Source organism: Chaetodon trifascialis, chromosome 17 (genome assembly GCF_039877785.1).
Source record: "Chaetodon trifascialis isolate fChaTrf1 chromosome 17, fChaTrf1.hap1, whole genome shotgun sequence".
NCBI lineage: Eukaryota > Metazoa > Chordata > Actinopteri > Chaetodontiformes > Chaetodontidae > Chaetodon > Chaetodon trifascialis.
This window is the reverse complement of record NC_092072.1, coordinates 22,533,908-22,678,086: the sequence shown is the minus strand read 5'-3', so window position 1 is coordinate 22,678,086 and position 144,179 is coordinate 22,533,908. Positions and strand designations below refer to the sequence as shown.

Below are 144,179 nucleotides of genomic sequence, written 5' to 3'. Positions count from 1 at the left end.
CGGGCGAGAGGCGGGGTGCACCCTGGACCAGTCGCCAGCCGATCGCAGGGCACATACACACACCATTCACACTCACACTCACACCTAGGGGCAATTTAGAGTCACCAATCAACCTAATGAGCATGTTTTTGGTCTGTGGGAGGAAGCCGGAGTACCCGGAGAGAACCCACGCATGCACGGGAAGAACATGCAAGCTTCATACAGAAAGGCCCGACCCAGAAATCGAATCTGCGACCTTCTTGCTGTGAGGCACGCGCACTACCTGCTGCGCCACCACCATGCAGCCATGCAGCCCTGTTTATTTATATATATATATATATATAAAAACACAGTACTGACCACACTTCTTTTGTTTTGTTTGCCACTAAGGAGACGTGTAATGATCATTCCTTCATTTCGAGCTCTAGCTGCTGTAGGACATATGCAGCAACTGTTAGAACGTCAGGGATTTCTGAGGCCGATTATCCTCCAGAGATTGTTGGTGAGCTGGGGACCCCTGCAGGGTGATGAATAAAGTCAGGGATGAGAGAGAGATGTTAGAGAGAGTGATGTGGAGGAGGGGTGCTTTCCCTGCACACACACACTGCCCTACACAATCAAATACACACCCTGTCTGACAAAACAGAGTGCAACATCAGACTGCAGTTGTGTTACTGAGTTGATTTTACAATGAGATGGTACAGCTAAATCATAGCTTTATCAAAGGTGCTTTATGCTTCTGATTCTGTATTTAGAGATGTATTTAATTTCAGTATTAACACAAACAACACCAATGCTGCTTTGTACATTGTTTACCAGCAGATCAGGGGCCCTTTTTTAAATACCAGACAATCCTAGGGGATAAGAGTGTGATTCTAAACACCCTTGCAAAAGACAGTTTATAAAGTCAAATGTAGTCTACATGACTATTTCCATGATTTTAGCTGTCCAAGACAAATTCTTGAGATGTTAGACCTTGCTCTGGCACAGAATCCATACTTATACCAATCAAAGAGAGGTCTTCAAGGATCCAAAAATGTTTGACTGGATCCTAAATGGTCCCATGGAAAACCTATGGACATTCAATATCGGACACTGGAAGGGGAGCTGAGGACGCTCAGATATGAGCTAAAATACAGTCAACCCAAACAGACAGGTTAAAATGAAACTTGGACCTGGCCTGGATCTACACCTTTAAGATCAAATGTGAAGTTTTGTTATTCTTTTCTCAAAGATGAAGTGATGTGCTTGCTTTAGAAAAAAAGAAAGACTTTCTCACAAAAAACAATAAATGACAAGAAAGAGATTGAGAGAAATTTCTTGATGAATTACATTTGAAAATAACAAAACCTGAAGCCAACCCAAGCTTGAAGCTTTGCACGCCTTTTTCCTGCACTTTTCAGTTTACACTCTTCATCTGCCTGAGACCTGAGAGTCATGACAGTACCCAATCAGACTTGGACTGCCCAGGCCAGGTCCTGATTACTGGTGTCGAGAGAACCCATGAAGAACAGTCAAGTTGGATAGTCTAGTTCTGAGACATGTCTCTTGTGTGAGCTGCCCCCGATGCCATGTCAGTTTCAGTTTTGGTATTTATGTTCACCAAATCAGGATGTAGTTGTAGTTGGAACACCTTGAAAACAAGTCAATGACATTCATTGAGAGTGCATCAGAAAACCAGGGACAGAAACAGTAGATACACATATACAGTGTGTGTAACTTCTGTTAATTATTGCGACCTTTTGCTCCAGTTGCACATCTCGCCAACTGGAATGACCTTGTATCCCTGTATGACATCAGTTGTGTAGTATGAAATGATTTTTAAATTATATAAAGTAACTCAGCAAATGTAACTACTGCAAGCAATATTGTATGTTAAATACAGTTTACAAATTCATCTCAAAATGCTTCTAATCAATTTGACTGTTGCTCAAGCTGTTGTCATAATACACAAAATAAAGAGCCAGTCTCAAACCTGCAGCGACAGCTTCCTGCAGGAGTTGTTGTCATCAACTTATCACCCCTCCATGAGCTTCATCAAGAAAACAACTACATCTATACGCTAGAACAAAGGAGGAAAATTTTGGGAACTGGTGGAAAAATTAAGAAAAGCATAAGAGGAGATAAGCTTGAGATTAGGGTCACAGCAACCCATTTTGTTAAGAGCAGACATACCGATGAAAATAAAGGAGAATGGCTTTCAAGGAGTAGGAAGATAGATTGACAGATGTTAATCAGCAGAGGGTTTGAGAATCAAGAGCTGATTGGGCAGAGTGTCGACAAGTTACTTAAGATTTTCTTCATAATCTTTTCTTCCCCCCTGTGGTGCCTCTTCATCCATTCTTGTTTATGTAGGCGGATTTTCTTTATTTCCTGACCATTTATGTTTGTTTAGTGGCCATGACAAAAAAACCCTTCAAAAATGAAGTAATCCAAATCACGGCCATCAGTAAGATACAAAAGGAGATAAACACAAAAAAACCCTTTGTGCAACACTAGTAATGGTTATTTTTTCAGACTTTTCTCTGATATTTTCTTCTTTGTTGTTGTTGTTGTTGTCACCTGGCAGTGTCAGTCAAGGGGTGTTAATGTTGGTCAGTTGTTCAGTTCCCCATGGTTCAGACTGGTGTCTCAACATGGATTGTCATGAAATTTGGCACAGACTTTCATGTTCCCTCCAGGAAGGATTGTAATACCTTTTGTGATACAGTATCAGGAGGTCAAACAATGTTTCCAAAGCTTTGCTTTATGACCACATAGGAGCAAACTCCCGTTGTCTCAGCTGTACTTTGTGTTTAGTGCTAATTTGTAAATGTTAATATTGTCCCTGTGAGTTTGTTAACATGCTGTCATTACCAGAGAGCTCTTAGCATTGTGTCCAAGTAGCCGAACAGAGCTGCCAGTGGGGCTGTTGTACGCCTGCTTATTGGGAAATATGAAGAAGTTTTACCTCTTAAGGTCTCCACAAACCTTTGTGTTCCTCCTTCCTGTGTCAGGCGGGAGTCTGTGGCTGTGAGGAGGGCTACACTGAAGTGATGACATCTGACGGCCTGCTGGACCAGTGCACAGTCATTCCGGTGCTGGAGATCCCCACTGCAGGTGACAACAAGGCTGATGTCAAGACCATCCGAGCCTTCAACCCCACCCAGCCTGAAGCCAGCACACCAGGCAGGGCGGGACGCACCTGGTTCCTGCAGCCCTTCGGCCCAGGTAACACACCTCAACACAGTCTGTGACACCTGGCTCCTGGAGCTTCTGTTTTCATCATGTTGAATGACATGATGAAGCAAAATATGAAGACTTATGATGGTTTCTTCAGCAAATCATCAGAATGTGAAAAGTGAAACAGTACTGAGTCAAAGAAAATTATTTCAAAACTGTAAAAAACTAAAATATATTCATGCATTTTCTGGAGGAAATGTGTGTAATTGCTGAGAGCACAAAACTACTGCTTACTAAGCTGTAAAAGAAAGAGTGGAGGGAGTGGTATTAATAGGCGGAGAAACAAAGGGATGACAGAAAAGGAGGGAAGAGAAAATGATGAATGATGGAAAGACCAAAGGATTTCAGTTCTGAGTGTTGTTTCTTATTGCTTCTGCGTAAATGTAGAATTTGCATGATTCTTGCAATTTTTATTTATTTATTTTATTTATTATTTTATTTTTATTAAGCAACAGCTAAACAGAATGTATGTATTATGTATTTGATGTAATAGAGTCAAGAAAGAGTGGGCAGCAAACAAATAAAAGGATGAAGGAACACAAACAGCAAAAAAAATGAAGAAAGGGACAAGGAATTAATGAGGAAACTAAGCAAGAATACAGGAAAAGAGGAAAAAGTAATATGGGAATGGAGAAGGAATGAAGAGAAAAAGAAAAATATAAAATCAGCAAAAGACAAGGAAATGGATTAAAACAGCAAGAAATACAAAAGAGAAGGAAAGGAAGGAAACAGTAATAAAGGAAAAAGGAGGAAAGACTAGTTGAAAGGGGAAAGGGAAGAAAAAACAGGAAGAAGGGAAAAGAGGAAGAAGGAGCAAGGGATGGAGGCTGGAACAAGGAGAAGAGAAAAGGGGAAGGATAGTGCTAGTACAGCATAACATGTTTGGCTTAAGAGAGAATAAAGACTGTTATGTACATTTACAGTTTATACACCACAAGCTGGATTTACAGACTCTACATGTGACGGTGCATATTTTTAGCTGTTCTCATCAACACTCGCTTATCACAGTGTATTTACAGATGGAGGTGTTGCAGTGCAATAACACATTTAACACAAACACTTCTCCTTCCATTCTGTCCTGTTCTCTGGTGTTAAAGGCTCTGCATGTCGATCTGTGTATCTTCGTGTTACATTGATGATTCAGTGACCAATAATTATTTCCCCACAGAACTGAAGTGTGACAGAAAAATGTGGCCTAAGTCCTCCTGTGCTCTATGTGTAACTCTGCTGCCCCCCTCAGCTTAGACGAGGGAATGAAACGTATATCCTGACAGTGTGTGTGTGTGTGTGTGTGTGTGTGTGTGTGTGTGTGTGTGTGTGTGTGTGTGTGTGTGTGTGTGTGTGTGTGTGTGTGTGTGTGTGTGTGTGTGTGTGTGATTCTCTGTGCAGATGGGAAGCTGAAGACCTGGGTGTACGGAGTAGCAGCAGGAGCATTTGTTCTGCTCGTCTTTATAATCTCCATGACTTACTTAGCATGGTAACGTACCAGCACTTCCATATTATTACTGTGTGTCCCTGCCATGTGTTGTTTCTATCATCACATTAGTTAACATTCATGCCGTCACTCACCTACAGTCAGTGAAGTAACGGAGATTATAAAAGACCTAAATGAAACATGGCTGAGGGGTAACAAAAGCAGAACTCTGCTTCTCTTTCAGTGGATATCTCCACTTTAATTTCACAGATTTTAAGTGGAGAACTCTCAAAAAAGTGACAAAACACAGCTGATGAAAGTATAATGAAATTGATGAACTTGTTGAGATTTCAGTCAAAATTTTGGCAAGATGCAACAATTTCACAATTCTCATTCACACAGTCCACATCGAGGCACATATCGCAAAGCGTTCAGTTGCTGAAGTGTACATCTTTAGAAACCTCGTAATCCCAGTTAGATATTAGTTTGTTACCAAAGGACTATCTTTATCATGAGCGCTCTTATGAGCAGTCTGTGATCAGTGTAAGGACAGAGACAGTCATCTCTGCACTTCATGAGTTCATCATCAGCACCATCAGAAGATCTATACATCTATCTGTAAGTCTCTGTGAAGCTTTAAGCACATAAGACACTGATCAGTGAACAATCATATTATATCATGTTGGACGTTATGTGAATATTTCTGACAGGATATTGAAGTCCAGCTGAAAGGGCTTTAAGATTGTAAAACTGGACAAAATGTAGTTTCAAAGTGATTTTTTTAAATATAGGCAGCATAAACTGTGTTTTTACAGCATTTCAATGACTATGTTTAAATATGCACACAATGAAATACAGTCATTTGATGTTGCTGAGCAAGATTTTCAAATGTAACATAAATGTCTAAAAATGTACACTCAGTTTGAACATAGACACCTTTTCAACTGCAGCTCACCAAAGTCATTATTACTGGGTCAACCATTTGTCCAAAAGTTAAGTACGTCTATGTTTCATCCATTTTTTTTGATCTTCAGTTGCTGCTACCTGCATTTTGTCAGGTTACAGGTTAATAAATACACTTAAATCCAGTGTAACACATACACATAGATGATGAATGAAATAGTGGTAGCTTTTTGACTCTTTCTCCACTCCAACACTGCGGCTGTTCTGCTGCTGCTGTGTCTCTGCTCGTGTCTGCATTGGCACGTATTCATATCAGTTCGCCTGGATTAAGATATCAGCTGTGCTCTTTAGTGACTTGATGCCATGGCGAATCATAGTATTAGAACTCTATTGATGATGGCTTTTTTTCATTCCACATGTAAGCTTAACTCTGAGTTTCAGGGTTAGTAACCTCAGAGTCCAGGGTAATAGTGACATTTTGCTTTCAGAAATGGCGCCTGTCATGAACTGGCAATGCTGGTATGCCCACAGAATCATTTTGTCCAGTCAGTGCTTTAGAGACTGAGCTCACTGTTGTTCCAGTGGTTTTGATGAGCTTCATAATCACGCAGAGTGTTTTCATGCATCCATGGAACTAACACTGAGTCATGAAGAGGAGGCAAAAGGTTCACATTAAATCTTGCTGCTCGAGGAGAGTGGAGCAGGTGAATTCTCTGATCAGTACAGTGCTCTAGCAGAATAATACATGTTGACACCAATGCACACCTGAATGATATATGACATACAAGTATAATGAAGATATTTATAAAAGCAAACTTATTTTATCTAATGAGGAATTTTAGAGCACCACATTAATCCCTTCAGTTTTCATTTCATCAGCTCTGCTTTGATCCTTTATTATTTCTTACAGTGATAAATATTAGACCTAGACTTTAGTCCTGTAGGCTTCCAGCATCAATCTGATGCTGTAATCTAGAACTCTTTTAGGCCCTGAGATTAAACTTTGAGAGCCCCAAAATGAAGCAAACTGTTCCTGCTCATCATGGTGGGTTCAGAGATTTAACCTCCATTACATCACTGCTTATGTTGATTCATTTTTTCAGTTTTCTTATTTTTCATTTCTCCCTCATCATTTGTCACTTTCATTTCTTGTTTTTCTGTTTCCACCTTCACTCTCATACTCCCTACTCAGTTATTGTGGTTGTTGCCTTTGCTGCAAGTCGAGATCCAAGTCCCCCTCAGATGGGGTTTACTGGATGGACCCAAACAGCTACACTGTGCCTTACACCTGCCCTGCATGCCAGAAACTAGAGCAAGACGAGTTACACCGGCACAGCCAACTCAGAGAGCAGCAACAGGAGCAGCAGCAGCAATATGAGGCACTGGTCCAACAGCCTCCAGGATCACAACCACCACAGCAGCATCAGCAGCAGCAGCAGCAGCAGCAGCAGCAGCAGCAGCAGCAGCAACAGCAACAGCCACTGCCACCCCCACCACCTCCCTTTGAAACTCTCATCACTTAGTCAGGCCTCATCTCACCCTCCTGTTACTCACTTCGCCTGACATTCATTTGTGCCCTAACACCTCCAGTGCCTGTTCAGTCATTTCAGTGGATGACTCTCTGGAGGTGAGCAGTCCAGCTTCTCTCAAACTCACCACACAACTGCAGGCTTTTACTGTAAATACAAACAGCAGAGTGCACTTTATCGCTTTGCTCTTTAAATAAGCTAATTTCCTAAAGCATCGAACTTTTCATTTAAACGCTAATTGGGCTAAAGCTACAAGTACCGGATATTTAGTGACATTAGTAGGTAATAAGTACATACATTTGTTATTTGCCCTAACAAATAAGAATAAAGGCATATGTTCAGTCTTTCCTCCCTAGTTTGAATCCTTGTCTGGCTGCATAAGCTTCTAAAGCAGCATGCATATTCACTGAAAGTCATTGTTACTGCAACTATATCTAACACTAATACACGAACAACTGCAACTGCCAATACTGCTGCTCATAGGACTGTACTAAATCTGCTAATATTACTACCACTGTGTGGTGGTGGGTCGCCCTGAGCAATTTCCACTATTCAAAAAACAGGATATAAAAGGCTTTAACAGCCTGTGAATCTGCCAGCCAGTAGGCGAGTTGTAATGGTAATGTTTCCTCTGCTGCCATCTTCTGGTCATCCATCCACATATTGTATTATATATTATACAAAATAATGTCAAATATTGTTCACAGGTTTCATTTACATGTGTACAGTATATGTTTATTCCTCAAGTGGCTTTGTCTACAATTTTTCTGTGTATTTGAAGTATAGATGACAGCTAACTTGTACTTAAGCTTTAGATTCCTAAAAATCATTTAATCATTGTATTGCCTGTTTACACTGACTGCTGTGTAGCACTCCCAAGGAACAAATTCACAGCATTTGTAAATTAAATGCCATTTATGCTTAATCTCAGAAACTTGGTGCTGACATTTTTGCAAAGCATTCCAAACTGTTCTTGATTGAATTTGGATTTGTTTTTCTCCAGTATGAAAATGAAAACTTGATGCGGATGCAGCAACAGGCTCCTGGATTTGAATCCAAGCTCTCCCAGTGTCTGTGGGTTTCCTCCACAGTCCAAAGACATGCAGCTTTAGCAGTGACCTTAGTGTTACATTTTTAGGAGAATGAACCGTTAACTCATCTCACTCATAGAGTCGTCAAGCTGATCTGAGTGTGCTGTGTACCAGTGTCACAGACAGAATCAGTAGCTGGTAGAATTGACTGACCGTGTGTCAGCTCAACTGTGATCTATAGTTCATTGCTTTATTCTTTCACTCTGAACAAGCTTATATTTACTATGGTTGAACAGTTGTGGCGACATTCTCTAAGCACTGATTCCCTGTTTGTTTGTTCGTTTTTAGCAAAAAGCCAAAGAGGCCGCAACGGCGACAGATGAATAACAGACTGAAGCCGCTGACTCTGGCCTATGACGGAGACGCCGACATGTAGGAGTCTTCCCGCCGACCACGTTTACCTACAGACATTTGTCCTACTGCAGGACACACAGGGTTTCTATAGAAACTCCTTGATGTCAGGGCTGACGCTGGGCATTGTTCAACCTACAGGTGGACACCCTGGGAAGATGATTCTGACAGAAAGCGAAACCTCAAAGATCAAGACACTGAATCCATGTCATTAGCAGCCTTTATGTTCCCATTCTCTTTTTTAATGTCGATTTTGATACTTTGTTTCACAAGAGCCTTCATGAATTCTTTATCTTCTTCTCGAAGTCTGCCTTTGCTTCTCTGCCATTTCATACTGCCAGTAACATCCAAACCAGTCTTTGGAGAGGGTCACCCAAAAACTCTGATTTTGCTCTAAAAGCACAAATCAGTGGGATCGTCTCTTTAGGAAATTACGTACATTCAAATTCATCTGTGTTATTGTGGCCTAGGTTCATCTCGACAGCAAAGATAAAACCAGACAGCAAATATGTAATTCCCAGAGTCACCATCACTTCTGCCTGCCTCTCCCTTTGATTTTTCAGGCATAATTTTGCACTATATTAGTGCAGCATGATATGTACTTACTGTATGTCTAGCTTATGCCATAGGAAACTGCCTCTCTGAATACAAGATGGTGTACAGTCTTGTGCTAGAAATGTAAAAAAGTAGACTTTTTTGCAAACAGAACTCACCAATGTTTGTTGAAATTTTTCTTCTATTACCTCTTATGTGTGATATGATGGGACGCAATGTAAATAGGATTTTTTCTGTGTTTTCGACTTTACCCTTTCTAGTATGTACAGCTACACGTCTCAAACTCTGCCTGACTTCCTTTCTCGTTTTTTTGACTGTGGCTTAAGATCATGATCTCTTTTGTAAATTATTGATACACGTTATTATTATCAACTCAGACTGCAGGAGATCCATAGAAACCCTTCCATTTATGAAACCCTTTTCGACCCTATGATATGAGAAGAAGAAAAGTGCTAACAAGACCAGAAGATGGAGTATAATTTAATATTGACACTTGGCTTCAAGTGTTCAGATGAATAAACGCCTGTGATATTTGAGTTTGGAGATTAATCTTGGAAGTCTGTTAAAATAATGAGTTCAAAGTCTCAGAAATATATCAGACTGTGAAGGGCATCACTAGCCAGAGATTAAAGAATTCAGACTTCTTTGAATCTGAGTTACATCTCCAAATTATTTTGTTCTGTGTCAATGCCTTCTGCATTCCTTGATTTTGTAAAGGTCTCACTATGCTTCAAACTAACTACAACGAACAAGTTAGATCACGTCTAAAGACAAAAGTGTTTGAACCTGCACGTTCTGAAGGACCACACTCTAAGCGAGGGTGAAAAGCTTGCTGTCTTTGCCTCCTGGCTGCATCCCACTGCCTCCTCCATGTATCTTTAAGAACTCATGGAACTATTTTGCATGTCTTTGTAGTGTAGCCATGATTGTTGGGGATGACAGCACACATCTTCAAATAGTTATGGTGTTGCAGCTGGTTGTACACATGGAAGTATGTTTATTTTATTTAAGAAGGGAAAATGCACATTAGTTAACACTTGGGTCCATCAAGTCCATGTGCCAGATTTAGCCATACAGGCTAATTTTCTTCTGCAGTCCCTGACAGGTTCATGGTACATGAAAAAATAAAAAACACACAAAAAACATTACAACAAAATATGCACGTAAAAAAGCACATAGCATATGAGCACAGACAAACTTCAGAACAATGGCATAACCACAAGCAACAGAAATAGTTGTATGAAGAATGAAAGAGAGCTGAGAGAGAGGTTCAAATGTCCACACACCTGATAATTGCTGGATAAAATGGGGGTGGTTGATGGATTGTCAATTTTGGAAAGTTACAAGAATGGTGGGACACAGCTTCCCCAATTCCAACACTGAAAATGGAGTCTCAGAAATTTTGCCTGACAGCCTGACAAGCACGAAGCTTGAAGCATACTTGGGCCTTGAAAGCGCCTGTCAGAACCGCTTGTTGGATGGCCGAACACCTCGTACAGCCAGCCATCCATTTTCCTCCTCTAAGGAGGAAGATGGGAAATATGATTTCTGACGTGGTCGCACAGCATGTCTTACATAACCAGAATTTAGTGAGTCTGATTGACTGGATGAGCCTCTACTGTTCCAAAGGCTTCTCCAAATTTGGTAGATACTGTAAATGTAGCTTACTTTTTCACAAATTTGGAGGAAAAATTTGATGAATACATTGTTAATCACAGGGTATGTGAACTGATGCTTTGGCTCTAGTTGAGTGCAGTGTCTCACTGTAACCTTGCCAATTATGGAACCCACAGGCCTGTATTCCTGGTATTTATACTTTGCTGCCGTGTGAAGGCACCCTCAGGGTGGTAAACTTAACATTTTTTGAGAAGGAGTGCACCATCAGTTCTGGTCTGTGACACACCCTTCCACCCTCCACCCTCCACCCTCCACCCTCACAATGAGGGAATACTAGACCATCTCATTTGAAGAGGTTCAGCCTGACCTTTATGTTCTTCATGTTCTCCAAAAGACCCACCTTCAAAGATCAGGCCCAAGGTCCAACCAGAATTCGGACTTTCATTCCACTTTCTTAGATGGCACCTTCTATAAAGGGTTCATAAATTACAAGTAATAATTTTATTATTGGTATTTTACTAATGCTCCTTTATAAACCATCAGATTTTTGGTTACAAATGTCAGTGAGTCATTCAGAATTTTTTAATTCATATATATGTATTTTAATACAACAGTCCATCAAGTCTGCAGTTATTGATTTAAGTTATTAATCTGTTATTATTCACCCAACAAGTCTCTGTGAGATCAATCAATTTACACTGACCTCAAATCCAGTCTAATCTTGTATGCTATAGGACAGCAGAAAACAAACGCTTCTCTGCAGACATTCCTGAGTGAGGTTCCTCCCTGTTCACAGCTACAGAAAAGCTTGAAGGATTACATTCTGTCTGACAGGCTTTAGTTACCCACTCAAGTGTTTAATGACATTCATCTAAGTGAACTCTTCAGCCATGTATCCCAGAGAAACCCTACCAGTGTCTCCCTGTCTTAAAAGGCTTTCAGCCCTTAAACAACTGTAACACTCTGAGGGACTTTTAGTGTCCGAGGATGCTGTAAAGTCCTTTCCAGAAGCTTTTCTATTGCTAAAAATTCCATTCAGGAGGAATCATTGTATGCAAGTATTTTGAGACGATGCAGTTCTACCTGAAGTAAGCTAAAGGTCCAGTCATACCCAACATGAACAGTTTATTGTTTATTAGTATGAGACATCATATCATTGCCAGAGAGTGGCACTTTAATATTCTGTGAAGTTTGTTGCTAGTAAGTTAATGGAATGTTTATTTTATATTTCTTGGAATATGAGTTGTAAATAAAGTGCTAAATATTTCTTTTTTAATTTATTGTTCATGTACCATAATGTGTTTCCTTTTTTACCGCACAAGATGTTGCGCAAAAAGAAAAAAAAAAAGAAAAAGTGGGGGTGTGAATGGAGTGTGTTAAAAGCGATACTGATAACCTTGTGAAAAACAAAGTCACTGACGAATTCTGTCCTTTTCCTACTATTTGTTTATATGTATTTGACTAATTGCTGATAATAAACAAGGGAAATAGTGTTGTTGTCTTTTTGAAAGCTTCTTTCAACTGATGTGAAATGTCACACTGACTAAAATCTTTGGGAGTTTACAGGATGTTATACGTAGGAATATAAATGTCTTTGGCTCAGTGCTTCATGCTAACACTTAAACATTACGTAATATAGTTATGTACATGAATTACAATTACCCAGGCCAACGGGCCAAATAAATAAAAAAGTACCTTTTTCCTCCAGCAGAGATAAAGAGGGAAAAGACTGTTTGGAAGCTGCAGTATTTTCATCAAAAAGTAAAATGTTATCACCATTGTTTCATGAAGCGCATACAATAACCACCAGTGCTCTGGATAGAACGATAGGGTATGAAAATATATGCCTATATACTGTACAGGACCGTCTCAGAAAATTAGAATATCGTGATGAAGTCCTTTATTTTCTGTAATGCAACTAAAAACATGAAAATGTCACACATTCTAGATTCATTACACATCAACTGAAATATGGACAGCCTTTTATTGTTTTAATATTGCTGATTATGGCATACAGCTTAAGAAAACTCAAAAATCCTATCTCGAAAAATTAGAATATTTCCTCAGACCAAGTAAAAAAAAAATGTATAACAGCAAAACAAAATCAAACATTTGAAAATGTCAATTAATGCACTCAGTACTTGGTTGGGAATCCTTTTGCACGGATTACTGCATCAGTGCGGTGTGGCATGGAGGCAATCAGCCTGTGGCATTGCTGCGGTGTTACGGATGCCCAGGATGCTTCAATAGCGGCCTTTAGCTCATTTGCATTGGTGGGTCTGGTGTCTTTCATCTTCTTCTTCACAATACCCCACAAATTCTCTATGGGGTTCAGGTCAGGGGAGTTGGCAGGCCAATCAAGGATAGTAATGCCATGGTCAGCACACCATTTACAGGTGGTTTTGGCACTGTGGGCAGGTGCCAGATCATGCTGGAAGATGAAATCATCATCTCCATAGAGCTGTTCAGCAGACGGAAGCATGTAGTGCTCTAAAATCTCTTGGTATACAGTTGCATTGACTCTGGACTTGATGAAACACAGTGGACCAACACCAGCAGCTGACATGGCTCCCCAAACCATCACTGACTGTGGGAACTTCACACTGGATTTCAAGCAACTTGCATTTTGCTTCTGTCCAGCCTTCCTCCAGACTCTGGCGCCTTGACTTCCAAATGAAAAACAAAACTTGCTTTCGTCTGAAAAGAGGACTTTGGACCAATCTGCAACTGTCCAGTGCTTCTTTTCCATAGCCAAGTCAGACGCTTCTTCCGTTGTCTTGAGTTCAGGAGTGGCTTGACCATGGGAATACGGCTATTGTAGCCCATTTCCCGGACACGTCTGTGAACAGTGGCTTTTGATACCTGGACTCCAGCTTCAGTCCACTGTTTTTGAAGCTCCCCCAAATTCTGGAAGCGGCTCTTCTTCACAATGCTGTTAAGGCTGCGATCATCTCTCTTGGTTGTACAGCGTTTCCTGCCACATTTCCTCCTTCCAACAGACTTTTTGTTAATGTGCTTTGAAACTGCACTCTGTGAACAGCCTGCTCTTTTAGAAATTTCTTTTTGTGTCTTACCCTCCTGATGGAGGGTGTCAATGATGGTCCTCTGGACAGCAGTCAGGTCAGCAGTCTTCCCCATACTTGTGATTTAGTTTACTGAACCAAGCTGAGTGTTTTTAAAGGCTCAGGAAACCCTTGCAGGTGTTTCGAGTTAATTAGACAATTCAAGTGATTGGTTAGCCTACTGGTTAGCCTAGTTAGCCTAGATATTCTAATAATTTGAGATAGGATTTTTGAGTTTTCTTAAGCTGTATGCCATAATCAGCAATATTAAAACAATAAAAGGCTGTCCATATTTCAGTTGATGTGTAATGAATCCAGAATGTGTGACATTTTCATGTTTTTAGTTGCATTACAGAAAATAAAGGACTTTATCACAATATTCTAATTTTCTGAGACGGTCCTGTATGTGTCTATACGGTCATGGAAAAAGTTATTAGACCATCCTTGTTTTCTCCAATTTCTTTTTCATTTTAATGTTTCTGATGACTGCAGCCATGCGTCTTGGCATGCTCTCCACCAGCTTCTGACATTGTTCTGCTGTCACAGCAGCCCATTCCTGTTGCAATAATTAAAATTTACTTAATTTGCTTTGTTTTGGGGCTTGTGGTTCTCCATTTTGAGTTTGATGATGTTCCACAGGTTTAGATCTGGTGATTGAGCAGGCCAAGGCATGGTTGGAATGTTCTGGTTCTCCATCCAGGCTTTAACTGACCTTGCCATGTGGCAAGGGGAATTGTCTTGTTGGAAAATCCAGTCATTTCAGGCAGGAAAGAGTTAATCAGCTGATGAAAGAAGACTGTTTTCAGGAGTAGCCCTGTATGTGACCTGCTTCATTCGCCCTTCACACAATTGCATTTGCCCTGTTCCGCCCATACTGAAACAACCCCAGATCATCACTGATCCACCCCCATGTTTTACTGTAGGGGCAAGACAGTCTGGTTTGTAGGCTTCTCCAGGCTTCCTCCTAACCAGTAAGTTGGCTGGAGTGGGCATCAACTCTAAATTGGATTCATCACTGAAGAGAACCTTAGCCCAATCATCAACAGTCCAATCCTTGTTATCCCTTGCAAAGAGTAACCCGGCCTTCCTCTGCCTTTCGTTGATGAAGGGCTTCTTCCGTGCCCTGTGTGACTTCAGACCAGCTTCAAGAAGTCAGTTTCGAACTGTCCTTGCTGAACTAGTCACATTTCTTAACAGTGCCCACTCATTTTTAAGGTCCCTGGAAGTCTGACGACAATTCTTGACACAGGAACAGATGAGTGCACGGTCCTCTCAAGGGGTAGAACAACGTTTCCTGCCTCGACCAGCTAGCAATTTGGTAGTACCATGCTCGGCTTGCTTTTTCTTGGTGTAATGAATGGCTGTCTTGGAGATCTTTTGTTTTTTGGCGACCTGTCTCTCACTCATGCCAATTTCCAGCAGTGCCAAGATGGCTGCCTTTGTGGCTTCACATAATTCTTTTGTTTTAGGCATTATGTGAGAGCTGACAACTGGAGTTGTGCTACGGCTTGAATGTAAGCAGGAAACCACTCGAGGCCTTTGCGTGTGCAGTGCTGCTTATGACATGAAATGGCCTCTTATACTGTATACCCTGGGACTACAATTAAGCTGAAACATGTCAAATAGGACATAAAGTATTGTGGAATCAGCTGCATTTTTTGTTGTGCTTATTGTATTCTTCAGGTAATATACCTTTAGTGGTATCAGGCATTAAAATGAACAAGAAATTGAAGAAATCAAGGGTGGTCTAATAATTTTTTCCATGACTGTAGGCACATACATATATGTATGTAGGCATATATTTTCTCATAGATATGTACATAATTCACATGTATCTGATTCATGTGTGGGGTAGAACTCTATGAGCTTTAATTGCATTTGCATTTTGTCAGTTAGATGGCAGTAATACTGACTTGTTCTCTTACACAGTGAATATTCTGTAAATCTTAAATGTGATTCTTAATTTTAACCCAACTGTTTTATAAAATCTGAATCACTTAAACATTTTGGTCAATCTGATGGACATAAGTTTCCAATAGATCTGTCAAAGTGCAAAATGGCTTTTATATTTCAGAGATAATAACAACAAAACACTAAGTAGATTACCATGTTTATATGAGGGTAGCCAAGGTTTTACCTGCCTGGGCCCTGATGTCCCCTTCCACTTAGACCACACACTACTGTAGACGGACAGAGAGGAACCCGAGACTCTGATGTTGACATACGGATTTCTGGACTGAACCAGCCCCCAACCACAACTCAGCTGTCACAAGACATGTGCTTAGATGCATTTGATTCTCTCCATCTCTGCAGTTACAGCATTCCTATGTTGGAATATTACGTGGCCCCAGCTTTTATGTGGTAATTTATTTTGATATAAATTAATTTAGGAATATGCATCACGTGAGCACAATTTCTCCTCAGATGATGAAGTCAGAGTGATCCTCAAAACAGGGCCAGGCAAAATTTACAATGGCAAAGTTACAATTAATTAAGTTAGATAAGATAAGATAAGATAAGATAAGATAAGATAAGATAAGATAAGATAAGATAAGATAAGATAAGATAAGATAAGATGTGAAAAACATACACAAGACAGAATGCAATAATCTGCTGATTCTTTTCGACATTTACTCAATTGAACACAGTACAAAAACAATATATACAATGTTTTACTTCCATTTGATTTTGTGAATACAGTATATGCTTATTGTAAATTTGATGCAGCAACATGTTTGTTTGGCACAACAGCAACAAAAGCCTGGGAAAGTTATGGAATGCTACAAAAACATATTCTGTTTTATACAGCGTACAAACTTTTTGGAATCAGAGAATTTAAACATAAGAGACTGTCAGTCTGATGGGTGATAGCTGGACTCAACTCAATTTGTACTCAAAATGGGATCACCAACCAGGAAAACCAGGTACAGTGGCCCATAATTCCTGAAAGCAAAGGATCTACAAGCTTTCCATCAACTATCTTGTTTGTGCTAATTTTATTTGGCAATTTGCACGACTAAAGTGCACCATCAGCTGGCAGCATTAGAGGTCCAAGGTTGGCCTTAATGAAATCCACGTAATGTGAATAATCAAATTAACACACAGCTAGGGATGGGATACAAAAACTGGTTCTCTTTGAGAACCGGCTCCCAGTAGCTCAATTCCTTGGAATCGTTTGCCTGACTGGTTAAGGATTCAAGGCAGAAACGCTCCGAAGTATGGCTATATTTCACGCGAAAAGATGACACCAGGGCCACTTGCAACACGAGCAAAGTTTCCATTTCTTCAAAGGGGTGAAATACCTCCAACATGCTAAAACATTTGTTGCAATTAATTTGCAGGATGTCACGTGTTTGATACGCTACTGAGCGATGCTTGTGAATCTAGCGGCACAGCAAACACCAGGGCATCATCTGTTATTAGTGCCGAAGGTAATGTTGAACTCTTACAAGCCGTGTCTGTTGTGTTAAGGTTAGCGCCATTTCACTGTGTAAACTGCTTTCACCATATGAATCATCTCCATGTCCTTCCATCAAATTTAGATGACGATGACTGCCAGAGTCAGGCTGGCTCAGAGGCTGCAGCGGGCACCGGCAGGCCTCGCGCACCTCTAACCACTCCTTTCACTGAGGCAGGGAAGAGTAAAATGACCGAGACGAGGATAAAGGAATGTCACAGAGCAGTCACTAGATTTGTGGTGAAAGGTTTGCACCTTGTTGACACTGTAGATGCCCCTGAATTTCTGTAGGTTGATTTGTTGCATTTTATCTGGCATATCTGTTCAAATGAAAATCAGAAATTTGAGTTCTGTCAGAGTTGCAATTTGTTTTTTTAACCAGTGTAGTTCTGCTTCATTCGTTCCTACTCTGAGAAGCAGCTCACCTACTTTTTAGGTTTGTTCTGAGGTTACGTCACACATCATTTGTGCATACTGTATATGTTATATGTTCTGTGCAGAGATGAAAATATAAAAGACAGTTAATGCAAACAAACCCATTTGTACTCTTTAATTTCCTCACCCAAAGAGAATCGATAAGAGAATCGATAAGGAATCAGATTGTTAAGCAAAATCGATAATGGAATCGGAATCGTTAAATTCTCATCAATTCCCATTCCTACACACAGCAAGGGAAAAGTATAGACATTGCAAGGGGAGCAGCAGGTCATTTTTGCTCCGGTGTCACATAGTATCTTTAAAATGATCGTGCCGTTTAACCAGAGCTATGTTGACCAATAGGACAATCTCAGTATAATATTAACGCTGATACAGATATAGGACCATAACATTTTTAATGACAGTTGTTTTTAATAGGGAACTGAAGCACACAAGTGACCACCAGATGTCAGTAAAAGACAGCTAAAGGTGTGCAGAGTGCTCAGCTCGATGTGGTGCTATGATGCCTTAGCACATGCAACATTGTAAAACCTTAAAAAAAACATTCAGGTCATTTCATGTCATTTTTAATTCTGTTCTTAGATGGCTGATAGCCTCATAGAGATGGGACAATATTCTCAGTACCGCACTTTGTTCAGCAACTGAGCTCATAGGTTGTATAAAAGCTTTGACTTCGCTAAGAGACAGGAATTCTTTGCTGAAAAGGAATGGGTCACTGCAAATTAACCTCTGTCATGAGCATACAGAAATTTGGCTAAAAACACTTAAAAAAAAAGGAAAGAAAATGACAAGCAGTCTTTACTGGCTTTGAAGGTTGAGGACTTATATGTAGAGAGAGAGAGATTTTTTTTTTTTAATCTTCATTCATTTATTTTGACCACACTGTGTTTCTGACTATGGACCCTGAAGGCACTGTTTCTGTCCTAATGCAGTCATGTTGATTGACAATTAGGTCTAATTATTCTTTTTCTCTATTGGTTAAATTGTTGTCCTCTGCTTGTTGAAGTAATGTAATTGCCTTTATCATCAGAGCCCCTGATTATGATCGGATGTTGGGAAATAAAACAGAGACAGGCTACATGGTTTTGGTCCTCTCATTTAATCAGCACTTCACATAATCATGTCTCTGTCTTCCAATTAAATTCCCTCTGCCTAGAAAAGGAAGTCCTACCGACTGCCCTAATCAATTAAGCTATGTTGTGAAACCCACTTCAAATGGGTGACTTCGCTGTGACCTCAGAGACATCAAGATCTGGCAAAAAAATTTGATTAAAGATACTAGGTCAAACACTAAAGATCATCTACGCAGCACTCTTTGTTTCTAAATTCTGCTACCACAAGCCCAAAGATAAAAGATGTCTCCTTTAACTGATAATCTCCTCCTGATAAAATAAAGCACTCCCTCAATCAACAAAAGTGGTGGTCTGTCTTAAAAAAGCTTTCAGAAAAGGCTGCAGTATGGTAGTGTGTGAGAGAGGAAACCCACGGAAAAATGTTCTCATTTCTGATTAAATATCAGTCACGTTTTCTGCCTTTGCATCATAACCGATGGATAAAATAGCCTTTTTCACTGCAGATAGTGGTGACAAATGCTTTTTGAAGTATCAGAATTCCTATGATTTAACATCAGTAAACTGCACACCGGAGACTAATGATTACAAGCAAGCTGGTCTTTGATGATTTATAGCAAAGTATACCAAAGGAACAACGGAAGTAAAAGATGTGATGCTATTCAGTCTAGATTTTTCTTCTAAGTTCTCAGATTCTTTCTTCCTGTAGCTGGAAAATTATTCGTACCTGAAAGCAGAATTGCATGTGGGGTAGAGAGTGAATATACAGGGTTAGAGCAGGTGGAAGGCCTTTGTTTCTGTATCTTGTCTGTGCCTGATCAGACGGGTTTTGATGTTAGATTTTATGAATATACCTGTTCTCTGAGGCATTATGGTGGCCTCACAGTTAAGAACCACATACAGTGACTGCAACATGTGGGGAGCTTCGTGCATGTCATTCGTTCTCTCTAGCTCACCATTTCCTGTCACTGCTGCATTGTCCACCTTTTCAACAATGCACAAATAATACTTTTAAAAGAAGTCATCTTCAACACACCTGGTTCACCTTTCTTCAATAATTCTGTCATCTTTAAATTATAATTCTGGTTTGTTACTGTTTTTACTTGTGTACTTTTGTCACTGCAGTAGAAGTAAGATTGTACTCAAGAAATAAATTGCTGAGATTTTCAGACACTGTGACATCCACAAAAATGAGTCAGACAGGGCAAGAAACACCAAAAGCCGGAAGAACGAACAGGTTTTAAACAAACCCTGCAATCTGTTACATTATCTAGAAGAGAAAACAAAGGTGAACGGTGAAAACATTTCCCAAACTGTCTATTCTAAACAGCCATCACAATTTACTGACCTGTTTCAAAGTGAACCTTGTTGTGCGCACACAGTTATTAGTAACATTATGGCTGCGCACACATTTAATTTAACCTCCAAATAAAGTGGTTTAGTTCATCTGGATAAACTGTCATAGCATTCCCAAATCTTAGCAAATAACCTACTGAGTACAATGTTATCATAACCAATAGAAACAATGACCAAACACAACAAATGAGAGTTTTAATAAATCTGATTCATCCTTTCACAAAAATTGTTCAAAACTTCTTCAATATCAGACTTCTAGCAGCAGGGCCTTCTACTCTACCCAAGTTCTGAAAGTTTGCGTTAAAAATAAGTCTCAAATCTCTGGCTGTTTTTCACTTGAGGACTTGTATTCACAACCCTCAATAAGCTAAATGGAATCTTTGAGTGAAAATGGAGTTTCCGTCCCTGCTCCTCAATGCTGAAGCCGGTAGTCATTCTAATTGTGATGAGGAAGCGATTGATGTGCAGCAGCTGCATCCTGTGACCGACACTCTGCTCAGCCATTTGTTTCTGTCAGCTCCCCTCAGCCCGCCCACCCTCCACATCCTCCTGAAAAGCACTGGCAGCCTCGACCGTGACTGCAGACCGCCGGGCCTTTTGTCGCCACACATGGCGTGAAGCGCACCCTTGGCCCTTCTGGTCAAGCCCAGTTTGACTCCTATCCCTCGCTGTAGATGTGGAGTGACACTTCAAATGGCAGCTGGTTGGGCAGCAGCCATGGCAAACCTGCTGCCACCGCCTCATGGCCACGCCTGAGGGCCTGCAGCAACATCTGCCCTCACAATCGCCGATGGAGCCAAGCCAGCTGAACATATTCATGCCACCGGACGCCAGCGTCACTCAGCTGGCCAATCATCCTCTTCCTCTCTCTTGTTTTTATCTCTTACCCCTCCTCTTTGCAGTCCAATGGTAAGATATTAGGAAGAGGCTACCCTGTAATTTTCTCCCCCAGCACTAAATGGGCACCAAAAGGTGTGCTTGGAAAATTAGCAACTTGACCTCTTGATTATACTCTATCAATGAGAGATGATCTTGTGCTGAATAGAGGAAAGAGAGCAGGTGTTTGATTGAGAAGTAAGAAATCTTCTCTTTCTCCCCTTTCGGTAATGGTCGGCAGGCTCCGGCTGTGTTCACATCCCTCTTGTGAATGGTCCTCATTCTGTGACACTGACACAACTCAGTGGCTCAGTTCTAACGCTCTGTGCTTCACTGACACTCTATAGTGCCCTTGAAATGCAATGAGACTCATACTTTCCCGAGAACTGTCTATGTTAGTGACTGGGCACACATTCCAAAGCATTAGTCAAAGCACTAAATCGCTTCTCTATTTTTATTCACGCTTTTATTACATACATTTTGACACTAGCAAGGCCAAACCACCCTCAGATGAAAGGTGTCTCAATGTCTGCACAAGCCAGTGTTGTTATATTTTCACAATCAGTAAGAGAAATGTCTGTTATGAATTGGAGTTTTACACCACTCTGCTAACCTCTTGCAGGCCTCCTGTTAACCTCAGGAGAGCAGCATGAAAGCAAACAGAGTTTATACCTGCAGAGTTACCCTTGGAATTACATTCATATTGAATGGTTACGCACCTCATGATTTACATCCAGTCACAATGTTCAGTGCTGGTCTAATAAGTAGTGCAACCTACATATTATAATGCAGCATTTTATGTTCACCATTAAAAACCTAAGGCACGGCAGGCTGTCTAGATATACTCAGTAATATGTGAATATATGGAACACTGATCCACCCAACACTGTAACCTCTCTCTGAAGGCTGTTGCACCTAGTTGGAGGAATAGCAAATCAGTTAGATGGAATTAAGATTGGGACATCATCTTCCTACATAGCAAACTACACAGCTACATCCATGAAAAATACTGGCAGAAAATGACCAGAATGTTAATGTGCATTTTCTAAGGTCTTATTAGCACTGAACTCACTTTCTTTGGATGGCATCTAGCTCTTGTTCCTATTTTGGACAGATCAATCTTAATTTGGACAGAAGAATCTTCCAATTAATCGGAATGTAATGATGCTCACATGATGTGTTGTCTAACTCAAGTGTGTTTCAAGTCTATGCATATTCCATATGAAAGTGAAATGAATGGAAGCCAGTGAGTGAATTCCTTGGATTACATTTGGGGATAATGTTCTTTAAATTCCTTCAAGCTGTATCTGCTCAAAACAAGCAGGTATGGTTAGGGTTAGGGGAATATTGTTACAGCAAATTATACATGTGGCTACTTTGGGTTAAACTATGATTACAGGCCTCATATGGCAACCCTGCTGCCAGACATGAATGTCAGTGTAGAGAATTCTGCAAAAACCTGGATTATGTTAAGTGACAATGTGTTTTTACATCTAATACCAACTTTTTAAAAAAGCTTGTTTTCTGCAATGTCTGCTATGTCAAATGCAGTATGGTTAAGGTTATAGGGAAACATTTCGTCTTGCATTAGCACTGAGCATAGATGATGTTAATGACAGTATTGTCCAGTATAAACATAATCCCAAGGGATACTGGGCTTGTCATTCTCCAAATGGCCATACTGGAATCTCAAAAAAAAAAAAAAAAAAAAAAAAAGGAGAAGAAGAAGAAGAAGAAGGAAGAAGAAAAAATACAAAGACAAAAAAGGGCGAATCTGGATAAATCTTTGATCAACAAGGACTGAAGTTTGAGTTAATCCTGAATTATGGGCCCTTTATCTTACCAGAGACCAGACTGTGCTTCATTACAGCCACAATGGAAGTCAGCCAGACTCTGGTTATTTATCTCCGCCTGCTCTACCACTGCATGCCATGCTGGGCCTGTGAAGGCTATCTGGGCCATTCAGAGCAGGATCCCATCAGCCCTGCTGGCTGAGTTATGGCGACAATGCTTGACCACTGCAATGTTGTAGCAATGAGACTGCTGGGGATTTATTAAAGCACAGCCCCTCTTGTCTTTTCTTTTCTGCTCACCTCCCCACCCCTTCTGTTCCTCGACAAAAAGGATCCTATCTATCTATCTCCAAGACAGAAACACACATTCAGGATTCAGTCACCTTGTCCTGCCTCTGCTGGCATCTAGAGCGCGCACACACACACACACACACACACACACACACACACACACACACACACACACACACACACACACACACACACACACACACACAGGCTTCCACTCAAATATATAAATGCAATCAACACACACACGCAATTCTTTTTAGACTTTATTTATTGTACAAATCTGGATGTCCAATTTTACACTACTTTACATGAGTAACAAAATCATATAAACACAAAGGTGCACTTGGTAGCATTTTCATGGTATTCAATCACATCTCACATCTAACATCTCACCACACTCAGGTGTCATCACATAATACAAATGACATTTCCCATACTGCAGAAATGTCATCCAAGGCTAGATTACGTAATCCAACTGCCCATGGATCCAAAACTCCCAGGGGGCCCTAAAAGCCCCTGGTCATCTGTGTGGCAATGACTGTGCAGTGCTTAGCATACATTTGGTTGGTAAAATGTAAACGTGGACAGCACAAATAAAAGCTGAAATGATTAAGATCTCAAGGAACCAATCTTATAAAGTGGCCCTGTGTCAAAATCTAACTTTGACACCTGTCACCTAATATATAGTCAATATTATGCTTGCATGGTATATATATATTTAAACCAACAAGTATATAACTAGAATATCACAAAGTAATTACCATACAGCAAAGTTTAGGCAGGGCAGTAATCCAGTGCAGACATACTGGTTAGTTTCTGGGACTGTGTGTATGGGGAGGGTTCAATAGGGCGTAATTTTTTTTTCCTTAGAAGGTGAATTGACCCCTGTTTCCATTGAGTCTTTTCTCCATAAATGTCCATTAAGTCTTATTCTATTAAAGAAATGAAAAAAAGAGTGTTGACTTTGGTCCAAAAAGGCTTCTTTGAGCAGCTTCTTTGTCTCTGGGATACAACAGGAGACCACTCAAATATCTGTTACAACAATACATTTTTACAACTGAAAATATGTTACCGTCTTCAAAATTCTGAGGAGCAGCTGTTCCACTCATCCAGATTACCTCATTACATGACATATGCTCATATGCACAAACTAAAATACAGTGCTTGGAATTCCTGTAAGTCACTTGTACAAATACACACCATTTGAAAAAGCACACAAATGGTGGGCTCTGACAATGCAAAGTACTATAGAAAAGTAACTAATGAGTGTAAATACTCTACATTGCTGGAGGAGATTGATTATGATGAAAGCCTGATATAATGGGAAGCTTATTGTAGCTTTAAGACTTTCAAAATGTTTTCAGTGCAAATCAACTTCTTTCCCCCATTTTTTTCTGTATTCTAGTGCAGCAGCCTTATTTGTATTCTTTTCAGATAGTGACACTTATTTCTAGAAAATTCAGTGAATCAAGCAATCAAGCAGATGTCTCTTGGAAAGAGTTGAAAATATTCTTACTGCACTTGCATTTTTCTTTTCTATCCATTTTTTTTCTTATTTTAAGAAAATGTGCTTTTTTGGGAGTACAATATATGAAACTACTTATCCTCCATGAAGATGGAGGGTTTTTTTTTTGTTTGTTTTTTTTTTACAGTGGAAGTATATATGCCTCTGAGCATGTGTGTTTACATGAAAACATTGCTTGATGTTCAGCAGATGCTGGGGATGTTAGAAGTAGCATTACTATTGGCAATAATACTGTAGCGTCTGACTGTGGTGATGAGTATTAATATATTGGAATTACATCATGAACAACAGCTGTTGTGTTGTATTTGTTCAGGTTTGAGGCTCTCCTGTTTGGGGCCGGGTGGAGGAGGGAGCTGCCTGGAGTTATTGGCAGCGGAGTTCTGAATGTCAGCTCATTCATCTCCATCAAGCGCACAAACCAGCAGCCAAGGTGAAACGCTTTTTCCTCACCAGCGTCTGTTTAAGAAAAAAGATAGAGAAAAAAAAACTTTGCTTTCTTCATCCTCGCTGCGTCTTGGACCAATCTCCTCTCGTTTTATTCGTCTTTTCCTGCCTTTTTCTCCCCCCTCAGCTCGTCCCTCCCCCCTACAGCGAGAGCCTCCCCGCTTGTGTTGTAGGCGCGTGTTATAAAGCGGAAAGCACCGCCGTTCCCCTCAGATCGGAGCGCCCCGACGGCTGCGCGCACCAGCTATCAGACAATCAGGACCTGAACCTGCTCACAGCTATGACCCTGCTGCTCCTTCTACCTGGATTAACTCTAAAGTAACCGCTGTTTGTCGCCCCCACCCCCTTCTAACATCACCACCCCCCACAGCAGTAGCAGCCGGCTCCTCCGTTTTGCGCCCCAGCCTCTAACTCTCAGCTTTGTTCAGCAGTCATGGGGTGCGTTGTGTCCTTTTTGCCTGGGCTGCTGAGGGGCTTGACCGTGCTGTGAGGCGGATACCAGGTGGATTTATGGTCCCCAAAGCCGCAACTACCAGTCGAGGGAAATTAGTGGAACTTTGAGCTTCGGGAGGATGCAGGTGACGTGCTGGTGCGCCGTGTTCCTCCTGACACCTGCACTTTGTCTGGTGAGTTCGACACAGCTCAGCCTGTACTTCTAGCTCAGCTCTCTCCACTTCACGCTGACAGAAAGTCTAAGAGCCATAACTGTTGTAATGTTCTCATTATGAGAGGACTTAACCCCGTTCAACCGTGCGCACTTCCAAACGTGTACCCACCGCGGCTGGAGAGACGCGGCTGTTCGGTTATTTCAGTATGTGGCACAGTGCACAGAATGTCAAGTGTGTGAAGGACGGATTCAAACTTTATCAGCGCACTTTTATACAATTGTTTGACAATGAAACTTGAACCAGAGGCTTTCCTGTGCGCAGTAACGCTGCACATAAAAATGCACTTTCTTTATATTATTGAGGAAATCAGACTTTTGCCATAGGGAAAAGGGTAAAAATGCCTGGTGTGATGAAGAACAAGTTTTTTTTTGTTGTTGTTGTGGTTTGTTTTTTTGAGTATTTCAAGGTTGTTGTTAACCTGGTTCTTAAAGCAGCGCTCAGTAACCGGCTCAGGCAGCGGAATCGTCTCACGGGGGCGCCATAATAAACGAAACTCCATGTCGACCGTCTGGCTGCCTGGACAGCAGAGTACACTCTGCAGCCGGTCCAGCCTTGTTTGACTGGTTATTTTACTAAGCAAGTGTAGAAGAAAACAGACCTTATGACAAATATGCTTTTTCAGCGTAATTCTGCTCCCCTCAATTTTAAAATGAGCCAGCCGGAAAATAACAGCAACAACCCGCGAGTACTTCAATTCCAGGATGAACTTCATTTATCCGCATTTCTAAACAAAATACATCCCAATACACTCTTAAGTTTACGTAGTTCAGAATAAGTTTAGTTTTTCGTCTGGCAAACCAATGGAGTGAGGCTTTACCCTGCGTTATTTTACTACCAATTCTATGATTTTGACACAACAAAAAGGCATGACTTGATGCTATCTTTCCAACACAAAGAAGAAGAAGAAGAAGAAGAAGAAAAGAAAAAGGAGAGCTATCGGATTCTTGTCAAGATTTTAAATTGGCATTCTACTTTTTAGATCGGTCAATTATATTAAACACCAGGTCTGAAAACAGGAAGTCTGCTCTTCTCTAATTAGACATATACTCAAAATGCAAAGGTGCTTTGCTTCATTTTATTTATTTTTGATGCCTACAGATTTGATATTATTCTATTTCTAACTGATAATTCATCTAAGTGATCCCTCCTAATGGATTTCAGCCCACTGCCAACAGGTGTAATCACTGAAATATTAGAATTATTTTGCGTTATAAAATGAATATGAATGCCAGTGAAAAGTGCATCAGATGCAGTTATTACACCTACTGACAATTCAATAACTTTACCTGTAATCCCGAATATTCTAAATGTGTGCAAAGCTTTTTGTGGCTGTATTGCAGCTTGTGTCCACAGTGTGTGTGTAAATGTGCGTGACTTCTTCATTTATCTACGTAAAACACACAGCTGGTGGATGTGGAGCTCTCCAAGGTGCTGAAGGTATTTACACACATTTATTCCTTTAAATACACAGAACCAATATGCTGTGTGGAGCTATAAGGGGGATAACAGGCCTAACCTGAACTATAGATATTTGATTTTAAAAAAAGGACTTTTGAGTTGTATTGTTTGCCCTCATTTTGACACTATTCTCTGCTTCTCACATTTTTGCCAGCAGAGCTGAAATTTTGGCCACAGTCCTCCCTCGTGAAATATTTCTTCCTGCGCTCTGAATTAAATTCTGAGGGTTGGTGTCATTTAGAGACATCGAACACAGGCATTAATTTATTCTAAAATTCCTACTGTCGAGGGAAAAGTGGGATTTTTTAAACACAGCGCGTGGCTGCTGAAAATCCTCTCTGCTTCTCCAATAAATCCTGTTCGCCGTGTTGTCTGAGTTGAATTGTGTGGCTGGAAAAAAGCGCACACAAAGCCATCCCGCCTAGAGTAAACCGCTCTTATTGTGCAGCCCGTTAACAGTCAGCCTTATCCACGGCGGCGGGGATTAGCGCTGAACTTTGATGGTTTTATTTCGTGTTAAAGGCTCTTGTCTCTGCTTAAGCCTCTTGTCTGAGAGCCGCGCCTTGACCCCGATAACAGCACAGCCCAGGTACACAGCAGCAATACAATACACTCCACAGAGCGGGACCATCACCTATGGGTCCACTATTTAATTAACACTCCCACTGTTATTCCTGAACAGTGGAACGCCATCTGGGATTATCATGATTTTTGTTCATTCTAATGGAACTTCTATATATTTAATTCAGGGCACTTTACGTTGATGAAAGGTTAAAGGCATTGTGGCGGCTGACTGGTTTATACTTTACACAGCTGCATAATCAAACTGCAGACACACGTTTTCAATTCAAGATCAATTTGAAATCATAGCATATTGTTTTTTTACATGATTTTTACTCTTTCAGAATAAGTCAACAAGTTAGATAGATAGATAGATAGATAGATAGATAGATAGATAGATAGATAGATAGATAGATAGATAGATAGATAGATAGTATTTAATATTTGTTACCTGTTTGTACAGGATGGACAGGGATTTTGAAAGCAGGAATTTCAGTTGTGGGATTCCTGACAGCTGATTGATTTGGCCTTTCTGCTGAAAATCCGCTTATTTTCATTCATATAAAAACTGCTGTTATTTAAATGTTCAGTCATTGTTTATATTCTTGTATATACAACAGAAGAATATGTGAATAAGCCACTTTTGTACATTATGTTGCTCCAACTTATTTAACAGTATTCATATTGTTTTATTATTTGCTGCTGTAGTGAGTGTTTTTCTGTAGCGGGATCATTAGATCGCTCTGCAGTTTGGGTTCTTCCTGTAGTCACAGACATGAAGTCCGACCACAGGAAGGATTGAAGGATTTGAGCCATGTTGACACTGGTGACAGCATGTAAAAAAAAAAAAAAAGAAAGAGAGGAAGATGTGGTTCTCGTCTGTGTCTTGGTGTCGCATTGTGACTTGAAGTCCGCCAGTGAGGCCTCTGTGGTTGCTGGCTCACACTATATCACTCCCCCCTGGAGGAACAGATGCAGAGGTCCCACTGGCAACAGTCATAGCAGTCACGTTAAGCCGTTATTATCAGACAGTGCAAATGGGGCCTACAGTGTCAAGCAGTCTGCACGGTGGGGAGGACAGAAACTCCCACTGAGATCACTACAGCACAGCTCACACAGTGTGAACCCCCCCCCCGACATACCTCCACCCCCAACCCCGTCTAACAATACCCCTCTTCAGTCCACAGACCTCTAAATTAGCTCATAATAATAAGACAGCAAAATGTTTTCACTGAGTTGTTTGAAGTTGAAATCAAGAGCAAGCCAGTATTAATTAAATTATATAGCAAAGGCATTCACGTAAATGGCCACATGCTGTGCAAGTGAACACACATGCGCACACACACACATGCACGCACGCACACACGCATGCACGCACGCACACACGCACACGCACACACACACACACACACACACGCACGCACGCACGCACGCACGCACGCACGCACGCACGCACGCACACACACACACACACACACACACACACACACACACACACACTCGGACAAGTACATGGTGTGGCCATCAAGTGAAAGCCGCGGAGAGTGTTGAGTGTATGTATTTCCAGCCCAGATGCCGACTAAGTGAACATTTCTCTCAGTTCCTTGTTCAACCTTTTTGCTACTTAGCTTTTAAAGCAGCATGGAGGCGTCACTTTGGAGCTATTCAAGCCCGGCTGCTGGAGAGAGCTGAGTACAAAAGGGCTGAGAGTTCCATCTCGGAGAACAACACTGCAATTCCCCCGCCGCCACCGCCGCTGTCTCAGTGGCCTCAACTCAGCCCAGTTACCCAGCTCTGTTACATCCACCGGCTTTCACTCAGTGACAAGTGGTTGCCAGCTGTGGCAAATGCTTTCGTATGTGCTGGGGGTTCTCAAAATGCAGATCCAGCAATACTTGCAGGACTTCAAAGGTTTTAGCCAAACACGAGGAGGTTCCAATGGTGGATCCAGAGGTTTTTAAGCAGGTGACCTGAGATGTTCAGCATGTGTGCGGGGTCATTCAGATGGTCCTGTAAGTCCCTGAGGGAGTCCTTGAGAGTATTCCACAAGTCATTGTTTTGTTGGTTTTTTTTTTTTGGTTCTGAAGGATGACACAGGCCATCTCTAGCAGATGTAAGATTCAATCAGTTTAATTCTAAACAAATAATACCTTTTAGAGAAGGTATGAATGACTAGTTTAATTCAAGTTTTCACTTTCACAGCAAATACTTCATATCTACAGTGATGCAATTACTAAATTCATAATTGAATTTAAAAAAAAAATCCCCTTTCTTGCCACATTGACAGACCACAGGCTAATGTAGATATATATAAGATCTTGTGACACGTGACAGAGAGGAACTTCACTAACCAGATGGAGTCGCTATAGTGCAGTGGAATGGTCCCTCACTGGCTTCCCACGCATGAGTATTGTCAATCAAGCCGGCACTGGTGCTGGGATCCGAACCCCAGTTATCAAGTGTTGTGGGTTCTGTCATCAAATTATGAGCTTGACGAGAAATAAGTGACTTAAATAATATAGTACTTGTAATACTAAATTTTAAAGTAGACAATTTTACACATGTTGCACACACACACACACACACACACACACACACACACACACACACACACACACACACACACACTCTATATTTCATGTGTTAGACCAAAAAAACTATCGACTGATATATCATTGTCAGATTCTAAAAATATTGATATTATCACCTTTAAACATCCAGTGTCAATTGGGGTTAGTGTGTTTGTTAAGGCTATAATAATCATTTCCTTTTCATTGATTACAGTTTTAATTCACTGATAAATTGTTTTGTTTATAAATCAAAAAATATGAAATGCAGTCATCACGGTTACCCAGAGTTGAATGTGATGTCTTCAAATTAAATGTTTTTTCAATATATACAGTTTGATATAACAAAATGAAAAGCAGCAAATCATCCTATTGCAGAAAGTGGAAACAAATAATTTTGCTTGGAAAATAGCTGAAATGATTCTTCTGTTGCTTGACCAATTCATGAATCTTCTAACTTGAATGCTGTATTTCTTTTGTGGAATGTTATGATTCACAAGAAAGAAAACAAAAAAAGGAGAAAAAATGCACTTATTGGGTGCATTAATTTTAATTATGAAGGAGAAGAATGACTGAAATTAGAATTTTCTACAATGAAGTCAACGAAAACAATCAAATATGGAATCACGTCACAAATCGAAGCATAACTGAAACTGAGATTTAACACATGAAGCCAACCTTTGACCTTCAATCAGAGTGCTGCTGTGTATCTAGGCAGAAAGATTGATGGTGCACTACTTTGGAGTTGACGCATCAAGGTGACTTGTAGTTGTTGCAGTGCTTTATATTGTGTGAACTGTGACCTCTGTGATCTGCCGGTGAGTCCTGGGCTGTCTGGTCTGAGCTCAGCCTCCCCAGGTGGCCGCACGCTCCCACAAACAGCCAAAACAACACTTGACCTTGGTGTTTGGACATAAAGTCAATGATAATAGCACCTACTGCGGTGTCTGGAATTGGTGCTCTGGTTATTTTTCTTCTCTGCATGCATCATTGCAGGGATGACTATTCAGATCCAGAGGGGGGTGAATGAGGGAAATCTGCCTTGGATCTTTGATGGTGTTAAAGTGGGGCGGAAGCTCCCTCATATATTCCCAGAACAACCACCCAGCATGACTTTGCAGCCTGAATATCGTCATTGTGTTTGCATGTGTGTGTGTGTGTGTGTGTGTGTGTGTGTGTGTGTGTGTGTGTGTGTGTGAGTGTTTGTGTGTTTTTACGTGTGTGTGTGGATGGCATGTTTGAGGTGGCTGGTGTGATTAATGACCACAGCCTTTATACTCTCCTCCACGAGCTGCTCCAGATTTTCAATCGCATTCACAGTTCAGAGGTCAAAGCTGGAGCCGATTGTTGAAGGGCGTTGTTCTCAGAAAATCTAGCCCAGCTCCCGACCCGGGTTTGATCCTGAGGGAAGCTCCCCCCTCCAACCCCCACCCCTCCCTCTCCGCATAGAGCAATCCGTTTATGGCGAAGCGTGTGGTACCTTGATAGCTGCACTTTGAAGCAGCCCAGGGAGAGAAGTGTCCCTGAAGGCAGGAAGCGATTAGATAACCTCGTCCAACCTGCTTTACATCTCCAGGTACTCCTGTAACTCCGGAGTCCACTGTGTGCACGGCTCGGCACAGCTGAAGTGATAGAGCAGACCTCTCCAACTCGCACACTGATGTCTGCGTTCCCATGAGATGATTCAGCAGTCTTTTTGATGGCGCTCAGTCAGATTTTCAGGTTGCTGTTTTCACTGTCACAACTTATTCTGTTTTATGAACATTTGACCTCTAAAATAACCAAAAACAGTAGATACATATTTAAAAATTGTCCTGTTTACACTGTTTCACATGACTTTTCAAAGCTGCACTCATCAGTGTTTTTATATTGATAATTCAATCACAGTCACAATCACATTCTTCACAGAGCCTTTTAGCATCATTCAGCTCATTGTTTTGGTTTTACAGCCCACAAGTCAACCATTTTTGTTCAGTCTCATCACTTTCTTCAACCTCATTTGCAGACACAACAGGGGGAACCATGAGCAGAAAAGCTGTGATAAACTCATTGTACACCACTGCCAAGCAAACAGCAGACAGATATAGCAACTCGCTGGTGAACATGCCAAAGTTTTTGGAAAGCTGGAGAGCCAGGTATTTTACTCAGCAGTTGGTGGTGACCAAACCAATCAAAAAGGACAGTGACTACTGGACTTTTATTCAATGAATCCTAATGCCGCTGTGTGCCAGATGTGTAAATTGGCAACTGTTTGCTGACATGTTAGCCATAACAGGTTTAAGCAATGGTTCGTCAGTGTTGTGTTTTCAACTTGTTCTGCTGCCATGACATGGTCAAAAGTGCATTCATACTGCTTTAATATGTTTTTCATATTTGCGTATGTATGAGATAAATGAGTAAGTAACAAAGAACTGTTGTCATTTTAGAATCCACTGCTGCTGTCACATCCCAAATCTTTCCTTATCGTGGTTTCACAACACTTGAACTGTGTCTACTTCCTTAAGTATTAACAATGCAGGTCACATTCTATACAACTTCAAATTTAAAAGCAGAAATAGTGTCGCTTTCTTATTTTAGGATTTTTAGAACTGTCCAGAAGATCAGCGTAATTAGCCAACATGTGCGCATGAGTGTGTGTAATGGCAATGACTTCACTGGCGACTGGGTCCATTTGACACATTTGCTATGATCAGAGTCTGGCTCCCCCTCACTGATACCTCGCCAATGATGCTCCATAAAATCTGCTCCACAGGTTTTCTCACACTCTTCCAATTGTGACATTTTGGCAGCTTCTCTTTACTTTTTTTTTTTCACTTCTGTTTCATCTGTTCATCGCACTCACTGTCTACCCTCTAAAATAAGATAAAATCATTTCTGAACACTGTCACTATTGTGTTCATTTAGATTTTTAATGATCTCTCACTGGCTTCTCACCACAAATTTTGGAATGCACAACCCAGCCGAGGCACACTTCCAGGAGCTGAACTCCAGTTTTCAAGTCATGTCAGTTTGATTTCTATAGGCCAAATCACATTTTCTCAGATGGCTTTATAATCTTACCAATGTACAACATCCTCTATCTTTGTGTCCTTGATTCGCATAAGTAAAAACCGTGTAAAAAATACCCTCATGTATAATTTTACATATTTCTTACTGCCTCCATTCTAATAATTGATGGTTGATTCACTTGAGTCTTTAGGACATTTTCCACTCTTTTTTTTTTATCAACACAAAGAGTTCATCAAGAGCAGTCCAAAAGAAAAAAATCCAAAATTATGCCATTCAAATTTAAGCTTTAATGAAACTAATTTCGGATCACTTCTGAATGTAATCCCAGTTTTCTAGCTCTGCAGATAAGTGATTTGCCATTATTTTCATATAGATATATACAGCAAGTACACTTTAATATACATACTGTTGATGGAAAGTAGGATTGAACAGCCATATTACAATATATTTCATCTCCATAATTTTGGCTGTATATTTACTCTCATGTACATCACTGTGTGGCAGTGTTCCAAGCACACAAGACACATCCAAGACTCGTCTGAATCCTCCCTCCATATAAAGATGATTATGAGAATTAAAAATCACAGAGAGCATTTTTTTTTTCAAATAATATGTCATGTTCATTGAACATAAACAAATTTCAAGTACACCCTTAACACACTGATTGAAAGAATTTATTAAAAGAAGTGAAATTCTTGGTGATACATATAATATACATATACATTACATATAATATCTCTTTTAATTATTCCACTTAAAAAACACAAAATTAAGGAAACTTGTTTTCTGGAACTACTTTAAAAAAAAACATTTCTTGAAGGTTGAAATTGAGTAATGACTTGAGTTTGATGAAATTAATGTTTTAGTTCCAGTTGCTCAGGCTGAATTATGGTGTAAAGACACTGTCCGTGCTCTGTGCTGACAGGATGCAATGCATACAGTAGATGTAGAGCTGTATAGTGATGGATTTCCTTGCTTTGTAACCTGATGATGGGCTTGACTGACCAGTGAAACAGCAGGCTGAGATGCTGTACTACTCATGGATGGAGGTGGTGGAAATGGTGGAAATGTAGAGGAGGAGGAGGTGTGTGTGTGTGTGTGTGTGTGTGTGTGTGTGTGTGTGTGTGTGTGTGTCGGGGGGGTGGCACGGCAGCGCCTCCCTCCACTGCTTCGGCAGTGATGGATTTGCCATCGGAGCTCACGTCGACTGCACAGTCCGACAGTTGCAGCAGCCGCTGATGGGAGTTACCAGCCATGTCCGTTATCTTCTACTTTAGATCTTTCCATCCTGTTAGGTTTCTGTGACTGGCCATGCAGACACTGTCGTCCTGCTCCAGAGACATGTATGGATGACTTATAAAAAAATCAATGAGTGATGAACACTCAGGTGAGGACTTCAAACCAAGGTTTAGACCCATACTGGTTGACAATATTGGTCTGTTACTGTAACAGAGAAATCGTTGCAGTGGAATGTGGAAGGATTTTATTCAGCGGTGTAAAACCTGCAATAAACCCAGCTTTGCCCTGTCTTAAGAGCTGTTCAAGAATTCTATTAGTCTGGGTTTCTCTGGAGAGTTTTATATCAAATGCTCTAATTGCTGGATTACTAGGTTTTCCACCCTAAGATTAATCAAAATCAAGCAATCTACTGCACTGAATGCTGAATTTATCTAAAAACTGAACATTGTTACATTTTTTTAAATTCTATCCTGAATTTGCTTTTCATTGATCACAAATTCAACCACCGTTGCTGTATTTGTGAGACCTTACAATTCAATACTACCAATAGGTGTTCATAAAATAGTCAAATCGATCAAATGTAAGCAATCATTGCCCCTTTATACAACAAAATGAGTAGTCCAGAACTGCTGTTACAAGTACTGTGGCCTGTCTCTGTTTTTTTTTCCAACTAAATTCTCATGAAGACATCCTGAGTTGAAACTGAGCTCTGTTTCCATGGTAACTAAGTCGCAGACCAAACCATCATGGTGGTGTTTTTGTTCAGGCTAACGCCCTATAGCTGTATCAGGGCTCCAATTCTATAAGCAACGATAATCACATTTACTGTTAGTAACATATTAATTACAGTGACCCTTTTTCATATTATGTCAGTTGGTTAAGCGCAGGGCTGCACGGTGGCGCAACAGGTAGTGCGCGTGCCTCACAGCAAGAAGGTCGAAAATAAAATCTACCTTTGGCCTCAACAAAAAACAACAAAGTCCTCCAAAATTAAAAAAACAAAACAAAACAAAACAAAACAAAACAAACAAACTCTCAATTGCCTTCCAAATGACACACATTTTCTGCAACCAGTCGTCCAAATTTGACAACAAAATATGTTGTTTGTTACCAGCCCCTAGAACGACACAGAAGCTCTTTCTGATGCTTCATTCATCATGATGACATAATTTGCCTGAGTATTTTAAAACTGTTACAAATTACTGCTGAAAATGAATCAGTTTTATCATGGCACTATGTGAGGGTAATGGTTTGTTTGGCTTCAGGCACAAAAACAATTTTCTTATGTTTAAAGAAAGATCATGGGTTAAATGATCACTTCAGGTTAGAGGAGCTTCGTCGCCTTGGTTCCAATAACAGACATATGGTTAAGGTTTTGTTAAAGATGCCCATAAAGATATACTTTATCAGCATATCCTTCTACAGTCATTACAAATGACCTTTACAGAAATATGATTTGACCATTCCCTAAGCTTCCACTTCTATGGTTAAGCATTGGTCAGGCTCAGGCACTAAAATTGCTTGGTCAAGGCTCAAGAATTTCTGTTCCCTACTACTTAAAAAAAGTGGTAGGAAACAAGATACTAACGGTAGTGCAAGACACAGTCTGTCTTCACCCTACATATACCCTGACCTTCTCCTAAGAGGTCGCATGGTCATTAGAGGTCCTTGTGTAAAGAAAGGCATTTGATCAAATGACTAATCCTGTATTTTTTTAGTTGTTACAAATCTCCCACAAACCACTTTTCTTGCAGCTAAGTTAATCCAATAGAGCCCTCAAAAGTCATCTTACTACTCTCACTACCCATCTGTGTGACTGGTTCCTGCCATTCAGAGTGCTGCATAGCCTGGGAGAACACATTACCTGAGAGACCACAACAGGCCCTGGAACATTTAACATTCTGGCCAGATATCTGCAGTGTCAGCAGTACCAACTGGGGGTGCCAACCCCCCACTCACACAATCTGACCAAATGATCTAAACATATTTCTTGCACCATACCACATAAGAAGCCACACATTTCATCACAGTTATTCAGTTTAGGTCCTGCATATTCAGTCACTTTGGACGCCTATTATCAAAAAAACTCAAAGATCTGCAAGCTGGTGTCGCTGGCTACTCTAAAGCGGACTGTTTGTTAAGTACTGCAATTATCCATGTGCTATTTCTGCTCTCCTTCTCCGATCTTATCATATCAGAGCGCGGCAAAATCCGAGCATCAAATCTTCAAAGCAGCAACTCTCTCCAACACCTGTGGTTCACAGGTGTGGTTCTGACTTTGTAGTGCAAAACCAGATGAAGTGAGAGAAATGGGAGATGTGGAAGAGAACAGAAAAGAGGAGGGAGGTGAGCATGAGTGACTTTTCTGCTCGGCCTGCTTTACGAGTACAGTACTCCAATTTGCCGTCAACACCCGCTTGTCTGTCAGGCTGGGTTGTTTGTGGTGTTGCCAAGGAGAAGCAGACTGAAAATTGTCAAAGCAGATGTTTTTTTGAAGAGGAACAAATGATAAAATCAGTTAGATTTAACAATAAACAGACAACCCTGGTGTTATTTCATTGTCCCTCCCTGCTCGTAGATGGTAGGAAAGGTCGAGAGAACATCAGCTGCTGCCAACATTAGAGATACATGTTTTCATGTGTGACATCCTGAGCAGGAAAGCTGAGAATTTGTGCTACCAATTGTAAATCTGAGTTCAAATGGTTTTATAAAGAGTAACTTTGAGCTGATTTACCGTGATAAACACAGGTCAGTCTGGTGTTTTTAATTAAAGAGGATGGATTAGCAGTACCCATGCACATCTATAAAACCTCAGTGGTCAACCCCATCTCCTAGAAATGATGTGTATATACTACTAATTAGCAACAACAAATATGTTTTAAAAGAACAATCATTTTTAGGGAAGAAGGTTGTAATGGGAAAGGCACAGGTTGCTAAAATTCAGAATTCAAGAGAAATGTACTGTAAAACAGGAATTAAAGCTTCCTTAAGTTTGACAAGCAATGTTTCACCCCAAAAGACCAAACATTGGGGGTAAAGGTTCTGAATACAGAAACCTAACACACACACACACACACACACACACACACACACACACACACACACACACACACACACACACACACACACACACACACACAGTAATATTTTATCAGAGCAGACACATAATTTCATTCATTGTTAAATTAACAGAATTTAAAGTATTTAGAGAGGGAAAGACTCCTGGTATCAATGCAAGAAAGCAGTTGTGTTGTTCCTTGTTCCTGCAGTCAAACAGTGTCTCCAGCTCAGACAAGCTTTCTGGGGTTTAGTCCAATCAGATTGCAGCTCATTTGAAAACAGCCTCTCACAGCCAGTCAAAGACTGCTATTTGACCTATGCACAGGTTGGTCTGCACTTAGTATTTTGTGAGACTTGTCTTAAATCACTCACGTTGTTTGCTCCCACTGCTCTTCCACAAAGTCGCTCTAGGCCGTAAAGGTTGTGGGGACACAGGACACCCTACTCCTGGGTGGGAACCCCTGTCTACTGGTTTAAAGTTGTGTGTTTTTTGACCCATCTGTACACCCCTCCTTCCATCATTTGCAGACTATCTTGCTCTTTATACTACATCACCTTGGCCTGAGTGTCTAATATTGATATTAATATCACAAGAACCTACCAAGTACCAAGGGGCATGACAAAGCAGTGCTATTTGGTGCTCTGGGAATGAGACTAGGTTCAAACATCTAGTTTTTTAGCTACTAAATGCTCTCCTGTGTTCACCAGCTATTCTCTAACGTTGTCTGTCTGCTGTTTGGTGCTGGCCAGGTAGTGTACGGTTGCTTTATCAGAGCTTGTTTGAATGTTGAAGAGAGCTGAGTTTGTGTGCCAGGAAACCCTTTGCTCTATAGAGCTTATCTTAGATTTGGGTTATAACTTTCTGTAGCTTCATTACTATGGGTGATATCTTAAACATTATACTGTCATTTAACCCATTGTTAATATGAAAATGTTGATGCAGCTGTAATGGACCATGTGATTTACCCAAGTGGATTTAGTGGCATCTAGTGGTGAGGTAGCCAGAAACCAATTGAATACCCTTCACCTCACCCATCACTTTCTAAATGTGTAGGAGAACCTAACCTAAAGTTTCATTTCAAGGTAAAAATGCAAAAGGCCCTCTCTAGAGCCAGAGTTTGGTTTGTCTGGGCAACTGTAGAAAACATGGTGGATATGAAATATGAAGGGCTCATTCTAAATGAACAAAACCACAACCACTCTAATTTTCAAGTAATTATACACTAAAGGCAACATGTACATGAATATTTTATTCAATATCTGCAAATAGATCTGCCTAAATTCTGCACACTGGACCTTTAAATGTCTAATGTATGTAGGTACCACGTTCAATTTGTCAGATTTTCTATAAAATAGTATCTTCTCCCCAAAAATAAATAATTCAAACATGAAAAATTCAAACATATATATCATCAAAACAAGGCACTGCAGAAAGTAGAGTCGCTGGATTGTCAAAACTACTAATTTTCCACCTCTCATAAAATTACATTCTGGTCTGAAAGTGAGTGAATAATTGCTATCATTGATTAGATATAAGATGCCATGTGTCAATCAGCTACACCCCACTGGGTTAAATGGCAGTGGCGGCTCCTGACAGATTTCTCGGGGGGGCGGGGGCAACTGTTGCGACGATGGCTTAGATGACCCATTCAATGAGTAATATAATATTAAATAAAAGTCAGATAGCTAACTTTACAGTGTTACATTGTATTGTTTAATTTGGTTTTCTTGTTCAACCACTAGATGGCAGCACCAGACATGAATTGTACATACTGTACAGTATTTCTGTAAAGCTATATCAAGTTAAATGTCTCAAATACAATAAATTACATTCCACAATAAAACACTTCCACCGTGGCCATCAACAGATAAACTGTCATCTACTAGTTTGCCCATGAAATTACTGTTAGCACAGTCTACAATTTATAGGCACCATGGATGCCATAGCAATAATCAAATCAAATCAAATTATACTATCATCAGAACTCTAATTAATCAAATCTTTCCACAACATATTCAGCATAAACAATATTTGGCTGGCAATATGCAATCAATACAACTATTTACAATTCAACAATTCAATTTTCAAGCAGGCAAAGTGATCAGTTACCCGTTTGCCATGTCGATCTTGCAGTCTCCCGAGTCCTGACGCGCGCTGTATCTTTTTTTTTTTGCGAGCTGTGTGTATGGTTTGAGCGCGCATCAGCGCTCAAACCATACACATCAGTGATCAAAATCTCAAGATGTAACTCTATGAGAGCGCCTGAAGTGATTTTCAATCTGACTGAAATCACCTCAAGGGGGCGGGGCTTCTGGTTGGAAAGTGATATTCAGGCTGCTGAATGTCACAACAATATTCAGGCTGCTGATTGGACAATAATATTAAGACTTAGACTGGCAAAATAAACTCTTTTCTCTCTCTTTTTTCATGTGGATTAAGGAGGGCAATGCACCCACTATGGGCCAGCTACCCCTCTTAACTGGGCTGCAGCTGTTTCAAATTGCTGTCATGTTTTTATTTTTTTCAGGATACACCCTCCAGGGGGCACTGTTGGGCATCAGAACAAAATTGTGGTGTGTAACTTTAATGATAACAAAATTAATTTCATTGCAAACACACTTAAATGTAGCTCATCCTGGTTTGCTAATCGATACATTAAAGAACAGACTTTTGTGTCCTTTTTTCTATCTGGAGCGAGGTCCTCTCCATGATGGAATAGACCAATCACAGTCCTTATCAGGTCCCCAATGCTGCAAATGACAGGGCCTCATTACTTACAGCAGCCCTGGAGATTGTGGTCATATTGATTTTCAGAAATACAATTCTATTTTTTTGCCCGTGGATGGTTTCCAGTCACAGCAGAGGGCAGGGGAAATGGCCACGAGGATTGTGTGTATGAGGTTGACAGCTGTCAATCATATGTCAGGGGAAGAGAGTCATCCTTTAGAGGGCTGTCGCAGTGGCAAAAGGTAGGCAGGAGAGAAGGAGGAGGAGTTTTCCCATTCCTCCCTTATCTCCCTTTCTCATTTACTGCTCCTCTATGTCTCCTTGTCTGGTTATCACACTCTCTCTGACTTTCTATTCTCCACACTCTCTCCTCAGACTCACGTGAATAACTCCTGTTATCAAACTGACCCTCGACTTCAAATGCCCCCTTCCTTCCTGGGAATCATATGTACTCCTTCTTTTGTTTGCCAGTTTCTAGATTTATTTCCGTCTTATCATTCCAATGCCATCAAATCATGTTTTCCTACTTCAGTCAGAGAAAATGAATTTCATGCAGGGTGTTGTTCAAATATGCAGTGCAAACATGCTCACATGCATTTCCCTGTTTACTGTCAGTCCTCTCTGTTAAACTGAATTCAGATCTGTGCTATAGAGGAATGATTAATGCTATGGGATTATCATTATTGCAGGTGATAGAGACACTACAGAAGACATGCAGACGTTATTTTTCTTTAGTCAGCTACTGTTCAGTCACCATCACATTTAAAGCAGCACACAGTGCTGTCATGTGTGCTGTTTGCCTGCTAACATAAAGCCTGTTTAATTTATTTATCAGTGTGTTGTCACTGTGGCAGCTTATACTGCAGGTGAAATTCCATCAAGTCTGCTGATGCTTGTGTGAGCATCATAACACATCACAGGCAGTCAAAGTGTAGTCCAAGAGTAATGTTGTATTAATTTGCTTTCACAGTGATTTTGCTCTTTAGTTATGGTTAATTTGAACAAAGATTAGAATATTTATGGATTAACAAAACAATCTTAACTTCAGTCCCACTTAGTTTTCCAGAGCTTTCAATTGCTTTCAGGGACGGTCAAAGAAGTTTAACACTAACAGCAATCAAGATACAAATAACTTAATTAAACCACAAAATAAATTCCAAAGTAAATGAGCGAGCTGTGCTGATGAGAACCATAAGATATAGTTGAAAATCCTGCAAAAATATGGTCAGTGGACCATTTGTCAATATTATGTTGTCAGACTACTATTTCAAGACATAAATGAATTTACAGTTTCAATTAGTCGAACATGTGAAAACCTATTAAAAACAGGCTCTACTATCCAGTTACACACAGAGTCACAGTCTATGTGACTTTATGTTACAAAATAGATCCAATGAATTATGTACTAGAAAAATCAAGGCACTTGAAAATTATGTGATACCATCATTATATAAAGGAGTTACCCACAAGCATCAGAGACTGATGGTATGAATCTCAAACAGTAGAAACAATCCTTTTTGTTACAACACCTCAGAATGTGCAAAAGACACCTTCACTGTTGCCTCTTTTTGAAATTAAAAACAGACTGTCCTGTCCTGCGTTGCATTACTGCCCTTAAATTAACCCAGGCTTCATGCAGAAATTTCGGTACAGACTTGGCATGAGACAGAACCGTGGACGACACAAAACAAATTCTTCAATAAGAACAAAAAAAAAAAAAAGGTGCCCTGAATATACCAGGTACATCTGATTCTACCAGGGCCCGATACAAATGCATAGCACATGTCACCATGTCTGAGCATAGTATACCAATTCTTAGTCTAGTTTGCATCTTCAGTACATTAACACTATCAGATAATGGCAAATTAATGTGTTTTAGACAATAAGTAGGCAAATAGTTGAACAGCACCTTTCAGAAACTACTGACAAATTTAAAATACATGCATTGCAATGCTCTTAAAAACAATGCAGTTACACTGAATGGTCAGACAGACAAAATAAAATACAGATAATGTAAAAAAAAAAATTGGAGTAAAAGGAAAAAGGAAAAGAAAAATGCCTTTTGGGCTTTCATAAGCTTTGTACAGTGAAGTGTGGCATCGGCTAATCTGACAAACATACATAGAGTACAGATACAGAGTTTATTCCACAGTTTCAGGCTCAAACACTGAAAGAGGCATCTCAGTCTTGAGGTTGGACAGTGGACAGCATTTAGTCACCAGACATGAAGGGTCTTGTTTTAGAATAAGATGTTAAAGCAGAGATCATTGTAAGCTTTAAAATGCTTCAGAGGAAGTTCACAATGAATTTTAATGCAAACTGGAAGTAATAATAATCTACTTGGCCAAAATAGTGTACTGCTGAAATTGGTGGATCATGAAAACTGAATAGTGTTGTGTGTGTGTAGCGTGTAGTGTGTGTAGTTTGAAATCACTTTGGAGCAGGGCTGTTCACAGGATTTTAGAAGTACACAGGTCAGGAGTCCATATTTCTATAGTGCAACCTCATCAAAAAACACAAATTCAAAGGTATTGAGTCCATATTACCAGAATCAGCCTAAAAATAAAATGTAATTATTGTGTAATTGCAAAACATAACCTGCTCCTCAGGTTATGTGAGTTCTCTGAGGACACAACCTCAATGGGAACTACTGCCCTGAGTAGAAGAAGTGCAGAAGTCTTTTTCTTTACTCTGATTTGAGTTTTTAAGTTGCTTTCATTTGCAACTCTTTGTGAAAACTAAACATTTTCTTATGCAATATGAAATGTTGTGTTCAATGTTTGGAATGAAGAGAAGTCAGAAACAGCCAACCCGGTTTACTGTGTTTTGGATTTTTTGAGTGAACACATCAACTGTAAATTTATTTAAATTGAGGACTACTTCAAGGAAATTCTCCTGGAAATCAACATTTGCTTTTGAAGTAACTAAACTAATTAAAATAAGTCTCTCAGAGGTATTTTCTGTTTGACCAAATAGTTATTTAAAGGAAACATCCTGGGAAATTAAGAGGAAATTACAGCCCACTAAAAAGAAAAAGGTATTAGTGTTTTATTTCCCAACATGAAGGTCTAAATTTGGTACTAAACTAAAAGTAATCAAATTTAAATACAAATGTTGAAATCCGCCCTAAAATGTACCCACCTTGTATGAGTTTTCCCAGCATTATAATCCTCCCAGAAAAATGACGAGCCTGGTCTGGTAGCTGTTGCTCTGGTTCTAACTGTGTAAAGCATCGTCCGTTCCAACGGTAAAACTAGCATTGCATCATTTTGACTCTCTGATGTGAGTTCCAAAGCAGGAAGACATTTCTCTCTGAGCTGTGTTTTGGATGTGTTTTGAGGCAGCACAGTCTATTAGGTGAATGTTCCACAGTCTGATTTCAGGTTGAGTTCAGGGTAGTGAAGTTGACAGAGGTGAATCAAAAGTAGCTGTTAGACAGTGGAAACAGGCCTCTGTTTTACCAAACCTTCCTGAGTATAGAACTTTGTCTCTGTCACTCTGTGTGGCTCTCTGTCTCTCCCTTCGTCTCTCATTCTGTGTATGCTCGAACATTTATCAAATCAATTACTGCTGATGGGAGTTCTCCCTAACAGGTAGTGAGGTGTCTCGGCACTAATTCATCCTGTCGCTTTGATGGATTTGCTCTCTGAGCGTCGGGCCTGCAGCTCGGGGAGAGCGTGGCCGATCTGTCAGGCCTCACAAGCCATTACTTAAAACATTAGCTGCTCGGGACGCAGAGAGCAGCTCTACCGTGAGGATGTACAAGAGATTTCGGTGTGACCGCTGTGTGTTTGAGGGTGTACAGTCAGATATAAAAATACTCAGATCAGCCAGTGCAGCAGATGTTTCTCTGAGTAGATGTGATGCAGTGAGAATATGTGTGAAACAGGAGGGGCTCTCAGATCCCCTTTGGACATTTTAACTGTCACCAAGTACAGAAGAGAAACTTTTGGTGGGGCTGCATTAAGTTTCTAATCTCACAGCTGTTAGAAGCACCTCCTACAGGATCTGAGCAGAGCTGAAAATAACGTCACACACTGTATTTTAAATAGCACTTCTTGCCTTGAGTGCTTCTGTCATTATTATTCATTGTCTCATTTTATTACTTTTATTACTTTTTTCCTCTTTCCCTCAAAGTTCTTAATCTCTGCTTGCATTTTGCATTATTTAATGCTCCATAGAAAAAACTTTTTTGCAATCACAGTAGGTGTACAAATGTAAATAAAGACCACGTCTTAAAGCAATATCATTTTTCCAAAATACAGGTGAAGTGATTTAAAGAAGCAATGAAAAGAAAGAATGTCAGACAACTTTTTGTCAAAAACAAAACAAATGTTTTCAGTGGTCAGCACTGTTCCAACACACCTTATACAGTATGTTGATGAATGGCAGACACTATGTTAGACTGCACCTATATATCTAAATTAATTGCCCACATTACTGAGACATGACAGATAGAGAAGTTGCAACCAGGTGGAGACTGAGTCAATAACAGAGTTAATGAAAGTGAAATTCTTCATCACATAAAAAAGATACTGACTTAACCTGATCTCTGATGATGTGAACAGACACACTCCTCATTTTTAGAGGTGTAACAGTAAAGCAGGAGTGTAATGAAATGTCATGAATTACTGTTCCTAAATGGTAATAAGTCGTAAAATTACTTTTTGAGTAATGAGCCCAATGTTGAATAGAGCTGGATGCAGTACTGCTGTTGTAGAATGTCTCCTGTAGTTGCACATTATCCAATAAAACCCCAGTTTATATCTTCGACTCAGCTAAAATTTTAAAACTATTTGGCTCTAAGTCTCAACTTAATGGCTCAGGCAGTAAAGCCATTCCAAAAAAATGCAGTGGAGATAATTGAATGTGTTTGCTCTTGCAGATTTCTTGCAGTCAGCATAAATGCAGAGTTTAGGCTGCAGCAGAGCGGGAGGAGAGGCTGGGACAGGAAATACCGTACTGATAGCATGTGTCTGCTCCTGAGAACCCAGATACTGAGCTCACTGTGTCATCCTGCCATGATTGACAGACCAAAGCGTCTTTAACAACTTGCTGGCATGTCAGAGGAAAGCAGAATCATCCTCCCCATGTTTGCTGCCTGACCATCATTTCTTACAAGCCCCTTGTGCTCGCCTGTCTGCTGTTACTCACTGACATAAAAAGCACTTGTCAATCATAAATCCTGTTCTATCATTAGGAGGACATTAGTGAGAGTTCATTTACTAATGTATTCCTCACCCTGGAGGAACATTTATGTATTTGGCTGAATGTTTTACACAAAGAAATATTTTTAATCATTAGCCTGAGGATTGTGTCTAATAAATCATGCATTGAAATACAGCCGCTGCTCTGTTTTTGCACTGTGAGACACACATGTTTTCCCCTCTCTCTCACTGTTATTTAGTTTGTTATGACCAACTGTTAGCAGGTTGAACACACACACACCCAGCCACCCATCCACACACACACACCCGGAGCTCCAATACTGGCCCATATGGAATGCAAGGATGGAATTGGCTCTCTAATCCCCCCATTTTAAAACGTTGGACTAAATCCTCAATGGCCATGAGCAGCTCTCAGTCACCAGGAGAAATACCCCGTACAGCTAATACTGCAGCTGTCCAAATGACTGTGAAATACTGTGGAAAATCTAGCAGTTTAACTCTGCAGCATCACATCAGACAGATTCAAACAGAGGAGAGACATTGTGACTGTATGCAGTCTGTGTGTGTGTGTGTGTGTGTGTGTGTGTGTGTGTGTGTGTGTGTGTGTGTGTGTGTGTGTGTGTGTGTGTGTGTGTGTGTGTTCAAGCAGGATGAGTTGTGGATCAAGCAGGCGATGTGATGTGATGTAGCTTAGTTCAACCCGGGGAAATCACAGATGTTGCCAAATAAAGACAGCTGTTTCTGTATGGACTAGTGATGTGTCTCACTTGAAATAACTGTCTTATTGATCAAGAGTGCAGCTTTATATTGCAGAAACAAGCATGTAATGTTTGCAATATGTGAGCTTTATTTTGCTAGTGGAGAGGTGATTCATTTCATAGCAGAAATGCTGTCAAAACCTTCAACACAACTACTGCAACTCAAGGAGTGAAAAAAATCTCAGATAGTAGTAGTGGTGGTGGTCTTGTTTTCCTCAGATGCAGAGATAATCATGCATTTTTTTGGGCTTATATTATTTTGCAAATGTTTAGCATATTTCAGGAAGAAAAGTCCCTGTCTTCTGATCTACTCTTGTTTTTTGTTTGCTGTTGAATCTGTTTCTCTTTTCTCTTGACTCAGTCCATCAGTACTTTGCTATGTTTATGATTGCTGTTAAGCTACCTTCAAAGAAACTGAAAACTTCCTCTACAATGACAAAAGCCCTCCAGCTCCAAGGGTACAATTCTTCCCCTTCCTGGTAAGCTTTTAATGTGAAAATCTAGGTAGTGTAAAGTGTCACTGACTTTGGCTGAACAGCGATTGAAAAAAATAGTAAAGTAGAAATCAGTGAATTTTCTTCTTCTTTTTTTGTGAAGAGAGTGAGTTGGAGTTAGTCTACAATATATTATATATGTGTCTTTTCTGTGATCAAAGAAAAGAAGGCATGATTTCAGACAAATGACGTGCCAGAGATCACCGTTCGTCTAGAACCTGCCTTTAACTATGACAAGCAGCCTTGGTGTTAGCTTTGGCATCAAGTGCATATCATGAACTGAAACAATGTTTTGGAGGGTTTTTTTAAGATCAGTACTTGTGCAGTGGTTCCAGCTCATAGACGAGCATGTAGAGTAACTTAACATGCCCTGAAAATCTTGTTTTTGCAGCCATCCAAAGGCTGAATTCCTTGACTTGCTGCAGTAATGTACTGTAGGTAGGGGCAAACTGGGATAATAATTCAGGCTGGGAATCTAATATCTGCCCAGGCCAATCTCCATATTCACCCCATTTACAACAGATCACATACTGAAAGCATTTTGTAGGAATATTTTTTACTCTTTATGCCAAATCCAAACACAACATCTTCAGTTTCAAGAGTTACCCAATTGCACTTCCATGATTAAGGCAGCAAGACTAAATATTAATATATATATAATTTTTGTGCACCATTGGAATATTTGTTTTGCACATGGTATTTCCATAGCTCTGAGTAAGTGGATATACAGGTCTTTATTTTCCAGATTATTTCCATCCATATGCAACTCTGCTTTCCCACACAGCATGATTAAGTTTTGTCAAACATAGAATCAACTCAGGAATGTGACATGACATGCTGAGGGCAGCCCAACTAGTATGTTTTCTCCTTTTGAACACCAACCACCAACACATACCTTGCTCATGCAGATATCTGTAATTCAACAGCATTTAGCAGCACTTTTCTCTCAGGCTTTTCTCCTTTTAATGCACTCTGTCTCAGCTCTACCTTTTCTTTTTCTCTCTTTGTCCTGTCCATTTTTGCCACACTGTTTGGCTTTGTGCACTCCAAGCACTGAATGAACGTTGTGCTGATGTGTGCATGCGACAAATCTCATGTGGTGATGGACAGACATCATACGATCAGGTTAAAAGCAGTGGGGCAGGCAGTCTACACATCTGAAGGGACTGTAGCTGTCCTCTGCTGTTTTCTCTTTGATTTACTCATTTACTCATTACTTATTTTGAACACTGGCTTGACACTCTTGGCCATTCAGTTTGCCAGGACATGGGGAAATTCTCATGGTGCTCCCAGTACACTGTGGCATCACTCTTGTGTATGGCTACAGGCACAACAAAGCACAATTCTTTGCACCAACAACCACAGCAATAAATTTTACATTTAGAAACTGAACCACTGATTTTTATTTCTAGAATTACTGTCCTTGTTACTCTGGATAACTCACAATAGCTACTGTCAACAGTTTTCATAAGGACTATCTCTTTGAAAGAAAGTAGTTCCATAAAAACTGTTTGACAGAAACGCCTAGTGCAGAAACTGACAAGATGTTTGCCATAACTCTCCTGTATCAGATGCAAAACGTGCAGCCGTCACATTGTGTCATCCAGCTCAAGTGGTTCATAGACTCATCTTGCCATCATCATAAGCTGTCTCAGATTCACCGACAGTTTTCAAGCATTTAACTATAGTCTAAAAAAAGATGTGATGGGAAAAGTGACCAATGAGATTGCAGAAGGTTGTGGGAGAGAAGGATGAAGGGAGGTAGTGGACACACATCATGCCTTTACACCACTGACATGTACAAAAATCAACACTAGACAACACAGTGGAGAATCTCACTGTCATCCAGCATTAATTCAGATCAAATGTTTGCAGTGGAAAATGCATTTCTTACCAGAAAATCTCAGCTCTGGCCACCCAGTGAGCAATTGTGTCAAGTGATAAGAGAGTGTGGAGAATGCTGTTTAAGGTTAAATCTAGCATTTTAAATCCACTTTCATTTGTAAGCCTGCTACTTTTCCTGCCCTGCCATGAGTGTGAGTCATTTCCAGCTAATCTGCATTCCTCTGTCTCACCAGTTGTGTATCAGACACTGTAAGTGTAAGCTGCTCTAAATATCTCAGCCAGAGCAGAGAGTGTGATCCATGGTTGTATTACATTGTGTAAATCTGCTATTTACACCCAAATAAAAGTTTGGAATGAGACTGGTGGCTGCAGGTTGAAGGTGATTCGCTGAAAAAGGGAATGAAAAGTTTGATTAAAAATGCATATTATATCATGTTATTCATAATGTGTACTGTGGAATCACAAAAATTTAACCGCCATCAGAAGAAAATAATTTGGACAGTATGCTGATTCATTTTTTGCTCAAGTACAAACTTTCTTTAAAAAAAAAAAAAAAAAATCAAAATAAACTACAGTGTGTGTTCATGGAAATTAAGGAACACATCACCCAGTCTGGCTCACTGATGTGTCTTTAACAGTTTCCGAACAACAATGGAACTCTGTGGCACAGAAGAATAAGATATATCAGGCCTTAATGTTACATAAACAATCAGTGACAGACATCCTGTCGGCCCTCGCACACACACACACACACACACACACACACACACACACACACACACACACACACACACACACACACACACACACACACACACACACACCACCACCATGCATACACAGTCCAAACCTCTAACTCTCTGGCCTGTACAATTAGACCCTGCCTTTCCCACCAGGATGTCAGCCACTGCTGTCCTCTGTGATTAATGGTACACAGCATCAGGCTGAAAGGCACACTGCGAGGACAATCAGCATTTTAAATGGACATTATTCCTACAAAAGCCCCATCATGCTGCTGGACAATAGGCAAGGTCTTGACACATTCAAAGTCAACCTGTGCACCTTTTGTTCAAATACCAGTGCTTGTTTTTAGAGAAAGGGCTCCACAAATGGGGAGTTCAAAAACATAGATGATGTTGCAAATGGGATTTATTCTGATCTTTATGTATGCGAGGTTGAACAATGGTGACCAACAAAGTGAAGGGTGAGGTGGTTTATTTTCAAATACATGAGGCTAGAGAGGAAGTAACACACTTGTCCACTCATGTACAGACAGCAGCAAGAATGTACAGTTGCATATATATTAAAGCCATCTACCTACACTGCCTTCTCTTTGTTGCTTTGCCGGCATTGGAGCTTAAGGATCATAATGTCCACAAGTCAGTCCTTTAGCTTGTACATCCACCTGTCCAACTTTGGTTCAATGCAAGATACAGTATCTCAGTAAACTATTGGCAAGACTGCCAGTTTATTGTGGATATCCATGGTTTCCAGAGGATGGATCTTAGTTTTTTATTTTATTTTTTTAATTTGACCTGCTAGCACCACGAGTAGGTCCCTTTGACCAACACGTGACAAGGTATCTAAAATCCAACCAGTGCATTATATTGCAATTTTTTATGGTCTACAGAGAGATGAATTCCATGTTTGAGTTTGGTGAACTCTTGGGCCCTACTCAAGTCAAAATTTTCTGTACAAAACAGATATTGAAATCTAATGGGTCGATGGGCTTGTTTATACCAGTTCCAAGTGGCCACACTTGAAAACAGGGTCACCCTGGCATCTCTACGAGAATCAGATTTTTCGTGTCTTCGTCTTTCGTGTCTTTTTCATGGTCTCAAAACAATGAATTGTACAAATGGAGATGGTGTACACTTTCAGACTCTCCTTGAAAGCAAGGTGTTGCACTTGAGAGAGAAGTCCAGATCCTACCCACTGTCACAACTATACACACCTTGCCAATCATGCATAAAGTAGGTGTGATTGACGAATTTATGTTTCAGAAAATTACAAAAATTGACGGACGTAGCTCCCTTGGATCTCACCGTCACAATGGGGGCATTAGACAATCCAAGCACTTCATTTGAAATGTGCATGCTGAGGTGCGAAAGACAAGTCTCATTAATGTACATTCATATCAGAAGTTAGGAATATATGAAGTATTAATCTACTGTTGCACTGATGAGGGTTTTTACATGGAATAAAATATAAATTAATAGGAGGAGGAGGAGCATATTGGTGATTTTGAAATCTCGTAATAATAAAAAGACATTTACCCTCCAATTCCCTTAACACCTCAGTGGACAGCTGAGCATGTGTTTGGTTTCAAATTTCTCTCCTCCCTTACATCTGTGGTTTGTCTCATCTACAGTGTACGTCATTTTGATGCTTTTTCTGTAATGTCTTGTCACAGTGACAGCCTGTACACAATGATGTGACCAGTACATACCCTGCTGCCCTCACACATAGCTGCCGGGTGCCCTAAGCCCATCTCAAAAGGATGGGTAACTTTACCAGGTCTGCAATATGCTACACCTTGACAGAGTGCTTTGATACAATGACATTGCGTGGCCACTCAGTCAGTTCAGAGCCAGTGAAGTGAGCACAGATCTGATATACGGAATTAAAGGGCCAATTAGTCCTCAGGTAACGGATAACAGCTCACGTTTCCTGTGCTGCTCTGCTTTGATGAGGCACAGAGAGAATGACAGACATGGCATGAAATCCAGAGCATGGCGTTCAGTTAGTGGCCTCCACCCTCTGGCTTTAGACGCGACACAGGTCTTTGATTTTCCCATTAGCAGCCGGTATAGAGGAACCACAGCCTAAACCTACCTGGCTTATGATGTTCAAAAATAAGCAGTGTAGATAGAGTGAGCCCCTCTGCCCCTCCCCTCACACAGGGGCTTCAGTCAACCTGATAAGGGCTAATCTCAGGCTAGCTGCTGTTCATTTACAGCTGAGCTTACCCAGAATCCACATTAATGTTATGTGGCAGGCCTCATATCCACTCATCCTGTCTCTCAGAGGCTGCAGCACTGAGATACAGGTGAGCACTTGGTTGGCTTCATTGGAATGAAAATGAGCTCCCTCCTACCTCAACAGTGGTTGTTTAAGAGGTGCAGATGGGCAGCATGCTTTGAATAGGAAGCAGCTGGAGTGAATTTAATTGGAATAGAATGATAAGGCCAGCTAAAAGCCATTGATTGGCCGTCTCTTTTATTCTATTAAGAAAAAAATCTCTGGGAATACTTTCAATTTCAAGTGATTTGAGAATATTTATCTAGATATGATTTCATTCTTATTAAATGATTTCATTTCATTTCTTGCATTTAAAGCAGTCTTCTTGCAATAAGTTTGACTTTGCACATGATGACTCCAGTAAACAACGTGGTGCTGTTTCATCTTTATTGGAAGATTTATAAGACAATAAATACTATAATTAACATCATTCATGAGGAGAAGCATGAACACTAATGGCACTACAATTCAAGCCACTTATTTTGATTTTTGGTTGCAAATTTAAATGATCTAAATAGGAATATCATAAAGTATTATGCTTTGAAGTTGTCCTCATATATTAATACATGATATTTTTTATTTATTATCAGTTGCTACACAAAGTATCGTTGAGGCTGATGGAAATGTCATTAACTTAGCTGGTGTCTGGTCATCAGCCAAAGTATTGGACTTGTGTTCACCAAATCACCAAAGTTTGTGGAATCCATCCTGAGGAACATGAATACCTGAGGCAACAACATAGCAATCCACCATATAGTTGAGATAGTACACTCAAAACTGCAAATGCCCTCATGGTGGTACCTGAAGTCAGAAGATGACCAAAGTCAGTAGCATTCATCCATGAATGTCTGCACCAAATTCCGTGATAATCCATCTAATAGTTATTGAGGTATTTCAGTTCTGGACAATAGTGGTGGATGTCCAACCAGCCAAGCAACTGACTCCCCACATAATTGCCATCCCTACAGCTTAATCCAATACCTACACTACCATAGCTGAAAACATCATGAATTACTGAAGGTTACATAGCCTCTGCAGTGACATAAGCAAAAGGCTTTTTTTGTTTTTGGTAAGCACTAAATTCCTGTCTGCACCAGCACCCTGTGCACACTGCTGTTGTCCCCTGTTGTAGAATGTTATATGCCCTAAGTAGCTTTGACTAGTACAATAACTTTTTCAGTTGAAGAATTAAGTTTTTGACAATAAAAAGGAAATGGTAAATAGAACTGCCAACACTGCTGGTTGACTGTTAAATGATTCATAAAGAAAACAAAGTGAAGTAATGTTTCATATACTGTTATCAAGATAAATTCATCAGATTTATTTGTTTTATAGGTCTGTCATTTCTTTTTAAAGCCATTTGTTTCATATATACACACTGAGAGAATTGAATAACCCATATAAATCTGTAGTGTTGTGGCCACATTGAATCAGACTTGTCTTTGTCTCTTATTCTTATTATTGCTCCTGCCAAACACGATAACATGAACTTAAAAGCACTGATATGTTGGATTTTTAAGGGTGTACAGAAAACAGGTCTGCATTTCTTGTGGATCCCTAGAAACTCTCAAAGCATTTGGAAAGATGTATTTACTCTTGATCATCTATTCGACTCCTTTAATCTTTGATACTCATGTGAAATGTAATGTTGTCCCAGTGCTATATGTTGCTCTGTGAAGTATTGTTTTCATTCTGCTTGCGTTGATGCATTCAACAGTGACGTCCCATTTGATTGATTCAAATATATAGTATTTTCACATCAGACGTTTTGACTTCTTAGCAGGAAAAAGCACAGTCATAATAATATCAATGGTAGCTCTGTGCCATTTATTGGAGGTGGAGTTATGCCTGTCAGCAGGCATACACAATATTAGGCCTTGGAACTTGAACCCCGGCAGTCTGCTTCATTGTCACCGTGTCAGATTTAGTGTTCACACTGCCAGAAACTCGTGCCGTGTCTTGGTGACACTTCAGGTTGCTGCTGTCAGGTGGGACAGACAAAGAGAGGAAAAGTTTGTTGAGTGGCAACAGTTCCTCTGCCTATTTCATATTTCCTCGAGGGAGGAGGACCACGTCCAAAAAAGACAAATGTTGGCAAGAAAGAGTGGAAACACTTCAGCCCGGCGAGTAGCAGGCTGTGCTGTCATGACATTATCCTCGGTCCTAACTGAATATGCTTATCATTACTGATTCCAGATCTGATGTTCAAGAAGCCTGTTTGATGCAGCCAACACAGCCAGGCCTGCTCCTTGTACAAAAAATTGCTATGGAAATTACTATAAATTTTAAAAATTACTTTATGTGAAACTCATTGTACCTGTCGTAATTGTTATCCGGATGCTACTCAGTAGATGTATAAATAATGACTGAATGGTTTAAACCGCCTCTTGCATTTGCTTTTAATGTTATAGTGTATCCACAGCCTTTCTTTGTAGTACACAAGACCACCAGCATCACACACAACACTTCTGTCAGTTTGATTGACAGTTGCTTCACCCGCCTCCTAGATGACGCCTGATGTCAGCAGGATTGTGAAATAAGACGTGCCGTGATCGATCGGGGTCATACGTGTAGTCTGGCCAGTCACCCGACCAAGACACGGCACGAGTTTCTGGCAGTGTGGTTGTTAAATCTGACACAGTGACCATCGTTTAAGACAAAAAAATCGGGTACTCTGAACTGGGCCTAAATTAAACAGAGTCAATATTTATGATAACAGCATATTTATGATGATCAGAGCTTTTCTAGCTATGACAAGTCAAAAATGTTGTCTATTATACCTGCAAGTTCTTTTATTCCATCAACTGAGAAAAACATGAATGGAGTAAGGAAAAGAGCTTGTTGAGCTGCAATAATTGATATTTTGGCCACTTGGGAGACAACAGAACAAGCTTTAAACAACACTGATATTAAGATTAAGATCGATACTTTATTAATCACCACACAACATGCCATGTATCGGTGAACACAACAACACACGCAACATGCACATGTCATGCTTAAGGTGAAATTATTCCTCCGCGTTTGACCCATCCTGGTCAGTCGTTCCTCTGCGGCAGACCAGGAGCGGTGGGCTGCCAGCCGACAGCCCCGGCGCCCACAGTGCCCCAGGCGGGAATCGAACCCAGGACCTTCTAGCTGTGAGGTGACAGCATTACCACCGTTCCCCCATGTCACATTATGAAGTTGTTGTGGAAAACCTGTTTGCAAACAGTTGCCTATTCACACATCCAGCAGACAACAACATTAGCATTCAGTTCAAGTCATGTTTGTGTCCACCGGATGAATTAAATTCCAATATTCACTCTCCATTTAGGTCAGTTTTGTCTGTCTGTCTTTATTCTTGAGGAGAATATTTGGCTCTTTAGCTTGCTTGGAGCGCCATCATGTTCATCAGGTTCTGTAGCGTAACCCACTACAGTGTGTTTACTGGAGCTTTTTCAGTGAACAGCTGCTTGCTGCTGCTGGAGAAGAGGATGATGAGACCTGTGATATGCTATCTTAATGTCAGAGCTTACCGATATGTCTGCAATATGTCTCAATCGGGGGCCAACATCTTTTTTCCCCCGGAGAAAAACCTGGTTAATCCAGCCATACTCAAAGTGATCATATGAATAATTAAAGAAACGATCAATAGTTTCAACTCTCATACTCATTTTAATTTACTGTTTTTTATCTTCTGAGCATTACTGTATTCACTGACCATTCACATTCACATAGCCCTTCATTTAGAATTGCTGATTCAGTGAATGTGCATTAGTACTGAACCCCCCCACACACACTGTCACCGCCGTCATCTGAAAATCAATGCTACACAGCAGCAAACTAAAAAGGATTTCTGAAACGCAATTACAAGCTGCCCGCAGAAAGAACTGGAGTGACCCTGTAACTACATCTTTTTGTCTCAACTGAGTTATTTATGCCTTCAGTTCTTATATTGATTACATCTTGTCATGGATTTGAGATGAGGTCCTCCAGTGTCAGTGGAAGCAAAAACGGTGGTTCATTGGATTATGGGTTTAATTTGATTTCTGGCAACTCTGCATAGTAATGTGATGTGACTGCACTCCTGTGGCTCTCTTTCTTTACCTGACTGCTGTTACTCCCCATCCTTACACAGACCCCAGGTCAACTCCACTACACTCTCAATTCTGATCTCAACATCTCTACTCTTGAGAAAAGAACAAACTTCATTATATGTGTAAGAGCAAATCAAATAAAGCAGCAGACTCGTCTCCATCATATTGCTGAATATATATATTTTGCACGCCCCAGGGTCTGAGAAGTCTGAGGTTTGACACAGGGGATACGGAGGAGGGCCATTCCAAGTAAACTGATGTTATCAACCCTTCAGTGCCGAGTAAATGTTTCCCTATAAACACTGATAGATGAATAATGATTAGATATTGTAACATCCGGAACACACACCTGTAAATATCTTGCTGATATCATTCATTTTTAGAAGAATATTGTACAACAGCTTACTGTAAAGTAAAGGTACTGTCAGAGTGTTGAGAAGCACCAGTTTTTATTTTGATAAATAGTCATCAGTGTGGCTTCTTGAATATCAGAGATAGCCTAATACGAAATAATTTGGCCACATCTTTTCTGCTCTTTTCTCTCTGTCCTCAATAGGTTAACTTCCCTTGCCTGAACAATGCGCTGCACTTGAGGGTTGTGATCAGTGCTTAATGTACAAAATGGCCAGTATTTAAGTCAGTATCCAAACAATGGTAAAGTTATTTAAAGGCCAAGTCAAAATAATATAGATTTTCACTTGTCATTTTTATGATTGCTATTGTACCATCAATGAAACTGGACACTTCCTGCAGATCTTTCACATTAAAACCGGGAATGGGAAGGATCTGTGCAAGTGAAATATCTGTGCAGGAAGTGCTGCGTGTCAGTCATGATAGCTTATCAGCAAAAACAAAAACAACAACAAAAAAGATATGAAATTGGAAATGGAAATAATTAGTGAGTGAAGAAAGAGCTTCTCTAATAGAAGTAAAACTTAAGAGCAGCATGGTGAGGAGTATACCCTCACTACTGGGCTGTGGAGATGTACATTATAGAGAGATCCCAAGCAATCCTGAGGATCGGTATCAGGGCAGATGTAGGACCAGGATATACCAGGATTGGTATTGGCTAAAATAAATGCTGGCTGACTGAACACCAATGCTTACTGTTCACAAATGTATTTTGCCCTTGTCAGCCTGCCAGTGTTGTAGAGTTAGTGCTTTACAAAAACCTCTCTGTATTTTGTACTTTTGTACAACCCTTTAGCAAATTCATCTATGAGTCACAGATTTTAAGTTTTAATGAGTCTGTGCAGTTGAGATGTACAGAGAGTTTTTGTATTTGAATAATCTTAAAAAGCAAGTGAGTGTGGTTTGAGCCAACCACTGTCAATCAGCTAACCAGGTCAGTGTCTGCTCAAATGTCTGATTTAGAAAAAAGCATGTGTTGACTGAGGAGAAATACAATATCCCTGCTGTGCTGAACCTAAATTAGGTTTTAGCATAAAATGTATGCTAAAATCAAAATAATTACACTAAACCCACAACAAAGTGTGTGAACAACATACTGCCTTTGTGTGTGTGTGTGTGTGTGTGTGTGTGTGTGTGTGTGTGTGTGTGTGTGTGTGTGTGTGTGTGTGTGGACAGCAGCAGACTAGCTGGGGAAGAGAAACAAACTCTGAAGTTCAGATACTATGGGGAATTCCCTAAAATATACTGATAGCTTAATGAAAAATTCAGAAGGAACAAATATAAGTTCAAACTGTCCTCTATTATATTCTATCTTGGCATTATTAAAAATGCTCTGATGTTGTAGGTGAGCACAAATACAGTACAAACACTGATGTTATGAGCTGTTACCATAAAGCTGCATGTACAATGAATTATGTCTCTAAATGAAAATTCTATAATATTATTTAATTATTACTTAAGCAAAATGTGAAATAGCTTGATTTGTGTTTGTGGAGGACACACTTGGTTGCTCCAGTGTTTGTCAGTTTAGAGTGTATTTGTCACTGTTGTATTTCTCTGGTGAATGCCACAACAACAGAAAGCATTTCTGAAAAATACTAAACAGTGGTCTCCTGGCAAACACTCACCACAGACAGATGTTGCTTTTGTATGCATGTCATGTGCACATGTATGTCTTTCTGATAGTCGCCCTAACTGTAACTGCAAAAACGGAAAGTCAGAAATTATACAAGACACATGTCCAAGACAATGGAAACAAATGAGCTGAGACAGTCTGAGGTTAACAGTCAGACGGAAAATACAATTCCGCGGCAGCAAGAGGGGAACAACAGGATCTAGTAAAAGTTAACATCTCTATTCACAGAAGTCAAAATGTTAATCAGCCACTCTCTATTAGGTCCTCTCAGTAACCTGAGAGATTACACTCAACATTAATCAAAACACTAATTACATAAAAGAAACCAGCCTTTGCAGATGGCAACATAATTTACAGTTAATTTTTATTTAATTCAACTAATGTTCATATGCAGAACATTATTTATCTTAATTCCATGGTTTTTATTATTCTCCAGAACTGGAGAAGCTGCAGAAACTGCTCATTATGAATAATGAAGCAAATAACAGCACACATTTAACGCATATTGTACTTTCAGCTGCGTGTTTGCACTGTGAATAATTCAATGCGATTTGTGTAAGTAATAATCCTTCATAATGCATCCTTTACTGAGAGGAGGAATAGACAGAGGGTGCAAGTGGTTGCTTAAAAGCAGCTGAGGTGATGGTGGGAATGGCAATGGCGGCGTGTGCTGGGGGAGTTATTGCTCCACTTACTTTACAAACTGAAAATCTCATTAAGTGTGACACTGAAGATTAGTTGAGAGGGACCAAAGTGGAAAGAGAATGAACTCACAAAGGGGCTGTGAGGAGGCTTTGGCTTTGTTTGCCATCATTAATTCAGCATTGAAACAGCTCAGGGGGAAGCTCCGAGCCGCTGATCAGAAGAGCTGCGGATTTGACAGGCGAACAGGTGCCCTTTTTCCTCTCCAAACACTTTTCCCTTTTAGCTCCTCTCCTCAGGTCTTAATTGAGGTGAGTTGTGTATTTGGGCCATCTGCCTGCTGACAAAATAAAGCCGGCTTTGATTTATGGTACCTCGAGACACATTAGCTTCTGAATTTCATGAGCAAGAATCCATTTGTAAACTTAAAAATAATGAGTGTGAGAACATTTTTTATGTTTTACTAGACTTTATAGATCAGATGTGAAGTAAGAGTGAAAAACTGTTTCATAAATGGAAAATATTCACATTACACATGGTTCTCTCTTGAGTCATCATGTGTCTGTATATGTGTTTTATTGTCAAATTAAAATCACGCATCTACTGTCATGATAGCTGCCGTCTCACAGCAGACATTCCAACACTTCAATCCAAAGGAAGGAGCTTGTTCTCACATTGTCATGCCCTTCAGCATCTCATGCAGATGAACAAGAGCCACTTTGCATCTGTAGGAGATGCACTGGGCTTTCAACTAAGTCCACTAGAGTAAACCCATCCATGGTAATATTAGACAATCAAAACAAGGTGATGCAGTATAAAGAGGAAGAAAGTCTGCAAATGGAGGAAATTGGGGTGAATGAATGAATGAATGAATGAATGAATGAATGAATGAATGAATGAAATACACAAAGTTTCACCCATGAGATATGGGTTTGTGTCCAGTGAGAATCCAAGAATCCTATACCTAACTCAGAAGTTTTGGTGCCTAAAACTAACCAAATGGGATGGGTTTACATTGGAGATGCTTGAAAGCCTGGTGTGTATCATACAGATGCTGAGGGGAACCGTGTGCATCTGTAGGAGATTCCCAAAGAGAGTGACAAAGCACTGGCATTTGACGTTCTAGGAATGAGAACCGGATGGGGGAAAAGATCACAACATGAATTGAGTGGAAAAAAAAACAAAAAAAAAAAACCTGCTGAAGTACGCACCCCATGTACCAAGGCTGTGTCCTTACTTGCAGCAGCCTAGGCTTGATTCCCTTTGCTGCCTGTAGTTCCCTCAGAAAATGGAATTAACTAGAGTCCGTACAAGTGTCTTTGCCAGTCATCACAGTTTTGGTCTCTTTTGAAATGCAACACTGTTTTATCCCACCAGCAGTCAGAATCACTCTATTTTCTACTGGAATTGAGTGATAGAAGCAAGACCACACTGAAATAGAGGGTTCTTATTTCAGCCTGAATATTTATTTTGTAAATTGAAGCCTGCAGATGACTATATCCAGACCTTATTAGCTGGAAACACAATGGGAGCACAGCATGAAGCTTTACCCTAGTGCAAGTTCAATAAAATTGACAATACCACAGAAAACGAAGCGACATGGGGTATTTAGGCATTATCCAAAAAAGGGCATTTACTATATTCATCTAGATAAATATCTTTATTTATATTTAGGCAAATTTATATTTAGGCCCTCATACTTTGATCATCTATACCTACAGTATAGTTAGGCTACATATTTTCATATTGAGGCCATTTACTATATTAATCGCGGGCGTGATTGGGGGGGTGGGGGGGTGGTATTTGCTATGATATTGCTATTTTATGTTTTTATCTTTTGTCAAGCACCTTGTGTTGCATTTTTATGTATGAAAGGTGCTATGCAAATAAAGTTTGATTGATTGATTGATTGATTGATTGATTGATTGATTGATTGATTGATTGATTGAATCATTTAAAACCCTGTGTAATATCCCTATTTGCACTGAATTCCTTGATTTGACATTAAATTACCCACTGAAGCAGCATATCCTTGTTTTCGGAATTGCATAGGCTATATGAAGAGACAGTCATCAGCACAATTGGTTGCAATTAGCTCAATCTTTACTTAAATAGAACAAGGACCTTCCTTTCAGTGCTCATTATTGTTGGCTATTATCGACTGTGGAGATGAAATGTAAGATCCTAACTGAGACTGACATGTCTCATACGCATACATGCTTAGTGGAGTTATAACAGAAAATGTAAGTTAGCATATCGCTGTCTAATTTGAAACGATAACAGCTTTCTGTGAATTATTATGATGTTTTGTAGTAGATATTTGACTGGGTTGGATCATCTAGGCTGTTACAAATATAACGGATCAATTTTGTTGGAGTGTTATTAGTCAGTGGATTACTATGAGACTTCATACAGTAGGTGAGTTGCCTCAGTTTTATAAATGGTTGTTGTATGGCATGAGTACAAACTTAATGTAACATCTGTGTAAAAAGACAAGCAGGCCAGATAACACTCACAGGCAGGCCGTTGGAATTTTAACATCCAGATTCATTCTGATGCCCAATCAAATTCACTTTGATGATAATGTAAAGGACAAATAGACACAGACTTTTTGTGTCAGCAAATAATGCCAAAATACATCAGGTAAGTTGGCTGCTCTGGTTTTAGATGTAGACTTTTGTTTATGATCGTAAGGCGTTTGACTTTTAACTAGTTAGCTCTTTAGTTTTAGACTGAAGCACCTACAAATGCTTGAAAAACAAGACAAAACAAAACTACAATGAACGCCTATAAACACTGTACTTTATACTATCAATACATAGTATGTAATTTCTGCCATTTCTCCTAATGTTTCCTTCTACTCCCCCCTCCACATCAAGGTCAACCCCTGTAGTAGTTACTTATTTGTGCAAAACAATATCTAAACAATGTTATTACCCCTTAAACTCTTATGACAATTTCACTTTACCTCTTCAGTGAACATTCCTCTTTCCTCCTGATGCAGATCATTTCTTCACAGAAATTTAGAAACAATTGCAGTGTGGCCTATGCTGTTTGTGGAGTGTTGTTAGTAGATGCTAGGCTACAGCAGCGCCAACAATAATACCACTTTGAAACGCTTGGTTGTCTGTTTGCACTTTAATATGGAAATGTTACATATTACGTTGTTAAATAGAGAGTGACTTCTTTTTTTTATGAGAATGACAGTGGACATGGTGCAGGCACAAACTGAAATACATATGTCTGAAAGTGATGCTGAGCGTCACAAAAAAGTACAGTAGAAAAGTTGAAGATGTCTGTCTAGTTACACAAATCCTGTAGATTCCATTTTGTGATTATTCCACAAACTGCCGTGAGACTATGTTGGATGGGTTGATTAGCTTAAGTGTGGGGCACATGAAGAAGTTCAACTGACTTCATCACTTTGAATTTTACACAATTGTTCTTGTATAACCCCATACCACAGGTTATTACATAGGATCCAAAGATTTTAAATAACATTAGGTTAAACATCTGCAATTATGCATGACCCGTGTTTGCACAAAAGTCAATAGTATACAAATTACACGCACTTCATAGGAAACATGAATGTACAATGAGATTCAGTGCTACCTGTATGTTAATTGGTGTTCTACACCTGATGCTAATCAGCCAGTCACTGATGGACAGAGCACATATTGTCTGACTTAAATTTACAAAAGAGTTGTGGTTTTTCCTTTGAGGGTGAATCCTCACCATCTGGATGACCTCCTGACATTTTCTGTGACATCATTATCAAGCTAAAGTTTGTAGTGCAACATAAGACTTTAAAGACTTTGAAGACTTTATGTAACAGATTTATTGTATACATCTGATACACTTAACTTGCCACAACTTTTTCCTCTCACTCACCTTTTCCTACATATCACACCATATCTCATAACAATATGATTATCTGAACACATTCATGAGGATGACTGTTTAGATTTCAGTAACCCCGTACTCCTTCCTGTAGCTCCACCCAAAGGCAAAACTTTACATTTTTAGTGTCATTATTTGTTATTTGTTATCATTATTATATGTATATATATTTTTGTTCAGTGCAACACTTTTAAGGTACTGTATAATCATCTAAAGGTGCTGGTCTCATTAATACAATTCTAAAAATATCAGCCTCCTTTTAGTTCAAATTGCTGATATGATTTGATTTATACGTCAATATTAGTATGAGCTGAATTACTGCACCTGCATAAATCTGTGATAGTGGATGTAATGCTCAAATAGATGAAGGTAGAAAAATAAGAGCAAAAGCATACAAGACTGAATACACACACATACAGACACACATTTGCACACACAGAGAAAGTCTGCCCTAATGATGTGCCTAACAGTCTGCTTACATGACCATTAGGCAGCTGAAGTGCATGGGCAAACGTGATATTCCTGCAGCACTTTGCTGCAATGTGGTGCCAAGCACCAATAGTTTAACTCATATTGTGTGTAGGTGTTGATAGCTGTTAGTGGCTGTGTTTCATGGGTGATTCTCTCTGAGGAACACTTTATGAGATGTGGACACAGGGACTGAGAGCAGCCTCTGAATGCTTTAGTCATGTCTGAATATGCTGCTCAATGTAGCTGAGCACAAAGCACATCAGAGGATAGTTTGTAATCTGTGTTCAGCACAAAAGGTTTTCACACATCTATTAATTTGAGGAGCCTACCCCAAAATATTTTTGTATTTTGTATTTTTATTTATTTTTTTGGTCTATTTCATGGTGCTGTTTGAAGCCACACATCTTCCAAATACAAATACTCTATATAAGCATACTCAGGACACCTGAAAATGATGAAATGGCACATACTTTATATACATATACTTTATATACTTTATACTAATGTTCACTTTATAGTGAATATTAGTACTTCTATATTGAGCAGTGCTATCATACACTTCTTGCTGTACACAACCATACACAATAGACAAGGGAAAAACAATACACAAAGTCAGAGGGCTATACTCATATGCAAAATTGGTGTAAAATTTGACAAAAATCAATCCAACTGTGTGTGTGTGTGTGTGTGTGTGTGTGTGTGTGTGTGTGTGTGTGTGTGCATCTATGTGTATATATACATTATATATAAAATAATAATTACAAGCAACTAAGCAACTACCTTTTTCACTGTGTGCCTGTGCCTTTTGCCTGTGTGTGTGTGTGTGTGTGTGTGTGTGTGTGTGTGTGTGTGTGTGTGTGTGTGTGTGTGTGTGTGTGTGTGTGTGTGTGTGTCACCCCTCTCCTGCTAGCTGGGTTCTCTAAACATAGTACTTTAAGCTGTCTACTGATAAAAATTTCCACCTTGAAAAACGTGTCAAAAAGTTGCCTGAAATCTTGACATTGCAGTGAGCAAAACATGCCACAGTATTATGTAAAGGTGGTGGCACCACAAACAAGTAACCTTTGAGAGAATACACTCATCTAGCCACTTGAGTATAATGCTTCACTTTAGACAAACAAATACCCCAGAAGTACCCCAGACAGACAACACAATTTGAGCTGCACTCACCCCTGTTCATTGGTAAATTTGCACCCAAAGTTTGCACAGGTTCGGTGCCGTCATAAGGTGGAAAATTGGAAATAATGGGATTCAGAGCAGTGCAGTGGTGCCATTTTTGCATTGTGTCTAAAAGGACATTCATGCTATCACTCTTATGCAATCTACAGAAGTCTCACTGAGCTTGAAAGCAAGGCTTGCAGTCATTAGTTTTAGTGTCAGCTGGTAAAAAAGATGGGGTTGGTTTTATGAGCGAAATGTGAGCTGTTATGTGGCCATTGTTGACAAGAACATGCACACATATAAATTTGTTGAAAATACACAAATTTAATTTAATGAAAGTAAATATTGAATTGGCGTTTTGTCAAATTGTTAAAGGATTATTATAATTTTGTCTTGATAATGGATCATATATTAAGATACAGTGTAACAGGTTGATTTTGGACGCAATTGCAGTACCACCAGAACACAAAAGTCACTTTCACTGACTTTGATTTGAGGCGTGACAGAGACGCATAAGCCGGCATACAGATCAATGTCTCATTCGGAGCTATTGTCTCTCAAAGTACAAGCTGAGGCAAGATCGATGTTCCATTCAGAACTATTGAGAGTCTTTGGAAATGTTTGGCTAACCAAACCTTCAACAGTCAGAGGTCCAGGACTGTCGTCTCTTAGATCACATTTACACAGTCTCTGCATGTTTATTGGGTGGATCAGATAGCTCTCTGACCTCAAAAAAGTGAGAGTGTAAATTCATCCAAGAATCATTCAAGATGGACTGAAATCCAGTTTCTCAAAACAACTGCACAGGAAGTTTGAGGGGCATTCAAGCCAGATGTTGAAAAGGTGTAAGTGCATCTGTTTCTCCAAGATGCATATGGAATCTTTACTACTCTGTAACTTTGCTAATGTACATAGTCTATGTAAATTGTCATTCACTGTTGATTTTCTTGAGATTTATTCATATTCATATACATTCATGGTCTGTCTCCTCTGTGCTCCAGTGATTTCCACTCATACAATTAAAAGACCAGTCAGATCAGTTCAGCCACTGGATGATCTGTATGGGTGGGGGAGCGAGGTGAGTTAGAACCTGTGAAAGTGCTAATTCTTTGTGTACCATTCTTTTGACTTCTTTTATGACACTACGTCTGAGATCATCACCACTAACATAGCGGCACCTCAGGGCACAGTTTTATCTCCTTTTTTATTTACACTGTATACTTCTGACTGCAGACATAGCAGTGCTTCAAAAGGAAAAAAGTGAGGTAGCCCCTATTCTTATTAGAGGTCAGCCAGCAGAGGTAGTTCCCTCATATAAATACCTTGGTGTGCATTTAGATCGTAAACTAGACTGGAAGGAAAACAGTAGAGTTACCTTCAAGAAGGCCCAGTCTAGACTATTTTTTCTTAGGAAACTGATGTCATTTGACATGGGCAGGCCTATTTTAAACATATTTCATCATGGAATACTGGAAAGCGTCCTTTTTTATGCTGTTGTGTGTTGGGGCGGTAGCTGTTGAGGACAGGAACAGGCTTAACAATCTCATAAGGAAGGCAGGCTCCATCATTGGCTCATGCCCAAGTTCTGTGGAGGAAATAATAGAAAAGAGGGTGATGAGGAAGATGAGGAGTGTGTTGTCAAGGGATGACCATCCTTTGCACAGCATCTTCACTATGAGTGGTAGGAGCCAAAGGCTCCTTCAACCCAAATGCTCCACTGAGAGTTTTGGAGGTCCTTTGTTTCCACAGCAATCAGACTCTATAATAAGAGCTGTTGACTCATTTATGATGTGGTGATTTACTTATTGGTATTGCTGAGATTATTGTGTCCTGTCAGTGTCGTACACCTGTTTGTGTGTTGCTGTAGTGTATGTTGTACTGTGCTCTGCCTTGTTGTATGTATGTGTCCTGTTGATTGCATGATTGTATGTTGTACTGTGCCCTGTCTCGATGTATCTATTGTCCTGTTGATTGTATGTTGTTGTGTGATGTGGCTTGGTGGCAAATGAATTTCACCCTTTGGGATTATCAAATCAAATCAAATCAAATCAAATCAAATCAAATCAAATCAAATCAAATCAAATCAAATCAAATCAAATCAAATCTGTGTTAGCGTCATGGATAGTTGTTAGCTAATGCTAGATTAACTGTTACTGTTGTAATGATCTGGCCAAGGGATCAGGGTCACTACTTTTCACTCACTTCTTAATGAGGAAACCACTAAAATACACAGAGTAGGACACAAGCACAACACAACCTTTTCATTTTGTTATGTATCTTTGTGAAATCTTGAAATTCAGTTGTGCTTGATTCATATTTCACAGAAGCCTAAATGAATTGACCCAAAAGGATAATCACACCAGGCTTTGATCATTTCTAACTTAAAGGACTATTTGATGTAATTAGTTTGCTGTACTGCACAGCTTTATGTGTGTAGTACAAGCCATGTGGATCTGTCAGCATCATACCGAGTCAAATTCTTTATATTCTTTGTAAGCAATAGCCTCTGCTATAAGTTCTGTATATGAGATCTTTGAAAAGTTCTTTATTTGCTCTTGAAATTCATTTGTGGATTTTATTTGCCACCAGCTGAAATGCTGAATGACAAAAAACAGTTTCACAATCAATGATTATTATGTGATTCCCAAAGTAGTACATTGTGATAGCAAGAAAACATGTCAGTAGTTAGAAGTAGACGTGTATAGCTCACCCTGTAAAATAAATAGTCTTATTGGCCTTTATATTATGGTCACTTATCAGTAAAGCCTGTGAGGGTTCAGTTTTCTCTTACACTGTGCTGAACTGAGGGTTAATTGTCTGTATGTTCAGGGTCATTCCTCCTCAGTCATCTATTTCCTATTTTGTTAATTTAACACCCTGAAATTCTCTCCTTTCCTTCCTCTCATTCTGTTTTCATTCTCCAGAGCTTTCATACGGCTTCTTTCATACCGCATTGTGCACAGGGCTTCATTCTTCACCCAGCATTTTATTCCAGCCTGCTTTGCAGCTCCCTCTGCATGAGTATGATGATTGGAGTTTTTCAAAAGAGCCAGAGAATCTGGAGCTCATCTCATCTCAGATCTTTTGTCTTCTGTCTTATTTGACAGTAAAAAATCTAATGGGATGGTGTCAGCCCCGCTAATTCTATAGAAACCAAAGCCTGGCATGCAATTATGTTTAACTACAATGTAACAATATATGGTTACTTATTGTATGTTCCTGAGGTTTCTATTGCTGGTAACAACTAAAGTGTGTACAGTATAAATGAATACAATCTGCCCTCTCAGGCCATTTGCTGCACCAGTCACTGAGGTGCTAATTACCATAGAGCTCACAGTACAGCACGGATTGCAGTGCAAGTTTGATTTGATTTATTGTCCCACACTTCAGCTGTTGGCAATAACACAACCATATCAATACTACCTGTGTGTTCAGCAAAAAGCGACAAGTTAATTACAAGAACAAATGAAAGAATTTCCAGGAATTCTTTTAAAAAGAGCACAGTTCAGAGCACCACAGGGTGAATGTGTGCAGATGATTTTTATTAACAAGGTTTTTCCTGGATCCCAATGAGGTGTAACGAGTTCTTGAAGATGAGCCTTGAGCTGAATTTAACAGCACGTTGAAGTTGTCAGTGTTTCGAATGTGGTGCAGTATCACAGGAAACAGTGTTTTACTTGGCAGCCTGATTTTGGCTGATGGGAAGCCACAGAGGTGTCTTGCTTTGTGTAGCCTCCTGCTTATGCTCTTGTTGTTTACTTGGGTGGACTACAGGGAAATCTCCCCTTTGGAATGTTTTTGTTTGTGTTTTCTGCTCTGTTGCCGGAACTTAAGCTTGCACTTAAGCCGAAACTTTGGCGGGCTGTCGGGTGACTCCAGCCTGTGATCAGTTAAGGTGAACATTTTTTTATTTATTTTTTTACTCTTTAATGTCTTTAATGTCTGTTTGTTATGTTTTGTCTCATATTTTTGATGCTATATGAGTGACACCAGCTACTGCCCTCTTTAGAGCAAAATGACTTCATCAATCATTCAGTCAGTCCTGTTCAAATTTGGAAATGATTGGTGTATGTGATAAGCATGGGTTGCTTTTTGACTCTAAAGACTTCTGTATGCACCTTACAAAACTAATTAACTAATAAATAAGTCACTTTTTACATTTCCCAAATAACCAATTTATATTTCAATGCATAGTAATAAAATAAAACTTCTAAATGTGGTGGAGTAAAAAATACAATATTGGCTTCCAAAATATTGTGGAGTAGTATAAAACAGAGAGTAGGGAAGGAAATACTGAAGTACCTCAAAACTGAACTGTGTACTGTTTAAAGTACTGTACCGGAATAGATATAGCTCTTTACTTTGCACCACTGGCAGTTTCTACTCATTTAATGCTCAAGGCACTAAACCCCAAACTTCACATGGCTTCACCCCAGCTTCACATGGCAGCTCTGCAGTGTGTGTGTGTGTGTGTGTGTGTGTGTGTGTGTGTGTGTGTGTGTGTGTGTGTGTGTGTGTGTGTGTGTGTGTGTGTGCGTGCGTGCACAGGTGAATGTAAGGCACTGTTAGACATTTTGTTCTGTACTCATTTTAAAAAGTGAATTAAATATGGAAGAGATTTCACTCCCTGTTCATTTCAATGAGGAACTACGAGGAACACATTTGCTCGTGGTTGTGAATTGATTCCACTGAGTTCATTTTATGCAGAGTTCAGTGTAACTGAACTTCGACCAATGAAATTTCAAATCTTTTTATCCAGCCAAATTAAAGGTGAACTCTATTGGTCCACTGTAATGTGTGTTTACAGGTGTTAGGGTGTATGACTGCAAAAAAGTGAGCGACAAAAAGTTGTATAAAGTGTTTTGTGGCTCCAGGGGGAACTATCTAAATTCTGAGAAATGTCCTCAAGTGATGTCACTTGAGTCAGCAACAGTTGGTGCTGAAGACTTTAAGTTTGAAAATGATGCAAATCTGTTGGTGTGGAGTTAGAAAGAAGTGAGCTGACTGGACGTCTGGAGCCTGCACCTCAACTCTGCTTGTGGCTAGTGGCTCTAGGCTGCATTAGCTGCTAATAGCGGACCACATGCAACTCTCCAAACAAACTGTTGGCTGTGGAGTAGCATTGTATCGGAACCAGGTTTTGACACATGAAATGAAGCAGATGATATCTCTGGTTCTGCTTCATCGAAATTTCTCCTTTTTTTTTAAACAGTGTATCGTGAGTCTGACAATGGTATGAGAGTGCAATGCTAAATCTGTGGAATACTCTTTTAATGATGTGGGGCTGACTTCTCATTTAGGAAATTGATTGCTTATATACTTGTTTTCTAAGATTTCAAAATAATACAATGAGCAGGAAATCTTGTCCTGTCTGCTTCCTGCCACAGCACAATAGTGAATTTCACCTGGTAAAATCCAGTCTGACTGTAACATTACACTCAGGAGAAATCCCAGACAGTCATCACACAGCTTGCATCACACACTAATGCACACACACAGTGACACACACTGTGGCAAATGACCTGTGACTGGAAACAGTTGAGACATCTATAGGACAACTTGAAAGTGTTTCATACCACAAAATTCAAGTAATATGAGAAGCAGGTGAGACAGAGGGAAGGAGGAGTATGGAGTGAAGCTGCAGTGGAAAGCAAATTAAAAATGACTGTTGTTCTACTCAAAAAGAAAACAGCTTAAGCAGAGAGCAAAGAGAGTAGTTTGTGTTGAGACACAGATAACTGCCTCATTTTTGAGTTTTATTGAGATTGAAAAAAACAAAGCAAAAGCAAAAACACATTCAGAAGTAAGATGGAGATAATGTACAACACATTTCAGTCCCACGGTGCTGGGTGTTGGTACTATAAACCAGCAGCTGCCCAGCATGCTTTTATGGGCTGGTTATGGCTGAGAATTTAAAGTTCCTTGTGTCTACACAAATATCTCTTTATGTACTGAAACAATGAAAATAATAAACATGTTTCATATTCATTCAATTTATCGCCTTAGAGCTTGGTCATAGTAGCAGTTATTACTATGGAGTTATTGTGCCATTTGCCACTGAACACACATGTTGTCAATACATCACCAGGCATCCAGCACCACCAACATTTATTTCATGACCACAAGAATAAATCTGCTGTGCCACTGTCTGGTCTGGCACTAAAGCTCTCATAGGTGGACATTCTGTTTGATTCCTTTGCAATTAAATTTGGCAATAGTATATCTAAAAACTATTGATATCAGGGTTTAAAAACCCTCCAACTGAAACAATAATATGTAGTACCGTCCATTTCTATTATGAGTGAGGATAGAATCAAACAGAGCATTAATGACCCTCCAGGGGTCCCATGACAAAAATGTGATATTTCCCCTATTGGCCCCCACCCTTCACATTAAGTTTGTATTGTTAATAATTAGTAGTCAGTTTATGGTAACCTGATAAGGCACAAAGTTTTATTAAGAAGTATGCACCATTGAAATACAACAGAATCTAAAATTAGGGGGTCACAAAGCCCCGAGGTGCATAGGTTGAGTTCTACATTTTTTTTTACCTCCATTTTGTCATCAATTTATTGTCATAGTAGATATGTACAAGATAAAAAATCTATTATGTTCACATACCTATCAACCAGTGGCTCCAAAATGATGGGTCGTGGAATTTTATTCTAACCATACACAGTTACTGTTCCAATAAACAATTCATGGTTAAACATAAGCCCTGTCTCTGGAGTTTTTTCCCACTCAGCGTTTCTCCAGGAGATGCCAGTGTTAGGGGAACTTTTTGGGGATCGGTGCAGTGTACATTTGAGCTGTCTTTCTTTTTGTGGTTGCGAATTGGATTGGACTGTACTGTTTGGGGGCTGTGGGAAAAACAAGACTCTTTACCAAGTAGATTGAACTCTGGGACTGTGGGATGAATCATTCACACACACACACACACACACACACACACACACACACACACACACACACACACACACACACACACACACACACACACACACACAGTTTTTGTCCTTTTCAACTCCATTTATTTTGTGACCTGTCTGGTTTAAATGAGTGTGTTGCTGCTTTGATGTAATTTTCCAAAGTTTCAAATGTTTTTTGTATTATTTGGTTAATAAATATTCCATGAGTAACACAGTGGTTTGTCAAATTCTATTTGGGAACAGTAAAAAAAGTAAAATAAAAATGTACAGATAGTAAGGGTGATAACACATGTTAAAGAGGCTAGTTTGCACAGATGTGGATGGTTTGTTTTTGGGTTTTTTTTGGTGTGCCTTGGCACAAAAAGTTTGAAAACAACTGCTATATGTTACATGCGTGGTACTTGGTCAAAACCATTTTTTTTGTAAAAAATTGTTGAAATTCTTTTTGCATCCCAACAGCAATCAATAAATCAAATGCTCTTTCCAAAAAGAGAGAGAGAGAAAAAAAAAATTGTATTTATGGCTGTTGCAGGCCAGCAGTAAACATTATCTCCATGTTGAGCCTAGTGTCATTTCCAGAGCATCAACTATTGATCCTTTGTCACACCCCTCAGTGTTTCATACAGACAAACAAAACATCTTAAAGCTACTGTATGAGATGTATGGGAAGTGAAACAAAAATTGCATGATCTTTTCCTAAACCTCACCAAATAGTTTTGTTGCCTACACCTACCTAAACTGTGACTGTGATGGGGGAGGCTGTGGCTCAGGAGGTAGAGTGGACGTCCCTGGCCTCAGCAGTCCACATACCGAAGTATCTTTGGACAAGATACTGAACCCCAAAACTGCCCCCGATGCTGTGCCATCAGTGTGTGAATTCATATGTGCGTTGCTTTGGATAGTGTCTGCCAAATGACTAATTGTAATTGTAATTGTGACCATTTCACATCGTTAATCACGTGTTCAAAAGACTTTCTGGACGGAAGGCTGGGATGTGAACATGTCCAGACAGATTGAGCAGTCACTCTGGGCGTCTCATGTTGCCACATATTGGTTTTAATTGGAATCAGCTGAAAGCCCTTTGCATCTCAACGGGTATAATTTACTTATATTTAGGATTTAAACCTCAGTTCATCTTAAATGTACTTGAGATAAGGTGATCTGTCTGTCATGGGTATTGAAATTCAGGTTACTAAATCCCTTGCATTGCAATTGTATCTCTTTTTCCTGATTTGCTCCACTTTATGAGAAAGGGCCTCAAGATTATGGAATAATACAGGTGTCATGTCAAGGCCTGTCATTTCAGTTTATACTGTGCTTTAGTGGTGCACACAGCATTGCCTGACTGTTATTCAAAAGAGTGTTTGCGACACTGTGAACCTAGAGCCTTTGAGACTTTTAGGACCCCAGGCCCAGGTGTGGTTTCCCACTTTTCTGGTTGTTAATCCAAATTTGGGATAATAAAAGCACCTGCTGCCTTTGCATCATGATAGCAGACCATCTTCAGTTCAGGATTTCACAGGTGAGAGTTGTCCCCTAGCAGCTGTCTTGCAGGACTCAATCATGTTACACTTGAGACAACAGCAAAGCAGCACCATATTTCTCCTGCTCTCTGGGCTCAATTCAATAAGTTAACAAAGCAGGTTTTGAAGGCATGTTTATAATCCTTAAAGAGTCCTTTATCCTGCCACTCCACAAATACATTATCTTACTTTTATGACTGATAATCTGTAGTATGGTTCAGTCTTAAAAAAAAAAAAAATCCTGTTAAACGCTATGTCTTTGAGACTTCACAACCTCTTTGTAACACAGATCCTCCATTAACAAAGTATAGCCTCCAAACTCAAGGCAAGATGTTGTCATCAGGATTATTATCTCAGACTTGATAAAGGTCCTCCAGACCCACAGAAGACATTCTCCAAGGTTTGTTAAAGGATATGTCATGCACTAAGAAAGGTTTTTTTCTTTCTCTGTCGCTTCAGTCTTTAATGTAAAAATGAAGCTTGCCCGAGAGACACAAACCACGCCAAAAACAATATAAAAAACTTTTGAGAGCAGTCAAGAAATGTAGACTTCTGAAGTGTGCTGCAGCATATGCAGAGACTTTAGAATAGAATTCATGTTTGGACTAAATATTACAGACACAGACTGTGCTTCTTGCATTGCCCAGCAGTCTTCCTTGCCTGGGGGCAACCAACTGGCTGTCTGGCTAGTAGTTAGGTATCTGCGAGGCCTGTGCTGGCCGTGATGCTGGCCATGTTTACCAGATGCACCGTTCCCTCAGGTGAGTGAACTACAGCTGGCAGCTGTGGGATCCAGCAAACCCACAGGCCTTCAGCCCGAAACATGCTGGATGATGCCTCAGCCTGAGAACTGCACAGATAAACATGTCTGTATGCACCATGTAGAGTTGACCCAGTGGATAAGACAAAGAGTACAGCTAAATATCCACAGACTGCACACTTTATGCTCAGTGGAAGTCATATGGCACCACTGCAATTAGCTAGCATGAATTCAATCCAGTTCTTTAGTAGTATAACATTAAACATGAAATCAATATCAGACAGAGTGGTGTGAATTCTCGGGGGAACATTTCTATGCATATCTATTATGCACAAGATGAGAACAGATATTCTAAAAATAGTAATTTAGAGAATGTGGCCTCTGCCTGAGTGAACTGTGAAAGAATATGAATGAAATCAATTACAATTTTGTGTAAATCACATCACAGAGCCACAGTGTTGCATTGGGTCACATGTTCCTTTATTCATTGCCGCTGGAGAGCACCACAGGGGCCACAGTTTGCTTTGATTTAGGAAGAACTACTAGGAAAATATCATGGTTTAAAATCAGTATATTACTGTCATATATGTGATGTGACTTAAGTATGTAACTTAAAATAAGTCAACATCAACTTTGAGTTTCACCGGGACATGAGCAGCTGGGTGAAAGTTCTGTGTTTCTTTGACCAACCCATCCACTCCACCTTCCTCCATATGTGGACTTTCTTGCTCTTCATACTACCTGCACACTGCTGATTTTCTCCTTTGCCCCATCATAATTACTATGTCCGGTAGAGGTTGTTGCCTAACAATAATGTAAATAGGGGCCGTAATAGCCTGCTTGCATAGTTAACCTGCAGGGTCATTTTTCTGGTGAGGACAGGTTCCCGTGAACAAACTGTGAGGTTGAATAAATGTAGGGGGAAAAAAGCCAGTTCCAGTCAGCCAGTTACTACTTTGCAGATTTAAATTTGGAAAATGCATAATGTACAAATGAAATGTAAGGCATTCCTATACAAAAAATTTAATTACAACATAAATTGGTTCAAATTAACCCGATCTCCACAAGCTACAACATAAAAATACAAATGAGTAATAATATAAATACCCAATAATATCACAGGTAATGTAATAATGTAACACTGGTAAAATTTGGATTAAAGATATTTACTTGCAGTGGTTTATTTTTACAATGTAGAATTTCTACTTTTACTTAAATCATCTATCACAGCTGCTTAACATGGAATTAAATGAGGTCTGATGCTGCTATACTGCTGGCTTGTATCATAGTTTTTATTTCTACAACTGACTACATGCACAAGGACTGAATTTCTATGAGGATTAGAAGGAAAAAAAAGATGATTCTCTTCAAAGCAACTGTATCTCAAGTGCTTTGTCTGGTGCTTTTACTTCATTTTTTACTAAATTCTATTGAATGCACTGTGAGAAAAGGGACTTTTCCAGATCCTTTTCATAAGCAGGCACATTATCATAAATCCATTCCAATGTAATCCTCACCCTCCACCAACATGGGATATTCTTCAGTATGAGAAGGCCACCTCACCTGTTTGAATAGGAAATGATTGCTGAGTGTGTCTGCCTCACACAGCCAAGTGCTGTCTGAGTTTAACCCTTCAGGCTAAAGATAGATCCTCTGAGACCCTCTTCAGCTCCACTGAGTGAGAGCTGTTAACTTCAGTCAGCTACTGTTTATTCCTTCCCTCTTGATCCTCGTGTCAAATGTGTTCTGCATTTGGGTGGGTGGGTGGGTGGGGGGGGGGTGTAACTGATTTATTAGCCCTTTAAATGTTATTGATTGATTTGTAACTGTGAAATCCAAAGCTTGGTGGCTAATTTTGGGACTTGATTATGAATCTTAGTTTTGGTCACATTAAGTCACATTTAAGTCATGATTGGTAGTTTTAGTCAACATACACTAAAGACATTTTTAATTGTTCTGGCTTCTAAGAATTCTGTACTCATCCCAGATGTAAACTTTTACCATGGTTGTATGTGTTGCATGTTGTCTTGTCTATCAAGAGGTTAGCTGCAAAGGCATATGGACTCTCTCTGTGGATCCAGTTGTTGTTACCAAACTCTTGCTGTTTAGACACTGCAGTGGAGAGCAGCTATCTGTTCTGTCCACTTTCAAATCTTTTTATTTTATTTTATTTTATTTTATTTTATTTCTTTCTTTCTTTGAAATGTATTTATGATTTTAATGTATTTTTATGCTTCTGTAAATGACTTTGAATTGCCTGGTGTATGAATTGTGCTATTCAAATAAATTTGCCGTTGCCTTTGCCTCTGCAAAACTGCATCATTAGGTTTCAGCACGACACTGATACTTCTTACTATAAAGCAGCTAATCTAAAATATAGGAAAGAGCCATGTATGTCATGATGATCACATTACATTCCATCACTGTATCAAGGGTACTTTTGAAAAAACTTTTTTGATTAATTTTTGATCTCAATTGTTAGTTTCAAGCCTTTTACAATACAGCTTGATTTTTGTTTTGTAAATTATTACTATTTAGCGTGAGACAAACAAAAAGCAAGGCATTCTTTAGGGCGTGCTGACCTCATGATTGAAAAGTTGCTACTATGGTGTGTGCTCCAGTCCAATACAAACAGGATAGAGGCATGGCAATGCATATCCTCCCCAGCTCCACCCTCCTGTCCAAATATGGTGATTTCAGCCTTCAAAAATCCAAGATGCTATCTGGTAACCATAGTGGTGGATCTGTTGGCTAAGCGAGTGAACCTAGCTGCAGACATAGACAGGTGAGAAGACTGATGTTTGAATAAAGAGAATAATTTGTTGCAGGCAACAGTTATGAGATATGAGCCAGGCCAAGTCAAAATGAGAAACCAGAGAGAATCTAGAGAGAAGAGAATGGTGGTCTGAGACAGGGGAGCAGGGCTGATGATATGAAAGACTGGAGACAAGGGCCAGAGCAGAGTAGATGGGACTTCAGGGAGAGGAGAACCGGATTAGATAAGGTAAAACTGGCAAAGGGCAAATAAATGCAAGAGAGGCTGGAACCACTGGCTGAGCAGGTACTATGATCTCACAGGGTGGATGTGTCAGAGCTGAGTCTTTGTAGGAGTCTTGATTACAGGATAGTCTTGAGAAGAGCTGGAGAGGCTTAGCTCAGGCTCTGGCACACCTGTCTCCACTCAGGCAATCATACACAACACAGACTCACAGGGGCTGTATTTGAAAGTGCCTTGTATACTAGCAGTATGTACTCCATCCATAAGCAGTATGTACTCATTTGGCCAAAATGTAACATGTAGTATGCAGTATTGCAGTACGCAAACAAAAGCAAAATGGAGTAAGCCAAAAATACCCAGATGTCACACAGAATCTGCAAAAATCCCTGGTATGCATCTGACCAGTCTATCTTGCCTACTGTGTCCCACAATGCAAAGCGCTGGAATTTTCATGTGCTGCTCATCACTTCCTTCAATTTTTGAGGCAAGAATTCAACTGTGAAGATTTCAAATATTGGATTTTATGACACTTGATGACAAATTGAAAAAGTGCACCAATGTTTTAAGAGCTGAGAAGCTCCATAAGCACCTATAGTGGTAGCTAGCAAGCCAGACAGCTACTGTAGTCAGGCCAACAGTGACACAGACCACTGCAGCCAACACAACTAGAGCACAGCACAGAAGCGCTGGTTTGCCATTACCTGTGTTACTGTTCACTTCAACTTTCTAAAACTGGAAACTGGCTAAGCCTGTCCAAGCATACTGCAAAACACATTGATCAACTGTTTCATACTACGTACCACAATGAAAAACAGCATGAAGTATGTACTACATATGTTTGTACTGCACACTGCTGATTGACTGTAACTTGCCAAGAAATGCAGTGATGTGCCAATGAAATGGATGAAAGAATACAGGAATGTTTTATTTTATGTGGATGGAATTATCCAATTATTTGATATTTGGAAGTTTTCCTGAAAGAATTATGTAATTTGGTACCGATTAGAGGTAAAATGGAACTGCTACATTTAAGCCAAAGAAAATATTTATTTATTATTTGTTTATTTTGCAGAGCTTTATGCGTTTGAGGGTAGTATGAAGTGGCCAGTTCCAAATACAGCCAGGGAAAGAGGCTCTGAGGGAGACAGAAGGTTACTGCAGATCAAATGTTCCAAGGCCAGATGTAACAGGACAGACAGACAATTCTCAGTTGTATTTATTTAGTGCTGTGGTTAGTGTGATCACAGCAGCAAACAACAGAAAACTCTGAGGCTACAATACATTTAATGAAGGAAAGGCTTGAACAAAGAGAGGAGAGACACAAACATACAATTCTTCAAAAAGAAGAATCATTCTTTTTTATGTCCTATAAAATACAGTTAGGACTTTGGCCAAGAGTAGAAGCAGCTGAGTACAATCACTGTAACCAGTTCTATTCTTTCTCAGCTTTAATCCCCTCAGTATAATTTTTTTTTCTGCTTCCGCCTGTGATATACTTTACATTACAGGTATTTTCTCATTGTAACAGTATGCGTAAAGCTTTCTGAATGCAGTGTTGGGAAAGTTCACTTTCTACATGAACTAGTTCAACGTTCAGTTCACAAATTTTAAAATGAACTAGTTCAGTTCATAGTTCATAATTCAAAATTTTCAACTAAGTTCACCGTTCCAAAAATTGAAGTTCATAGTTCTTTTTTTCCGTATGTTGCTGCAAGCTATTACTTTTCAAAATTATTGCCACATCCCATATAGAATCAGACAGCAATTATTTTATCAGTTTTAACACTGTAACTATGCGTCAGATTTCATCTTCATCCAATTTTGAATCCTTATCAAACCAGGGTTTACATTAGCATTGACATTAACATTTCCCCATTGCTGCTTTAACGCTTTGTTGCTGTCCATTCAGTCCACACTAGTAACAGCTGCAGCTTTCACCCCTACACTATATTCTCAAAAACATGAGGAAAAACTTGCTGCTTGAATGGTCTTTTTTAATGAGGAATTATTAAAAGAAAAACAGGACAGTATAAATGATCATGTCGCCTACATGCTGCTTTTTGTTTTGATGACGCATGCGGTGATGTGACACTGGTGGCTGGTGTTGCCAGATTGAGTGTTTTTTTGCTACATCTTAAGGCCTGTTTACGGTGTGTTTTAGCCGGGTTTTCACCTGGTAGGCTTTATAGAAATCTGGCAACCTATTGAACGACGTTAAACTGAGAGAGCGTGCCGTTCATAGACACCAGAATGAACGAGTTCACGGTAACGTTCATCAGGCTGTAATACAGTACGTTCAGTTTACATTCACCCAAAATATGAACGAGTTCATGAACTATCGTTCAATGAACGCGTTCAGGCACAACACTGTCTGAATGTCCCCATGGTGTTGAGAGACGTCCTGTGAGGCAATTCCATTCAAAGGGCCAACTGATTTGTAGTGAAACCTTATTTTCCACGTATCGATCCTGGGAGCAACCCGCAAGATGCAAAAACCTCAGCAAGACGGATCTGCTGTCACGTCTTACAGTAGAAATCAGGCAATCAATGTCACATACCTCCACCGAGGCCTGTATGTGCCTAATTCCACTCATCTGTGCTAAATAGTGAAAACCCTTGGGTTCATCAATCATCAATTCAAGGAGCACTCTTTAGTTAATAGTCTGGTCTTTACACACTGAAAGGCAGCTGCATTTATCTGTGAGCCAGCGGATACTCCCTCTATTTGGCAGAGGGAGGAGATGGGAACAATATGCTTCTCTATTCTTTCTCGCTCAGCTTGCTGCACTATAATTCCCAATTTGGGGCTGTCTGCTATCATGATTTGAAATTGAAGCTTGCAGCAATGATTAATTATCTCTAACCCCAACGGAATACATTTGATTGGTCAATTTTGTAGAAAACTGTATGCTTGATTGTGAAAGTCAGTATTTCCTGAATGATGTAGATAAGTAATATCTCATGACTCATCATTTCACCCAGCACAGAAGTATGTGCTTGTATTGGCAAGGCTGACTCAAGCCTTTCTAGGGCCTTAAACTGAGACCTCCTTCCTACCCACCCATTCTTGATATTCCACAGATTTCTTTAATATTATATACAAGAGGTAAGGTAGTACTAGGGGTAATGGGAATGTGAATCATTGAATAGAAACATAGGAAACTAACAGGTGATGTAAGTCTTCGCCCTCACCTATGAACACTGGGGACCTCCTCAATATGTTTGGAAATTTGGGGGCATTATCAGTCCATATTACAAATTCACTCAGAGGAGTTTTCATGCTTCTGCTCAGGGTGAAGGTGGGATGAGCAGTGCTTGACATTAAAGGCACCTTTGGTACTATGGAGAACTGTTTTGCTGATCTTCTTGTTTGTATGTTACACTCAATGAACATCCACAAATGCACATGAACGCACATGACATAGCACACATTCCTGTGGTTTTACGCTATTCTGATGATCGACAGTTGGTGACAGTAACTTGCCAAGAAATGCAATGATGTCCCAGTGAAATGGATTGAAGAATCCAGTAATATTTTATTTTATGTGAATGGAATTACCTAATTATTTGATACTTGGAAGTTTTCCTGAATTATGTAATTTGGTACTAATTATAGGCAAAGTGGAACTGCTACATTTAAGCCTAAGAATATTTTCTATAGAACGTAGAATGTTGAATTGGATGATTGTCTATTGACAAATTTCACATTTTTCCTGCTGTCTTGATGTAGACTGACTAAAAGACTTGAGGTTCTGGTAGTAAGTGATTGGAATTAATTCATTTGAAGTGAACATCTTCATTTTATCGGTAATATGTACCAAATGACACTTTTTCCAGATAAATGTCTTGGAAAGTATAATGACACTGCACAACATACAGTTACCAAAGAAGACTGCTAGACTGCAAACGTAGATGTAAGAAATGCAGGTTTTGCAAATTTAGTATGAAATTTATTTGACAATACCACGCTTAGGTCTCAAGGTGCACACAGTGAGTTTTGGTGGGTTCACAAGAAAATTTCACAAAGTAGCTGTCCATACACTAAACTTGCAGCAGCCCAACAGGTTTGATAAGGCAAGCAATATATAAATATTTAAATGATGACAATATGGAACAAGGGCATCATCTCATTAAACACGTTACATACCAACTGACCAATGTTTTCTCTCTGTTCCACAGGTTACAAGTGCTCACACCTCAAAGTCAGACATTGTCAAGTCGGGAAGCCCCAAATCCACACTAAAGCATATATGGACAGAAAGCAGTAAGGATATGTCCATTAGTAGGCTGCTGTCACAGACTCTACATGGCAAAGAGAACAGCACAGCCTTGGACCTTCGCTATGACACTCCAGAGCCCTACTCTGAGCAGGACCTGTGGGACTGGCTGAGGAATTCCACAGATTTGCAGGACTCTCGGCCACGGGCTAAACGGCGGCCAATGGTCAAGACGGGAAAGTTCAAGAAGATGTTTGGCTGGGGGGACTTCCACTCTAACATCAAGACGGTCAAACTCAACCTGCTTATCACCGGTAAGATCGTGGATCATGGCAACGGCACCTTCAGTGTCTACTTCCGCCACAATTCCACAGGCCAGGGCAATGTATCTGTCAGCTTGGTCCCTCCAACCAAGATAGTGGAGTTTGATGTGGCGGCGCAGCAGTCCGTCATCGACGCCAAGGACTCAAAGTCCTTCAACTGCCGCATAGAGTATGAGAAGGTGGAGAAGGGTGCCAAGAACACGCTCTGCAACTTCGACCCATCCAAGACGTGCTACCAGGAGCAGACCCAGAGCCATGTCTCCTGGCTCTGCTCCAAACCTTTCAAAGTCATCTGCATCTTCATTTCTTTCTATAGCACCGACTACAAACTGGTGCAGAAAGTGTGCCCGGACTACAACTACCACAGTGACACTCCCTACTTCCCCTCTGGCTGACTTTCCCACACACACACACACACATACAGAAAATTGGAAGAGTGGAGCACAGACTGGGGCTTCTACCCATACCAGAGAAATATGTATGTTAGCCGTACTGTCCCTAAACACGTACATGCCAGATTGTCAGTCATCCCAACTTATTTCCCAATTTAATGTTATGAATTTTGCAGCAAAAGCAGTTATATTTAACTGTTAAAAGTTGGTATATCTGACAGTAAAATGCTTTAAAATTATGTGGAAAAACTGTGATTATTATCAGTTAGAGTTTTGTTCTTGAATTATGTTTTGTCCCTGTTGAACAATGTGTAGATAGCGGGGCATATTGGTCCTTTTGGAATTGTTAGCACTATGAAACTCTGCCCTTTGTTGTTTGCTTCATGTTATGTTCACACTTCTTTTCAAACTAGATGGTAATAACTTTGTTTTCTTCTTTTAGCATATTTATTTTTTAATGCTTTAACTCTCTGGACTTCAACATATGGACTGTTTGCCCCTGCTGTGCTATTTATGCTCTGCAGTTTATCCTACATAACTGGAAAACAAAATTAACTCCTCATTTAAAAAGAATAAAAAAATAAATCAATGCTCAGATGTTTTTACAAAACCTATGAGGCAGCTGAAGAGGACAGTGGAAATTCAAACGTGAGTTATGCTTTTAGAAATGTAAGGTGGTCCCTACATATGTAGGACTGAGCAGGCTTCTCCCTCCCCTTTCAGTCAGGGGAGAAAATGTGTTAACACTGTCAGACACTGTTACACTGTCGATCTTCAGCTGTCGTCAGAGTGTTCCTACTAGTGCAGCTAGATTTTGAGTTTGTTGGATGATCGGTTCATTTTCAGCTGACTGAACATCTGATTACCTGACTGACTGATCCGTGGGTCATTCATGGGGGATGGGGCTTGCTCATTGTCACTTAATATATCAAATGTAAGGTATTGAATTCTATAACTTAGAGACTAATTTGTATGAATGGTTTGTATTGTACATAGTTTATTCCAATTGCGCTGCTTCTGTACATGCCCCCCATAAGCTGTGTGTTTACCCCCTCCCTGCAAATTCCCCTTGTTCACTCCATTTATGCTTGTTCTTGGTTCTTCTAACAAAGAAAATGATGTTGCTGCCCTAGATGTGAATTTCATTAAAACAGCAATTCTGTACAGACGCTGTAAAACTGACTAAATATATTAAAAATATTCACTGAAAGTTTCTTTATTGGGTGGGGGTGGGGGTGGGGGTTGGACATGTACATATGAATTACAGAATACAGTAAATTTTATCAATTGAATATTGGTATGTGTGAGTTCTTTCTGAGATTGTTGCCATAATAATGAGTCAGTGGTGATTTGTTGAAATCCTACTCAAAGTACTCGTTTTTGTTTTGTTTTGCTTTTCCTTTGTTTTCTTTTTGGCCAATGAGAGCTAAAACTCATTTTAGTTTAAACTGGCTATGTTGCTGGTTGGCTGCAAATCTCTTGACCACAGGAATAAACTGATTTCACAACCCTATTGCCCAGTATGCCAAATAGTCTCATATGACAATCAGAGGGTCCCACACTGTGGTCAGTACTTTAAGACAAATGTGTAAATAAACAGAAGGCATCTAAGGACACTTTTTATATATAGCAGGACAGACCATCAATAATCAGCAGGAAAAAGATGTATCATTTAAAACAACAAGACATTTTTCTGTCATGGACTCAAACACATTTCCAGCTCTGCAAACCTACTGCACACCGGCAAAACATTCATTACCTGTGTTATCTCTAAATCAATTTAGGGCCTGACCTGGTCTGACAGATTATTGTAAGACTTGCAACCTGACCAGTAGATCTAATCAAATATGCTCCGAGCTAGCTGCTGGGAGAGTGCACAAAAAGGTGTTGCATGTGTGACTGCATTTTGTTTATTTTCTGTTCATACTCAAAATAAACAAAATGCACTCACACATGCAGATTGTGCAGGCAAAAACACCAACCTTTTTACTTCTATTTCTTCTTGCCCTGACCAACTTTTCCTTTTTCCTTGGCATTTGTGTTGGAAATTAAGTCTTTAGGTCTTTGGAATGCATAAACACAAAGAAAAAGAAAAGCCTATCCCTGAATTTACTCTTTACATAAAAACAAAAGAAATAATGGGCAAATCAGATATTTTAATCATGCTCATCACTGTTACCAAGGACAACTGCAGAGTTCAGAATGTATTGTTTTGCCTACATTAATTATATAGTTCGCAGAATTATAACTGGTGGCAGTATCCATGCCAGCAGCTGCAACACTCGCACAGGCTACATCAGCTGCCTGTTCACTGTCAGTTGCATTTTCGGTGTTGTTCCTCCCCTTTAATTATTCAAACATGAACATTTACAGTATCAAAAAATAGAAAATAATTCCTTTAACTTTGAGACCTCCACACTAAGTTTGATTTTCATTTCTTTAAGGGTCCAAGTGTTTCACACGCTGCAGTTGGAAGACAACAACATTGATATTGGATGATTCTACAGAAATCGCAATGACTTTCAACAGTCTTCCAACAGTTTAAGAATGACTTAAAAATATATATGCAAAGAAAGTGTGGTATGGTTCAGTTTAGGGAAAGCTCATGATTTTGGTAGGGTACACTATTTAGTGTTAGGTCATTAAAATGGTGATAGGGCTGGGGAAAGATTGTGACCATGAGAAAAAAAAAACCCCAAACCCCCAAAACATTGGCATGTCTGCATTGGGGCATAAACCTCCTCACTCTTCCTTACAGTCAGTATCGCTACATAAGGAACACCACTTTCTAGACTAGCACAGAACATTAGCATTGAACGTGAATTGTGCACAATAGAATCAGGCAGTATGAGTTGCTTAACTGAGATGGTGCTGTAGCACCTTAAGCACCTCTAAAACTCTACAGATTTTCCAGACTTTCCAGTCAAGTCACAATTTGCTCTGCTCAAATGCAGAGCTGGCTAATTGTCAATGTTAAATTGCATGTACAACAATATACATTTCAATACACTATTTAAATAATTTTTTTGGACTTCCTCATGATGCATTATTTGACAATTAAATGCGTTTCAGCTATACAATGATGTAGTTAACGCTTGCTGTCTTTAGTGGTGTAATTATTTCACCACAATATAAAATGAATGGTTTTTCTTCAAGCTGAAGAAATGATTGACTAAGGACTTGGTATGTGTTCTGACAAATTACCTCCATATTTCTCATGTGTATAGTCTACAAACAGAGTCTATGTAAACAGTCTGTGGAAGCGTCACATTGCCTCCACATCAAAAGAGGCCCAGAACACATAAGCTCCATGCCTGGCTATAATTACTTCTTGGATCTTCTTCTGATTTCACACCATGTGTGATCGAGCAGATTTTCTAATAATCGAGCATGCCAGAAAGTTGGACATATAGAGGTGAACTTGTATTTCAGTCCCCGGGAGATGTGGAGATTGGGATGCGAGACTGATAGCGTCTGTTGTGGGACTTCGCAGTGGCACCTGCCATCGAATCCTCCGACTCGGCAGTTAGGATCAGCAGTCAGCTTTAAACAGATTAGGGGCTCTGGGGGAGGGAAATCCGCTGCCTTTAGCTGGCTCACAACTTATCAGTAATTAAAGTGGATGCCAGGTTTGTGTGTTCATTGGCGGTCCAGAGAGTGTTTTTATAGCTGTCCTCATTAAGGAGCTGCCTCCAAAAGTTTGCCCTTAATGCTCACTTTTAACAAGCCAGTAGGGATTTCATAGTATATGGCTAAATACCATTAGTGTAGAAGCAAACATATGATGCACAATTCCTCTTAATTATATATGTAATGAACATGAAACCTATTCTTACTGCTATTATTTCTCAACGGACATTTAAAATTGTCATATGCACAGCTAAATAAAGAACTATAACAGCTGAAGGAAACAAAACTACTATGAGTGAAATAAAGGACACAACGTATAGGCTGGCTTCTACAGACAGTAGCATGGTTGTCACAGATAAAAAGTATGATAATAAAAATACATTGCCAGTTAATTAATTAAGGCATTTATTTATTTATTTATTTATTTATTTTATTTTATTTATTTATTTTAAACTAGACGTGATCCTATGAATTCAAAGCAAAGACTGATTGTTGTGTGTCAGCTGTTTACATTCCCAAAATATTCATTGATGGTTTTGGCAAAACATCATGTTACTCCATATGTCTCATAAGCACATATGTATATAATGGAAAATTCTGCCAAACCCTGATTTACATTCAGTTAATTTCTTTTCATGTTTGGTGCCAAGATTTTATAGATTATTTTATTTTATTCTTTTTTTTTTTTTTTTATCTCTACTGAATCTGGCTGATGAGCTGAAACATTACATATAGTCTTTATATTGTTTTCAATTGAGGTTATGTCAAAAAGAATTGGCAACTTATCACATTCTGTTCTATTTATGTTTTATACAGCATCCAAACTTTTTGGGAACTGGGGTTCTAACATAAAAATTGCTTTAAAACAAAATATATCTTGTCAGACAAAAATAATCATATAATGCCTAGATTTAAGATATTCATCTTAACTTAAATTTTGTTTTTTGCAGTGATGGCAGATTATTACCTGACCACATTTATTGGAACCGGTGTACATAGATAATGCTCTAAATCAAATTGAAGAAGAGACACTTAGAACAGAGGCAGACAAACAACATACAGGAAACTGCTCTGCACAGCCGAATGAAAGGGAAACCTTTGATGCAGAAGTTGGATCTGTTGATCTGAGGACAGTTGGATAATACATGTGAATTTGCAGCAGTTATCTATGTGTTATTATGCAAACATCAAACCCGTAAAAGAAAAGGTGGAGGCCAGCTTGACCAAGAGCTCAGATCTCCTTACAGGCGATCACAACACATAAAACACCACATCGAAGGAAAATTCGGTTGGTTGAAATGAAAATACAGCAGCTGCTCCCTTGCGTAGATTTTACAACAAATCAATGGAGGATCACATTTTTCTGTGGACATTTTACTATATTACAAATTATCACAAGTTGATCGTGCATGGCCAAGCTAGCTAACTCAATTTAGTTTGTTGAAGTCCAATCCTGTGGGTATGAAAATCAAATTGACACATTACTGGTAACATGGTTCAACAGAAAGATATCAAAAGTTGTCCACTCAGCAGCTAAAAGGGAGATGCTAGCGAGCTTTAACTGAAAACACTTGCATGCATGTTAGCATCATGCTAACATCCATGTCAACAAAAAAAGAAAAGTTAATAAAATATAAACTTAAAACAAAACGAGATAATGGAGTAAGGATGACTTTGATGGAACCGCAGGAACCTTGTTCAGTAAACCACAGGAGCAGGATGGATTACGATGTGCCGTCTTTGTTGTCCAGGAGAGCAGCACTTGGTAACCGTCCACTTTGGTGCTCTCCGGTCAGAGCAGAGTGAAAATAATCTTCTTCAGCTCTGTCTCCTCTTGTTATTCTTTCTTCTACAGTGAATAAAATCTCCTACAATATGCAGATTTTTCAGTATCTTTATACCGACTGTGTCTTAGTGAGGTGGTTGGACTGGATGCAACACAACTTTGTTGAGTTGAGAAATGGGCGGACTCAAATGAAAAATAACACTGTATTATACCCTTAAGATTTTATAGTAGCTTGTTGCTAATATTTTGTTCCTCAGAGGCATTGGCATTTACAGTATACAACTGTAATTACGAAGAACAGTAGATTACTGTACAACATTTTCTGTATTTTTACAGCAAGTGTAGAGCATGGTGCAATATTCTTGATGTGCACGCACACCTGGCTGCGATACCGGAGTTTGATTGGAAATGTGTGCTAAGTTGCTGTCTTGATGCCAAAGAACAAATTTATCCCATGGTAGACCATAGAGGCTACCCTAACTCTATTTGAAAATAGGAGCCTGTTCATATTCCCACAAAAAATCCTTATTCATTTAATGAGCCTTGAGCCTTTAAATGGTAAATGGACTGTATTTGTAGAGCACTTTTCTAGTCTGAAGACCACTCAAAGTGCTTTTACAACTGAAGTTTGCATTCACCCATTCGCACACACATCCATACGGTAGCCAAGCCACCTGCTCATCATTATATTTTATCTGTGTTGCGAGTCTATTTTCTCCTGCCGTCCTGGTTTGCATGATCCTCATCAATTTCCATGTTTTTCCAACATTTCAGCCATGCCTGCCCTGCCCTGTCCTGCTGTCTGCCTCTGATCAACAAGTCACAGCTCCAAGTCACAGCTCCACCACTCCCGAATTCCACAACTAACAAACTTTGCATTAATTTGCCTTTGATTGAACTTTCACATGGTCGCTGAGTTCTACTCTTGGGTCCGGAGTTATTACCTTAACCTAAAACCTAACATTACCATGCTCACTGTCTAAGTTAACATGTTAGCATTAGCCAATTAGTACAAAAAACAAAGTACCACTAAGCTCAGCCCTTTGAGGCTGATGGGAATTTCACTAGTTTTGCAGACATTTGGTCATAAACCAAAATACTGGACAGAGTGATTTTGACATGAGGTTGTCACTAAATGAAAAGTTGGGAAAATTAGAGTTATTAAAACACATCCTGAGGGGGACATGAATGCATGTACCAAATTCCATGGCAATCCCCCACATTTCAGTGCAAATCTAAAATGTCAAAATGCTGTTGGCAGTATACAGAAGTTAGTGAATCACAAAAGTCAGGAGAGTTCACCCTCAGCGCACCATTAATGTCTGTACAAAATTTTATGGCAATTCATTCAAAAGCTGTGAAGATATTTCAGTCTGGAGAGAAGTTATGATTGACTCGCTAACAGGCCTGCAACAATGTCATCCCTAGACTCACACTCCTGGTATGACTAAAATTGGCAAAATCCTGAAAGTTTGTTCTGTCCTACACTTTAATATTGCAGCCAATAAGGGGCTTTTAGTGGGGCTTTACATTTAATGTAAAGTTGTGTTGCATAACATTGTGTATGTCAATTATCTAATTGTGTAGTTCATAAACCTAACATAAAAATGGCTATTTACTCCATAAATGAAAAACAATCTGCTCCATCAAGCAAAAATAAAACTATTCAAGTTGCTTTTATTTGACTGCACAGTAAATGTGGCTCATTGGCTGGATGTAATATACTTGTGCATATTTGCCAATAGCAATGAATGCTAAAATGAAAGAAATATGGCTCAGTTTATTCACTATAAATACCTAATTATGCAAGCAAGTAGACTTTGAATATAACCTGCCATGAAATGAAGTATGACCCACTCTCTAGCCTGTTGCGTAGGTAATTGACCTTAACATGTATTTTGTATTAGTCCTGCCACATGCAACATTCTTACCTCCTTTTTCTCCATTCAGTAGCACTAAACACTTTGTCTTGTCAGCTCTGCCCCCTGGAAATGACGTTTATACAACTAATTAGCAACAGCAAATAGATTTAAAGGAAACTTAATGCTGACGGAATTACATTCTGTATTAAAATGACGAGGAAATATTTTTAATGTACCTGACAGATCACCAAAATATTGATCCTGATTATACATATTTATTTTTTCTTCCCTCCAAAATACATATTTATTTTTTCTTCCCTCCAAAAGGCAGTTTTGCAATTCGCTATCCACCGGTAGCAATTCCACCATTATTCAACTTTTTTACACATGTTTAGGCACTGACCGCACTTGGTTAATATTAATTAATTTGGTTAATATTTGGTGGCACGGTGGTAACACTGTCGCCTCACAGCTAGAAGGTCCCGGGTTTGATTCCCGCTGTGGGCGCCGGGGGCGTGTCCTCCACCATGCCTTCGGTGCCTGCTGCTCAGGGAAAAGGGCCTTTCTGTGTGGAGTTTGCATGTTCTCCCCGTGTTCACCTGGGGTATCCTCCTTAAAAAAAAACCCACTAAAAGCAAGCAAGAAGATCACCACCTGACCAATGGTGATGAAAAAACTGGGTCCCTGGGCGCCGGTCCGATGGCAGCCGACCGCTCCTGGTCTGCTGTGGAGGAAGGATGACCATGATGGGTCAAATGCGGAGGACAAATTTCACCAACTGCATGGCATGTGTGCGTGTATGTGGTGTGTGTGACAAATAAAGGGGATTGTCCCTGTGCTTCTTCTTCTTATTATTATTATTAAGAAAAGATCATGGCCTATTTTAACACAGAAAAGTCAGTAACAATCACTATCTATCCCTGAACGTAACCAAACTGCTTCTGTTAACTACACCTAACTACAGTCTGGACGTGATCCCTGGATTCTGGTGTCAAACTCCTGCACTTTGCATGTCCACCATCCACTCCGACAACCTCCCAACGAATATTTCATTCACTCAAACAAACATTGACTGAACATAATCCAGGCAGCAGTTACATTTGTCAGCGCAACCTGATTATGAATGCAAATTAGCTGTATATAAACAGAATTTCTAGGAGACAGTGTTGTTCTTGTCAATAGTTCCCTGCTCAGGTTGTGTTCCACTTAGCTGTATGATGAATGCTTGTAATAACTGCAGATCTGATATGCAGCCTGGCGTCCTCTTATTCATGATAAGGGTTCTTCCCATGAGAAGACATATCTGTGAAATCAGGGCATCAGAACAATGAGTTTGGGATCCTGCCCAAATTAAGCCATCTTTGCAAATCCCATCCTGACCTAAACTGCGCTTTTCCCCAAACTGAATTTCTGCTTTAATCAAAAGCGGAATGGAAAAAGGACCCTGTGTGCCTCTGGGATATTTTTCCATTAACCATTTTGACACATGACTGACTGTGGGGGATTATTGGTTTTTGAAGAACTATTAACAGCTGTACATTTGCATTTTAATACAGTTCTCCTCAACTTACTAATGCAATTTGCTTCTCAGCTTTGTTGCCACCTCATTCCTTCAGCAATTCAGAGTAACAGCAAGAAGCCCTCCAGCTTTAATCATTTTAATTGCCATGAAATATTAGTTTTCATTAATCACATTTGAATCTTCACAATTAGACACCGGCCATTACAACTCCTCTCCAAACTGTTGCTCATCGCTTCCCGCAAGGTTTTGGATGATCCACATGGAACTCTAAGTGGCAAGGAAAGGTTCATCTTGGGTTTGTACAAGATGTTTACTTCATTAAAATGTTTGCTCTCCAGGCTTCTTTTGTTGTTTTCACAAAAACACCGTAAGAGAATTTCAGGAACAGAAACACCCAAAATGTGACACTGATTCCAGGGACATTAAAATTCACCAGTGCTAAACTAAACCTGAAATAACCAATGTGAATACAGAAATATGAATACAATAATAACTCAAATTTCCTATTTCTATTTTCCATCCTTGGCTGTCCCTCCAGGAAATGTTTGCTAGAGGTCCTTGAATGCCTCTTTAACACAGTGAAAAAGTTCCACTGGATTAATAATTCTGATGTCTTTGAATTCTTGCAGCTCTCAGACCTTCTCTGCAGAGACAAACTATCTGTACATCTGTTTCCCTCTGCATCTGTCATATCAGCAGGGGCTTGTCCACCTTCTTTCTTCAGCATAGTGCATTAGTCACTGAATATTACCTGACTGTGACTGAGCAAGAAGATGACATAAGTATTTGCATGACATTTTCAAAGGACAAAAGTAAACTGAAGCTGAAGGTTTTATTTCTACTTTGTGGCATTTTGTGAATTGTAGGGGACATTTTGTACCAAAAGCAAATTTGATAAAACAAGTCTGTACGCTGCAGGTAACTTTCCATGGAGATGTTTTTAAATGGCATTGATAGATGAATAGTCAGTATAAATCAGACTGTTTCAGCTTCCATAAAATTCTCTTATAGGAACAAGACTGTATAGAAAAACACTGGTGTAGAATCATCATCATATCATTATTTTTTTTTTAACATTATACTTCCACCCTATGACCAGTTGCTTTGTCCCCATTTATTTCTTTTGAAAACCTTACAATGGCCAAATTTTAGCATGCTTTGCCTGTTTCAGTCAAATCCTCATGACTATGTCATCACCTTTTTTCAACCTTAACCGAAAAATGCAGATGTGCATTATTTGGAAAAGAAGTATGTCATCACCTTTTTGACACTATCACAGCTATAAACCTGGTGCTTCTGCTCAGTATTTATTTATTGCCTATGATGGAATTGTGACAACTCATCATTTTTCAGAAATCAGTTCTGGGAAATTCCACTGAATGGATGGATGTCACCACTCCTTTAAACTGTATTCATATTGTTGAAAAAAAAAAAAAAGATTTCTGTTGCTTTATTACATTGTCTGTGGGATTTAACTAGTAAATTACAAATGCTGTGATTTCTAATGATGCATACCTTTTGATAAAGTGTTTCAAAGTTGTAACTAATGGCTTTATTAATGTTAATTAATCATTTACAAATGCTTTATAGACAAGTGATAACCCATTAGTACAGCGTTGTGTGTTGGTATTCAGTCTTCACCGTACCTGACAACATTGAGATTTGAAAATAAGAGAAGTTTTCTGGCACTCCACCCTTGGCTGTCCTGCCACGCTTACCTTTGTCCACATACCCCTTACGTTAAGACAAGGGTACACAGAGCAAATCCTAAAATCACCATTAGGCAACTACTTGCTTTAAAATATCAGAACGACAAAGACTGAGTTAACTAGTTCCTACATTAAGTAAGTGACTACAATTAGGTGGTCAGAATCAAATACCTGGTGGAATGTGAAATGTTCTGAATATCCATAGATTCATTGGCAGAGCATGTGTCTATGCCTTTTGGGCATGCTGCTTGACAGATTTTTCATGCTGGCTTACATCACTTTTCCTTCTGTGTGATAAACAGAAATATGTGTGGCATATTTAAAAAAAAACATGACTTTGACCAGCATTGCTTTTCATTAAGTATGGTTATGCGTCCTCCAATTTGGTGAGATAATTGCACAAACTTTTATCCATTTTGGCAGGTACTCCATCCCTCTAACTTTCATCCAGTTCTTGATGCCGTATCACTGGCTGATGGAGCATCATGAATAGCTGCAATGTGGTTGTCATTCAGTAGAGGTCCATCCTTACTTATGGTGTGGTCCAGGTAAGTCAGCTTACCCTGGTAGAATTTGCATTCCTCTGTATTCACATCTAGTCCAGCTTTCTGTAGCCTGTAAAGTTCAGCTTTCAGGCATGTGTAATGATCAATGCGGCAAGATGAGTAGACAGTGATGCTATTGAGGTACACTTGAACTCCAATAGCAAACTCTCTTGTATCTGAGCCAGTCATAGGTTATGAGGGCAGTCCAATCTCTGCTATCCACATGCAGAGGAACCTGACAGTAAGCATTTGCAAGGTTGATGGTTGAGAACAAGATTGATCCTCTGAGTTCTGAAGAGTCCCTCTGTGTGTGGAATGGAGAAGCTATTGGTCACTATGGCTTTGTTGGGCTCCCTGAGGTCTGTACATATTTAAATTCTCACAAACTTTTTCCGTTGAGTCACAGCAATTGTTGATACCCAGGGAGACATGTCAATCTTCTAGATGATGTTGGTGTGTAGTAGGCTCTCTAATTCTGCAGAAACAGGATTTCTGGCAGAAGACAAACTCTTCAATGTCTGTTGCACATGTTTTATGCCATCACCTACTTTGACTTTATGCAAAACAGTTTTTCCACAGCCAACAGTAGGTGTAGGGGGAACTATACTGGTAGGTGGAGGCAGAGCTGTAGTGCAGGTAGAGCTGCAGTAGCAGGTGTGGGTCTGCTATCCCCCTGAGTGTCATGATTTTAGTATCACTTTGTTTTACACTGACCATTTCCAATGCTTCATTAAATCCTAATCTCGGCAACCAAACAGCTCCACAATGTAAAAGGAGGCTGGGCGGAACATCCATCATGAAGTGCATGTGTGTCCTCCTGGTCTACTACTGGAATTCTCTGTCTTGAGTATGTCACCAGAGGAATCTCTATTTGTTTCAGGTGTATGTCACTGAATGCATTCTCATAAACATGAACAGGTAGCAAAGAAACTGTGCATATCAGAAAAGAAAAGAAAAGAAAAGAAAAGAAAAGAAAAGAAAAGAAAAGAAAAGAAAAGAAAAGAAAAGAAAAGTGTGCATATCAGGGGATGTGCCTAATCCTACAGTGCACATAGACAGCATAGTCAGCTAAGAGATAACAATCTCCCTAACCTCCAGTTTTTGACCTGGGTGGCAAACCTTTGCAAAGTGCCCAGTCTTTCCACATTATTTGCATATTTTGTTTGTCTGGTGCTTTTCTGAGTCCCATTTGTGTATCTGTGCAGATCACCTTTTCTTTGGTTACCTTTGCTGTTGCCATTTTTGTACCCTCTTTGGTAGCGTATTCATCTCCCACACCAGCACTTCACTGTTTGAAGGTGCATTGACTTTTGGCATGAAACTGGGCTGTACCAATACATGTTCCCTAACACAAAATATATTATGTATAAAAAATAAATATATTTGTTATAGTGTGTTAAGTTGCACACTTTATGACAATCCATCCATCCATTTTCTATGCCGCTTATCCCTTTCGGGGTCGCGGGGGGGCCGGAGCCTATCTCGGCGGGAGGCGGGGTACACCCTGGACGGGTCGCCAGCTGATCGCAGGGCACAAACACACAACTGTTCACACTCACACTCACACCTACTGCAATTTAGAGTCACCAATCAACCTAATGAGCATGTTTTTGGTCTGTGGGAGGACGCCGGAGTACCCGGGGAGAACCCACGCATGTACGGGAAGAACATGCAAACTTCAAACAGAAAGGCCCGACCCGGGAATCGAACCGGCGACCTTCTTGTTGGGAGGCACGCACACGACCTGCTGCGCCACCGTGCAGCCGTATATGACAATATAAACAAAAAAATCTATATTTATCGTGTACAATTTGATCTGATTGAAAACTATCTGTATCTGATTGTTCAAACTCTAAATTCCATGGTCTTTTATCATGCTTTGACATTAGTTTGTACAGTGGGATCCTTTTCAGGGATTTGGGTAAAACGAGGATTATCACTTACTGTACATCCCTTGTACTGAACACCTTTAAGTACGTATTATGTTTTGGCATAATCCTTATTTAACATTTGATGACCATATAATATGGGCACATCAGTGTGAATTAATGCATTTTGGCAAACTTTATCAAACTTATAACCCTCTTCCACTCTCATTCCCAATTTCCATTAGACCTACATCAGTGACTCTGAAATGACACAGAGATAAAGGTTACCCTCATATTTAATCATACAGATTTCCCAGGGGTCTCAAGAGAGCTTTCAAGACAGCTATAAGGGCCTCTCAATGGGTGTTTGTTATCCTTATTAAAAGTTCAATAACTCTATGGAAAACAATTTAATTAATACTGATTGTGTCTGAAAGAGCACTGCCTCAGGGCCTTGGAAAATGTCTAATGAAATATGTAACATTTTAATCTAAGAGAACTAATTACCTGCTGAAGTACACACCCCTCTTTGCCACATCCCTTCAGGTCTTATCTTTTTGACCTTTTCCCTTTCTCCTCCTCCTCTCCTTTATTTAAGCACCCTTAAGTACTGTAAACTGCTGCTCTTCATAAACTTTCTGGCACATGAACTCAGCACTAGCAGAAGTCTAGGGCTCTATTGACTGGAGGTTAATGGAGTCAAATGCAGGGCAGGTCACTTTCTCCACACATCAGTCTGACTTTAGGAGTCAGGCTTAAGTGTGTGGTAATAGGGGGGATTATACACATGTGCTATGGAGATACTTAAGAAAGAATGCAATTTTTCCTACACTTGTAGTGAAATACTATTAAGTTAAAACTAAGTTCATTATCTGCTAAGCCCATAAAAAGAAAAATTATGCTGCACTCTGCACTCTAGCTTACTATAAAATACTGTGCCTGCAGCCATAACAGCAGATGTGAAATTTAAATAAGAAACTACAGCACTAACTTGAAATGGAAATGCTTGACTAGTAACCATTTAGATATTGTACATGGATCAGTTATAAGCATCAGTGGATCACTGTCAAATAAATGGTTATACCTTAGCACAGTTGTTGTAATTAATTATTAAGACCATTGACCACATTTTCCTTGTATATATATATATATTCCATAAATGTAGCTGTTGCAGTTATACTAGGTCTGGTATGACCCATTGCTCTGTGTGGCTAATGTTATATTAATAAACTTAGATATTTCTGTGTAACGTACAGCACTGAATCATTTCATTGACTTGATTCCCTGAAGGTGAAGGCACTCGTCCAACTGTAGCTGTCCATGAGGTTTGTAGGAGCTTTTACCAAAACTTAAAGTACATTCTTTAAAGCTTCAGGGCATTTAATCATTCGCAACTGGACTTTGTCAGTTTGTCTTGGAAGACGTTTCGCCTCTCATCCGAGCAGGCTTCATCAGTTCATGCACACCAGACTAGATAGGACAGCTCTAGTCGAATGAAATGGTGTTAGGTTCAAGTATTTATCCTCTGAGTGAGGCCAACCCCCAAAACCAAGGATGGTATCACTCTATTGTGAGGCAAACGATCCCCCATTAAGGCGGGCTATGGTGCAACCCTTGGGTGTCAACGACAGTCGTCTGCCTCGTTAGTGTCCCATTCTTGTCATTGGGAGGCTCCTTGAGCCATGTGTGAATGGCTTTGTTGTTTATTTTCAGAGGCTAAATTTTTGAATCTCTTTGGAAGAGATGAAAGGACAGCATTGTATGTGGGAGATAGGTGGTGTCTCAAACCTCCCCCTCTGTTCAGAGACGGTTTTTCAACCTTGACATAGATGGCTTCTCTTACTCCTCTTTCAAGCCATCTGTCTTCTCTGTCCAGAATATGTACATTTTTATCCTCAAAGGAGTGTGCTTCCTCCTTGAGGTGCAGGTAAACAGCTGAGTCTAGACCTGAAGAGTTAACCCTTCTGTGTTGTGCCATGCGTCTGCTCAGTGGCTGTTTTGTTTCCCCTATATATAAGTCTGTGCATTCCTCACTGCACTGGACTGCATACACCAGATTGTTCTTCTGAGTATGAGGTGTCCGGTCTTTGGGGTGCACCAGCCTTTGTCTGAGAGTGTTCCCAGGTTTGAAATGTACCGGGATGTTGTGTTTGTTAAAGATTCGCCTGAGTTTCTCTGATACACCAGACACATATGGAATGACAATGTTATGCCGTCTGTCTCTCTTTTCTTCCTCTGTCACCCTGTTCTTTCTGAACAGGCTGAAAGAAATTTCAGAACTTGCAGTCAAGACATAACACTTCCAATATGCAATTGCTCACCTGGAGGCAAAAAAATGAAGACTCAACACAAAATGAGTTACAGAATAGATGAGTTAAGAATTTGTCTGACAGAGTACTTACCCAGTTGGAGAAGGAGGTTTTAGCTAAAGGATTGAATTTTGCCATGACACCACAACAAGTCCCAAGATCCCCATTGATCTGATCACGGCAACAGAATCAGCTATAAAGAAAAACAACCTAACAGAAACAGAAGATGAACAGCTCAGGTTGAAAGTGTCGGCAGCTCTCTCCAATGCTAAACCTCCCCCTTCTAAACTCACCTATGAGGAAAGAAAAGCTGTGACATCACTGAGCAAGGACGAAAACATCACAATCTTGCCAGCAGACAAAGGGAGATGCACGGTAACTCTAAACACAAACGACTACCAAGACAAGATTCTTTCACTACTCAGTGACAGTAACACATATGAATGCCTGAGACGAGACCCAACCAGCAGGTACAAGAGAACAATCATAGAACATCTGCAAAGTTTACAGAAAGAATGAGCCATTGACCCTTTGCAATATCTTTAAATCTGACTGACTGACCAGCCAGAGTGCCTTTTATTTTATTAATGAAATAGACTGCCAGTTTGCCCAATGGGTGGTATAATCCGTCCCTCCCAGCTGCCCTTTTCCATCTAAATTGCCCTGCACCTGTGCTATTTGTGTCACTTCATACTTTTCAAAGGTATCATGAGGCACCAGATGAATTGTGATATAACAGCCTGTGAAGGCTGCAAATCAACTAATGTCTCATTTGTGAACAATTGTATTGTTCACAAATGAAATGTGCTATTGAATTATTGATATTGAAATAGGACATGCTTTACCTTTAGAAACAATATCCTTCTGATAATTAGAAGTGAGTTGAAGTGTTAAAGGTTACAGAAGTTCAATATTCCTTAAATGCACTGTTGTATGGCAGTATGCAACGGTTCTGATGGTATCACTCATAGATTATTACCTGTGTTAAATGTTAGTTATTTATCGTGTTGACATTTTGTGTATGGTTGATAGGGTTTGATAGGGTTTAACCTGCAGAACTCGATCATTCAGTTATTAATTGAATTGTTAAATGACATAATGTTGATAAGCCAATGTATGAAAATTATTAGGCAGACAGGGCGTCATGGAAGTGGTGGTGACATATTTTTTTGGTCCTGACATATTTGAAAGACCTTAGTGGGGGCATTCAATTTTGTTTCTCACCACAGATTTATGTTATATTCCAGCCTTGCCTTGCAAGATTTATTGTTTGAACAAAACAAATGATGACTTAAGTATGGCACAGGGAGAGGACAGCAATTCTCTTCCTGTCTGTTAATCACAATCAGCTGGTAGCTAACTGGGCTTTTGCACTAGGGAAACAAACATTATTTCCAGTGGAGAACCATAGTGACATACAGTGCTGTGTAGCAGTCCAAAGTTCGACCGTATTGACCTGATTTTAAAATTATAACGGTGCAAATTTAACTGCACTATGTTCTGAACTTGAGTAAAAAGGTCTTCTGATATCTAATTAGGCATTCGGCTCTGGCATGCCTTATAGCAGGGCTTTTCAAAGTCCAGACCTCATTCCACATCAGGACCAAATGGCAAGTCAATGCAGACCAAGTCTACATTGTCAGCCGGCATCCTGTGGGTCACATCCAGCCCGCCACATTCCCATCTGGCCCGTAAACTAGTAATGAATTCAGAAAATATGCTCATCTAATGTTATTCACCAGTGGAAATGGTCCAGTCCTTCCAGAGAATGATGGTCGATCAGCTTCCCAACCCCTTGCAACCAGCCAAAAAGTCCACAATTCATAGTTCACCCACTCTAGAGATAATCACAGAGAATCACAATGTCTATTAGATTTAAGAGCTGTCACTTGGGTTTATTTTTGCTTGCCAGCTGTTGTGTTGAGTACTCCCACTAAAGCCGTAGAAAGACTGAAATTTGAAAATTCTTACAGACAAAGTTAAGTACTGAATATTTTTTCATTAACTAATTAAAGTTTAAATAAGGTACTACCAACTTAAATAATTCCTACTTTGGCTGTTTTACTCATTAAGGTATATACTGTTATATTATTTTGAGATACTGGGAGGAGTCAATCCCCCTTTACCAACCAAATAGCTTATGGACAGTCCCTTACCACATTTAATGGAAGAGTCACCTTGAATGCAGTTGAATGACATAATGGTGAAGTGTTTTGATTTACAGACTGCAATACATATTGCTTCCAAGGAAAGATTTGTCAGCAGATACAATGCATAGAAGATCGCTCTTTTCTGCCGCTGAACAAAGCTCTTGTTGTCTTATGTTCCTTTTGTTTCATTTTGATGGGGTTATCAATTACAGACAATAACAGGGGACCCAATGGGTGGAGAGTGTGGGTGACAAGGGTAAAAGAGCTATTTGGATTTCTAGAGCCACACTTCAGGCTTTCAATAACAGGATTAATGTAGCCCCCGGTGCTGCTGTTCCGGTTGGAGAAGGATCAATCGGAAAAAGGCAAAAGCGTATTAAAAGGATTATAGATTAGCAATTAGATGTCTTCTGACTTGGGGTTAGAAAGTGCTCTCACATAGTATTTTGAGTCTTAAGGTGTGTTGTGTGATGGCTGGCACTGTGGTCCACAGTGCCTCACACTGTCTTCTGTACTTTGACACACAGACGTTCATCCGAGTCCAGTCACTGTCTGCTGCTCACGGTTCAAGAATCTCTTTTCTCTTTTTGTCACTTATTAATCTTCCTTTGTGGAGAAATCTGTCTTTACATTTCTTTGTCTGTTTTTCTTTCATTTGGTTTCACTTTGGTTTTGGTAGGACAAAATTTATTAAATGCTGATTTACAGAGAAATGAGGACAATGCATGTAGTCATTCTTACATATGGCATTCAAATGGTTTCTATCCAAAGTGACGTGATACCCAAAATCAGTCCTAGTTTTCTAATATTTGTGACAGAGACGCTCTTAACTTGACAGTTCAACCGTGTAGTGATGGTGTGTGTGTGTGTGTGTGTGTGTGTGTGTGTGTGTGTGTGTGTGTGTGTGTGTGTGTGTGTACTAATGCTGTCAATCGATTAAAATATTTAATCGTGATTAATCTCATGAATGTCATAGTTAACAAATTAATCACACATTTTTATCCATTCTAAATGTCCCTTGAATTATCATTTTAATGCTGTTATCAACATGGAAAAGTGGATAGGCTTGCTTTGTGCAAATGTTTTTTATTGAAAACAACAATGTGTAGTGTTATATTTCTCACTAACATTCTCACTTTGAGCAGTCATTCACATTTGAATGAATCGAATCTCACACAATTTAACACTGTCAATAAACAGATGACAAAAAAATAAACACTTCATTGCAAAAAAGCCCCTTCAACAACCCTTTCTAAGGGATCAAAACAGGGTGATACAAAATTAAGTTACAAAGTGCACATCATTGTAAACTAGGACTCAGGCTACAGTGCAGTTACACCATGGCTTAAACTTTCCTTTCTTAAGTTTCCTTTGAACATACTAGCAGCCAGGTTTTGACAAGGAGGCGGCGGAGAATTGGCATTGCATTCGCCGTGTGTTCGGCCATCAGGTGGTATTTCAGACTGGCTGTGCTACGGTGATAACTCAGTTCACACTGACAATACACACAGATAACTTTGGTCTTGTCAGTTGACCCATCTGGCAACTTTTTGAAACTAAACTTTCCATTCAGAATCTTGTTCGCATCCTGTAGTTTTTGTAACGTTCCAAGCAGTGGCCACAGCTTATAAAAAACTACAAGTTCAGTCGGTCACAAAGAACATTAATCGCGCAAAAAAAAAAAAAGAAAAAAAAAATGATGCCGTTAAAATTGATTTGCGTTAATAACGCAATATTTTTGACAGCACTAATATATTTTTGTTCAGAGTCAATGTTTCTTTTGAACACTACACTGTGTGTATCAGTCACAGGGAGGTGGTTGGGGTGGACGGCAGGCGTACAAAGTGCAGTACTGTGCCATCAGAATCCATCAGCAGCATAACAGAAAAGCACTTGGTTAGGGTTAGGGAAAGATCATGTTGCTGCTGACCTTGTCTGTATCAACACAGAACACAAACACGAACCAGCCATAAAAAGCTGATTATTGATAATGCTGTAGATGCTACAAGTGAATAGTGCAAGATTCCCTTTTTTGACTGAAAACAAATGAAGCACATTGTTAGTATCAACATTTTTTTAACTTGCCAAGTACATTAAGCAACATCAACACTTACTAACAACACAGCTAACAACAATTTCCTCATTATGTTAATAGAACACGTAATTCAGTTGGCATCATGTTTTCAAAAACATATTTGCTGTTGTGTTAGTTGTATGTAGGAGACAGGGCTCGGCAGTTGTGTAAGTTTTGATTGAGACAATAATTACTTCAGAGTTTGGTCATGCTGCATTGCACTCAGTGGAAAGAATAGCTCCCTACTCCTTAAATGTTATATTGTTCACCAGGAAATGGAGCTGAACTGGTAACATACTCCCCAGTACTCATAAAAGCATAACAAAGCAGTAGAACACATGCCAGGTGTTGCAGCACTTATCTAAGCACATGTTTTACATTAATTACTGTGTTTGCTGTGTTGAAAAAAAGAGCTGTGGCATTTATATGGTAACAGGGTGAATATTAGAAGGTTAACATATCAACAAGATTTCAAGAATGGTAGCATGAAATATTATTCACTTAACCTGTTTGAATGAAAAGCAAATATATAGATGCATCTTCTGTAATATCACTGAGTAAAATATAAAATCTAAATTAAAAATTACAAATGGAAAATACAATTCCCTACCTTATGGCTACGGTTCATTTTGCACTAGCTGTGGATGATCACTCGTGTTTGTAAGGCCATCGCCAGAGAACTAAACCATGCATTTCGTGCTTCATTTGGTTTCTCCCACTGTTCTCCAGCTACAGATCTATGTGCTCCTCTTACAGAAAAAATAAGAAAGATCCTTCATGAAGTGACCTGTGACAGGCTTCACGTGGCATCAGCTGTGTTTGTGCTGTCACTGTGAGCTGTCTGAATCATTTGTTACGTCCAAGGTGACTGTGCAGGGTCAACACAGACAGATAAGGATCCTGGAAAGTAAAGAATATTTCTGCACCTTCAACTTGCATCAAATACAATTCATAAGACCACACATCATTTGTCTTAAAAAACACACTGCAAAATAAAAGTCACCAAGGTGAAACTTCATCTTATGTGAGTGAAATTTGACCAAAGCGAGAAAAAAAAAAAAGAAAAAAAAGATATTTTGGTTGGGTTAGGCATGGAAATTCTGATGGAAATTCATAGCACGGAGTGTCACACGACAAGGTGCAAAGCGCCCTCTTTAATTATATAAATTAATTGGTTGACTGAGCACTTCTCTCATTCAGTCCCAGCTTAAAGTTGTTTTTTTTATTTTCTATTATGACTTGTATTCATTGGCCCCTGAAAGTGTATTATTGGCTCCAAATATGGATGCATTGCATCTTCTTTCAGGATAACCAGGTTTATTTAGTTACCCTGAAATATTTGATGTGAATAGTTGCATTCAGGATTTTTATCGTATCATACAGTGACTATGTTGAATTTAAGTTTACCTGGAAAAATCAAGTTACTAAACGCATTTATTAGAACTCTCACAGTTTATTACAGAACACTATTCCAACTAATCAGTGAAATCGATGAGGTTTCTAGTGATGGCATCATAGCCAGTAAACAGCACAGGTGAAAACTGATGAAGTGCAACAACAAACTTTTACTCAGTTGAAATTTTACGGAGGTCTTTCTCAAGCTGTATTCTTGTCTGTACTTCTATTCTTGACTTGTAAAACACCATCAGTCACAGCCCACATTCTAGCCGAGTATGCTCCAAAATGCAGTTCTTGCTCTGCCCATTTTATTAATGATGCTTTTGAAGCTGTACCAGGACCAGGACCTGCATAGCTGTTACAGACTATAGGGTTACAGAAAATAGGGTTATAGTGTATTAACTGTATTTTACTGCACAACCATCAGGGTGGCTCAGGTGGTTTTATGTTCACATACGTGATATTTTTGCAAACAAACAAGCACAGCAAGCAATACTGTCCATTAGTATCATGGCGCCATTAAGGTTTTCATCTTACATTTACAGTATAACGAACCTGCACACTGTCACTTTGCCATTAACACTGTGTAATATCTGAATACAAACCAGTCAGAACTGGTGTAGTTTTTTCATTTCCACACTTTCCACACTGTCTCCAAAATATCTCCTCACATAACCTCCAACCTTGAATCATAAAACTGATTTTACACTGAAAAATACATATGAATGTTTTCTGGCTGAATGTATCCATGAATCTGCACTGTCAGGACAATAAATGGCTTTTTTATACACTATGTTTGCATAATAAACCATTTATTTACTGTAGGGCTGATTCTGAGGACTGGCAGCAGAAAGGTGAAGAAAATCTGGGAAGTCTTTTGTTACCACTTAAAAATGAAATGTAATTTCTTTAATGAAAAAACTATCTAACTACCCAATTAAAAAATACATTTACTGTCAATAATATACACATAACACACATCTGACTGTAATGATTAAAACAGACGAAATGTGAAAACAAAACATGTAAGTTTATGTCTCAACCGCTCACACTCACATTACACAACAACAGTCCCCTCTCCCTTTATTTATGTACTTTCTCAATAAAGGAGAGTAAGCAAGTAATTTCTGTAAGTTCTGTTCTTAAGTTCAATTTTAAGGTTTAAATATGAAATATATTTACTCGTTAGAACTTTGATTCCTTTTTATAAAAAGTTCAAACATCTATAAATACACCAGTATTTGTAAGTCAGACATTATTGAGATCTGGAGGGGAGGCCTGTTTTGCTCAATAGCTTTTGTTTCTGACTCGGAGGAGAATTGAGGCAGGAACTGGACTGTGTCCAATCTCTATTGATTTTTGGCCTACCTTGCCCTGTGTCCTGGTATTGGTGTAAATGCACAGTGTGGGAATGTCTACAAACAAATGGACTCCTTCATTGGTTGTGACAGCTGTGCGGGATTTGACAGACAGGAACTAATTTTTCCATCATACGCAAATAAAAACAAAAGAAGGAGAGCGAATAAGTGCCTTATTAGAAGCAGGTGTTGAGTAAACCCTATAAATGCAAATATCAGTTAGCCTGTTTCTTTTCCATGGCGATAGATTTGCTGTTATTTTTATTAACTACCTTTCAACCTTCTTTGGACCATCTCAGCTTTCTGCTTTGGGAAAGATGAATTCAACACAATCACATAAACGAAATATATATATAATTTCAATATTAATTCAATTAATTTATTCAGTAATGTGGTGTGCATTTCATAATAATTTCTTTCTATATTAATAGCTGTCCTTCAGTAATACGGAGAAGATCAAACAAGTGTTTCTCTTATCTGACCAGACTGTAACTCTTTGTTTCCTGCCTCAGTCGAAGCAACTTTCAGACCTTGCTCCAGACTTCACCTGCCATGGGTTGATGGCCATCACAGAGACCTGTCCTACACCATCAATGTAATGGTCTGCTTTACTTTGGCAATCAGATGGAATACTTTATTGCTTACTTGTAAAGCACAACTTAGACAAAGAATATACAGTTGTGGTCAAAAGTTTACATACACTTGTAAAGAACATAATGTCATGGCTCTCTTGAGTTTCCAGTTATTTCTACAACTCTGATTTTTCTCTGATAGAGTGATTGGAACAGATACTTCTTTGTCACAAAAAACATTCATGAAGTTTGGTTCTTTTATGACTTTATTATGGGCTAACAGAAAAAGTGACCAAATCTGCTGGGTCAAAAATATACATACAGCAATGCTAATATTTGGTTACATGTCCCTTGGCCATTTTCACTTCAATTAGGCGCTTTTGGTAGCCATCCACAAGCTTCTGGCAAGCTTCTGGTTGAATCTTTGACCACTCCTCTTGACAGAATTGGTGCAGACACCCTGTGTGCTAGGCAGTGGTCTTACATCCACCGGATAGAGAACTCGCTGTTCATGACCAGAAGGGATTGGAATATTTCTGTTAAATACATTTGAAGACAATTTTATTTGGAATGATATTTCTATATTTTAAAACTATATGTGATCCATCCATCCATTTTCTATACCGCCTATCCCTTTCGGGGTACTGGGGGGCAAGAGCCCATCCCAGCTGACAACGGGCAAGAGGCGGGGTACACCCTGGACCGGTCGCCAGTCAATCGCAGGGCACATACAGAGACAGACAACCATTCACACTCACACCTGGGGGCAATTTCTTAGAGTCACCAGTTAACCTAATGAGCATGTTTTTGGTCTGTGGGAGGAAGCTGGAGTACCCGGAGAGAACCCACGCATGCACGGGAAGAACATGCAAACTTCACATAGAAAGGCCTTCAACCTTCTTGCTGTGAGGCACGCGCACTACCTGCTGCGCCACCGTGCCGCTCCCACTATGTGTGATGGGACCCGTAATAGCACTATTCACTTCACTTGTCCCACACATCCGCTTGGAGGAATTATAACCCATTCCTCCTCACAAAACTGCTGCTGCCCTTGCAGCAAAGCAACCCCAAACCATGATACTGCCACCACCAAGCTTCACAGTTAGGGTGACGTCATTATAATGCAATACAGTTTTTTGGTTTTCACCAAACACATTCCTTGTTCTCTGGACTCATCCATCCACAGAATATTCTTCCAGTAGCCTTTTGGTTCATTCAAGTGGCCTTTAGCAAACTTCAGACGGGTAACAATGTTCCTCTTGGAGAGTAGTGGCTTTCTCCTTGCTATCCTGCCAATATATTCCATTAGTGTCTGTATGACAGTATACTCATGATCATTAACATTCACCAATGCAAATGGTCAGTTGTTTGGGATTCTCTGTGAACTCCTGGAGTATTCCACACCTTGTTCATGGAGTGATTTTTGTTGGACTAACACTCTTTGGGACAGTAATAGTAGTGTTGAATTTCCTCCATTTGGATTGTTGAAGGCAAAGTCTTTAGAATTGGTCAGTAACCATTTCAAGCCCAGTGAATAGGGTGGGGACCTCTAAACTCACACCCAATTGTCCTGCACTATGTTTTACTGTTATTTTTATAAAATTGCCAAAGACTGAGCATGAAATGTTTTTTTAATCCTTGGAAATAATTTGACAAAAAAAAAAAAAAAAAAAGGTCTACTCACTGCCTTTGTTAGGCTTTCAAGTGCATCTCACTGTCTTCATCAGCAGATGGCAACAAACAAATTGTTTACCATTCTGTTCAATAATGTCAGTCCTTGAAACTTGCTCACTCATGGTCTAACAAATTGTTTGTTTCCTGTCATTAATATCAGTGTTTTGTTATTGTTGTCGTCTGGTTTCTCTATAAAAAACATACCTCCATCTGAATGAGACTACATGATTAAACAAAGAATTAATTCTAATGATATGTAATTGAGCATCATCCTGACATTGTGTCATGGAAATCCCCAGCCTGTCTCTGCACAGCAGCCTGTTTGTGTCCATAAACCCATCTTTTCAATGGGCTGCATGTTTTTGCTTGATCATATTATTCATCATTTCAAAAGGTAATCATGCATAAACATCCAAAACAAAACTATTAGGCTCTTCCGCAAATAGGACTGTGCTGAATGTTCTGTCCTGTTCTTACACCGAGACACTGTACACATGCAGGACTTTTATGGCTTTTCACAGCATTATAAACCAATTCAAAGAACAGGAAAGTGTACATGAACATGAGAGAGTAAGCCCATGTCCTAATACATTTGTTTATAAATTAGTTATCACCCTGCACCCAGCAGCTCTATAGCCTGCTCTGTCGGTTGGCTAGGCAGTTAGCCGCAGTTTTCTCCCTATAGAGGCTGAAATTTGCAATGGATGTCAAGTGTGTGTGTGTGTGTGTGTGTGTGTGTGTGTGTGTGTGTGTGTGGATGTATGCCCAACTATTACTCATGTTGTAGAGACATAAATCTATTTACACAGTTACATTGTGGGGACTTGCCTTACTTGTGGGGATAAAATGCAATGTTCATTAGATTTTAGGGTGAAGACTGGGGTTAAAGTTAGGTTAGGTTAGGTTTAGAATAAGGATAGGGTAAGGGTTAATGTTTAGGCAAGTAGTGGTTATGGGTAGAGTTAGGGTAAGTCTCCAGGAAATTACTGTAAGTCTATGTAATGTCCCCAAAAGTGATGAAACCCTAACGTGCGTGTGTGTATGAATGCATGAATACATGCACATATGCGGCTGCAGCCATTGCGAATTTGCATATGGCAAAAAGTAGAAAAATAATCTGTTTTAAATAGTGGATTATGCATCTGGTGTTTTCCTGCACCTATTTATTTTGGTAAAATTGTGGTGTTCCTACAATATCATCTGTCTGGTAGTTCTTTATTGTCCTGTGCACAACAATTACAGTGAAGCAGTTGTGATCTCAGGCTCCCTCCAACAATGCTCACTTTTTCATCATTTTTTTTTGCCAATTTAAATTGAGTGATATGATATTCAAAAATACTTGATTTTATTATGAATTTAGTTTGAAATTAATGATATCTGATGTGGATTTGTGTCCTGTTTGGAATTGGCACTGGCTGGATATCTTTTCATGGACACCTGGCTCCACTATGCTTCAGCCTACGAGGGCTACGCTACTGAAAGGATGGAAAGAAAACCAAAATCTTGTGTGTGGTTGATTTAGGCAGTATGAAACAGAAGAATGGACACCTAAAACTGGACATTAGCTTGTATTTTGTTGTTTGTATCTGAATGATTCATTATCTTGGAACTAGAACCATGCCTCATATGGGTAAAAAGAGAAAGGTAAGTTAAGAAATAAACTGAATTAGTGTGGTGCCTTTGTGGCCATAAAATTGTTCTGATGATGTTATTGTAATGGATAAGCCAGTTGGTGATTTTATTCATACTGTAGTCAGATTGTTGACAATGAAGATGATCTTTTAAAATCTCATTTATTGATTAATTCAGACTTGTGGTGTGCACTCTCCTCAGTACTGAAGTGATGTTGCTGTTTGGCAGATTGCTATGTGGTTGCATGACCTCTTGTTTCTGGGTGGTAATCAAGGAGTAAAGGCCAGTAACACCATGCTGTCTGTGGTGATCCTGATTTGGCTGTTTTATTCTGTTAACGCAACTTTGGCTGCTGCACAGGATGCACAGACAAACAGTCTCTCTAATGTAATATTACACTGATATATGAGAGTTATAATAAACTCACTGTGGAGTAGCAACAAAAGAATTTATATATGTATGCATGTATCATATGATATGAATTAAGGCTACATCACAACATATAAAGGATATGCATCCAAAAAAGCAAACCATGAGTTACATGGTTATATGAATATATATGAATATTCTAATGTAGATTAGAAATTATTTATTGTTATTAGAAGTATTTTTATTAAGCAAAGTTCCTAGAACCATCTTTGTTCGGATTCTTCTTCGTCTTGTGTCTCAGATACCATAGGAGCTAAAGTTCCCAAATTTGGCTGATTGGTTGGAAATCACCAACAGTACAAAAATTGATTCGATGATGGTGAAATAACATCATACTCTACATTTAAACCTTTGAACTGTAAGTCTCATAAGCAGCTTTGGTTTTTCTGTGGGTCCAGGTGAATCTACCACATATAAACCAAAAAGCACTTTTTTTTTAAACCTGTGTCTTTAATATTCAGTTTTACATATTCAGATGCTAGGTCCAAGCTTTGTTCTGGGATATTCTGCCACCAGGGGTCACCACAAATGTGAAAAAGTTTATATCTCATAATTACGGTGCATGAATTTGTGTGACATTTGTCCTTGTTCTGTGGTCATGTTTAATTCAATGTATAAAGTTTGATCATGACTGGAAAAAAGGGGAATGGTTTGTAAGTGGAAACTCACGCTTTATTTATATTACAGTTTGAACTTCAAAATCACTTACATTTCACCATGGATCCAAGAGAGCTGAATTTTTTTCAGCACATCCATTGATGTGTGACAGAAGTTTCCCTCACTGCAACCTGTGGTCAAATCAGAATTTCATATGAATTTTTTTTTTTTCCAAAATATGCTATGAATCAACACATCTCAGTCTTCATTCCAGTGCTACCGAAATAATGATAATGATAGTATCATATAATGATAATGATATCACATTTTCGAATGGTGTTCAGACATGTCAAATGAGGAGTTAGCAGTGACATTCATTGTCATACCATAGTACTGTATGGCATTTTCTATTTCACAAAATGTTTGGTCAAACTTCACCAGGGTATCCGACAATACAAGTGAAACCAGCAGAACGATGTGACCTTTTTCTGCATTTTATCACCAACATCTTGAGGGCTATGGGCTCTATTTTCACATTATCACAGCAGCTCCTCGCCTCACCTTTAAGAACACCGCTGGCGAGGCGCATGGCAAGTTTCCAGGAGACTGACGTCACTCATGTCTCCTGACATCCGTTTGTATATACTGTTTATTTTTTCTCAGTATATATATATTGTTTTATATGATGTTCTATATTTTGTGGTATATTTTGTTTATATATATATATTTGTTTTTTATATATTTAGTTCTCTCTATTTTCTTTCTTTTATAATTTTATTCTAATTCTATTCTTGTAAGGAGCACTGCAACAAAAACAATTTCCCCTCGGAGATAAATAAAGGATTTCTGATTCTGATTCTAATGTCTAAATATGAGGTCCTTAGATGGTAAATCCTCGGCCTCCTCCTCATCCTCCTCCTCAAAGCAATGATGGACTCCATCTTTGTAGATAACGTTAAGCATTACAATGATAACATTTGTATTTGGAATGAAATGACGTGGGTAATAGCGGACAACGATCATCACTTACGTTTTTTTCATGTGTCTGTCTCTCTCTGTCTCTCGAGTGCTCTGAGATAGATGCAGTATATATGCTCTGTAGGATGTCACGGCTGTTTCTGGTTGGCACAGCGGCGTTAATTGATTAGTTCGCATCCCTGTTTCACGCGCTTGCGATGTCGTCAGATGAGATGATGATCAAAATATATAAATTTAGGTCTGACTGTATGTGCTGACTCAGATAGTTGCATTGAATCGTGGCTGTTGCTAATTATTGATCGCAGTGTGCGTTCGATGACTGACCGAGCACTGCTGAAAACACCGTTAAAACCACACTGCCATCTTATTGACAGTGTGATATATGGCGTCATCACGTTTTCAGTGGATAGCCGTTATTACCTAGCAGCCACACATCCAGAGGGGTGTCCCCCTGAAAGACTGTAGGGATGCTAGAATTCGCCGGATGAACGAGTCATGTGCCGACCCGGGGAAAGTGGCATATACGTTTGTCACCAGGCAATTTGAGTCACAGATCATCAGACATCCCTGTTTCACCTGTGTACATTCAGTCAGGTTGAGTGACCATTACGAGTGCCGAACACGCTTTCGATGTGGTCAGATGAGATACTGATCAAAATATACAAATTTAGTTCTGACTGTATGTGCTGACTCAGATAGTTGCATTGAATGGCGGCTGTTGCTAATAATTGATGGCAGTGAAATGCCAGACACTGTGGAAACCTGACTGTGAGGTGTTGGTGACGTGAGCGCACGACTCCGCCGGTTTACGAAAATCCACTTGCGACGCGGGCGCACAGAGTTGACCAGGTCTGAGGTTGCGAGCTTTCCGCACACTTTTACACCGGCGCAGACCTAAATGGTCGAAAATTCCAATGTGCTGGCTCATTATGCCGACACCTCCCCCCTACTGCGCCGCAACGCCCATCCTGGCACACCTCTGTACGCCTCGGTCTACCAAAATACCACTGCGCTGGCGGCGCAGCCTGCACCGCGTCGGCGGCGGAGTCGAAAATAGAGCCCTATGTCTTAAGTTAAAGTAGACAAAAATATCCCAGTTTTGCAGATTGTGGTGCAGTCAATAAGTCACCTTCTCTGGGGCTATAAAGGTCCAGGTTTTGAATCCCCAGATCACCAAGTCTTTGTTGCCAATAATGTATTTTCAAATGCTTTTCAATGAAACAAGCCTCAAATGCTTACAATTTGCTTGGATTTCATTGGCACTTCTGGCTATATTTCTTTAGGAGGGAGCATTTTTGCATGTACTGGACAGTTATGATATCTAAGAGAGGCAGAAAAGAAACATGGTTAGAGAGATGGGATATGACATAGAACACAGGTCTCCAGCAGGAATTGAATTGGTAATGTTGTGATACAGTTATGTGGTTGGCGCGTAAACCATTCAGCTAACAAAGCACTCCACTATATTTTCATTTTCAATTGCTGCCACCTGCATTTTGACTCCTTTCTCCACTCCAACTCAGACTGTTTCACTGCTGCTGCTGTGTTTTTTGAAGATTGTCACATATTCATATTATTTCGTCTGGATTAAAATGTAAGCCCTTTACCACAGAGAATCATTGAAGATGGCTTTTTTTTTCCATTCCCTAAGCACTTGCTTGAGGTAGGTTTCCATGCCTCTGCTATGTTCTCCCATTACACCAATGGCTGCACCTTCCCTCTTCCATCAAGCTGGTCAAGTTTGTTGACAATGCCGCAGTCATAAGCCTCAAGGACAATGATGAGTGGCATACAGAAATACTGCGTCACAGTTGGCAGCATGGTGTACAGATAATAACCCAGAGCTCAATGCCAGCACGAATTTCCGGTGAGAATTTTGGTGAGATACTTGCACAAACTTTGACTTTTAGATAATCCGGATAAACTGTGGATTTGTTTGCAATTAAGTTCTCCTGCCTTTTTCTTTTTTCATTGTTGCTACGTTACCCAGGTTTCATAAGTGATGTCCAGAACTACAAAAAAAGGCCCACAAAGTAAAAAAAAAAAAAAGAAATATAAAGCTGCACTAATCAATATATTTATATAAATAACTGGTAAAATGGCTATGTGCAATGTGTCATATGTCACTCATCGTGATGATCCAGAGAAAATGATCATCATCTCTAAGTTCCTCTGAGCCAGAAAGCAGATCAGAGTTAGTTCAATAAACTGTGAGTATGTTCAATTGGATCTTCATCAATCAGATAGAGCACTTTGGTGAACCAAAGGGTGTAACTCAACTCTCCATGAGAGCAGAGAGAGAGAGAATTGATGTCCACTCTTTCTTCCTGTCACAGGCTCATCACACACCAGGCACCAGGCCTCTAGTTCATGATGTGTCAGAAAGCACATTATCCATTCTAAAAATACAATCATATTAGGGGTCCAAGCACTAATTATTAATAATTAGTAATGTTATTATTAAAAAAAAAAAAAAAAAATTCTTTCCTGACAGATTTCAGTTACTATTGGTTCAAACCACCCAATGCGCAAAAGTGAAATTTTCTGGGTTGGAATTGAAGTGGCAGATCTGGTCACATGGAACACATTATCCATGTCCACCATAGAGGGGTGCTATAATAAAGCTGAACCCTTACAGCCAACCCAGATATTAGAGTTCAAAGGGTTAATCCCTTTGAACCCTAGAGTTTTTGTTCAGTCTTGTTTTAAGTTTTGCTTTCAGGGATGCATGAAGTAAGTATCAGCATGTGTATCATCCCATCATCATCCCACGTTATATATGCTTGGTTTTCAATTTAGCAAAATATGTGAAATATTTGTCAGCTTCCATAGAAAAAATGTATTAAAAATATAATATGCTTTTGTTTTGTCTTGGCCTACCGGTCTCATCAGTGCCCTTCAGTTTCAAGTGGCATCGGGTGCTATTTTTAGAATTTATTACTTAACTGTTTTCCTGTTGGAAGGTTTGGCCTGAATGTATTTCAATAAAAATTGGAATTCTATGTAAGTTTTCATCACTACAGTAAATTTATTGTTATTACCCTGAGTTTCAGATGAGAGTGTTAGTGTCCCATAGTCTAAGTGCTGAGCTTACTAAGGGCATAAATTATAGAGTAATTGGAATGCTGCAAATATGTGAAATGATTCAGAGGGAAATTTCTAAGGTGATTACACTCAACGAGTTCAAAGCACTTATCTCAGGACCATTACAACAGCCATTACAGCTCTGCAGATGACACCTTAAGGTGTTGAAAAAAGCACGGACTGGAGGATGGTGGTACAGAGTGTGGGGAGTGTGCGTGTGTGTGTGTGTGTGTGTGTGTGTGTGTGTGTGTGTGTGTGTGTGTGTGTGTGTGTGTGTGTGCGCGCACACGTATTGATGTGAATGCTGGGAGGTGGGTGGCTGATCAGAGAATGCACTGAACAACATGTTTAAAAATGTATTAAATTACTTTGCTTGTTAGCTGTCCCATGAGGCCATAAGTGAATTTTTGAAGACTTTTGTTCCATAAAACCCTGTGAGGACAGTAAACCTTATCACTGGCTGTGTAGTCCTCCTCAAAGTACCCACTTTGGTGATATCAGCAAAGATTAAAATTTGTGATGCATTAGTTCCACAGTATATTAACATAGTGATGTTCTACTTTGGCCGAACATGACTACAAACAAATGTTTTCTGACTAATGTTTGTTATTTAAGACGCAGAGTCTACACCTATGCCAGCAGCTCTGTGAGGCTGTAAACCTAAAGGACACATGGAGTATGACCTAAAAATTGTTCATTTCCAATTCATGATTAACTTAATCCTGAATTTATGACAGGGCTGCTTTTAAGGGCCAAAACGCTCCAGCAAATCACAAAAAAACAAACAAACAAAAAAAAGATTTTGTAATGCAAAAACAGAATGTATGTTAATTGAAATGTGCTTAGTCCAAGTATAAAAATTTGATTTAGAATATTGATTTATTGATTTTGATCTGAATGATCTCCAGTTCCATTTTTCTGTGGGGGCCAGACTTTCAAAAAGAAGAAAAAAAAAAAGAAAAGAAAAAAAGGCCAGATTAGCCTTGTTTAATAATTTGACTTTCTTACAAATTAATCTTATTTATCTTATTTTTATGTACCAGTGTTAACAGATCTCTCTTGAAAATGAGATATTGACCTCAATGGGATTCACCTGATTAAATAAAGATGGAATACGTGAATAAATAGATTCCTAAGAAAACATGGAAATTCCATAATGATAACTAGATACTGAACTAGAAAAGAATTCAGAGCTCAATACAAAACCCACAATTCAACTACCAACAAGTGAGTCCTAATCACAACTAAAAACTCCTCTTCTGGGACTCAATACAACAGTTGGCCAGTAAAAGTAAACCCAAGTTGCGGATAATAGACAAGCTTTCTGATTCTCCGTGAGTATCAATTTCTGCAAAATAGGTGAACTATGAATTACATATTTTTTCCAATACAAAGTACAACAGTCCAACTAACAACGAATGAGTCCTAGCCTCACTGAAAGCTCCTCTTCAGGATCCTAGGAAGCAAACAAAAAATATTCACTTTGAGACTTAACACAATAGTTGGATAACTAAAAGAAACCCATGTGATGCCTCTGCATACAAAAGACAAGCCTAGTGATTGTATGTGACTATCCGCAGAGTGGGGGAACTATGGAATACAGACTTTTTGGCTTGTTGCCAATAGCTGATCGACCATTGCTCTCAGGACAGACTGGGGCTTTTCCACTGGTGAGTAACAATAGATGGGCACATTTTCTGAATTCAGTAATATTCTGCGAGCCAGATGGGAATGTAGCTGGCTGGATGTGACCCACGAGCTGTCAGTTGACAATATGGGCTGGTTCCTGATTGACTTGCCGTTCGGATCCTCTTTAGGAAGTGCCATTGTTAATTTCAAATCAACAGTCACTTCTGTCGTTGTCAGCGCCACAGCGGTTTGGCCACAAGCATAATTTGAAGCAAAATGGATTTGCAGTTTGCATGATCTTGTGCAGTCTTGTGAATCCAGCTGCCACACAGGATAACATTTACGTTACAACATTGCATGTGTATAATTTTGACTTTGTTCCTTGAAATAGAACATTCTGATGATTTTGTATTGGTTTCTGATCATTCCCTAAAAATGCCAGACAATAATATAACAATATTTAAGAAAATGAAGAATGTAAATCTTAAGGTTTATAACTAATGTCTTATCTGCTCTAAAAGCAGAGACAAGCATTTTGGTACATTTAAATCTCAAAAATAACAGCAACCAGAATTTCTAAATTCAGTCACCAGAGTGAAAAAAGACAGGTTTCTGATTATGTGTGCACTTTGTCTTTTGTCCAATATTAGGTCTCCTCAGCCAGTCAAGGTCCAATAATGTGGTCTTGACAAGTTCGTAGTTCTGCATAATCACTCCTGTCACAGCAGATGAAGGGGACACCATGAAGAATTTCCTCTGGAGTCATCATTGTCATTGTGTGGAGCCTTGTTCTTAGCCCTGTCACCTGCAATTAATGTCAATGCGAAAGTGTTGCCTGGCTGACACTGTTTTACTCCATGACAGGTTGTCAGCTGCTGTGCTTTCTCCATCACTGTGCCTCCCTCTGTGGTTCACATAGGGGAGTCTGAGAGGAAGCACAGATCCATTTCCTCTATCATATAAAATGTAAGTGTTGGTGAGAACTGAAAAGTAAATTACGTGGTGACAGTTTAACTAACATCTAAAATGCTTTCATTTGGTCAATGATGGAAGAAAACTTCCGTTCCCTGGATTATTTTCTAATTTATTTCAATAGATTACTCAAAAGTGTGCGTGGTGCAAGTCTATAAAGATGGGTCTCTCTCCACCCATCCCTCCCTCACCTGCCTTTTTTGATCAAAAGGCGGGGAACAAGGAAGAAATTAACAAACCAAACTACAAGCATGGTTTTTTGAAAATGTAAAATTTAAGTTTTTACCACACATCTGACCCATGATATTGCACTGCTAGCGACTGCCACCCACATGCTAATGAAAACAAATGGTTTTATATGGGAGAGGTCAGAGAGAAAACGAATAGAGAAGAGAAATTACTCTTGACCCCTAATGTCCAGATGATCCAGTCCAGTAAATTATTTAGTCCAAAACATACCCATTGAAAGTTGTTACATCATCTCAAATTAGGTGACAACTTGCTAATCTTTCCTAAGTACTCCATTATAACTCAACATTAAGATATAGAGCTTAACTATACGTATAGATAGAACAATAGGAATATAGATGGCCTAAATATAAATGTAATATAAATAGAATTTGTCTGAATACAAATATCAATAATTATCATTAAAATAAATTAACCTCTTTTTTGGAGAACGGAAGGACATACAACTGGGAAAACATATAGTCAATATAACTTTTCTGAGGTTTTTTTTTTTTTTTTTTTAATCATTTTAATTGAACTTGGAGTAAGGTAAGGCTTCATGCTGTGGTCCGAGGCAGAAATAAAAATCTTCTGCTTTAGTGTCTTTACACTTCTATTACTCAATGCCAAGAACACCAAAATCATGCACATACTCCAAACGGTTCAAGAACGGCTGTCAATTTACATCGCGTATGCTTTGGATAGGCGTTTTAAGATTATTTTACTGGAATGGGAAAGGGTTTAATAGAGACAGCAGATAATGCAGGGACACAGGATTAGAAAATCTAATTTACTGTGAACTGGGTTTTGATTTGATAGTTTTAGACATAATTTCTATTAGTCATGACAACATTGTACTCATCAAAGTAATTGCTAAGATTTTGGAGGTAAAGCTGAAAGTGAGTGTACCCAGCAGAAGTAGCCAAGTTATCAACTGTGCTAACCATCTAATTAGCAGGTCTGTTATAGCCCATCACTACTTGCTGTTGGATGTTGGAACTGTCATTACAATGTTATCTTCTATACATCACCATTGGCTGTGTATTTCACTGTGGTGTTACAAATGTCACTGCTGTGTGATTAATAACAAATTGTCTTATTTATTTATTTTTTAAGGAAAAAAAAGTTATAAATTAACTAACTATTGAAGGGCTGCTTAAATGTGGTTTTCAAAAGAAGAGAATATTTTGTGTGGAGAAGGTTCATCGTTCATTCTTCTGCTGCTGAAGATTGTTTTCTCAACTATGATGAACTAGATTATGATATGAAGCAAAGTTCACTTCTATTTTGATCGTAGTTATCAGAATTTTAAGGTACTGTAAATACACATTTTTTTATAATTCAAACAATATAAAATAGGACAGGAAATAGGGATAGTCAATACAATGTGTGAGTAAACATATAGAGCATCTCTACTGATTCGCTTCTGTGATTTCCTTGTTTCATTTCATCTCACAGTATGGGAGTTAATCAGACGATCATTTCTCCATTTCACATTTTCAAGTTTCACATTCAATTCAGTAATTATGAGGTGTTATGCGATTCTTGTATTATTCGGAATCAAATTGTCAAGTCTTGATTTGGTTCATTGTTGATTTCATTAGGCCAAGCGGCTCCAGACAACAAGATCTAATGAAAAGCTAAAGTGAAAATACTGGGCCTGTTGTAATGCTGCATTCTGTGGGCTTAATGGCATTAGTGTTTCGTTTTTCAGAGGCTAACGATGCATTGTACTCCTACCTTTTTGTGCTCCAAGGCAATGTCTCTGCATTATGAGATGTTTTTAATCGGCTTTGGTCGCCTGTGTCTGCTGACTACGAAAACAGACTGCATGTAATATCATCCAGGCCCAGGTACCGCTGTTGCTATAGCAATAGTAATTACAAAAGGTTCATTAACTCACAACAGTTTTGCCAGTCAAAGGGGGGTTCACATTAACAAAATTTACATATTGAGGAAATTAACACAATTGGCATGAAACCAGGGTCATTAAAATGAGAAGCAACCAACAAAGAGGAGGGAAAGAGGCTGAAATATGTACACAGAGGAGAATAGTTAATGCATGTGGACCGGAGTTTCTTCTTTGAATTTCTATAGTGGCTAACACTACTTTAAAGAAAAAACTTTATTCATCTCAGTACAGAGGTTAACATGGTGGTTGAAATACTGTTTCAGTTGTTTTATTTCTTTCTGTAGATTATAACCCTTTATCTCAACTTTCCCTAAATTACAAACTCTGAGTATGAGAAGTACAAGTTAAGATAAAGAGAGGACCTTTGTATTTTAACCAGTTCTTTACAATCCTGAAAAAAATGTCAATCTGAGGGTAATATTGAATATGCTATGTTCTTTATATTTTTTGTAATGAAAATGGTCCATTAATAAGATACTGAAAACCAGTTTCTGCATAGACGTCAAGGTAAAAATACAGTTCTGGGAAAAACACAGTCTAGTATAAAGTCAGATGAGTTAGGGTTTAGCTAGAGGCTGAGCTTTGAGTGATGAATATTCTTTCATGGCTTTGGCTCATTTGTTTCCAGGTCATAGGATATGACACGTTACAGCACAAGTACAGTCCAAGTTTTTTTGTTTTTTTTGGCCAGCAGAATAAACTGTCAACAACATTACTGTCACAAAAATTTATGTTGAACATGCTAACAAACATGCTATTGACACATTCCATTCATCAGAAATGGAGCAACATTAGCATTCATTTGAAGTCATTTGTCTGTCTCTTTGGCAGATGCTCCAATATGTTCAGAAGCTAGTTAACACTGTCTGTTTTGTGGTGCTAAACAGGTGGTGTACAGTGGGTTTATCAGAACTTCTTTTCAGAAAACATCTGACACTTGTTAACTGACAATTAGCTGTTGGGACTGACATGTGCAGGGATATCTAAGATTCTTCTTCATATTTCTACAGCACACATGGATGGGTGGGTTGATCAGGGGTACAAAGCATGTGACACAGGAGACTTCTCCTTGCATTCCATCTCCTACAAAGAGTTAATGATTTTTATTTAAACCATAACCATGATCATTGCATAACCTTAACCAAAAACATTTTGCATCTATTATACTAATCAAACCTTAAGCAGAGAAGGTAGATCAGAAAATATTGATCTTACATCTTGGACGTTGTCCTGTTGATTGCGCAGAAAATGCTAAGCTGGGTCATTTTGACAGCAATGAGAAGTGTGACCTGTTTAGTCCTTCAGTGTGCCTTGTTTAGTAAGGGGTTGTGGGTAGCCCATTAATAATCCTGTCCATGGCCCAAACAAAAGAAGTGACAGCTCTGCATGCAGTCATGGACAACCTGTTCTCTATTCATTGCAGAACTTTAATCTCAAAAGTTATTAGTACTCTAATTAGGACTGTAAATCTTTGATAATGAGCATGAATTCATTTAGGAATACCACTCCTTTGATTGCCAAATCAGTTATGTGTTCAAGTTTTAAAATATATATCTCCATGGAATGATGATGATGATAACAATATATCACATATGTTTATATTAAATAAGATTACTTACTTACTTTCTGGATGTGTAGATACAGTTGATCTACCTGTGTTTTGCAGCAAGAAATGCCAAAAAAAAAATAAAAAATAAAAAAAAAATAAAAATTAAAAGTTGAATTACTCCTTTCAAAAATATTTGATTCTAAGCATGCTCTGAACCAGTCTCTCTGAATCAGTCTGTGTATAATTAGCATGTAAAGTGCACATCATAATAATATGCAAAGGAAAAAAGTTAATATTAAGAGTTAATAAATCTGTCTGTAAATACAACATAATTTTGTGTTGGCACTGTGAAATTATTATTGAGATAAACTTCATGTTAAAGGACATGAAGACAAAAAAAGGACTACTGAACTGTGTTGATGTGACACTGGAATACTGAAAAGATACTTTCTTTCTCTGTTTGAGGTAAAAAATAACCTGCTGTTGTACAAAGTTTCTGAAATGTTTGCACTCACATGTGTATTATAAGGAATAAAATAGTCTTTCGATATAAATGTTATTTGGGGGCTGCACGGTGGAGCAGCAGGTAGTGCGCGTGCCTCACAGCAAGAAGGTTGCCGGTTCGATCCCCGGGTCAGGCGGGGCCTTTCTGTGTGAAGTTTGCATGTTCTTCCCGTGCATGCATGGGTTCTCTCCGGGTACTCCAGCTTCCTCCCACAGACCAAAAACATGCTCATTAGGTTAATTGATGACTCTAAAAATTGTCCGTAGGTGTGAGTGTGAGTGTGAATGGTTGTTTGTCTCTGTATGTGGCCCTGCAATCGGCTGGCGACCGGTTCAGGGTGTACCCCGCCTCTCGCCCATTGTAGCTGGGATAGGCTCCAGCCCCCCGCAACCCCGAAAGGGATAGGCGGTATAGATAATGGATGGATGGATGTTATTTGTAGTTTTTTTTCTGTCTCTCTAGACAGGACCATAAATTCAACAAGAATATAAAAATCAATACAAATATTCATATATAAACCTTTGTTGGAATCATTAAACACTTCATAGTGTCTAAGATGTACTTATTAAAATAATAAATGATTTGTGACATTACACCACAGTAAAACCTGTAATATACACTATGATTTGTTTTTGTCTAAATTAAACCCCTTATTATTATGAAAAGTACACACATCAAACATATGCAATTAAGATGTTAAACAGTGCTGCTGAAAGTGTTGATTTAGTGCTCAGTATTAGTTTGAAATGAAGGGATTTAATGAATTCTTGTTCGAGAATATGAGTTTGGCCAAGTTATTTGATTCAGAGCAGCAGCTGAACCCATCTGTTGATCAATCCGCTCTATAATGAAATGCACCGTGGGGCCTAACACATTCTCTCATTCCACTGCAAAAGCTTTATAGTATTGAGATTTCATCTTTAAAATTTCCTTGATGTATTGGAGGAGAAAATCTGGCTCCACCTTTTCTCTCAGTAATACCATGCCATGTGGCAGTATGTGTGACATAATAATCTTAAATCCCACTTATTCGCTGTTTCAGAGCTTTCAACCACATCTCACAGTCTTTTTCAGCAAATGCAGCTGGCTAAGGTGTCATGATAACACACGATAACAACTGGACATTAACAAGTGCAAATTTGCAATAGCTGCAATCACACATGCATCAGTGCATTCACATACACACACACACACACACACACACACACACACACACACACACACACACACACACCCTTACATGGCATGAACAGTTCATAAGCTGCACTTTGGCTCAAAGCAAACCTTTCCGCAAAAAAATGTGCTAGTCTGTTTTGAGATTAATCAATAGGCCTCTCTCATTGCCAAGTCCCCTTTTAGCCTCTTGGCATGAACAAACACAAACACAAACACCCATTGAGAAGGAGGATAGACAGAGTAAGTAAGTAACTCTGGGTGAGTGGATGAGAATTTTTCACTCTATTTAATGCCAAAACAGACTGCTAGGAGCCAGAGGAGCCTCCCAGTAGGGTTCCCTTAACTTTCTGAACTGTCATCATCCAGTCAAAGTCTTCAAGTGAAAAAATCTAATCACTGGCTGTTAGTAGCCTAAATACTGACCCCTCTGTGTGGTGTATGACAGCATCATGAGATCACATGATAGCCGTGGGGAACGCTACATCAGTCAAACATAACGTAGTGGAAAGTAACTGATTTAATAAAGCTCTGTACTTAAGTACATGCTTGTACTTTACTAGACCTCTCAACCCTCCCATCCTTCCTGGGATTCTCTCATATTTCATCCTCCTCACCTGCTGTCCTTTTTTACCTTTCTTGAAAGATTTCGTGATGTGTTAGGGTTAGCTACATTTCCCTTCGCTGGCAGATGGCAGTATGTAGAACATCTAGTGATGAGAAGTCATTCACTCAAATGACACCCAACAATGAAATGAGAGGAAGAAAAAGATGAAGGACATGAGGGACCTAATTGTCATCACTTACTTAACGTAAGACCTAGCTAACCCAGTCCTCCTATAAAGCAAATTGCTGCCTGGCTTTAGGAGTCACCCCTTGTATAAACATGAGGGGCTCTATTTTCGACTCCGCCGCCGGCACGGCGCAGAGTCGAGTAGTCAGAGTGGTATTTTCGAGCGGCGCAGACAGGCGCACGGCGCATTTGGTATTTTGGTAGACCGAGGCGTACAGAGGTGCGCCAGGATGGGCGTTGCGGCGCAGCAGGGGGGAGGTGTCGGAATAATGAGCCGGCGCATTGGAATTTTCGACCATTTCGGTCTGCGCCGGCGGCGTAAAAGTGCGCTGAAAGCTCGCCACCTCAGACCTGGTCAACTCTGTGCGCCGGAGGCGCAAGTGGATTTTTGTAAACCGGCGGAGTCGTGCGCTCACGTCACCAACACCTCACAGGCAGGTTTCCACAGTGTCTGGCATTTCACTGCGATCAATAATTAGCAACAGCCGCAATTCAATGCAACTATCTGAGTCAGCACATACAGTCAGACCTAAATTTATATATTTTGATCAGTATCTCATCTGACCACATCGAAAGCGCGTTCGGCACGCGTAATGGTCACTCAACCTGACCGAATGTACACAGGTGAAACAGGGATGTCTGGTGATCTGTGACTCAAATTGCCTGGTGACGAATGTGTATGCCACTTTCCCCGGGTCGGCACATGACTCGTTCATCCGGCGAATTCTAGCATCCCTACAGTCTTTCAGGGGGACACCCCTCTGGATGGGTGGCTGCTAGGTGATAACGTCTATCCACTGAAAACGTGATGACGCCATATATCACACCGTCAACAAGACGGCAGCGTGGTTTTAACGGTGTTTTCAGCAGTGCTCGTTCAGTCATCGAACGCACACTGTGATCAATATTTAGCAACAGCCACGATTCAATGTAACTGTCTGAGTCAGCACGTACAAGCGCGTTCGGCACGCGTAATGGTCACTCAACCTGACCGAATGTACACAGGTGAAACAGGGATGCGAACTAATCGGTTAACGTCGCTGTGCTAACCAGAAACAGCCGTGACATCCTACAGAGCATATATACTGCATCTATCTCAGAGCACTCCAGAGACAGAGAGAGACAGACACATGAAAAAACGTAAGTGATGATGTTGTCCGCTATTACCCATGTCATTTCATTCCAAATACAAATGTTATCATTGTAATGCTTAACGTTATCTGTGTCACACTGCGGTGAGGTCGTCCTGTCTTGGGTTATTGTCTTGTCATTTCCTGTTTTATTTTGAAAGTCTAACTCTCCTCTCGTTTCAGATCACTTGCCCTTCCTCTTGTGTCACCTGTTCGTCATCCCTGATTCCTGATTGTGTCCACCTGTTCCCCATTACCCTCATGTGTTTAAATAGTCTGCGTCTCCCTTTGTCCTGTGCCGAAGTGTTTCGTCTTATGTCCGATCACCAAAGCCTGCATCATAGCTCACAGCCACAGTCTGTATTTGTAAGTCTTGTTTCCTCGTCAGAGTGATTTTTTGTTGTAACTTCTGTAGTTTAGTTTAGCATTTATAGTCTTTTGAGTAATTTGCTTTCTTGGTTTGCCTCCCTTTGGAGTGATTTTCAGTTCATATAGTTCATAGTTGTAGTGAGTCTAGCCTCCATCTTTTAGGAGAGTTTTTTGTTTCTGTCCTGTTCTTTCTGTTTCTTTGTTAGCTCTTTCTCCATTCGGAGAGACTTTAGTTTAAAGTTTTGTAGCCTTTTGATTTTCCTCTCTGTGAGTGATTTTGAGTTTGATAATTTTTATAGATCCGTGATTGAGATATTTTCCTCCTTTGGAGTGTTTTTTGTTTTCTCTAGAGTTGTTGAGTATTTTCATAGATCAGGTTTCATAGCCCCTTTGTTTGCTCTGCATAGAGGTTGTCTTGACTCAATAAAAGTCTGCTCACTGTCATTCTCTGCTCCTGAGTCCTGTTTTGAGTTCGGGCCTGACAGTACACTTCGGCCAGTATGGACTCAGCAGAGGCTGGCCGGTGGGCGGCCACGTTACAGGCTCAGGAAGCCCGCATCTCTCGTCAGGAGGAGTTCCAGACGGCGATGGTGGGTCAGCTTGGCCAGCTTTCGGCCCAGGTGAGGGAGCTGACGGACCACCTGCGGCAGACAGCCCCACCATCAGCGGCGCCGGAACCCCCAGCTCCTGCTGCGGCCGCGTCCCAGGGCGTGGCCGGGATGGGAATCAAGTTGGCTTCCCCGGAGCGATACTCGGGGGAACCAGGACAATGCAGGGCTTTCCTTATTGATTGTTCCATACATTTTGAACAGCTCCCGCACGCATTCATCACAGACAAGTCTAAAATTGCATTCATGATTTCCTACCTGACAGGGAGAGCCAAAGCTTGGGCCGCCGCTGAGTGGGCTCGAGACTCTCCGCTTTGCTCCTCTTTTACAGACTTCAAAACTGCTCTCATGATGACTTTCGATCCTGTGTCGACTGACAGGGAAAAGGCCAGGGAGTTGAGCAGAGTGACACAGGGCCGGGACTCGGTGTGCGACTATGCTATTCGCTTTCGCACCCTGGCGGCGGAGAGTGGGTGGAATAACACCGCCCTGTACGATGTCTTCCTGAAGGGGCTGGCGACTCATATCCAGGAGCTGCTGTTGCCCCTGGATTTGCCTGCGGACCTGGATTCACTCATCTCGCTTGCCATCCGGACTGACAACCGGGTTCGTGAGCTCCGGCATCCGCGGAGCAGTGGTTCGAGGTCGGAGAGGGCTCCGTGTTTTCCTGCCCCGGGGGGGCAAGTTCTCCGTGATTCACCGCCTGAGCACCGTTTTCCCTCCTTCCCCACCAGGGAAGAGGAGCCCATGCAGCTTGGCAGGACACGGCTGACACCGGAGGAGCGACGACGACGCCAGCAGGAAGGCAGCTGCTTTTACTGCGGCAAATCTAATCACCTCGTTGCTACCTGTCCGGCCAAAAAGATCCAGGAGGTGAGTCAACCCCCAGCCACGGACCGCGCTCTGCGCAGCCTGACGCCTGTTAAGGTAACGCACCATGCCATCACTATGAACATTGAGGCACTCATAGACTCTGGGGCCGATGAGAGCTTAATTGACTGGGGGCTGGCGGAGACATTGGGGTTAAGATCGAACCCCCTGGCCAGCCCCATCAAAGCCAGGGCTCTCAACGGAAAAAAACTGTTTTTGATCACTCACGCCACGGAACCACTGGATCTGCAGATCCAGGGGCATTGGGAACTCCTAACCTTTTACTTGGTTACTTCACCCTCTCAGTCTCTGGTTTTAGGCTACCCTTGGTTATGTCAACACAACCCCCACGTGAACTGGATAACAGGGGCTATTATGGGATGGGGGGAGGATTGTGTGGACCACCGCAAACCGGTTCCGGTCCAGGGGAATAACATGACTGCTATTAATCACTTCTCTGTCACCTCTGCCACAGACTCTGAAACCTCCGACCTGAGCTCCGTGCCTTCCTGCTACCACCACCTCCGAGAGGTTTTTAACAAAAGCAAGGCCTTGTCACTTCCTCCACACCGGCCCTACGACTGCGCCATAGACTTGATTCCTGGCTCCCCCATACCCAAGGGCCGGTTGTACTCCATCTCCGGGCCAGAGAAAGCAGCCATGAAAGATTACATAGAGTCATCATTGAGGGCGGGGCTTATTCGTCCTTCCTCGTCAGCAGCTGGGGCCGGATTCTTTTTTGTGGGGAAAAAGGACGGATCTCTCAGGCCCTGCATCGACTACAGCCCCCTAAACGCCATCACCGTCAAAAATCGCTATCCCCTGCCCCTGATGACGTCTGTTTTCGACCAGCTGCAGCAGGCTAAGGTATTTACCAAGCTAGATTTACGCAATGCCTATCATTTAATCAGGATCAGAGAGGGGGATGAATGGAAAACAGGATTTAATACTCCTAGCGGCCACTACGAGTACTTAGTCATGCCTTTCGGTCTCACTAATGCCCCAGCTGTATTCCAGACTATGATAAATGAGGTGCTCCGGGATTTTTTAGACCGGTTTGTGTATGTGTATTTGGATGACATTCTCATTTACTCACCAGATCTAGAAACTCACAGAAACCATGTATCCCAGGTCCTCCAACGGTTGTTGGAGAATAAGCTCTATGTGAAAGCAGAAAAAAGTGAGTTTCATGCCGACACCGTCTCCTTCCTGGGCTTCATTGTAGCCCCTGGAAGGGTGCAGATGGATCCGGCTAAAGTGAGCGCTGTGGCCAAGTGGCCCACGCCTGATAGCCGCAAAAAAGTCCAGCAGTTCCTCGGCTTTGCTAACTTTTACAGGCGGTTTATCAGACACTTCAGTGCTATAGCGGCTCCGCTCCATGCACTCACCTCCACGAAGCAGCCATTCCTCTGGACTCCGGAGGCAGAGGCAGCCTTTCAGCACCTCAAGACCCGCTTCACCACGGCTCCCATTCTCACGATGCCTGATCCTCTGCGGCAGTTTGTGGTCGAAGTGGACGCCTCCAATGAAGGGGTTGGGGCAGTCCTGTCCCAGCGGTCGGAACAGGACGGGAAGGTGCATCCCTGCGCCTTCTTTTCGCGGCGCCTGTCCAGGGCGGAGCGGAACTATGACGTCGGCGACCGGGAGCTGCTGGCGGTCAAGCTGGCCTTGGAAGAGTGGAGACACTGGCTTGAGGGGGCGGAACATCCGTTTATTGTCTGGACCGACCATAAGAACTTGGAATACATACGTAAAGCCAAGAGACTGAATTCTCGCCAGGCCAGGTGGGGACTCTTTTTTAACCGCTTCTCCTTCTCTCTTTCTTACAGGCCGGGGTCTCAGAATGTCAAGCCCGATGCCCTGTCACGAATCTACGACCCCGAGCCTGTTGCCAAAGAACCAGAGCCAATCCTTCCACGGACCTGTGTGGTTGGAGCGGTGACTTGGCAGATAGAAAATGAGGTTAAGCATGCAAACGGTGAGAGCCTGCCACCTAGTGGGTGTCCCGAGAATCGATTGTTTGTCCCGGCTGAGCTGCGCCCACAGGTGATCCACTGGGCTCACACCTCGCTGCTTTCCTGTCATCCGGGGGTACGGCGCACCATGTATGCCATCTCCCGGAGGTTCTGGTGGTCATCCATGGAACGGGAGGTCCGGGAGTACGTCGGGGCTTGTTCGGTCTGTGCCAGGAATAAGACGTCCTCCAGGCCACGTATGGGACTTCTTCAGCCGCTGCCCATCCCCTCCAGACCATGGGCCGAAATCTCCATGGACTTCGTCACGGGGCTCCCGGTCTCCCAAGGTAACACCACGGTTCTTACGGTGGTAGACAGATTTTCCAAAATGACTAGATTCATAGCCTTGCCCAAATTGCCCACAGCCAAAGAAACGGCTGAGATTATGATTAACCATGTCTTCAGAGTCCACGGATTTCCTAGGGACATTGTTTCTGACCGGGGGCCCCAGTTTGTGTCACGTTTCTGGAAGGAGTTTTGTCGTCTCATCGGGGCCACGGCTAGTCTCACCTCAGGCTATCACCCGGAGGCCAACGGCCAGACCGAACGCATCAACCAGCAGTTGGAAACCGGCCTCCGATGTTTGGTGTCCCAGAACCCCTCAACATGGAGCAAACACCTGGTCTGGGTCGAGTATGCCCACAACTCCCTGCCCACCTCAGCCACAGGTTTTTCACCCTTCAAATGTGCGTATGGTTACGAGCCTCCTGTCTTCGCGGATCAGGAACCTGAAGTGTCGGTGCCCTCCGCCCATGCCATGATCCGCCGTTGCCGACGAATCTGGGCGGCCGCCCGGCAGCTCCTTATCCGCCAGGGAGACCGGGTCAAAAAGGCCGCGGACCGGAGAAGACTGCCCGCTCCTGCATACCAGCCAGGCCAGAGAGTGTGGCTCTCAGCCAAGAACCTTCACCTCCGAACCACCTCGAGGAAATTGGCACCACGCTTCGTGGGGCCATTCCCCATCACTAAGGTTATTGGTCCTGCAGCAGTTCGCCTGCGTCTGCCCCGGTCTCTCCGTGTCCACCCCACGTTCCACGTAAGCCAGGTCAAACCAGTCAAGGACAGTTCCATGGTCCCGGCCCTCCCGCCCCCTCCTCCTCCGGAAGTTATAGACGGGGGTCCTGTCTACAAGGTCAAGAGGTTGCTGGCAGTGCGCACCCGGGGTCGGGGCAAGCAGTACCTGGTTGACTGGGAGGGTTATGGCCCAGAGGAGCGTCAGTGGGTCCCGTCCCGCTTCATACTGGACCGGTCCCTCATAGACGACTTTGTCAGGGACCATCCTGAACTTCCTGGGCCGTCAGGAGTCGGCCCTTAGGGGGGGGGTACTGTCACACTGCGGTGAGGTCGTCCTGTCTTGGGTTATTGTCTTGTCATTTCCTGTTTTATTTTGAAAGTCTAACTCTCCTCTCGTTTCAGATCACTTGCCCTTCCTCTTGTGTCACCTGTTCGTCATCCCTGATTCCTGATTGTGTCCACCTGTTCCCCATTACCCTCATGTGTTTAAATAGTCTGCGTCTCCCTTTGTCCTGTGCCGAAGTGTTTCGTCTTATGTCCGATCACCAAAGCCTGCATCATAGCTCACAGCCACAGTCTGTATTTGTAAGTCTTGTTTCCTCGTCAGAGTGATTTTTTGTTGTAACTTCTGTAGTTTAGTTTAGCATTTATAGTCTTTTGAGTAATTTGCTTTCTTGGTTTGCCTCCCTTTGGAGTGATTTTCAGTTCATATAGTTCATAGTTGTAGTGAGTCTAGCCTCCATCTTTTAGGAGAGTTTTTTGTTTCTGTCCTGTTCTTTCTGTTTCTTTGTTAGCTCTTTCTCCATTCGGAGAGACTTTAGTTTAAAGTTTTGTAGCCTTTTGATTTTCCTCTCTGTGAGTGATTTTGAGTTTGATAATTTTTATAGATCCGTGATTGAGATATTTTCCTCCTTTGGAGTGTTTTTTGTTTTCTCTAGAGTTGTTGAGTATTTTCATAGATCAGGTTTCATAGCCCCTTTGTTTGCTCTGCATAGAGGTTGTCTTGACTCAATAAAAGTCTGCTCACTGTCATTCTCTGCTCCTGAGTCCTGTTTTGAGTTCGGGCCTGACAATCTGTAACGATGGAGTACATCATTGCTTTGAGGAGGATGAAGAGGAGGCCAAGGATTTACCATCTAAGGACCTCATATTTAGACATCAGAATAGGAATCAGAAATTCTTTATTTATCTCTGAGGGGAAATTGTTTTTGTTGCAGTGCTCCTTACAAGAATAGATTTAGAATAAAATTAGAGAAGAAAGAAAAGAAAGAGAACTATATACATAAAAAGCAAATATAAAAACAAAATATTTATATTGAAAATATAAATATATAAACAAAATATACCACAAAATATAGAACACAATATAAAACTATATATACATATATATATATACTGAGAAAAATTAAACAGTATATACAAACGGTTGTGCAAAGTAATACAAAGGGATGTCAGGAGACATGAGTGACGTCAGTCTCCTGGAAACTTGCCATGCGCCTCGCCAGCGGCGTTCTTAAAGGTGAGGTGAGGAGCTGCTGTGAACAAACCCACTCCACGCCTTGTCCCCTCCCTCTTTCCGAGTTGCGCCGCTGGGTGGGACTGAGATGAGAAGGAGGAGGAGATGCGCCAGCGGCGCAGCTCACGAAAATACCAAAGTCTGCGCCGCCACGCCCCATCGGCGCAGCGGACCTGACTTTGCGCCGCGCCTGCGCCGCGCCGGCAGCGGAGTCGAAAATAGAGCCCCATGTGTATGTGGACAGTGGTGAGGGTGGAGAGATAGCCAAGGGGAGGGTGCCTGGAAAAATTCCCTTATTTTCAAATCACAATGTTGACAGGTGTATTTCAAATTCATGCCACTTACTGCTTCAAATCCACAACATTTTAGAGGGAAACATTATACTTTCTAACTCATTTGTCTACATTTATCTGACAGCTATAATTACTTTAAAATTATGACTGTACATATAGGGCGGCACCGTGTCGGCAGGTAGTGCGCGTGCCTCACAGTGAGAAAGTTGCCGGTTCGATCCCTGGGCAGGGCCTTTCTGTGTGAAGTTTGCATGTTCTCCCCGTGCATGCGTGGGTTCTCTCCGGGTACTCCGGCTTCCTCCCACAGACCAAAAACATGCTCATTAGGTTAATTGGTGACTCTAAAATTGCCCCAAGGGGCTCTGTGTTACGATCCTGGCTTCTTGTCTCTCCCTGTGTGTCTCCTCTCCCTTATCCCTGTGTGTGTGTCTGTCTGTCTACCCCTGGATCCGTGGCTGGGCAGCCCCTCACCTGCTGCCAGCTCCTCCCACTGCTACTCACCTGCAGTCACTCTCCCTCATCAGGGAGAGTATTTAAGACGTGGACTTCCAGCTCCTCGTCGCCGGATTATTCCATTGAGCTCCTCGTCTTTGTTGGTAGTATGGTTCGTAAGTACATGTCTTTAGTCTCTCTCTCTAAGTCAGAATTACGTTTGTTTGTTGTCCACATTTTCTCCAGTCTCTAAGTGAGCTGTGTTTTCCTTTGTTTCAGTGCCTGCCTGCCGCTTCCACGCGTGCCTCTTGTCATACCCGCTTCGTCAGTGCTCCTTTTGTTTTCCACTCCTTTTGAGTGCGTCTTTTGTTTGGTATTATCCGCTCGTTGAGCGTGTTTTCTGTTTCCCTTTTTATTAATAAATTTGTTTTGTTTTCACACAACCTCTGTATTCGGGTCTGCATCTCTGGGTCCTATTGCATAGGCTATACAGCCCCTTAACAGAATAATCCGGCCAGTATGGACCCAGCAGATCCCGTACGGAGAGCAGTGACCATGCAAGGCACTCTGCTGGGCCAGCATGAGCAGCTACTACAGGCGTTGTGTGAATCCTCTCAGCATATGGCGGCACAGGTTGCCGATCTGTCTCGCCATATGTCCAGCCTATCTAGCTTCCTTTCCTCTCCGTCGCAGCCTACAGCTAGGCCGTCTGAACCTGCTCTTCCCGACTCTTTGGCTGTTAACCCCGAACCGTTCGACGGCGCCCGGGAGAAGTGCAGAGGGTTTTTGTTACAATGCGACATTGTTTTCCGTCAGCGTCCCCGAGTTTTTCCGTCCGATCGCGCTCGTGTTCACTTCGCGTTCGGGTTGCTACGGGGCAAGGCGTTAACCTGGGCGGAGGCACTGAACTCCTCCGTGGACATTAGCTCTCTAGCGTACTCTGATTTTGAGAGGAGGCTGAGACTGGTCTTCGACCATCCCGACCACGCGGGTAATGCCTCCAGCCGGTTGCTCCAGCTTACCCAGGGCTCCCAAGCCGCTGCCGATTACGCCGTAGATTTCCTCACCATAGCTGCCGATTCTGGGTGGAATGACACTGCGCTACAGGGTGTGTTCCTTAATGGTCTCTCCGAGTGCTTGCAGGAGGAGCTCGCCACCCAGGAGAAACCCGCAGATCTTCATGCACTCATCGACAGCGCAGTCCAGTTGGACAACCGGAGGAGGGAACGATCTCGGCGCCGCTCTTCCCTTCATTCGGCTCCTCCGCCATTCCGTCAGCAGGGATCAGCGGCCGTTTCCCGGGAGCTCCTGTCTGACCAGCTTCTCGTCTCTCCGCCTTCGCCCACCGACAGGGAGGAACCCATGCAGTTGGGCAGAGCCCGGCTTTCCGCAGCCGAACGTCAGCGCAGGGTTGCCGCGGGTGAGTGTGTGTATTGTGGACGAACTGGTCATTTCCTCACTGCTTGTCCCAGTCGGCCAAAAAGACAGGGCTCGTCAGTAGATTTGGGGGTACTGACGAGCCCAATCACCAAGAACTCTGAACTCCCCAAGGCTCGCAAACTCCAAGCCCAAGCCTCTCTGGGGGTGGGGGAGGAGACTTTCTCTTGTCTGGCACTTATAGACTCTGGTGCTGAGGAGAACCTTTTGGACGAACACTTGGCAGCTGACCTGGGCTACGTCCTGGAGGAGCTGGAGGAGCCCATCAAGGCCTACGCCCTCAATGGAAAGATCATGGCCCAGGTAACCCACCGTACTGCACCCATCCGACTCACCATTTCCGGTAATCACCAGGAGGAAATTTCACTCTTTGTTGTCCGTTCTCCACACTCACCTCTCGTTCTTGGGCACCCCTGGCTTCAGAAACACAACCCGCAGATCGATTGGAGCCAGGGAAAAATTTTGGGCTGGAGTGTTTTTTGCCATGCAAATTGTCTCCGTTCAGCCATTCCTCCCACAGGGGGAGACAAAGGAGCCCCTACCATACCTCCTGAGCCTCTGGATCTCTCTCTGGTTCCGGCGGTTTACCACCACCTCGGAGAGGTATTCAGTAAGGAGAAGGCTCTATCTCTCCCGCCTCACCGTCCCTACGACTGTGCCATTGACCTCCTTCCTGGCGCCCCTCTCCCCTCCAGCAGACTTTTCAATGTTTCACGCCATGAGAGGGAGGCCATGGAGAAATACATTCAGGAGTCACTAGCAGCCGGGATAATTAGACCTTCCACTTCCCCACTTGGGGCAGGATTTTTTTTGGTTCCAAAAAAGACAAGTCCCTCCGTCCCTGCATTGACTATAGGGGATTGAACGAGATCACTGTTCGCAATAAGTATCCCTTACCTCTCATTAACTCTGCATTTGACTCTCTCCAACAGGCCTCGGTCTTTACCAAGCTGGACCTGCGCAACGCTTATCATCTGGTACGGATTAGGGAGGGGGACGAGTGGAAGACCGCGTTCAACACACCTCTGGGACATTTTGAGTATCTGGTCATGCCATTCGGTCTCACTAACGCTCCTGCCGTATTCCAGGCTCTTATTAATGATGTGCTCCGCGACTTCCTTAATCGGTTCGTTTTCGTCTACCTTGACGACATTCTGATTTTTTCCCAGTCTCCAGAGGAACACGAGTCACACGTCCAGCAGGTCCTATCCCGGCTATTGGAAAACCGCTTGTTTGTTAAGGCGGAGAAGTGTGAGTTCAGTACTAACACTGTTTCTTTCCTCGGCTTCGTTATCCAGGAGGGCAACCTGAAGGCGGATCCCGAAAAGATCAGGGCCGTCGCCGAATGGCCAGTCCCGGAGACCCGGAAGGAGTTACAGCGCTTCCTTGGCTTCGCTAACTTTTACCGTAGGTTTGTCCGGGACTATAGTAAAATAGCCGTACCCTTGACTAAGTTAACTTCTTCCAAGGTGAAGTTTAACTGGTCAGTGGAGGCTGACAAGGCATTCCAGAGACTTAAGACACTCTTCACTTCCACCCCAGTTTTGATCCAACCTGACCCCTCCAGACCATTCGTGGTCGAGGTTGATGCTTCCGACACTGGGGTGGGGGCTGTACTTTCTCAGTATGCCCAGTCTGACGATCGTCTGCACCCATGTGCGTTCTTCTCATGTCGCCTATCTCCTGCAGAACGCAATTATGATGTCGGCAACCGGGAGCTTCTAGCGGTCAAGCTAGCCCTGGAGGAGTGGAGACACTGGTTAGAGGGGGCAGAACAACCATTCGTGGTCTGGACCGACCACAAAAACCTCGCATATATCAAGTCTGCTAAGCGTCTTAACTCCCGTCAGGCCCGTTGGGCACTGTTCTTTAGCCGGTTTAACTTCACTCTCACTTACAGACCCGGCTCCCGCAACACTAAACCAGACGCTCTTTCCAGACAGTTTTCGCCCCCCGAGGACTCCAGGGAGCCTGTAAGCATTCTTCCCCAGGATCGCATCATTGCTGCCCTCTCCTGGGAAATCGAAGGGGTGGTCAGGGATGCACAGCGCCAGAATCCCGACCCAGGTAATGGCCCTCCCAATAAACTGTTTGTCCCTGACTCTGTCCGCTCCCAGGTGCTTCAGTGGACTCATGCTCATCACCTCTCCTGCCATCCTGGTGCCAACCGCACTATCTCCCTGCTGCGTCGGCATTTTTGGTGGCCATCTTTGGAGGCTGACGCTCGGGAGTTTGTTGCAGCCTGTTCCACCTGTGCCCGCGGCAAGGCGTCTCACAAGGCACCGGCTGGCCTTCTCCGTCCTCTTCCCGTTCCTGGCAGACCATGGTCTCACATTGCCGTGGACTTCGTCACCGGGCTGCCTCCCTCCCGAGGTAACACCACCATTCTCACTATTGTTGACCGCTTCTCCAAGGCTACTCACTTCGTCGCTCTCCCTAAGCTTCCTTCCGCCCTAGAGACTGCCAACCTGCTGGTCAGCAATGTTTTTCGCCTTCACGGCATCCCCTTGGACATCGTTTCTGACCGGGGCCCCCAGTTTTCCTCTCAGGTGTGGAAGGCGTTCGCCAAGGCTCTGGGGGCCACGGTCAGCCTGACTTCCGGTTTCCACCCGGAATCCAACGGCCAGACCGAGAGAGCCAACCAGGACCTGGAGACAGCTCTGAGATGCATCTGTGCCGAGAATCCTACGGACTGGAGCTCCCTTCTCCCCTGGGTGGAGTATGCCCGCAACTCGCTCACCTCCTCGGCCAGCGGGTTTTCTCCTTTTGAGGTCTCCCTGGGCTATCAGCCACCTCTGTTTTCCACACAGGAGTCTGAGATTGCTGTTCCCTCCGTCGCTGAGCACCTCAGGAGGGTTAAGGAGATTTGGCAGGCTGCCACCAGAGCTCTTGAGCGCAACCAGGAGGTCAAACAACGTGCCGCAGACCGCCACAGGACCCCTGCTCCTGATTATAAGCCAGGTCAGTCTGTTTGGCTATCCACGAGAAACATCCCATTAAAGACTGAATCACGGAAGATGTCCCCCAGGTTCATCGGTCCGTTTCCCATCACCAAGGTTATCAACCCTCAAGCCGTCACCCTGAAGCTCCCCGACTCCATGAGGATTCATCCCACCTTCCATGTCTCTCAGCTTAAGCCGGTCTCCTCTAGCCCTTTGTGCCCTCCAGCCGAGCCCCCTCCTCCCCCCCAACTCATCGACGGGGATCCTGTCTTCTCTGTCCGCCGCCTGCTGGACGTAAGACGTCGTGGCAGGGGTTTCCAGTACCTGGTCGACTGGGAGGGTTACGGTCCGGAGGAACGCTCCTGGGTACCCCGGTCTTTCATCCTAGACCAATCCCTCATCGATGACTTCCATCGGACACACCCAGATCGTCCTGCTAGGCCACCAAGAGGCGACCTTTGGGGGGGGGTACTGTTACGATCCTGGCTTCTTGTCTCTCCCTGTGTGTCTCCTCTCCCTTATCCCTGTGTGTGTGTCTGTCTGTCTACCCCTGGATCCGTGGCTGGGCAGCCCCTCACCTGCTGCCAGCTCCTCCCACTGCTACTCACCTGCAGTCACTCTCCCTCATCAGGGAGAGTATTTAAGACGTGGACTTCCAGCTCCTCGTCGCCGGATTATTCCATTGAGCTCCTCGTCTTTGTTGGTAGTATGGTTCGTAAGTACATGTCTTTAGTCTCTCTCTCTAAGTCAGAATTACGTTTGTTTGTTGTCCACATTTTCTCCAGTCTCTAAGTGAGCTGTGTTTTCCTTTGTTTCAGTGCCTGCCTGCCGCTTCCACGCGTGCCTCTTGTCATACCCGCTTCGTCGGTGCTCCTTTTGTTTTCCACTCCTTTTGAGTGCGTCTTTTGTTTGGTATTATCCGCTCGTTGAGCGTGTTTTCTGTTTCCCTTTTTATTAATAAATTTGTTTTGTTTTCACACAACCTCTGTATTCGGGTCTGCATCTCTGGGTCCTATTGCATAGGCTATACAGCCCCTTAACACTCTGTTTTCGACACTGGCGCGGCGCAGGCTGCACCGCGGCGCAGTGGTATTTTCGAGCAGTGCAAGCAGGCCCACTGCGCATTTGGTATTTTGGTAAACCGAGGCGTACAGAGGTGCGCCAGGATGGGCGTTGCGGCGCAGTAGGGGGAGGTGTCAGCATAATGAGCCGGCGCATTGGGATTTTCGAACATTTCGGTCTGCGCCGGCGGCGTAAAAGTGTGCTGAAAGCTCGCCACCCCAGACCTGGCCAATACTTCACACTCAGGTTTCCACAGTGTCTGGCATTTCACTGCGATCAGTAATTAGCAACAGCCACGATTCAATGCAACTATCTAAGTCAGCACATACAGTCAGACCTAAATTTATATATTTTGATCAGTATCTCATCTGACCACATCGCAAGTATGTTCGGCCCGCATAATGGTCACTCACCCTGACCGAATGTACACAGGTGAAACAGGGATGCGAATTAATCAATTAACGTCGCTGTGCCAACCAGAAACAGCCGTGGCATCCTACAGAGCATATATACTGCATCTATCTCAGAGCACTCGAGAGACGCGGGCAAGTGGATTTTCGTGGTGCTTACGTCACCAATATCTCACAGGCAGGTTTCCACAATGTCTGGTGTAACCCAGGTCCTGAAATGACATTCTCTTTTGTTTTGCTGAAAATTTCCCGTAATGTAATTCATTTTAATTATGGGATGAACAATTCATTAAGCAGTTAATAAGAATCTGTAAAATAATTCATCTTATTTTGAAATACATAAATAATTCATGGAAGTTTATTTATATGCATAAAAACTGTTAAAAGTGTCTTAGAAGTGTTAAATTGGAGAAAAGAAGAAAAAATGTTTTGTACATGACCAAATTCAGTCTAGTACGGGGTTTCCCCACCTAGCCAATCAGCGAGCTGTGTGAGCCCCAGGTGATCGGCTCGGTAGTCTGACATCCTGTTGTGATACGAGCATGTTCGTGCTGTGGTCTCGTGCGAGCTCAGAGAAGGAAAACTATTGAAATGAGTGGTAATTTACCGGGTAAGATGCTAGAAAAATATCTTAAATGAAGCTGTGTTAACTCCGGATAATGTATGACGGCTGTAAATGCTCACGTTTCACTTTGTAGAGCAGCGCGAGAGTCAAAGTGGTTGTGCCGACCTGGTGGGGTGAAACTCTGTAAAGCTCGTGCACATAGTGATTCAGCGGTGAGTGAAAAAAGTTTTTAAACTGTTATAAGGCAGCTGATACTCATGTCTAAATATGAATGTGTTTTAAAGTGGCTGTTACTCTGTTATGTATATTGGCACAGAGAGCCACGAGAAAAAAGTGTTAATGTTGCTAATTGCTTGAAACGCTGTTTTGCGATGCTAGCGGCCTACTAGTTTGGGCGTAGCCATTTAGCAGCTATGATTGCTTGGTCTCATGTGTGATTTATTGAAATGTTCATTGATGATATGTGTACAGAGGAGGATGTTCTTCTAAACTGTTTACTATATGTTGAGAAAGAAAAAAGATATTGGTGCGTTTCATCTGATTGTGTTCATCTCTGATTGTGGTGATAAAAGAGGTTAATTTTTAGCGCAATCTCTCACTGTTACCGGTGCAGGGGGGAGAAAATTAAGCACATTGAGCCATATTACCTCAAAAATTACTACAATAGCTACTGTTCTGAATGTAATTGTTCCTCAACTTAAAGGTGCACTATGTGATTTTTTTTTATTTCTGAAAACTGCTCTTTTTTGATTGTTTATCGACATAATCATAATAATTTATTAATTGAAATGGTTAATGTTGTAAATTGAATATTAGAACATGTTTGTGAGAAGTATTTTGAATGTATTTGTGGTTTCACAGCTGCAGATGAGAACTTGAACTGGAAATAGATTTTTGTTGTACAACTAAACCTTTTGAGAACATTAAGCCAGTCATGCAAGTGATTGCTATTGGTTGATAATAATACATGAAGAATCAGAAAATGAACATGATTTTGAATATAACACTATACTTGGATTTCCTTTGGCCTGCTCATTGGTCAGTTTTTTTGTTGGATGACATCGTTAGAAGAGGTTTGCGTCCACGTTCCACCATCCATTGCAACGCTTCCTGTTGGATTCGTGGGAGGCTTCCAGAGATTGTTCAAGATTCCAAGATTTAAGGATTCCCAGTGTGAGCTGGGTGGCGAGCCGCATCGAATTATTGGTATCGAATTGGAGAATCGTGACGGACTCCTGATCTTCCTGTCGCACGGACGGTGTGGTAGGACAAACACTTACACTGATACATTGACACTGAGTGGAGAAGGAAAAAATAAAGGAAAGCAACAAGGGCCCCAACACTGACTCTGGGAAAAAAAAGGGGTTTTATTTTTTCCGGCTTTATTATTTTAGTTTGTTATTTTTTCAAATACTGTTTACAACAAATTGTTGTGTTTTCAACAAGTTACACACAAAACCTCAAACCATTGTTGTTTGTGTCTTCTGAATTCAACATAAGGGCTCTTACAAATCTAAATTCTTCTGGTACTGGTCCATTCCTAATTACAGTTTATTAATTACCTGTGCCTTGTCATCATATTATAACAAGGGTTACACTGGCATTTCACTGCGATCAATAATTAGCAACAGATGCAATTCAATGCAACCATCTGAGTCAGCACATACAGTCAGACTGATATTTTGATCAGCATCTCATCTGACCACATTGAAAGCGCATTCGGCACACGTAATGGTCACTCACCCTGACCGAATGTACACAGGTGAAACAGGGATGCAAACTAATCAATTAACGTAGTTTTGCCAACCAGAAACAGCCGTGGCATCCTACAGAGCATATATACTGCATCTATCTCAAAGCACTGGAGAGACAGAGAGAGACAGACACATGAAAAAATGTAAGTGATGATCGTTGTCCGCTATTACCCACGTCATTTCATTCCAAATACAAATGTAATCATAGTAATGCTTAACGTTATCTACAAAGATGGAGTACATCATTGCTTTGAGGAGGATGAGGAGGATGAGAAGGATTTACCATCTAAGGACCTCATATTTAGACATCAGAATCAGAAATTCTTTATTTATCTCCGAGGGGAAATTGTTTTTGTTGCAGTGCTCCTTGCAAGAATAGAATTAGAATAAAATTAGAAAAGAAAGAAAAGAGAGAGAACTAAATATAAAAAGCAAATATAAAAACAAAATATTTATATTGAGAATATATGTAAACAAAATATACCACAAAATATAGAAGAGAATATAACACAATATAAATATATATATATATATATATATATATATATATATATATATATATATATATACTGAGAAAAAATAAACAGGATATGCAAACGGGTGTGCAAAGTAATACAAACGAATGTCAGGAGACATAAGTGACGTCAGTCTCCTGGAAACTTGCCATGCGTCTTGCCAGCGGCGTTCTTAAAGGTGAGGCGAGGAGCTGCTGTGATTGGTGAAGATTTGACTTGGCTGTGTCAAACCCACTCCACGCCTTCTCCCCTCCCTTTTTGTGATGATCGTTGTCCGCTATTACATTTCATTCCAAATAAAAATGTTATCATTGTAATGCTTAATGTTATCTACAAAGATGGAGTACATCATTGCTTTGAGGAGGATGAGGAGGAGGCCAAGGATTTACCATCTAAGGACCTCATATTGAGAATCAGAATCAGAATCAGAAATCCTTTATGTACATAAAAAAGCTCTATCTGTCTATGAGTTGTTAGTCATTCCACCAAGGACGCATTTGCCCTCTTAACTTCTCAGACAGCTTTATTTGTCCAAAGAGGTCAAATTATTATATATTTCACAAAATAAAACCAATAAAATCAATACAGACTAGGTACCAGAATTTTGTATTTTCTTCTTTCTCTCCCATCAATTATCTTCGGACCCTTCAGATTTATCCTGTGACCCTTTAGAGAGTAGGCTCGCTTACTGTATAAAAAGTAGTTAAAACTAGCGCCACCTCAGGCAACTACAATAGTAAAATGTATTAACAATCGAATGATTTAACATACATATATTATCATATATCAGTCACATCTCATTGCAGAATGAGTACTTTTACTTCTGAGCCTTCAAGTATTTGTCTGACATAGGAAAATTCCACTTAGATCATTTATTGTTATCTGAATGAGTTCCATTTAATGAAAAACAAGATGTGGTTGAACGCTCTGAAAATGCAAGAATATGGACCTTTAAGATAACATGTTTTTTTTTTCTTTTTTTTCTGGAATCCAGAATGAAGTGTGTGTATTTAAATACCATTAAGATTAAGATTTGTACTTTATTAATCACAGCACACACATGCTACAGGGAGGAGGAGACTGTACACATACCATGCTTTTTGTGAAATAATTTTTTCCGCGTTTGACCCATCCTCGGTCCATCGTTCCTCCGCGGCAGACCAGGAGCGGTGGGCTGCCAGCTGCCAGCCGATGCCGGTGCCCGGGCCCGGGGACCCATCCTTTTTTCGTCACCGTTGGTCAGGCGGTGATCTTCTTGCATGTGGGGGTTATTTAAGGAGGAAACCCTGGGTGAACACGGGGAGAACATGCAAACTCCACACAGAAAGGCCCCCTTTTTCCTCGAGCAGCAGGCACTGAAGACATGGTGGAGGACATGCCACCAGCGCCCACAGAGGGATTCGAACCGGGGAACTTCTAGCTGTGAGGCGACAGCGTTACCACTTGTGCCACCGTGCTACCATTAAAATATTTGTTTGGCAATTCATAGCAATAAAGCTATCACCAGGATAAGGGTTTGGGGGCAGATTCTTTATTTCTTTTATTTCCTGTTTTGTGCTCCATTTTCTACACACCTAAATTAATTTCTTAATTTTTTTTTTAATCAAGAGCGTAGCTGTTAGCACAACATAGCCAGGTTGTATTCCAACATAGAAGAACTGTATACATTACACGTGAAAATGAAAATGTGTCATGATTCCACTAACAATTCAAAGTTTGAATAATATTTCCATTTCAGAGTAAATATTTTATGCACATGATCCTTACAATGGATTGATCTTCCCATACACATACACATACACACACATCACATACACCGGTGTCTGTGCAGGATGGACATAGTTTCAAAGTAGTGTCTGTGTGAGGATTTAGAACTCTGTGGTAGAGATATTAACTACGCAGAGGACGCCATTGATCTGGAAGCTCAGTCGCAGTGCTGTTTCATTACTGTTAATAGTTATGAGGAGAAGCAATACTGGGTTAAACAGCGGAACAAATGAAATGAATTATAACTGCATAATGAAACTGAATTTCTTCTTTATTATCTTTAAGGTCACAGGGGTCTCTCAAAGATACTCAGGAGGTTCATTCAGTTTCATTAGGAAATTCCCTCAGGGCTTCATCATACAGTGTAACTCACTGCCACCACTCTTCTTACTCCTTTACAGTCAATTACAATATTCATTTAAGATACATATGAAGTTAAATGCTGTATGAGGTCTGCTATAACTGTAGTTTATTTAAAAAAAAAAAAAAAAAAAAAAACGTTTATACCTTGAATCTTTGATTAATGTTACAGTTACTGGGTTTTAATAAGGTCAGATGAAAAGAAAAAAAATATTATAGAAAATAATACATCTTATAAATATTATACATGGGGTGTCAAGAGAGTGGAAAGGGAAAGCCTGTTTTTGACGTGAAAGCTTTTCCAGGTCTTTTTTGTAGACATGTCTGTCCACAAAAACTTTTTTTTTTTTTTTTTTTTTATAGATGCAACCTTGTCTGACAAAATCAACATATAGGGCTTTATTTTCGATTCTGCCGCCAGCGCTGCGCAAGGTGCGCACCCCAAGCACCCCAAGCAGTGGTATTTTCGTGCAGAGCAGGCAGGTGCACAGCGCACTTGGTATTTTGGTAAACTGAGGCGCACAGGGGTGCGCTAGGATGGGCGTTGTGGCGCAGTAGGGGGAGGTCTCGGCATAATCAGCCGGCGGATTTGGATTTTCATTCCATTTTGGTCCATGCTGGCGGCATAAAAGTGCGCTGAAAGCTCGCCACCTCAGACCTGGTCAATACTTCACAGTCAGGCAACAGCCACGATTCAATGCAACTAAGTCAACACATACAGTCAGACCTAAATTTATATATTTTGATCAGTATCTCATCTGACCACATTGCAAGCTTGTTCGGTATGCGTAAAGGTCACTTAACCTGACCGAATGTACACAGGTGAAACATGGATGCGAACTAATCAATTAACGTTGCTGTGGCAACCAGAAACTGCCGTGGCATCCTACAGAGCATATATACTGCATCTATCTCAGAGCACTCGAGAGACAGAGAGAGACAAATGTTATCATAGTAATGCTTAACGTTATCTACAAAGATGGAGTACATCACTGCTTTGAGCAGGAGGAGGAGGCTGAGGATTTACCATCTTAGGACCTTATATTTAGATATGAGTGATGTCAGTCTCCTCCTGGGAGAAGTTTGGGCGTCAGACACTTTCCTGCGTGGGCTCAGTCATCCTCGAAACTTGCCATGCGCCTTTTAAAGGTGAGGAGAGGAGCTGGTGTGATTGGTGAGAATTTGACTCGGTTGTGTCAAACCCACTCCATGCCTTCTCCACTCCCTTCTTCCAAGTTGCGCCGCTGGGTGGGACTGAGATGAGAAGGGGGAGTAGATGCGCCGGCAGTGCAGTGCATGAAAATACCAAAGTCTGCGCTGCCACGCCCCATCGGCGAAGCGGACCGGACTTTGCGCCACGCTGGCAGCGGAATCGAAAATAGAGCCCACGCTGTAAAAAGGGATTTTGGAGAGTGGTAAATATAATCTATACAAACCGTATAAAATTTACTCGGAACTCTTGGACTGCCATCTTCCTCTTGCTCCAGCTGGCATTGAACCGCAGAAGTGAAGGTATAAGCTATTTACATAGCGCTATTGCTATTGTAATTTATGAAATGATGAAATATTCCACTTCACTTGTATTCAGCGGGAGTCTGTGTTACGTGCCATTACTTGAAACGAAAGTTTGAATCTGTCCCTTGCAGCACCATGGCTGTTTTACCGTCCGGACAAATCGCTGCATGGAGAAACAAACATAACTGATCCCAATATAAAATGTAGAACTGCCGGTAAGTAGGGTTTGCAATGAAATGTTTTCGCGGTGTGGTTTTTACAAGATTAGTCAGCATGCATGACTGTGTGACTGCTGGTTTTAAGGTTAGGAACTAGTCCGGCTTTTTCTAATGTTATTGAATTGGCAGAGGTTTGAATAGGCAACACACAGACTGTAAAGGGGATAGTTCAGCTTTTTTTTTTCAAGTGTGGTTGTATGGTAAGGTATAAATGGCCATTAAATATAATATGTGCAGTAGAAAGGTCTCTCCCACTGAGAGACATGGGGGCGCATCACGCTGCACTGAGACACACTGTTGTCACTGTTGTCAATGAGGGACAATAAATCAGTGTATTTTCGCAGCCCACGAGAAGTCCCATCTCAAAATGGTACACCAGTTCAAGAGTAGGCTACGATATAAAGCAAAAATTTACAATGTATCAGCTGGTCGGAAAAAACACCTACATGTCGCCAATATCCGAAATGCCTCACAGGTGTATTTGTTTACCTGTTAGCTCTGTTAGCATGGCTGCTAGAGTCGGTCTCTGCAGCGGTCCGTTTATAAACAAAATGATCCATGCTACAAATTACCTGCATACTTGTGTACTGCGTAGGCGTGTGTCTGTTGTTTAAGTTCAGCGTTACTTTTCAAAGTTTCATTTTTACAATCGGGACCCAGAGCCTTGGACCCGGTGTCACAGCTCTCGTCTCTGCGGCACTGCAAGTCTGCGCCCTGTAAAGCATAATCTCTTGTTTATGAGGCTGTTATGGAGAAATAAACCTAGACCTGTCTGGGTTTATTTCTCCATAACAACCTCTGAACTATACATAATCCCTTATATATTTGTCCTCCCAGGTACATGTCTGATCATTTCTCTTGTGTAATATATATATTTTTTGTTCTTATTTCCGTTGCAGGCAGTTTGTGTATGTGGACCCTCACTGTTTGCCCCAAGATATGTGTTATTGTCCGGAAACGACATTTGAGCTGTTAATTTAGTGAGTTATAAAACAGGTTCATTACTTGAAATGTTGTGTGTAGCTGTTGTATTGCACTTTATTCTGTTTTTTTTTTTTTTTTGGGGGGGGGGGGGTGATTTTATGGATTAAAACATTGAGATGATAACCATCTGAAAGTCTTGTTTGGGGGGTAAATCTTACCTTATCTGAATAAGTAATGGTTACTAACTGATATTAATTAACTTTTATTAGTAATTATCAGGTATTACCTACTAGCAATTAAGAGATAATTTTACCCAATTTTATTGAGTAAGTCGCTGTTGAATATATATATAAATGTGTGGTCAATTTAACCCAATTTATTTAAGTATTTCATAGCTTTTTATTTCAGTTATTTTAAACTCAATATATGGAATTAAATCTACCCCAAAAAAAGTCGATGCAAATTGTTACCTCAGATTTATTGGGTAAATTCTATAGGTTTCTTATTACAGTGCACTAAATAGTAAGATTAGAAATGCCCTACGTTGTCTACAGTTACTAATAGCTGACATATATCCGGCCATGGGCGCACACATCTTTCCCCATTGACTCTCATTATAACTTCGACATGCGCAGTTCGTTCCTCTTCAATACAAGACAGGAGATTCCGGGCGCAGCCTGACCACACCCTACTGTCTCCCTCTGATCGCTTTACACACCGCCGGCCATGGGGTGGCAGCAGAGAGCGAGCGGTTTGTTCACCCACAAGCCTGTGATTAAAACTGCCAAACGAGTGACGTTAAGCGCGAGTGTCGGAGTAATTAGCAACCAAGATCATTAGCTAGTCACGGAGATAACCGAAAAAGGAGAAAACGGAAAGAGAAAATCCAGTGAAGTCACTGAAAACAACACCGTTTAAGAGGAGAACACTGCAGGAGAAACTGAGAGTGAAGGAGGTCGGACCTGACTGGCTGGACGTCTTAATTAGACAGCAGTCCAAAGACAGAGGGAGGAGATTCTTGGTTTGTTTAATGATGGAAAATTAGATTTTAAGGGTTTGTGTGTACCAATTATATCTTATCTGGAGCAAAACATATCAAACACTTGGGAGATAAATTCAAATTCACTAACTGGTAACATTCACCTGCATTTAACTGTCTATTTGACTCAGTAGTAGTGCTTATGTGTACCCTAGTAGTGATATATAGTAATAGCACATCAGATGGTTGTAAACATAATATACATTAATTCTTGTGGTCCGGCGTTGCTGACTCCGCTTTTTGGTTTGGTAAATTAAGTACACCCCCCAAGAAAATTCACCAGCCGCCACTGCCATATACTGTAACAAATAAAAACGTCCACAGTTGTCATCATGTAATTCTTGCAACCATGTGGCATGAGCTGTAACTGTTTGGCTACCAAGGCCACCACACTGTTGGAGTTGTTTACGCTTCAAAACAAGAAACTTTTCCATTTTTCACTGTATGGTTCTGCTTTAGCATGTAATGTTAGCCAAATTCATGACCCCTGACTTG

General features: G+C 40.7%; 2 protein-coding genes across 2 annotated transcripts in view; both read left to right on the top strand.

Annotated features, from left to right (window-relative positions):
- Positions 1–12,016, top strand: part of thsd7aa (thrombospondin, type I, domain containing 7Aa) — a 156,077-nt gene extending 144,061 nt beyond the window's left edge. Inside the window, exons 26-28 of the mRNA XM_070984701.1 lie at positions 2,976–3,189; positions 4,591–4,678; positions 8,427–12,016. Coding sequence (XP_070840802.1) covers positions 2,976–3,189; positions 4,591–4,678; positions 8,427–8,514 — 390 coding nt within the window. The 3' untranslated portion in view covers positions 8,515–12,016. The remainder of the gene's footprint in view (positions 1–2,975; positions 3,190–4,590; positions 4,679–8,426) is intronic.
- Positions 12,017–24,861: 12,845 nt separating this feature from the next.
- nxph1 (neurexophilin 1) lies at positions 24,862–81,576 on the top strand. The gene is made up of 2 exons (XM_070985394.1): positions 24,862–25,599; positions 80,239–81,576. The coding sequence occupies exons 1-2, from the start codon at positions 25,546–25,548 to the stop codon at positions 80,992–80,994; spliced, it is 810 nt and encodes a 269-aa protein (XP_070841495.1). The 5' UTR covers positions 24,862–25,545; the 3' UTR covers positions 80,995–81,576.
- Positions 81,577–144,179: the final 62,603 nt, after the last annotated feature.

Coding starts and splice junctions, on each gene's coding strand:
- nxph1 (XM_070985394.1), top strand. CDS start 25,546: ATGCAGGTGACGTGCTGGTGCGCCGTGTTCCTCCTGACACCTGCACTT. Junction 25,600..80,238: donor TGACACCTGCACTTTGTCTG/GTGAGTTCGACA, acceptor TCTGTTCCACAG/GTTACAAGTGCTCACACCTC.